The sequence below is a fragment of the Prionailurus bengalensis genome, chromosome A2, assembly GCF_016509475.1.
Source record: "Prionailurus bengalensis isolate Pbe53 chromosome A2, Fcat_Pben_1.1_paternal_pri, whole genome shotgun sequence".
Classification (NCBI taxonomy): Eukaryota; Metazoa; Chordata; class Mammalia; order Carnivora; family Felidae; genus Prionailurus; species Prionailurus bengalensis.
The window spans coordinates 11,920,694-12,044,455 of NC_057348.1; the positions used below are offsets into that span (position 1 = coordinate 11,920,694).

Consider the following 123,762-nt stretch of genomic DNA (forward strand, 5'->3'; position numbering starts at 1 on the left):
GCCTGGAGCCTGTTTCCGATTCTGTGTCTCCCTCTCTCTCTGCCCCTCCCCCGTTCATGCTCTGTCTCTCTCTGTCCCAAAAATAAATAAACGTTGAAAAAAAAAATTAAAAAAAAAAAACATGAATATAAATGTGTAACTCTTTGATTATTTGCTCCTATTCTTGTGAATTATGTTCTTCCCACTTCAAGATAGATGCCAGGAGGGCAGGGACCTCATCTTGCTTGTTCTGTGCTTGAGTTCCCTAGCCTGCAACAGAGAAAGCACTCAGTCAATGTTGGTTGAATAAGTGAATGGATGAGTCCTCAAGACATGGGGTGGTTGGTTGGCTCAGATACCTACAGGACTCTAATAAGTGATAAAACAATATTCTGGATGGGAGAAAAACTCTCTAAAGGCCTGACATGCAAGGGAAGCCATTTTTTATTTATTTATTTCTTTTTTTAAGATGTTTATTTATTTTGGAAGAGAGAGAGAGAGTGCACGAGCAGGGGAGGGGCAAAGAGAGAGAGAATCCAAAGCAGGCTCTGAGTTATCAGCACAGAGTCTGACATGGGGTTCCATCTCACAAACCGTGATATCATGATCGGAGCCCCAATCACGACTTGGACGCTCAACCCACTAAGCCACTCAGGCGCCCCTTGATTTCTTTGTAAGTCAGCATCACTGTACATAAACTTTGCCTGATTTATGGCCCACAGTCACGCATTGTGCATCTGCTTCGTGAATGAGTGGCTTAAAGGAAAACCATCTTGTCCTTGAGACATCGATCAATGTTCCTGTTCCCTGTGTTCCTTTACAATAAAACTCATGATTCCTGCCTATGTGCTGTGCACTGCATTTAGTGCTAATGTATAATCCATAATCTTTTGGGCCTTTGCAAGATACAAAAAAGGATGCAACCCTGGAATAACTGTTCGTTCTCAGGAGCACTCTCTGTGAAGGTCGTGTTTCCCAGACAGCTGTCCTAACTTGGGCTCGAAGAAAACTCTCTTAACTTGTAGAGACTCTAAAAGGTTTGTTCATTTTGTGCTGACACTCCCCAACATTCATTGAGCACTATGAGACAGGTGCCATTAAGCTTTCCTTTCCCACCTGCAGTTGGAGGCTCAGAGAGGTCAAATTTACTTCACCAAGTTTACACAGCCAGAAAGTGGCAAGGTCAGGATTTGAACCCATGGCAGTCTGATGGGAGTCTGTGCCCTAAAGCAGGAAGCTATCCATGTTACTACACAAGTATCCTCTTGCCTGTTACTCTGTGTTTAAGAACCTGAAGACAAATGAACAATTTGCACTGGTGGCCAGCTGGTCTCTGTTTTTCATTTTTATTTTATTTTATTTCTTATTTTTTAATGTTTATTTATTTTTGAGAGAGAGAGAGAAAGAGAGAGAGAGAGACAGCATGGGGAGGGAGGGGCAAAGAGAGAGGGAGACACAGAATCTGAAACAGGCTCCAGGCTCTGAGCTGTCAGCACAGAGCCCCAAGCAGGGCTCAAACCCACAAACTCCGAGATCATGACCTGAATCGAAGGTGGATGCTCAGCTGACTGAGTCACCCAGGCGCCCCATCTCTGTTTAATAAATGAAATCAACAAATTATAGAACAAGAAGAAAACAAAGGAAAACAAGTTCCCAGGGAATTCAACAGAGGTGATGTCATGGGATCTCCTTAACCAGCAATTGGAATTCATCTAAACTGGCCATCTCCAGCCCCACCCCAACATTCTCTGTGCCTTCAGTCGGGGCTCCTTGGCATGCTTCCTTGAGAACACAGATACATTAAAAATATCACAGACGTGACTGGCATTAAGGAGCCCAATGGCACATGCACCCAGCACAATCTGCCAAACTCTGCTGGCATAATAATCCCTAGAAACCAATTCCAAGTTTTGTTAGTGAACAAGCCATGGGATTTTCAGTGACACTTAAGGACTCATTAAAAGTTGGCTCACAATTCCCCACCCTCCACTTCATTTGTGGAAATTAAAGAGTCCCTGTGGATCAGCCACAGACCTGCAGGCAGATGAGATCTGATGCACAGCCCAGGGCCAAGGTGGAGACAGGGCCAGGGATTCACCCCCCCTCTGGAGAACTGGTCCCCAGATAGTTTTCCGACTTAGACTCAAGCCCAAACCTGGCCATTTGATTAACATCAAGAGACAGAAGTGGCAACTGAGGTGACATTCTCTTCCCCCAAGCCACAGGATTCCCAGAGCTGCAAACAGCTGAATGCTACAACATGCACACTGGGGCTCCAGGCAGCAGAACCCAAGCATGCAAAGCACCTGCTGCTGAGCGTGGCCGCTGTGATCGCTCCCCGCTGCTGACTATGCGGGTGGGGGTGTCCAGAGCTCCGAGGGCAGCTGACAATTCTACTTCTGCAGCAGGCTCACTGCAGTTATGGGTATTACCTGGCCAACACCGCCCCTCCTTCCCCACTACACTGGCAGCCCTGAGAGGGCAGGACCAATCCGAACCTGCTTAGCATTGTGTCCCCCCAGCCGGGCACCTAATAGGTGTTCAATAAAACTGGCTGAGGGAACAAACTAGATTCTCACTACAACCCTATGGGAAGTCCGTGTGCTGCAAGGTCCCCCTGAGGTGTGAATGGCTATTCCCCAATTTATCTGAAATTCACTGACATCACAGCCAGTCTCCCTCTTGTAAACTGTGTGTCGTCTAACGCCTGTTGGGGTTATGGGGTAACGTACTCTGTAATCTGATCCCCACCTGCCATTTTAGGCCATTTTGAGCCACTCACCCCTGTTGCTGCCCAAAACTCTGTCATGTCGGCCTTATTCTGTTCCTTGGATGGACAATCATCTTTTTGCCTCAGGTCCTTTGGACATGCTGCTCCTTCGGCCTGGTGTACCCTTTCCTCTCACTCTGCCCCTGGAGCAAATGTTGCAGCTGAAATGTCACCTTATCCATGAACCCGCCCCCCTATGCCCACCTGTACCCTCCCTACTCTCTGTGGGTTGGTTTTTGGGCTCCTACAGCCAACCGCCTTCCTTCCCTCAAACTCCTCACCCTCTCGTCTACATTCAGTTATCCCTCATCCACCCTCGCCCTTCTACTGTAATGTTCACAGGAGCAGGTATGGCAGTCACGGTGGGCTCCCTGGCGAAGGGCTCAGGCATTGCACACACAGCTGTTGGACACATGCTGGCTGGGGCTGGACTTCCTCTGAGCTGGAGATAAGAGTTACCTCGTGCACAGTCTTTGGGTACCGAGGCCGGACATGCTTATCAAACTAAGCAGCTGGTGTGCGGGCGATCCGACTTTACCCAGTTATCAAAGAGCAGATCAAGCATGAGGCTTCCTCCCCCCACGCACCGTGAGGGGATGAGGGGGGACTTCTTAAGCAAGGCGATGACCAAGGATTTGAAGACTTCTTCAGCTTGACTTAACTGGGCAATCCGCAGTGGGAGTTTTGTCCTATAAACAGGGTGTCCCTGGTTTGTGCTAGAGATGGAAAGTGACTGGACCCGAGTTCCACCTCTAAGAGCAACTGGACAGGAGGGGGAGACAAGCGAGCGCTGAGGTCATTCAAATCTGGGAGATAAATGCCGTGAAGATACAACCGACTCCCAGGACGCCACAGCCCCCCCGACCTCCCTGAGAGCCATCGAGGTACAAAGAGCCAGGAAGGAAAGCCACTGACAGTGAACTCACCACCAACACTAGAGGGCGCCGTCCTGTACTTGTGTCTGGGCTCAGGTGGAAGGCACAGGGGCGCGGTGCGGTGGAGGGAAGCAGGTGCAGGGCGCTACTCTTGGGGACAGGCTGGGTCTGAGCCACCTCTCCGTCTGCAGCTGTGAGCAAAGGCTCTGGCACCAGCAAGGGCTGATGGTCGTCTGGGGGACAGAGCCACTTGAACAATGCTCCTCGGTCACCCCTGCTCAGACCCGGTGGCGAGACCCAGAAATGCACGGGCCTGTCCTGGAGAACGGCTGAGCAGAGCTGCAAGGCTGTGGCTCAAAGCGACTTTGGTTATTGGCCGTTTATCTCCAGTGGCCACACACTCACTGCCGGGCACACAGCAGGTGCGCAGGAAATACCTGTGAGACGAACGAAAGCAGGGTGCCCATCGTTCAAGAAAACATTTGAAATGGGCGCTGAGCGGGGAGAGGAGCTCGTGTCGACCAAGCACCTACTGGGTGCCAAGCTCTGCACACATGGTGTCTGTTATCCTCATTCAGCCCCATTTCACAGAAGAGCAGGTGAGGCCCAGAGAGGCCAAACCACTTGTCCGGGGCCACAGCGCCCTCTCCAGGCAGGGCTGCAAGCTGCAGCTGAACTGAGACCTTGGTCTCCACTCCTCCTGGGGCTTGGTATTGACTCCCGTGTGCGATGTTAGCCTGGTGTCCTGACCTCTCTGGGCATCCAGAAGCAGCAATAAAAGAGATTTCTCCTTCGTCCTGAGCTCATTTCTTGGTTGACCGTGTGTTTCTCTGATGCCTTTCCCGATTTGAGTTGTGCCAGAAAATCCCCCAGATTCCCCCCACATTCTGGCTCTTCTGCTGTCCCAGTGGGATAGAGCTTAGAGGAGAGTGTTGGCTGGACCTCAGTCCAGGCTGGCACCTCCTTCCAGCCCACTCTCTCCTCCTGGGCCCTAGAGGGGTGGTCCTGCGGTGCCTCCAAGTCCCTTCACATTTTGGCTCCAGTCTGACTCCCCAGCCTCCTCTGAGCCCATTCTGGACACTTCTCCACGCCTTGGCTCTGCTGGTTCCTCTGCCTGCCGTTCCGTCCCTGGCACCGTGTGCGGGAGACTTTTCATCCTTCAGAGTTCAGCTCAGATGGCACGTCCCTCCTTTGCCGCCTGCACTGTGGGGTCTCACAGCACTCACTGCATGCCTTCCTTCACTGTTTTCTTCAATGCATTTTTATTGAACATTTACTATGTGCAGGAATCATTTTTGATGTTGGGAACACAGCATGGAACCAGTGAGGCACTGTCCCTGCTCTCATGATGTCACAGTGTCACGGGAGACAGCGACCCATAACCAGGTAAGGACAACACTGTATGATAGGGGATCTCCGGGGAAGCGAGGAGTCAGAGAGGCACCAGACCCAGTCAGGGATGGGATAATCACGAAAGGCTTCCTGGAGGAGGTGGCAGGTGATCTGAGACCAATTAGTTGAGGCAGATGGGAGGGAGGCATGAGGGATGTGGTGGGACCTGGGGTGAGAGTCTGGTACATTCAAGAAATTGAAAATGCTCCCATCTCATTTTAGCCTAGAGATGCAAAATGAGGGTGGTAGGATTGAAGGAGACATGTCCAATATTCAGCCCTTAGGGGAACCTGCCCTTTCTCCAGAATCCACCTGTGAGCCCAGACAAATGTCTGGCCCATGTTTGGGGGCTCCTGCTACTACTTCTCCTCAGACAACTTTTCTGGAATCAGGCAAGTCTCCCTTGCACAGGAGGGTGCTCACCTAGTCACTACCAGTGGTCAAACATAACAGGTGGGGACAGGTGGGCCTTAGGGCCCTTCTCCAAGACAGTGCAGGATGTCCTGTCCTTTGCAGGATCCATTCCAAACCCCATTGTCCAGCTTTCAGGCCCATAGCTTATCTCCCCCAAGCTCTCCCAGCATGTGAACGTAACCCAACCACACAGTGTCTCATTCTCTACATTACTGGTCTCCGTCCCTCTGGCAGGAATTCCCCTCCTTCTATCAGCCCAGAGAAGGCCTTTTTCATCACCCTTCCAGCGCCAGGGACCACATTTCCCACGGTGACCAGCAGATGTCGCCCTCACAGCCTTGCCCCAGAGCACGATGGCTCATCCTTGCTGGGTCTGGGACTGGATGCGATATATCTCTGTGTCCCCAGCGCCTGTAACAGCTGCTGGCACTTGGTAGAGACTCAATAGATGCCTGGTGTTGAGTTTATTGACTGAGCCACTCCCACTGGCCAGAGTGCAGTTCTCAAGTCTGGAGTTGAACATCCTGTAATAAAACTCATGGATGTAGTGTTTTTTGTGGTGTTTAGGTTTAAGAGTGCCCCCCAAAATAGACATGGGGACCAGGGTTGTCCCTGGAAGGTGACAGGCACCAGAGGGGAGTGAAAAGTTTGAGACAATTCTTTCCTATGGCCAAGACCCACTTGAACTCACTGTGGTCCTGGGGGGCTGGAGTGCTCTTTCTGGAAGCCACTGACAGTCTTGTCTGACCCCGGATAGCAGAGGAGGACTTCCCTCGAGGAATGCTTTTGAAACTGAGGGCCCCCTGTTGTTCAGGACCCAGGTAGGCGTCCTGCTTGGCCAAGTCTAGGAGTATTACTGTGCCTGTCAAAATACCCATAGCTGTATGTATGGGAGGCTTGTGAATCACCAGATACCGTGATCTCTAAGCAGAGAACATCCCTGATCGGTAGGGGATACTTATTCCCATTTTATAAATAGGGAAACTGAGGTTGATAGGTTAGGGGAGTGTATTACATGTCATCAGAGTAAATGAGTAGGAGGTGTGGGGCTCTGAAAACTTTATAAAAATCATGAAAGATAAACAAAGCACAGACTGAAGGAACTCAGAAAATCCTAGCTGGGTGAATTCCAAACAGCATATGGAGACACACACACACACACACACACTCTAGGCAACCTGCTGAAAACCAAAGAAAAGGAGAAAAATCATAATGGCACTCAGAGAGAAAAAGACACGTGAAATGGCACGATGTACGAATGTTTCCTAACAGTGGGTTTGGTAAATAGAAGCCTCTCCATCAACATGAGCTTGCCTCTTCTTACCCCATCGCATTCTCCATTTAAGATGTAACATCACAAAGCCAACGTGTGGGGAAAGGAGTGGCCACGTGCTCTGAGAGAGCATAAACGTAACTCTAGTGCTGAAATTACTACAATTTTATCTCTGAGAAAATGGGGGATTTTTTGAAACAAATGGAACCAGAAGCCTGAAGGTGCAAATGTACCACAAACTTCGAAGCAGATTTCTGGGGCGGCTACTGTCCTCCGGACCGAGAGAGAAATGACAGCTGCAGAGAATACTTGGGACAGAACACCTTTTCCAAGATGCTAATGCCATCTCCTGGTGGCGTGAATTGGTGATAAGCCATCTAGAGACCTTGGGGGCCTCACTGAGCCAGGAAGGAAACATCTGATGGTTTACGTGGGGGGTGGCATTTCCTAGTATAGGATGGGCGTGTCTTCAACAATAACCAGAAGGGCTGTGGGTAGCTAGACCAGAAGGAGCTGCAGCCACAGGTGAACACACGCACAGGACCTCACACCATGGAAGGAAAATATCCGCCCATCCAGGGGAAACCGGGTGAGTCAAGAGGCCCAGGGCAGGAGTAGGTGCCCTCAGTACCAGCGACTGCTCCTTGCTTTCCACTCCAGGGCATGGTTCAGGCCCATCCCTCATCCCTCCACATTCCTGGCATGATCCTGGCAGACGATGTGCACCGCCTCATACTTGCCGCATTCCCCGCAGCACAGAGGGACCAAAGGCTGCCCCAGGATGACCCCTGGAAGTTTTTCTGCCTGGCAATGACTCTGATGCTGCTTCTACTCGACCTCATCCTAGGTGTGGTCCTGGCTGAGGGTAAGGGGTGAGCCAGTGGGAAATGGGTGATCACATGGACCGAGTCTTGAGAAGCAGGCCCTACAGGCCTGGGGCAGAGATGGGTCAGTAAGGGGGTGGCTGGACTGCATCGCTGGACTTCATGATTTTAGAGGGGACCTGCCCTCCTCGTCTTAGCCTGCAGTTTGGGGAGTGGGAAAAGAACCAGGTGCTGAAAGGTCTAGAGCACATCAGCACGTGTCTCTCCTAGTACTGCTGTTCTCCAACAAGATGCAGGAAGACCTCAAGCAAATGGACATCCAATGTGAGTGCTGAACGAAACGGAGGGCTTCCTTCCCACACGCACCACCAAGTCTTGATCCGCCTTTCTCTGTGGGCCTCTTAGTTGTGCAGGGTCTGGCAGACGCTGGGCACGAGCGGGACATCGTGTGGGGAGAGGTGTTCCGGCAAACGGAAGCTGTGCGGGCAGGCAACGGTAAGGAGGCAGGGTGGGCTGGGTGGTGGGAACTGGGAGTTGGAAGAGGACTGCTGTTGTCTTCAGCACTGTTGATGGTAGTGGTTCTTATAACACGTGAGCAGGTGTTGGGTTGTTTTAATCGATCCTCTGTCAAGGTGGATGCCAACATAAAGTGTGAGGCCCCTTGCATGTATCACTCTGCCATCTGGTAAGGCCCGGCTCTTGCATGAACACATGGGAAGCTACTGTGCTCATTTTGGCAAAGAGGCACGGATGAACAGGTTTGGATCATTTCACCTCTGGAGGCCAGTGCAGCCTGTAGCCTCAACAGAGCTGATGTCCCTCCCCTTCTCCAGAATCCTCCTGTGAGCTCTGCCATGAAAACTGGACGGCATTTCAGGGCTCCTGCTATCAATTTTCCACACAAGTACTGAGCTGGTTCAAAGCCAAGGATCACTGTACAGAGAAGGGTGCTCACCTGGTCATCATCAACAGCCAAGCAGAGCAGGTGAGAAGCAGGGAGGGGTGCTCTGGAGACCCGTCAAGTCATTGCAATCTCATGTCCTTGTTCCCTGTAGAATCTAGTGCAAATCCTGCATTCTGTCCTTCATAATGTCCTTCCGCTGTGTCAGCATGCCGCGTTGCCCAGTATTCAGTCCTGCTTCTGAATGATTCTTCATGGTGGCCCTTCTGTCTGGAATGCTTCCTTCTATCTACCTGGACAGCTCCTACCTGTTCTTCATCAGATCAAACTTTGTCCTTCAGCATCCTTCCCACCCCCTCTTCCTTAATACTGGACTATGCTGCCAGATCCCTGGTTCATCTCCTTGCACATGGAGAACTTCCCGGCTAGGGGTGGTTCTGACTCATTCTTGAGTCCATACTGCCTGGAACCAGATTGGACACACTCAGTATGGTTCAGCGGACTCAATGTTTGTCAGTGGAATCCAACTGATTACCAGAACATTTTCTATGGAGTAGTGTCCAGATTCCTAACCCTGTTAACCATGCCCTTGAATAATCCTATCTACCCTTTAGCCAGGCAGTGCTCATCTAGGAGCCATACTGGGCTCTTCTTCCCTCATTGAAGTTTCAGAAAATCCTGGAAGGCACCTGCCATTGTTATCCCCTTTTTATAAGCCACTGTGTTCAACAGCGACATTGGAGGACATCCTTGCCCATGGGGTCCCCTAGGTCTTAGTCCCTTTCATGGACTGCTTCCACTGCCATTCTCACCTCTGGATGTAGTCTTTCCTGACTTACTTTGCCTTCTTCTCATGCAGAAATTCCTGAGTCCAAAGGAAAATAATGGCTACTGGATTGGCCTCAGGAAACAATACCCAAAGGGCATTCACAAGTGGCAAGATGGCTCAGTCCCTACCTTCATGTGAGTGTCTCTGTTGGACTCAGAACACCTGAGCTTGTCTGTCCCATTGAATCCGGAAGACCTCTTCCCATAGATTCTCAAGTTGCCTCAAGGGTCTGATTTTGGCCTGAACCAAACTTCCTGTCATATTTCCAGTTGTCATGCTCATTGCTATTTTGTTAGCTGCAGATGTGTGTGTGTGTGTGTGTGTGTGTGTGTAAAAACCATAATTAAACAACATTAAATAGGAAGCCCTTTATTGTAGGAAGTCTCAGTGCCTTTAATACACTGAAGAGAATTGTACACTCTAAGGAGGGAGTAGACAGTGTGTGATGTACCAAGCTTATTGAGAGGCCCAGCTCATCTGGATATATCTGGAGCTTCTAGTGTCCTATAGAACACACCCAAGGAATCACTGCCCAGGGGATCCAGTCCTAACCCCTCCACGTATGATTCAATGACCTCACATTCTGGTCATCATCTGTTTTTGGACTTTTTTTGTGTCTACACACTTGACCAGAACCACACGCTAAGCCTCCTGGACCATCTTGAGTACATCTGCTCTCTTTCACTTCCACTGCTTCTGCCTCAGCTCAGGTCAGGACAATTGCTGTATATCCTGTACTTAGTCTTACCTTCATCAACCCATGCTCTAGTCAAGTTCAAGGGGCCATCTTCCTAAAACACGCCCTTGATATACTTTTTGGAAACACCGATTCCTCAGTGCCACATGGATAACCTAGAATCTTCAGATGGCACCTTTCAATTCCCACATAGTGGGTGCCAATTCATCTTTATACCTGCATCTCCTACACTCCCAAGGGCTCTCCACCCCCTTGCCACAGCTGTGTGGTAAATGACTCATCTTTTTGGATATTGTCTTGTATCTTATCTTTATGCTTTTGTTCCTGCCGTGTCATCTATCTGGAACATCTTTCACTGGCTCGTGTCAAGCTTCATAGAAGAACCCATCCTGTGCCCAGCGTGAATTAATCCAACTCCCTTAATATCCCAGTCATACCCTATGTAGAGTTTTGTAGCTGTGTTAATTATGATCTTCCTTTGCCTATGTATGTCTTGCCCGTCAGACAGGCTGTTACTTTAGGGCGGAGCAGGCTTCCAACACATGGGTGTGTCTCCAGTTTCCAGTACAGGGCTTGGTACACAGTAGGTGCACAATGAACTATATTGGAATGAATGAGTGAGTGAGTGTTATAAGCATTTCAAGAAATGTTTAGGAAAGAGAGTATGTGATCATTTGACAGACTTGTCACCTGTTATACACCAGACATTCAAATGCATCATGTTCTCAAACTTAATCTCAGAGATCCAGGGATGTTAAGTCATTTGTCCGGTTTGGCCTCATTTGTTTCATTTATAATTCAAGATTATTATTATAAAACAGATGATTATTATAAAACAGTGGTGCTCAAAAGGTGGTGGTTTCTTCCTAGAGACAACTGGCACTGCAATATTTTTGGTTGTCACAATGGAGAGTGGGTAGAGACCAGCCATGCCACTCAATGTCCTACAGTGCCCAGGATGGCCCCACACAACAGATAATGATAAAGCTCCCGATGTAAATATTTCCTTCATGTAAACACAGTGCTGTAATATATGGTTAGGATATTTTACTTTTAGGATTACTCACATATCCCCAAGGAAAGACCTTTGCCAGTAGCCTTATTCTCTTCTGGGATCTTGTTGGTGAGCCCAGCTGGGCATGGCTGAGTGTGGCTTGCCCAGCACTGTGGTTAAGGGACCGGACTGATCCTTGTATTTGTTTTCACAGCAACTGGCGTGATACCAGATCTTCTCACTATGACTGTGCCTTCCTGATGGGTTCTGGCTCTTGGTCCTCTACTACATGCTATGCGTATTGGTATCATTGGATATGTGAGAAGCCACAGGTCTGCTGAGATGCTCCCTTTCCTCTGTCTTCATTCTTGGGAAAGATTGTCTTGATATGTGACCTCATAACAATTCCCCAGCTTGGCTGCAGAAAAGGGGGTCTCCTGAAAGCCCTAGTCCTCTTGGTAGCGTTGTCTCCCTTTCTTTCCTTTACTTCTAAATTTTGTTGGGGTACATGTAAAATAACACCAGGATGAAACAATGAGCAACATATATCGTGAAGGACATTCTACAAGACAAATAATCTAGTTTTGAAAAAAGAATGACAGAAAGGCAAATGTCATATTATTAGATATGATAAAATAAAATATGAATAGATAAAATAAAAGAGTCTTAACTGAGAATAAACTGAGAGTTGATGGGGGGTGGGAAGGAGGGGAAAGTGGGTGATGGGCATTGAGGAGGTCACCTGTTGGGAGGAGCACTGGGTGGTGTATGGAAGCCAATTTGACAATAAATTTCCTATTAATTAAAAACACAAATAAAATTTGAATCTCATATAAAAAAATAAAAGAGTCTTAATGACGTAACTCAATTAATGTGTATACCATGTTTGGATTTTTATTAGAAAAAGCTTGAAAAAAATCACAATATTTGAGTATGGATTGTATATCAGGAAACATTAAGGCATTTTTATTTATTTGTTAGGTGTGCTAATGGCATGGCATAGACAGATGGTGGATGGATGAATAGATAAATAGATAGATAGATAGATAGAGATATATCACTATATGTTAGTAATCTATACTAACATAAACATGGGTAATACATAGGGGTACATTTGTGTACTCTGTGGGATTTTCTTTAAAATGATAAACCAGGAGTGCCTGGGTGGCTCAGTCGGTTAAGCGTCTGACTTCAGCTCAGGTCACGATCTCACAGTCCGTGAGTTTGAGCCCCGCGTCGGGCTCTGGGCTAATGGCTCAGAGCCTGGAGCCTGCTTCCGATTCTGTGTCTCCCTCTCTCTCTGCCCCTCCCCCGTTCATGCTCTGTCTCTCTCTGTCTCAAAAATAAATAAATGTTAAAAAAAAATTTTTTTAAATAAAATGATAAACCAAATAAGGGGGAAGATTGTAAGAAACTCAATTGGTCGAGTGTTTATAATTATTAAACCTTGAGACACAGGAGTTCATCATTTATTCTGTCTAATTTGTGCCTACAGGAACATTCCACATAAAATTTTAAATTAGTCAATGCAATTCATAGTAACTTGTATAAGGTAAACATGATTCAGAAAGAAACTCAGCAAACTTGTGGTAGAACAGAAATGTCTGAATCTAGAAGTGAGATCTATGTAAAGTCCTACTATAAATATCATATTTCACAGTGTGGCATTGAGAACGTTCCATTTTAGCTTGGGAACAATGTATGGATTTCTATAGTTATGGATTTCTCTTCAACATTATCCTGGGGGTCCTAGACAAAGCAGCACTATACCTCTCCCCTCCCCCAGAAAAAAAACCCAAGAAACAAAAGTACTAAAATTTGGGAAAGAAGATACAAAACCATCAGTTTTCACACACGATACCCTTGTTTTCACAGAGACACCAAGGCTGCTGCTCACACCTTTAGAATTTAGAAGTGTGTGACAAATTTTCTGCATTCAGAGTCGGTATAGAGATTGTGTTTTATGAGCCAAGAGCAAATCGATAGACAAAGAAATATTTGGAAAATATCACACCATTGCACAAAAACGTTAAGTGACCTTCAGAACCATAGACATTCAGATGTCTTTAAGTGAAAAATTAGAGACTATACATGAAGACACAGGCACTCACTATAGCAGGAATGATGGGATATTGCATGTTTAGTGTGGCTCTACCCACATAACAAATACTTAATACATTATAACCATTATTGGTGATAAGATATTTAAAAGTTTCATCATGGAAAACATTGAGTACCACACCTTCCTCTGTCAACCAAGAGGGATGAATCTGAAAAAAGCCACTATTCTTGGGACCAACTATTTTCCCACAGAGGCACGCTCTCTAGACTCAGAGGCACGCTAGGGAGGATGAGCTAATTTTATTCCCTCTAACAAGATTCTCTGGGGATCACGCTTCAGGAGGTCAGAGAGTCTGGTATAAACCTGTTGGTGGTGCCCCTGCTTTGGCTCCCAGAGAAAACATGCTCCTCCTCTACAGTCAGAAGACAATGTGGAGGCAGCAGTGGCCCCTCCCCCCTGGAAACACAACACCCATGGGCTGAGAGGTCCTGAGATCTGCCAGAGGTACAGCAGCCACTGGTCAAGTAAGTGTGTCAAGAAGACAAGCTGTAGAGGCATGGTCTCAGGTCTCAACTTCCTCCCTGGAACTTCTCCTCAAAGGTCAGGGAGCTGCCTGCTCAGTGTTCCCCACCAAAACTTTAGAGTGCCTGGTGTCATAGCCTCGTGGGTGGACAGGGTGTTTGAGCTGGTCAAGAGAGTGGTCAAGAGAATTCAGCCAGAGCTCAGGCTGAATTCTAACTCCATGCAGAAGTGAGGTGTGGAGCCTCAGCTGCCTGCCCCATGCACTTGTGGAGGGTTCAGTGGGGGTGCTACATGTCAAGTGGGTTAGCTCAACTGTGGATTTGCATCAAATAAGCATCACTGTCCTGCTTAAAGTTAGTCAGTTTGGGCAGGTGCTGGGGGAGGAGAGAGCAGGGGTTTCAACCTAGTTCAGCGGTCCTCAATGGAGGGCAATTTCAATTCCTTCCCAAGGGGCCTTGAGATGTTTCTTCTTGTTGCAGTTGGAGTGGAGGGGGTGCTACTGACCAGGGGTGTCGCTCAATATCCTGCAAATATACACAAGGCGGTCCCCACCACAAAAAATGATCTGGCCCCAAATGTGTGCAGACTCCAGGATGAGAATCCCTGGGCTTGAGCTGTGAAGTTGGATTGGACCCGGGTCTGCATTTCCACAGGCTCACTGGCTGCAGGGCTGTGGGAGGCGAGAGTGGCCATGGGGAGACCAGGGGATGATAGATCACCTACCTGGGAGTCTGTAGTGAACTCGCACTGGGAATGAACCTCCTGCTTCTGTCCAAGAGATTAAGATGATGTTTAAAAGTCCACAAATTCAGAATCACTGGGATGTGAGAGGCAGGACAGGAGTGGCGGGCAGTGCCCAGTGCTTGACTTGGTTGTCCAGGTTGTGCACCCCACGGAATGCCACAGTGCAAAAAAACTCCCAGGGCCAACTTCAGCGGCTTTGGCAGGGGGATCCCATTTCAGACCTCGTGAGACGGGATTGCCTGGGGTGGGGGTGGTGTCTGGGAGTGATGTCCAGGAAACAGCAGGATAATCAAGCAGGAATTGGAAAAGAGGTGGATGCTGAGTCAGAAATTCAGAATGAATTTAATCCATTGAATAAAAAGTGTAAGTAAGTATGGAAGACAATTGAGACCGCCCTCTGCCCCCCCCCCCGCCCCCGCCACCCCATGCCCCCACACTAAGACACCTGCCACCTGTAATATAAACATTTTCTGGGGTGCCTGGGTGGGTGGCTCCGTTGGTTAACCGTCTGATTCTTGGTTTCAGCTCAGGTCATGAGTTCACAGTTTGAGAGTTCAAGCCCCGTGTTGGGCTCTGCGCTAACAGAGTGGAGCCTGCTTGCAGTTCTCTTTCTGTCTGCCCCTCCTGGGCTCTCTCCCTCTCAAAATACATAAGTAAACTTAAAGAACAAAACCCCAAAATAAATATTTTCATACCTCAGATGTACCCTGAACATGCCTTGCCATATGGTATGTGGATTGCAGGGTGAACAGCATGGGGGAGTCCATAGATACAAAAAACAAAAATAAAAACAAAAACAGAAAAACCCAAAACACCAGCCAACCCAGATATTCACTCTTTTTCTCAGCCTTCCGTGGATAAAGATGACTGGATAGCTTTGGAGAGTCTATTGTCGTTCACAAATGTGTAATGTTGCTCCCAGGGTGAGATTTCTGCCACCCCACCCCCTTAACACCAGGCTTGGCCACTGAAATGTGGGTGGAGGCCAGAGAAGGCTGTTTCCTTGTAAAAGCTCTTTGGAGCCAGCCTACCCTTCACTTTTTCCATTGCTGCGATAACTGGCAGTGCCCCAGACACAGAGGTTTGTCTCTCTGCCTGAGTTCTGGACTGAATTCATCACGAAGCACAGCCATAGCAACCTATGATGGGCCTGCAGCCCGAGAGGGAAATAAACCTTCAGTGCTGTCAGCCACCAAGATTTGGGCGTGTATGTTGCTGGAGTGTACCTTAGCCTAAGTGGACTCAGAGTCAGTGGGCTGCCCAGGGTCCGGGTAACGCAAGCAGTGCCTGGGACATGGGGCCAGAATTTGTGGGCAAATAAAGATTGTCTGTCTCCAACACTGACGCTAAGAAGCATAAAATGAATGAAATTAGCTCCCTTTGAAAATAACCTGCACCAAGATATAATTAATCTGTGCATGCTCTTACAGCCTGACAACGAGATTGATGGAAAAGATACGTGTCCTTGTAACATTTTAGAGAGTGCCTTTAAAAGAAGCTTCTGTAGAGCTCCACACGAATTGTCTCATTTACTCCTCCCAAGAAACTGAGGCTGTGGGAGTGTCTGTCACTGGCTAACACAGCCAATGAGTGTCAGAGATGGTATTCAAACAGGGTCTGTCGAAACCCTTGCTCTCGGCCACTAAGAGGTCTTAAAATTCATGAGGTTCAGCATTTTCTGTATTCACCCACCACATCTTCACAACTATGTGGAGCAGGTATTATTATTAGCCTCATTTTAAAGATGAAAAAACTAAGGCACAGAGAAGTTAAGTAACTCACCTAACTCACACAGCTAGTAAGAGGCAGAGCTAAGATTTAACCCCAGGCTGTCTGCCTTCAGAATTGATGCCCTTAATCACAATTGAAAATATATTAAAAATGAATGAAAAAATAAAAAAGAAATAAAAAAATATTTTCATTTTAATTTTTTTAAGTCTATTTATTTATATTGAGAGAGACAGAGAGAGCATGAGCTGGGGAGGGGCAGAGAGAGGAAGAGAGGAAGAATCCCAAGCAGGCTCCATGTGCAGACCCCGACACAGGGCTCGAACCCATGAACTGTGAGATCATGACCTGAACCGAAGTCAAGAGTTGGATGTCCAAGTGACCAGACGCCCTTATTTTTATTATTTTTAAAACAAGTCTTGGAAATAGTATTTTATTTCGGCTATTTATTTGGTTTATTTCTTCCCCCTATCTTTCGTGAGTCATAATTGGCAGGTAAAAATGTATATAATTAGGGTATACAACTTGATACTTTGATATGTGCCTAACTGTGAAATAGTCACCACGATCAAGCTAATTAACATATATCACTCTTTATCTTGATAGCTTCGTTGGAAATTCCCAGTAATAAAAATAACTGTCCACATTACATGTTAGGTATGGATTTAAGGCCCTTGTACACAGTTTTATCACTTAATCCTTGTAATGATCCTAAGAGGTTAGAATTATTAGTTCCTTAAGCACATGAGGAAACAGGCTCAGAGAGGCTAGTGAGAGGAACCCTGAAGGCTGGGTGGGAAGGACAGTAAGGCGATGATCCATTTCTTCCTCCAGAGTCCACTCACTGTTGACGCCCTTGTTTCTGGCCTCAGAACTGCCCGGATATGGAGAATCAGACCCGAGTCTTCGAATTCATCCTCCTCGGCCTCTCCGAGCAGCCCCTACAGCAGCAGGTGCTCATTGGTATGTCCTGCAGCCTGTATCTGATCGGATGCATGGGGAATCTGCTCACCATCCTGGCCATCCTCTTGGACCCTCACCTCCACAGCCCCATGTACTTCTTCCTCAGCAACTTGTCTCTTTTGGACATCTGTTTTACCTCCACCACCGTCCCCAAGATGCTGGTGAACTATCTGTGCAGACACAGCACCATCTCCCCCCAGGCTTGCCTGGCCCAGATGTATTTCTTCATTGCCTTTGGGGCAGCGGAAAGCATCCTTCTCTCAGTCATGGCTTATGACCGCTACCTGGCCATCTGCTGCCCGCTGCGCTACATGGCGATCATGAACGTCCTTCGTTGTGCCTTGCTAGTGACCGTGCCCTGGACCTCAGCAAACCTCATCTCCATGGTCCATACCATCCTGATGACCCGCTTGTCCTTTTGCACCAATAGGATCCCACACTTTTTCTGTGACATTAATGCCTTGATCAAGCTTTCCTGCTCCAACGCGCAAGTCAACGAGATGTTGATGCTGGTCCTTGGGGGTTTGGTGGTTCTGATGTCTTTTGTGTGTATCACGGCCTCTTATACACCTATTGCTGTGGCTGTGTGGAAGGTGCCCTCAGCCCAGGGGAAGTGGAAAGCTTTCTCTACCTGTAGCTCTCACCTTTGTGTCATCTCTCTCTTCTATGGGACTATTATTGGGGTCTACTTCAACCCTGCATCCACACACACCACCCAGAGGGACATGGTAGCCACAGTGATGTATGCCATGGTCACCCCCATGCTGAACCCCTTCATCTACAGCCTTCAGAACCGCGATCTGAAGGGTGCCCTCAGGAAACTTCTTAAAGGAAACCACTTGGCTAAGCCTCTTTGAAGACTCTTTTTAGACCCAATTCCTTTTGAAATAAACTAATTTTTTCCCAATTTTTTGACTCAGGGTGTTTTTTTCCCCTTTTTTATTTTTTATATTAAAATTTTTTTAATGCTTTATTTATTTTTGAGAAAGAGAGAGACAGAGTGTGAACAGGGAAGAGGCAGAGAGAGAAAGAGGGAGACACAGAATCTCAAGCAGGCTCTAGGCTCTGAGCTGTCAGCACAGAGCCCAACGTGGAGCTTGAACCCATGAACTATGAGATCATGACCTCAGCTGAAGTTGGACACTTGACCCACTGAGCCACCCAGGCGCCCCATTTTCCCTTTTTTTTTAAAGGTAGAAACCAAGTTTTAGTCTTCATGTAAGCATTTTATTTTTTGTTGAATTATTTGACATAGAACATTATGTAAATTGAGGTTGTACATGTTCATTCAATACATTTATATATTGTAATATGATTGCCAGTATAGCAATATTTAGCACCTCTATCACATTACATAATTACCCTTTCTTGTTAATGGCTGAGATAATTAAGTAGTCTTTTAGCAAGTTTGATGATTGTAGTATAATATTGTCTATATTCATTACACTCTGCATTAGACCTGTCTTATTCACCACTCATTGCAAGTTTGTACCCTTAAACAACATCAGTCTTATCCCTGCACCCTCCCTCCCCTGGCAACCACCACTCTATTTTTTCTAGATTCCAAGTCTAAGTAATATTGCACTGTGCATGTTTTTCTCTGACTTATCCCACTTAGCATAATGTACTCACGTCCATCCATGTTGTCACAAAGGCAAGATATCTTCCTATCTCACAGCTGAATTATATTCTAGTGTGTGTGTGTGTGTGTGTGTGTGTGTGTGTGTGTATCACCTTTTTTACCCACTCATCCCTTGATGGGCATTTAGGTTGTTTCCATATCCTGGCTATCGTGAATGATGATGCAATAAATAGAGGAGTGCATATATCTCTTCAAGATTCTGTTTTCACTTCTTTTGGGTATATACCCGGCAGTGGAATTGCTGGATTATAGAGTAGACCTGGTTTTAATTTTTGAGGAAACTCCATGTTGTTTTCCATAGTGGTTGGACCAATTTACATTCCCACCAACAGTGCACCAGGGTTCCCTCTTCACTACATCCTCGCTGACACCTGTTGTCTTTTGTCTTTTGAGGTGGTATCTCACTGTGGTTTTGACTTACATTTCCCTGATGTTGAGCATCCTCTCGTGTGCTTGTTGGCCAATTTGATGTCCTCTTTGGAAAAATATCTATTTATTTTGCCCCCCCCTCCCATTTAAGTTGGATTGTTTGCGTTTTTGTCATTAAGTTGTATGAGTTCTTTACACATTTTGGGTTAACGTTTATCCAATATACGGTTTGCAAAAATTTTCTCCCAATTTTTTGATTGTCTTTTCATTCTGTCAATTGTTTCTTTTCCTGTGCAGAAGTCTTTGAGTTTGCTGATTTTTGCTTTTGCTGTTTATGCTTTTGGTGTCATATCCAAGAAATCATTGCCGGGACCCATGTTGAGGGGCTTCTTCTAAGAGTTTTATGGTATTGAGTCTTATGCTTAAGTCTTTGATCCATTTCAAGTTAATTTTTGTGAGTGGTGTGAAATAGAGTTCCCATTTCATTGTTTCGTGTGGCTTATCCAGTTTCCATACACCATCTGTTGAAGAGAGTATCCTGTTTCCATTGGATGTTTTTGGCTCCCTTGTTGAATTTTAGTTGAAATTAAAAGCTTTTCATGGTGTTTTTTCTTGGTTCACAGACACAACATTAAAAAATTTTAAAAAGTATCCCCTTACAAATTTTTGTGAATGTTTATTTTTGAGAGAGAGAGAGAGAGAGAGAGAGAGAGAGAGAGTATGAGCAGGGGAGGGGCAGAGAGAGAGAGAGAGAGAGAGAGAGAGAGAGAGAATCCGAAGCAGGGTCCAGGCTCTGAGCTGTCAGCACAGAGCCCGAAGCAGGGCTCAAACTCATGAACCGTGAGATCATGACCTGAGCTGAAGTCGGACACACCTAGGTGCCCATAAAAAAGGTATCCCCTTTTTCATTCCTTCAATCCTTTTGATGACACCCTGAGAATATTTTGATTCGATGTTACTATGCCTACAACACTTTCCCCATGACATCCCTTTGGAAAGTGAGAAGGAGGGTCTTTGGCTCAGAGCCTTCAGCAGCAACAGCAGCTAGCTAGAATTTAAACAATATTCTTTAATTTTTAAGATGTTCTCTTTTTACTCTTATCTTCTGTATCAGTTGGGGTTCAGGTGGGAAAAGATAAAGTGTGCTCCCACCTGCACACTTATTTATGTCTGATAGTTTGGGTTTTCTATGTACAATAGTGATCTATTAGGTTCTAATGAAGAACTTTAAAGGCTTAACAACATTCAGTAGAAAAAACCCTACCAAGTAAATAAAAGCATTGCTAGTACCTGAATGTACTTTGACTCAAATAACAGGAATGGGAGATACTGGATCAGACAGATTGCACGTGCTGAGTCAAGAGCAAAACACTGGGATTTCATGATGATGGGGCACTGGCTTTAAAACCTGACAGCCTTGGGTTCAAATTTCCCACTCCCTCATGAATAGGTTGAATGTCTCTTATCTGCTCACTTTCCCTTTGAGTGTGAGTTTTCTCCTTCATTGAGCACAGGCTGTACAATATCCCTTCTAGCCTGTTGCTGTAAGTCAATTAGCTTCACATCTCAGCACTACTGTTTTCTCACCTGTAAACTGAAGTTATTAATGGTTCCCCTCTCTCCAGGTGGTCATGAGAATTCTATAAAAAAAAAAACGTAAATCACTTATCAAAGGACTCTGTGCATAATAAGCATTGGACCAATCAGACTTCTGTGGCTCAAAAAAGATAGACATCACAATTTTAAAAAGCTAAAAATGTATTTTAAATGAACTATCCTTGATCGTCATCAGCAGTGTTTTTTTTTTTTCAAACAAGAGTTGCAAAGTTATTTGTGGAACTGATTTTTAAATGGTTTCAACTCTTTTCTTTCTTTCTTCTTTCTTTCTTTCTTTCTTTCTTTCTTTCTTTCTTTCTTCTCTCGTTCTTGGAGAGAGAGTGCAAGTGAATGAATAGGGGAGGGGCAGAGGGAGAAGGAGAGAGGATCCCAACCAGCTTCATGCTCAGTGTAGAGCCCAAAATGGGGCTCGATGCCACAACCCTGGTATTATGACGTGAGCTGAAACCAAGAGTCAGACACTCAACTGACTGAGCCACCTAGGCACCCCTCAACTCTTTTCTAATGGAGCCAGAAGACACTGAAAAAAAAAAAAAACAACAACCCAGAATTTGAGTCTTTGTCAATTCATGAAGAGTAACAGGATTCAGGATGGAAGAAAACATCAACATTGTAAACTCAAAGACTGTGTGGTGTTTCTGAGAATTATTGCCCACCTTTGTGCCAGACAAAGATATAAAGTGTTTATTTTTAAAGAGAAGACTTACAGAAAGAAACAAGAAAAGACTCCTTGACTGTATCTTTTGTTACTTTGTTTTTACTTTTGAGTTAATCCTTTCAACAAGTTCTACTGTATCTGCTGATGTTTTGTGTTTATCACCTTACCAGACTTCGGAAAACAAAAGTCTTGCCAGAACTGAACTTTGGTGAACAAATCCCATCCCACTTACCTTCTGGATTTCTTTAGGGTAATGATCTTCCTTCTATTTATTCCCAAATCTCTGTCTCTCAGTGAACCTCTTCCCTCACCTCCTGCCGCTGGGTTCACCTCCACTGGTACGTTAGCATTTGCCAGTTTCCGTGTTATAAATCTTGCCCCGTGGCTGAAGCACTCACAGAGATGCACAGTGGCACGCCATTACATCCTAATTCCACAATACACATACAATAGTCATGAAGAGCCCCAAGAGTACAGATAATAGTGAAGTGAAATAAAATAATTGGGAAGTAATGGCTTTTGAATGGTTATTACTATTTTAGAGTTTAGATTCTAGATTTTATTACTTTTTGACTTGCTCAATCTTTAAGCAAATTATCTCTAAAAACTTCCAATACTTTCAGATAGAAGGCTCAGTCTCATAATTTATAGTAATTTGTAGTTTCATAAGACCGTCATCCTTTGGTTTCAGTGCTAAGAACATCAAGTTAACCTCCCCAACAGTGACAGATGTAAGAAGAAGGTCTCAGTCCCAGATTACCCTCATTTATTTAATTTTAAGTTCAGATAGTTTACTTTTAATGACAGCTGTGTTTAACAACTGGCTCACAAAATTCCTGAAAATTTAACAACTGGCTCTTGTGAGGGGGCTTGGGCTGCCTCCAACACATCGCTGAACATCTCCCTCTGACCCATATCCTCCAGTCATCTGATCATGTCACTTTCATGATTAAAACTCTGGGTTGACTCCCCCAGACTTCAAGAGGAAGCCATAGCTCCTTAGACCAACACCCCACCTGTGACACTCTGCCCCCTCTCCTCTGATTGGATGAATTCTTCTCATGCTTTAAGATTCTGGATGCTGGAGCTTTCCTGGTCCTGGCCCCACGGCATGCTGGCTCAGCATCCATCACAGCATATTAGGACTGTAGCTCTAATAATTTTGTCTTCCTCATCAGACTGTGTACTCCACAGAAGAAGGCATCTGGCTTCCTTCATCTTTGCACCTTGGTGTCAGGTACACAGTAAGTGCTCAATAAATATTTGCATATTTCTGACTTAGTGTGAGCATGTCTTTAAACCCAGACTAGTTCTTTTATGTGTTGCTGCGATAGGTAAGATGAGAATTGTTCAAGTCAAAGTTCTTCCTTCTATCCTGATCATCCCCAAGCTTTAAAATTCCTCCAAGGGGCGCCTGGGTGGCGCAGTCAGTTAAGCGTCCGACTTCAGCCAGGTCACGATCTCGCGGTCCGCGAGTTCGAGCCCCGCGTCGGGCTCTGGGCTGTTGGCTCAGAGCCTGGAGCCTGTTTCCGATTCTGTGTCTCCCTCTCTCTCTCCCCCTCCCCGGTTCATGCTCTGTCTCTCTCTGTCGCAAAAATAAATAAATGTTAAAAAAAAAAAATTTTTAATTCCTTAAAAAATTTTAAGGCCATAATTGTTCACATACTTTCATGCTTTACTTCTATAGACCCTTCCAATATGTCTAAATACCCTGGGATTCATTTTTTTTGAATTAACATATTTTTCCTCTTTTTTTTTTTTTTTTTTTTTTTTTTTTTTTTAGTTTGAGAGAGACAGAGAGCATGAAGGGGGAGGGATGGGGTGGGGAGAGAATCTTAAGCAGGCTCCAGGAGCCTGATGTGGGGCTCTATCCTATGATCCTGGGATCATGAGCTGAGCTGAAATCAAGAGTTGGATGCTCAACTGATTGAGCCACCCAGGTGCCCCTGAGTTAACATATTAATATCCTTTGACAAATACAAATACCAGCCCATTACACCAAAGACAACCATTCATACTTTGGTATAAATCAGTGTGGTGAAAAGTCATGGCCTTGAGGGACTGGGACACCAGAAAAGAAGTCCTGGTGGGGAAGGAGAATTGGGAAGTGCACGTATTAGATGTTGCGATATGGAGAAAGCACAGATCTGGTGCACCCCCACCCCCACCCTCATAGAACAGAGGGTTGGCTGGGCCCACTGGGCTTTCATGAAGGTAGGAGCCATGTCAAGAATCAGAAGTTCCAGGGTCGCCTAGATGGCTCAGTCGGGTAGGTGTCCGACTTCAGCTCAAGTCATGATCTCACAGTTCATGGGTTCGAGACTCACGTCGGGCTCTGTGCTCATAGCTTGGAGCCTGAAGCCTGCTTCAGATTCTGTGTCTCCCTCTCTCTCTGCCCCTCACCTCCTCGCACTCTGTCTTTCTCTCTCAAAAATAAATAAATATTTTTTAAAAAGTTAAAAAAAAAAAAGAATCATAAGTTCCACAAAGGAGAAAGCAAGACCAAAGAGAAGCAGGAAAGGAACAAAACACTGCCTAGAACCTTTTTTACGTTCTTACCTCTGTGCCAAAGGTGTGGGTCAAGGATATGCCAGGTAGACTTAAAGGTATAACAGAAAGGTAACAGAAGGGAATGCAGCATTTATTCCTAAACGGTTTTGCTTAGGTCCGCCCCTGACAGCAGACTCTGCAATTGACAATGGTATGTATTCAGTGAACACTTACTATGTGAAGCACCGTGGTACGGGCTGGACACACCTGGTGAACAGAGCAGGCCCAATCTTGTGCATAGGATAGATGACAAGCTGATAAGGCATTTGTAAATACAGACGGATCAGTGATGGGGAAATTATGAGGGCATTCTGGAAACTCAAGGGGCCAAATGACCCAGATCAGAGAGTGTGGAAGGCTTCCAGGGGGTGGAACATCTACCGTCTAACTTGAGGCCCAAAAGACGAGTAGAAATGAGCCAGGCAAACAAATGATGGGGAAATCCAAGTGTCTCGGTTACCGCCTTTGGTTTGTTCTCTTCCTGCCACTGAGATGCCCTTCTCATCTTTCTCTTGTTCCCAGTATCAACTATTAGTCTCCCTGAGTCACTCCTCTCTTTCTCATGACAGTGGAGACTCCCTTTGTTGAGAACCTGCTGTGGGTCGCATACTATGCTTTAGGGTTTTATAGGCAGAGCTCATTCAACGCCCTTACTAGGGGGTACGGCTTCACAATCCTGATTGCACAGATGGGAAACTGAGGCAAAGAGAAGCTGGCTGAGACAATTACTCAGAGTCTGCATCCAGCTTGTATTAGCTTGCTAGTGCTTCCATAACAAAGTACTGCAGACTGGGCGTCTTAGATAACAGAAATTTAGTTTCTTACCGTTCTGGAGTCTTACTATTCTGGAAAGGTGGTTTTTTTTTTCCTCCTGAGGCCTCTCTCCATGGCTGATAAATGCCATCTTCTCCCTGTGTGTTCACGTGGTCGTTCCTCTCTATCTGTGTTCAAGTTCCCTCTTTATAAGGACTCCATTTATATTGAATTAGGGTCTACCCATATGACTTCATTTTGCCTTAACCACTTTAAAGACCCTATCTCCAAACATAGTCACATTCTGATGTACTGGGGGTCAAGACTTGAACATGTGAGTTCTGGGAGGACACAGCTTCCAATATAGCCTTCAAGTGGAGCCAGCCCAAAACGAAGTCTCTAAGCTGACAGATCTGAACAAGCCCGTCTCCTCCAAGGTACAGGGAATGAGGTCTTTTGGGTATGACTAGTCCTATGAGTAAGAACCACCTGTTGCTGGATTCTTGCTCTCCCCACTCACATAGGGATCTGTGGCCATGCCACAGATGTTCTGGACTCGCCAGAAAAAGGTTGGCAATTATTCCCCACCCCAGTCTCGTTGTCAGCAGAGACTGTATACCTTTTGTAATGAAAGCCCTAGTCTTCTAGACGATAATGATCGGTGAAAGTTGCAACCACTCCATGAAAGGAAAGGCCAGACACACATCAGAACCCACTGATCAATCCTAGTGCCACTAAAAGTGTGTCTGTCGGACGTTACACTCCTGATATCATGCAACAGAGAACATACAACACCCCTTATGAAGTAATGTTGCCTAAAAAAATTAGAAACTGAATCCAATCAAGCTTCTACCTTTAGCCACTAATAGTTTATGACAGGAAATACAGCAGATAGAGTTTGAGTCTGCCAGGAAGGGACAGAGGGCATTAAAAGTGAGGCCTACTGCACCCAGATTTACAGAACTGAAAGAATCAAGCAATCTACCTAATGGTGAAATACGGAAAGATTCCCATTAACATCAGAAATGATAAGAATGCCTACTCTCAATATATACCTATATTGAATCCTTATGTTGTACACCTGAAACGAATATAATGTCACACCCTGGTGAGGGATATTGATAATGGGAGAGTCTATGCATGTGCATGGCAGGGGGTTTATAGGAAATCTCTGTACCTCCCTTTTAATTTTGCTAAGAACCTCAAGCTGCTCTTAAAAAAGAAAAGTCCTAAAAAATAAGTTAAAACCCAACTTGAAATGTTTTCACAATATTTTTTGGTAGATTAAAGTTTGAGAGGCTGGCAAACTTTCTCTGTAAATGGACAGACAGTAAATATTTTCAACTTGGCAGGCCACACTATCTCTGTCACAACTACTTAATTCTGCCCCCAGAGCACAAAAATAGCCATGGTTGATGAATGGGCATGGCTGTGTTCCAATAAAACTTCATTTATAGAAACAGAAAATCTATGACAGTAGTTTTTCAACCCTAAAACTATAGTGTAAAAGCATTAGAAGAAACCAAGAAGAGTGTTCCTGACAGGAACTGTAGTAAGGCACAAGAAACAGAAGGCAAAGGAAAAAGATTGGTAGACAAAATTAGTGTTTAGAATCTCTTCAAAAATGCCTGTAAATGAATAAGAGGAAGACAATCCAGCAGGAAAATGAAGAAAGGCTTTGGAAAGATATATTAAAAGGAGGAAACTCATATGGTTAATAACCAATGGAGATTTTTTCAACACCACTAGTTATTAAGGGAATGCAAATTTAAAAAAATTTAATACTTATTTATTTTTGAGAGACAGAGAGAGACAGAGCGCAAGTAGGGGAGGGGCAGAAAGAGGGAGACACAGAATCCAAAGCAGGCTCCAGGCTCTGAGCTGTCAGCACAGAGCCCGACACAGGGCTTGAATCCACGAACCGTGAGATCATGACCTGAGCCGAAGTTGGACTCTTAACCAACTGAGCCACCCAGCTGCTTCTAGGGGAATACAAATTAAAGCCACAATGGAAGACCACTTGGCAACCATATTGGCAAAATTAAGTTTTACATGATCAAGCATTAGTGAGGGTATGGGGAAATAAATCCTCTGACACACAGGTGCTGGGAGCATGAATTAGCACAGCCTCTTGGGAGTTTAATTTGGCAATTCTTCTTAAATTTAAGAATCATATTTCCTATGCCTTGATCATCTCACTACTTAATTTGTATCTGATAGTGCCTGTGGATAGTAGATGACATACAAAGGTATGTATTGCATTCTTCCTAATAAAGGTGAAAAATTGTAAGCAGCTGAGGTGCTTATCAGTTAAACATACACTGTGCATATTCATAAAATTGAATATTAAACTGATTTTATAAAAATGGGGTGGTTCTATAGCACTGGTTCTCACCTAGGGGCGATTTTGACACTGTCTGGAGACATTTTTATTGTAATTGGGGTGGGGAGGCTACTGGCATCTAGCAGGTAGAGACTTTGGGTGATGATGTAAAACTTCCTGCAATGTACAGGACAACTCCCACCACAATGAATGGCCCAACCCAAATGTCAATACTGCCAGGGACCGGAGACCTTGGTCTCTATAAACTAACATGGATTTCACTTAACAATGCTGAGGAAAAACAAAAACAAAAACAAACAACAACAACAACAAAAACACACAAGTGACAGAAAGATATCTATCTTAAACCATAGCAAAAACTCATAAGAGTAATCTTATGGATTTGTGTTTGTTCACATGGTCACATGCATACAAAGGTCTGGAAAGATGCCCATCAAATTCGTCATCATGATTTAATGGGTGGCCATTGCATGACTTTTAGCCTTATTTGTGGCATTTCAATTAATAAGGAGATACAAATAGTTGTGGGTTTTTTGATGTTTTAAATCCTTAAAAAAGACATTTAATTGGGCAAATGACCTAGATAGGGAAAGAAAAATGAAGATCAAGAGGGCACATTAGGCAGACTCTTTGGCCCCAGTGGGCCGTGGCAGGGTTACTTTCCTGTCAACATCAGAAGCCAGGACCCCAAATTCCAAATTTGCAGAGAATTAGACTCTACTTGAGTCCCTGAGAAGCTCAGGTAATTGACTTACTCCTGGCAGGCAGGGAGGGAAGGAAAGTGAGGACATACTCTCTCTGAGGTTGCCCCCTCCCTTATAGGGTCCCAAGGGGTTCCAGCATCCCTGTAGCAGAGGCAGAGGCAGTAGGACCACAGTGAGAGAAGGTAGCAGGTGGGAGCCGAGGCGGCATAAATAATGGTGGTCATGCTCAGGTAAACTCCCCTGCCTAGCTGGCAGGCTCAGAGTGGAAACTCCTTGCCTTGCCGCCCAGCCCTCACCTATACAACCCTTATCTTCAGAGAAACACTAACTCAGGACCTCCTGCTGGAGTGAGTCAGAGACAGATGCAGAGCCTTGACCCCAGGTGAGTCACCTTCCCCACGTTCCACCTGGATAGGAGAGACCTGTGGAACCAGCATCTGTCCTAGACTCAGCGAAGCTACTGTGTTTACATAATCCTTTGTACAGTTTGAGTCTATGGCATGTGGGCAGCAGGTGGGGTTCCTCTTCCTAGCTTCAAGGCAGTGGGATGATTGCTCCACAGGCATTATCTTTTTTTGGAGCTCACATTGCCTTACGAGGGAGGCTCATTGGATAGGTGAGAAACTGAGGCTCAGAGTCAGAAGAGCTGCCACTCAAAGTTAGCCAGGATACCTGTCTGGCTTTTCACCTCTCTCCTCTCTGTCCTGCCCAGAAACAAATAGTAAAGGACCAGGGAGAGGCAGAGAAAAGACAGAGATAGGAGGATTCAGGATTGAGAGGCTCCTCCAGCCACCTCCGGGGGTGTAAACAATCAGGGAGGCCCTAGGGACAGATGGAGTGATGGTGAGCAGTTAAGGATGAAAAAAGGGAGAGACAAGGCAGGTAGGAGATGGCTAAGGTGGGAAGGAGGATGCAGGGAAGGGAAACCAAGGAGGTTCACTAAAAGGAGACAGCCAGGATGGGGGCAGACAGGTAAGGCAAGATGGAGGTCTGAGTGACAAGAGAGACCTAGCCTATGGTTCTCGGAAGGGGCACTTCTTTCCTCCAAGAGGCATATGACAATGTGCGAAGATACTTTTGGTTATCACAACTGAGAGGTGCTACTGGCATCTGTTGGATACCAGAGATGCACCTCGACATCCTGCAAAGCACACACAGTCCCCACCATGAAGAGTGATCTAGCCCCAAATGTCCCTAATGCTGAAGTCAGGAGACCTGGCCCTAGGGGTGTATGTGGGCAGGAGGTGGCCCCATCTTTGCTTTGTCTATGTTCCAGTTAGCCAGATCACACACACTCTCTCTCTCTCTGGGCCCGTTTGGTTTACTTACAGAGGAATTCTCCAGGTGGTTTCCTAGTAGATCAATGCCAGGAGGGTTTTGGTTCCTCTCTCTGCTGTCCTGGACCCACACCTATAATGGCTTCTTTTTTACTTAAAAAAATTAATGGGAATCACATTTTAGAGCAGTTTTAGGTTTATAAAAAATGAGCAGATGGTGCAGAAAATTCTTTTTTAAAAAATATATATTTATTTATTTTGAGAAAAAGGAAGAAAGAAGGGGAGGGGCAGAGGGAGAAAGAGAGAGAGTCCCAAGCAGGCTCTGCCCTGTCAGCATAGAGCCCCACACAGGGCTCAATCTCACAACCATGAGATCATGACCTGTGCCAAAATCACTAGTCGGATGCTCAACCAACTGAGACACCCAGGCACCCCAGATAGTGCAGAGAATTATTTAAAAATTTTTTTAATGTTTATTTTTGAGAGAGAGACAGAGTGCGAGAGGGGAAGGGGTAGAGAGGGAGGGAGACACAGAATTCGAAGCAGGCTCCAGGCTCTGAGCTGTGAGCACAGAGCCCAATGCGGGGTTCAAACCCACGACCAGCGAGATCATGACCTGAGCCAAAGTCAGACACTTAACCATTGGAGCCACCCAGGCATCCCAGATAGTGCAGAGAATTCTTATAGATGCTCTCTCTCCCTGCACCCAATATTTCCCATTAATATCCTGCATTAGTGAGGTGCCTCTGTTAAAGTTGCTGAGCTAATATTGGCACATTATTAAGAAAGGCCCACAGTTTACATTAGGTTTTGCTGTTTGTATTGTACATTCTATGAGTTTTGACAAATGCACAGCATCAGGTATCCACCATTACAAGAGTTCACCAGCTTAACTACCATTGTCCCCAAGTCCGAGTTCCACCCATTTGTCCCTTGCTCTCTCTGCCACTGAGCCACTGGCAATCACCAATCTTTTCACTGTGTCCATAGTTCAGCCTTTTCCAGAAAGAACGAGAACCTTCTAACCGCATTCTGCACCCCCATCATTCCAGAGGGTGATATATGCAGCCCTGGGCCACCTCCTCAGGACATGGTGACTTCTTGTCTTCTCATACGTCCTCTCCCTTTTTTGAGATCTTAACTGATATGGGGAAGGAGTGTGTGAATTGTCCAGCATGGTGAAGCTGACATTTTCCTGATCCTGGGAGTGGCCTCTGGCATTCATTAACAGCCACCAGTAAGTGGTGAATATGACAGAGAGGTTAGGAAGAGAGAAGCTTTGGGGTCATTCAAATGTAGGTTCAGATTCTGGCTTCCCTATTTCAGAGCCATGGTCCCTTGGGTAAGTGATGTGTCCTCTGTGGGATTTAGCAGCCACATCTATAAAATGGGGATCATAGCAGGTACCTTATAATGTTGGAGTAAAGATTAAATACAAAACACATGAGCATAGGTGTTGCGTTGATAGAACACATCTAACAAAGGGTAGCTATTCTCATCGAGAACTCAAAATCCAGTGCCAGAGACAGTCACACCTCCAGAATGACACATTATGATGAGGGTCATGATAAAGTTAGGATCAAGGAGTTTTAAACTCATTCAAGAGTCATTGTTTTGGAAGCAGGCAGGAATGAGTGATTAAATCTGCTTTGGGAAGAGAATGTCCGGGAGGACATTTAAATGGAATCTTAAAGATAAACAGGCATTTGCTGGGCGGAGAAGGGAAGGAACCAAGACTGGGGAGCATGCCAACAAATTGTAACTGCAGCCTCTAGGTCATTGGTTCTCCACTGGGGTTGACTTTGGCAATGCCTGGAGACATTTTTTGTTGTCACGGGGGGCTGGTAGTGGCCAAGGATGCAGCTAAACACTTTACAGTGCACAGAACACCCACCCCCCTCCCCATAGCAGAGAATGATCTGGTTCCCAAAGTCAAGAGTCCCACAGTTGAGAAACCTTGCTTTAGATGTTGGAGACCCATTGGAGGTTTGTGAGCACCATCCACATGACCCTGCTCTCACCCATTTAGCCTCTTCTCAGAGGCTCTGGTTTCCATGTTGTTGACCTTTGACTCATCCCTCTGAGATCTCAGAGTGGCAGGACTGACTGGGGGGTTGTTGGAGACACAATCCTGGGGAGCTACGGGCAGGTGCTGCCCCAAAAGTGGAGAAAGGATACGAGGGACTCCAGGGAAGGGAAACCAAGAAACTCTGGAAACTGGTGATATTTGGGGAATGCAGCCTCCAGTCACCAAGGGAACCAGTTGTTCCCTTCTTTATTTCTCACTACTAGCCTGTCAGGGCTTGATCAGGGACCTGCACCCACCTAATAGGGCACTTACTACTTCTTACGCCTATTTTTTTTATTGCCGTAGAATACGCATAACATAAAATCTGCCATTTTAGCCATTTTATAGCATACAGTTCAGTGCCATTAATTACATTCACAGTGTTGTGAACCAACCACCTCTGTCTGGTTCCAGAGCTTTCTCATCAACCCAAAAAGAAACCCTGTGTTTGTTAGCAGTCATTCCCAATTCTCCCTCCACAGCCCCTGGCAACCACTGATATGCTTTAAAACACCTACATAAATGAATATTCATAGCACCACTGTTCACAACAGTGAAAAAGTGGAAACAACCCAAATATCCATTAAGCAGTGAGTAAATAGACAATATGTGGTTTATCCATACAACAGAGTACTGGTCAACCATGGAAAAGCAACCAGGTTCTCAGAATGTTACATGCTATAACGTGGGTGAGCCTCAAAAACAGTACACAGAACAAAAGAAGCCAGACCCCAAAGGCCACATACTGTATGATTTCATTTCGATGAATGTCCAGAACAGGCAAATAGAGATGGAAAGCAGATTGGGGATTTATAGCCTTTAAAACTTTATATTGCCTAATAAAAAAGATCATTTAAAAATGGTGAAGTTATTCATGAAGAGACACTGAAATCTCATGAAATTGAAGTTATTTGCTGATCACAGACTACGTACATTTGCTCACTTAGTGTGTTGATTTAATTTTTATAGGGAGCACTTGCTGGGTGTCAGGTCACATTCCAAGAATAACTGATTTATTTCTCAAAACAATGCTGAGGGAGGCAGGGGAACATGGAGGTACAGAGAGGTGAAGAGACATGCTCACTTTTACACAGTTGGCAGAACAAGAATTCAGGTTGGCTCCCACGTCCCTTTGTCGGATGTCTGTTTCATTGTCCTAGAACATACGGATGTGCCTCATGGGAGCTGGGAAACACCCAGAGTGTCACTTCTACACAGCCTCTTACCTCTGACTCCCTAAAGAGATACCTCCAGAGAAAGAATCTGATTTGTATTAAGTTAGAGATGCCTGCCGGTCCAAGGATTATAGACATGGGGTAGGGGTGTCTTGTGGTTACTGAGCTATGTGAAGAACAGGATTTATCAGAAGGGAGTAGAAGGATACAATGACAATGGCTGGAAGCTCCAGGGGAGGAATGTTTTCATTCTGGGAGGCAACCCAGAAGGCTAGTGAAAGGCACAGTCTTTAGAGACAGCCAGGCATAGGTTCAAGCCTTAGCTGTGCCATTTTGACAGCTTCACCTAGAGCAAGTTGCCTAACTTCCATGCACACCAATATTCTCATGAGTCTGCTCAAGATGCTCAAAATGCAGGTGATAAAAACAACACCTCTGTTACTAGGTTAATGAAAGGGTTAAGTCTTTTTTTTTTTAATGTTTTTTTTAATTTATTTTTGAGACAAAGAGAGACAGAACATGAGCAGGGGAGGGCCAGAGAGAGAGGGAGACACAGAATCGGAAGCAGGCTCCAGGCTCTGGGCTGTCGGCACAAAGCCCGATGCGGGGCTCGAACCCACAGACTGTGAGATCATGACCTGAGCCGAAGTCGGACGCCCAACCGACGAGCCACCCAGGTGCCCCAAGAGGGTTAAATCTTAAGAGGCACAGAGTGGGAACTCAGTCAGTGTGTTAACCCTAAAAATAAAAACCCAGTTATATTACCAGCAAAAGATGTGTTTATTCAGAAATAAAATGGAACCACAATCCAGCGCAAATAGGCCGCCACAAAACCAGAGGCAGGTTGGGGGGAACAAAGGAAAGGCAGACTTTTTAAGGAGAAAAGAGGTAAGTGGGAAAGGCTGTTATAAAAAGTCCATTAGAATAAACCGAGAGCTCAAAGTATGGTGGCTTCTCACTGGGAGCGTGGGGAGTAGTAGCCACTCCCAAGGTCAAGTCCCTCTCTTCCTGTCCTTGTCAAGTTTGCAATGGACTAGGAGGGACAGGCTGTGAGCTCTCTTCCTGCCAAAACCTCTGACTGCATTTTAGTGAGGTTTCCCACTGCTAATTTTTACAAATGCCAGCTGTTATTGATCAGGGCACCCTCTTGAGCAGACCCCGGGATGGGAAGACCTTCTCCACCAAGTAGCTGAGCTCTGTCTCTCACACTTCGCCCCAGGCACAGTCTCCATGAAGAAAGGCAATTTCTCAGCAGGGACTGAATTCATCCTCGTGGGCTTCTCCACCTTCCCCCACCTTCAGGTGATGTTCTTCCTGCTGTTCCTGCTCATGTACCTGTTCACGCTGCTGGGGAACCTGCTCATCATGGCCACAGTCTGGAGCGAACGCAGCCTGCACACGCCCATGTACCTCTTCCTGTGCACCCTGTCCACCTCCGAGATCCTCTACACCTTGGCCATCACCCCGCGCCTGCTGGCCGACCTGCTCTCCACCCGCCGCACCATCACCTGGGCGGCCTGTGCCAGCCAGATGTTTTTCTCCTTCACGTTCGGCTTCACCCACTCCTTCCTGCTCACCGTCATGGGCTACGACCGCTACGTGGCCATCTGCCACCCCCTGCGCTACAATGTGCTCATGAGCCCCCACGGCTGCGCCTGCCTGGTGGCCTGGTCCTGGGTAGGTGGCTCGGTCATGGGGCTGGTGGTGACCACGGCCGTTTTCCACCTCACCTTCTGTGGACCCAATGAGATCCACCATTTTGCTTGCCACGTGCCCCCTCTTTTGAAGCTGGCCTGTGGAACTGATGTACCAGTAGTGGCCAAGGGCGTGGGGCTGGTGTGCATCATGGCCCTGCTGGGCTGCTGTCTCCTCATCCTCCTCTCCTATGCCTTCATTGTGGCCGCCATCTTGAGGATCCCCTCAGCTGAGGGCAGGCACAAGGCCTTCTCCACCTGTGCGTCCCACCTCACTGTGGTCATTGTGCACTACGGCTTTGCCTCTGTCATCTATCTGAAGCCCAAGGGTCCCCAGTCTCTGGAAGGAGACACCCTGATGGGCATCACCTACACGGTCCTCACCCCCTTCCTCAGCCCCATCATCTTCAGTCTCAGGAACAAGGAGCTGAAGACAGCCATGACCAAGACCTTCCTCAACAAACTCTACCCAGAAAAAATATGATGATCAGGGAGGAATTACTTGGAAACAGCTAAGTTGGGTTACCAACTTAGAAATTGCACCCTTGAGGGGCACCTGGGTGGCTCAGTTGGTTGACCACCCGGCTCATGATCTCAGGTCAGGTCTTGATCTCAGGGTCTTGAGTTCAAGCACGACATTGGGCTCCATGCTGGGCGTGGAGTCTACATTAAAAAAAAAAAAAAAGAGGAAAAAGAAATGGCACCTTGTAAACATGTAATAACCTATATTTATCTGATGCTTTAAGGTTTACAAGGACCCTTGAAGGCAACATCCAAATGCACACACAATGGTTAATCAGCATCAAGAGTATATTCAGAGTGGAAAGATGTATAAGATGATGACACAGAGAAAATCAGATTTCACGATTCTCATCTGCTGCATGACATTTTATCAGACAGCCTCAAACCTGGGATCTGTTCTTCTCCTGACAGCAGCCAGAGTGGTCTAATTAGTCCCACTACCATTAGTCCACACTGCTAGGAGAAATGGAAGATGTCAGGTCCCCACCTTCTACTAGGCAGTAATGGGTACCTCCAACATGGATTTTGTAAGGCTACAAAAAACTAAGCCAGATTATAGCCGAGGAGAGAAAATCACCCTAAATTTCAGCATTGCACAGATCTGTACAATAACAGTTAGAAACAGTAACTGAGCAGACTCACAGAAAAAGTCAAGGAAACCTCTGCATTTCAAGTGTGAATCTTGAGCAGCTGCAGGGACACAGAGAAGTCTCTATAATAAGTCCCACCATGAGATATCGCCTTCTGTGTTAGAGAGTGATGTGACACATGGGCCAGTGTGGAACTCTTTGTTGAGCCACATTGAGTTCAGAGTTCAGGATAAAGGTGTATCTCATGATCAGACCAGCTAAATGCTTCCCTGTGGCCATGAGGGGGATTTAAGGTTGATCATACTACATAGTATTTATACTTTGTTGAAAATAAGTGTATTCAAGAGAATGACAAATACTGTATAATATCATTTATATGCAAAGCCTAAAAAAGCTGAACTCATAAGAACAGAGAGTAGAATCATTGGTTACCAGGGACTGAGGGGTGAGGGAACTGGGGAGATGTTGTTTAGGGGTATAAATTTGCAACCAGTAGATATATAAGTCCTGGAGGTCTCATGCACAGCATAATGATTATAGGTGACAATATTGTATCAGTAACTTCAAAGTCCCTAAGAGGCTAGATCTTAATTGTCCCCACCACAAAAATGAAATGATAATTATGTGACATGATAGAGGTGTTAGCTAATGCTACAGTGGCAAGCATATTGCAATATATAAATGCATCAAATCAATACACTGTACACCTTAAACTTACACAATATTATGTATCGATTATATCTCATTTAAAAAAGTTTTTCTTGAGGCACCTGGCTGGTTCAGCCAGTAAAATATGTGATTCTTGATCTTGGGGTTGTGAGTTCAAACCCCATGCTAGGTGTAGAGATTACTTAAAGAAGAAATTTTAAAAAAAGTTTCTTTGAAAAATTTAAATTGTTTCTGAATATGAATCTATGCATTCATTTAAAAATAATAATTTATAGGGGCACCTGGGTGGCTCAGTCGGTGGAGCGTCCGACTTCAGCTCAGGTCATGATCTCACACTCGGTGAGTTAGAGCCCTGCCGTTGGGCTCTGTGCTGACAGCTCGGAGCCTGGAGCCTGCTTCGAATTCTGTGTCTCCCCCTCTCGCTGCCCCTCCCCTGCTCATGCTCTGTCTTTCTCTGTCTCAAAAATAAATAAAAACATTTTAAAAAATAAATAAAAACAATAATTTATAGTAATACTTAATGGACAGTAGCTTATAGTGATACTGTTGTGCACAACAGATGTAATTAAAATGTACGAGGAATGGGGTTCCTGGATGGCTCAGTCAGTTAAGCATCTGACTCTTGATTTCAGCTCAGGTCATGATCTCATTGTTTGTGGGATCAAGCCCCGCTTCAGGCTTTATGCTGACAGCGTGGAGCTTGCTTGGGATTCTCTCTCTCCCTCTGCCCCTCCCCTGCTCCCACTCTTTCTCTCTCTCAAAATAAATAAATAAACTTTAAAAAATATTTAAAACGCATGAACAATAAATTAAATTACCTAAAGCTAAAATAAAGAAAATGTTTATTCATGTTTATGTTGAATAATAAACTATTCATCATTTGTCCTAAAGTTGGACTCAGTCTTTCTCTATAACTCGAGTGGTAAAAATATCCCATCTTATCATGAAGTGGGGGGATGTAGGAAACAATTTCAGTCAAATGTGGGAAATTCAGACCATCCTTCTTTGCAGAATATACACTGCACTGCATGTTTCCTATTACCCCTCACGAACATAATCTCATCATAGCCACATAAGGGGATCAGGGCACATAAACACATCCATTCCCTTTGACAGAGGGGAAACTCAGGGTCAAAATGGTTGTATGACTCATCCAAGATCACACAACTTGGTAGGGCCAAGTTTCTGGTGTAGGTCTTTTGTGAATCCCGGTCCTGGCCACCCAATGCTTCACACATCTTCCTATGGTGGGTTTTGTGGGGTGCCTGTCCATGGAGGACTAGTCCACCCTCAAACCAAACACCCCATAATCCTAAGAGACTTTTAATTTTTTTTTTCAACGTTTATTTATTTTTGGGACAGAGAGAGACAGAGCATGAATGGGGGAGGGGCAGAGAGAGAGGGAGACACAGAATCGGAAACAGGCTCCAGGCTCCGAGCCATCAGCCCAGAGCCTGACGCGGGGCTCGAACTCACGGACCGTGAGATCGTGACCTGGCTGAAGTCGGACGCTTAACCGACTGCGCCACCCAGGCGCCCCCTAAGAGACTTTTAAACCACAGGCAGGCACTCGCAACCCGCCATGCATGAGCTTTGGGACACTGATGGATTATTTCTATAGATTCAGGTCTACTTCCTGATTTTAAAATAAGTTTCATCTTGCAGTGAATTCTTATCACACTGAGCCAAGATGCTCCTCTTCTCCAACAGCAAGGCCAATCTGGACAAGAATACAAGCTAGTCTCTTTCATTTTCTTCGTTAAAGGCCAAGTTGGCCTCTGATCCTACTGGTATCTGAATAGACAGAGAACCTGGAAGGTAGTTGGTGGGCCAGTGTGAGTCAGGCCTCCAGTGTCTTATGCTAACTTATTTTGATCCCTTAGGCTATCCGCTTCCTGAGGTCAGGAAGTCTGTCTATCTTGCTTACCATCACACAGCATCAACATGATATTAGGAAGACATAAATTGATTAATAAATATTTCTTGGGTGGACCTATGTATTCCCTACAGTACTGAAACAAACCAGAATATTGGTTTATAATATTTACTGTAAGAAGCCTCATTGCCCTCCAAAGCAGTGGGAGATGGTGTAGGGGGAGCTGTGTTTGAGGTCAAACTGACCTGGGTTTGAACTTGCTTCCCATTTTTCCACCGAATTCAATCAACCTCTTACAGATATATTCCACATTTGTGTAAATAAAAGTATATTCAGAGAAATGAAATTTATGATTGGAAAGCATTAGATATATCCATTAGTGAAGGATTGTTAAATGAACATTTGTTCATTCATACTTGAAACACAAAGCAGTTATTGCCAACTTGACAATAAATTATATTAAAAAAACAAATAAATGACAGAAGATTAAAAAAAGAAATTTGATCCTTGGACTTCATCAATGTCCTTTCTCCCTGGGGATCCTATCCAGTATCAGGACTTTACGTACACTCTACATACAGGTGACCCCAAAATTGTTATCTTCATCCCTATCCAATAGCCTACTCAGCATCTCTACATGGATATCTAGTAGGCAACTCAAACTTAATGTGTCCAAAATCTAACTCTTAGACATTTTCATTGCCATTATCATTTTCTCTGTGTCCCTCCCTTTCTCTCTTTCTTTCTCTCTCTCTCTCTCTCTCTCTCTCTCTCTCTCACACACACACACACACACACACACATTCTTCCTTATCTCAGAACACAGCAACTCAATCTCAATTCCTTGAAGACATTTCTGCTCAAAAATCATACAGCCCTTCTCTAACCACACTACACAAAATAGATACACTCCTGGCCATGTCCTATGTCTCTTGATCAGCTTTATTTGTCTGACATGTGTTTATCACCACCTGGAATATACCTGCTTATTAGACATTGTCTGTCTCTGCCCAATAGAATGTTGTTTGAGGTAGTCAGGGACCCTTGGTCCATTTTGCAAACTGCTATATGCCTACACAAAATGCAGTAAGTTCTCAAATATTTGTTGAAGACATTAAGTAAAAAGAATGATGACAAATGAACATATAACTGTGAGGTACAGTTTTTGTCTACACAATAAGATGGACAAAAAATGTTTCAAGTTTATTAACACTGTTGGAGTGGGTGTGGGGAAATTGGCTGTCACACTTTGTTGTTTGAGCTTAGGCAGGTCACTTCCCCTCTCTGAGCCTACACTGAAAGAATGTAACAGCACCTACCTTCTAAGACAGTTGTAATATTGAAGTAAGACAATGCTTACAAAGGTTTAGCATGGTTAGCATGGTGCCTGGCGCAATGGTAGCCACAGGAGTTAGGATCACATTATAATTTCAAGTTTTTTTTTTTTTATAAGTTTGGGATCAGAGGGAGAGGTGTGAATTGAAGCAATGATCATCTGAAGCCATCAACTTTGATGTATCCATCTTGGTTATCAGTGTTGCAGAAGGAGTAGGACCTCAGTGGAGAGGATTGGGGTCCAGCAGGGGGCACCACTGGGAGAAGGGTTGCTCCAGCTAGGCTTTCTGACCTAGCCTTTTTCTCCCAGAATCCTCTTCTCCTCCTCTCTGTGGCTCCTAGCCTCCATGCATGGTCCCCATGACTCATCACCATGGCAACAGCTAATGGGACTGGAGATAGGTGATGACACCTGGGTCTCTCAAGAGACAAAGAGGTGCTCTGAATTGCAGACAGGGCTGTGCAGTGGTTAAGTGATGAAGCAAAGTGGTGTTGGTTGAATTACATCCCATTTCTTGGCCTCAGTTTCCCATCTTTAAAATGGGTTCAATAATAATGTAGTCACCTGTTAGGATTGTTCTGAGAATTAAATAACATTGTGTATGTAGGGTAATTGATGATGACTGGCATCCGATTGCACTCAATGCCAGCTTTTTAAGATCTTTTCAGTAATTATTTGTAGCTTTCAAATGTGTCTCAATTCCTGTGCTAGTTTTGGGAGCACAGAGATGGGTACATTGCTATGTCCTGTTTCTAGGTGATTGGTGGAATGACAGAGAAATATCAGGGCTCTCACCAAGATATGGACCAAGGGCTAAGGGTCACCAAAGGGGCATGACCCTCACCTTTGCCCACCAGAGGATGCTTGGAAGTTTCTGGAGAATTTTTGGTTGTTAAAGTTGAAGGAGGGAGACATATGTCACAATATCTAGTGGGCGAAGGCCAGGGATGACATTCAACACCCCACAATGCATAGAACAGACCCAACCACAAAGAATGAGCCATCTCCAAATGTCAGTCATGCCAAGGATGACAAATCCTATTGTATTTCTTCAACAAACACTTATTGAGCACCTACTGTTTGACAGGCACTTTTTTAGATGCCACTAGGGATATGATGTTAAACTCATTAGACATGACCCCTGATTTCAGTGCTTGTACTTCAGAGAGGAAGACGTGGATATTAAACAAATAACCTAATGAACATATATGATAAACTGTGATAAAAGCTGGGAGGAAAAGAAGGGAGTTGCTGTGATAGGAGTTGCTCATAATAGGGGTGGTGGGGCGCCTGGGTGGCGCAGTCGGTTAAGCGTCCGACTTCAGCCAGGTCACGATCTCGCGGTCCGTGAGTTCGAGCCCCACGTCGGGCTCTGGGCTGATGGCTCAGAGCCTGGAGCCTGTTTCCGATTCTGTGTCTCCCTCTCTCTCTGCCCCTCCCCCGTTCATGCTCTGTCTCTCTCTGTCCCAAAAATAAATAAACGTTGAAAAAAAAAATTAAAAAAAAAATAGGGGTGGTGACACAGTATGGGGAAGTCAGAAAAGGCTTTCCTGAGGAGGTGGCATTTAAAGCCAGACCTATGGATACGTAGGACTAAGGCAAGGTATTTCAGGTAGAAGCAGCAGTCTGTGCAAACTTCCTGAGGTCTGAGCATGCTTGGTTTATTACCGAACAGCTGGAGAACTAGAGGGGCAGGAGAGCTGGGAAGGGCTGTGGGATAAAGCTGGAGTTGAAGCAGTGACCCAACCACACTACAGTTTGTAATGTATCTCAAGAGTATATAAATAGACTGGTGATTTTTCAGGTTTTCCCTTTAGCAAGATCCCTCTGGCCTCGGGACAGAGATAGTCTGGGAATTGGCAAGGGCAAGGGGGTCAAGTCAACACTGGGGAAGAACAGAACAAGAGGAGTTAAGGCAGCAAACTGCATCTCTCAAGCTGGCCTTTGCCTCCAGAAATTAACACTGAAACACTTGGTGGCTCTAATTAGTGCAGGGAGAGGGGTCCCCTAAAGTCTGGAGATCTCGCCATCAACAGCCCTTCTCAGCACTCCAGGCCTTTTAATCACCTCTCTGGGCTCTGGCTATGCCTTGGGGATACCAAAGAATGTGGCACAAAGGGGACCATTAGCAAGGAATGGCAAACAGTGAGGAATGGAGGGGGTGGGGGCAACTTCTAAAAGGGGAAGCTGAATCCTGGCGAGGAGGTGGGACACTTCCCCTGGGCGTGGGGGTGGAGTCCTGGCCAACACTAATGAGCAGAGGGGCGGGGCTCTCTCCCCTGATGTGGAGGGTCTTAACCTAAAACCCTGATGTGTTTACACTGACTTTTGGCACATATTCCTACTTCTATTTTCTATCACCAGATAAGTTAATTATGGCTTCTATTTTTTGGTCTTTTTCAGGGAAAATAAATGCAAGATTATTTGGGGTGGCAAGGAAGGGGAGTCTAGCAAGGCAGGGACTAGGGTCAAGCAAGTGAGGCATTCACCTTGACCACCAAATTTAAGGGGCCACCAAAGAATTCAGTGATCAAGATAAATCATATTTTGGGGCACCTGGGTGGCTCAGTCGGTTGAGTGTCTGACTCTTGGTTTCAGCTCAGGTCATGATCTCACCGTTGGTGGGTTTGAGCCCCACATCAGGCTCTGTGCTGATGGTGTGGAGCCTGTCTAGGATTCTCTCTCCCTCTCTCTCTGCTCACTCTCTCACAATAAACTTAAAAAAGATAAATCGTATTTAATGCAACCTTTTTAAAACCAAAATTAATGCAAAAAATGTATGATGAGCAGCGCATCGACATTTTAAATAAAGATAGGATGTAACGGTGAGCTTTCATAGCTCTGCCTCAAACATCTCGTCCTGACCCAGCCCTTGGGGTCTAGAATCTGTCACCTACAGAAACAACATACATTCACTAACTTCAATTTCCTTGGTTGTTTTAAATTTTCAAAGCAACTAATGCTAAATCAAAAGAATTAAAAACGTGGTTTTTTTTTTTTTTTACATTTCGGAGTGCATTGACATTTGTCAGTCCAATTAGAGGAAGTGGATTTTTTCTCTGATGACCACAGGGAACCACACTTACAGTTTTTGGATATAATCCAGAAGCCATGTTTGCCATCAGCTCTTTCAAATTCACAGTCTCTCACCTGTTTCCCAGGTCAACCAGTATACTCCAAGATGTCTCTGGATCTGTAGCCAGCTAAGGAGCAGTGGCTACACCCCAAGACTTATGCTGGCCACTTAAACATACCTCTTACAGGACAACTCTAAGAGGGGTCGATCTTACCATCTGGACTCTTTCTCAGTTTGTAAGGGGGCAAAGGATGTCACCAAATACTGCTAGCTAACTGCCTTGAATCTTCTCAGTATAACCTAGGAATCTGGCTTTAAAAGGAATCAGCATTTCTTTTTTTTTTTAATCTTTTTTTAATGTTTATTTCTGAGACAGAGGAGGGGCCGAGAGAGAGGGAGACACAGAATCCGAAGCAGGCTCCAGGCTCCGAGCCGTCAGCACAGAGCCAGACGCGGGGCTCAAACCCACAAACCGTGAGATCATGACCTGAGCTGAAGTCAGTCGCTCAACTGACTGAGCCACCCAGGCGCCCCTAAAGGGATCAGCATTTCTTTAGAGCAAACAATTTCATGTTTGAATATAACAATATTTTGCATATTAATACATCTACTAATAAAAACATAGAAATGTTCAGCCAGTTTGGTCGAGATTACGATGTGTCTCACCGATCCTCTCATGCTGGGGGTTTCCTCCTGACCCCTGAGAACGTGTATCTCCAGTTCTGGCTTGTTTTTTCAGGGCTTGCTACAATTGGTCCTCTCCTTGCAATCGACACCTTCATGTCTCCATCTCTTCTTGGAACACACTGGCTTCCTCTCCTCATAATTCCTGAGAAATGTATGCTTCTGACCCCAAGTTCCAGCACTTCAGGGCAAGACCTTTAACTAATGGATTTAATCTCTTTATAGCCCTGTTTCCTCATCTTTGAAATGGAGCTGATAATATTATCTTCCTTGTGAAGTAAAAGACCCCACGTGTGTTAAATCATGTAAGACCAAACCTATCATTGGGGCACTTGGGTGCCTCAGTTGGTTGAGCATCTGACTCTTGATCTCAGGTCAGGTCTTGATCCCACGGTCAACGGATTGAGCCCCACCTGAGGCTCTGTGCTGAGCATGGAGTCTGCTTAAGATTCTTTCTCTCCTTCTCTCTGTCTGTCTCTTTTCCTGAAATAAATAAAATTAAATTTAAAAAAGGACTATACCTATCTGTCATTAGTTACCAGGGAAATACAAATCAAACCCACAATAAGATACTACTAGAATGACTATAATCAAAAAGTTAGATACATTAGCGTTGGCGAGGATGTGGAAAAACAGGAACCCGCAGAGACTGCTGGTGGGGATGTAAAATGGAGCCACCACTTTGGAAAGCAGTCTAGCAATTCCTCAAATGATTAAACATAGAGTTACCACATAACCCCTCATTTCTACTCCTAAGTACACACCTCCCAAGTGAAAATGTATGTCCACATAAAAATGTGTACATGAATGTTTATAGCAGCATTACTCATTATAGCCAAAAGTTAGAAACAACTCAAATATCTATCAACAGATGAATGGATAAATAAAATGTGGCCTATCGAAACAATGGAATATTATTCAGCCATAGAAAGGAATGAAATACTGATACATGTGGATAAACCTTGAAAACATTATGCTGAGTAAAAGAAGCCAAACACAAAAGGATAAATATTGTATGACTTATATATATGACTTATATAAAATGTTCAGAACAGGCAAATCTATAAATACAGTGGATTAGGGCTGCTTAAGGCTGAAGGGAAGAAAGGAAAGAGGGATGACACTTAAAGGCTATAAGGTTTTATTTGGAGGTGATGAAAGTGTTCTAAATTGACTGATTTGGATTACACATATCTTTAAACAGGTGAATCATATGGTATGTGAATCATATCTCAGTAGAACTATTTTTTTTAAACCTTACCTAGCTGATGATAAATGTCCCTCCCTCCCCCCACCATGGGGAAAAAATGGAAGCTGTTATCAGCATAACTATTAACAAGAAAGGAAGAAAGAAAGGAAGGAAGGGGGGGTTGGCACCTGGGTGGCTCAGTTGGTTGGGCGGCTGACTTCTGCTCAGGTCATGATCTCACAGTCCGTGAGATCGAGCCCCACGTTGGGCTCTGTGCTGACAGCTCAGAGCCCAGAGCCTGCTTCAGATTCTGTGTCTCCCTCTCTCTCTGCCCCTCTCCTGCTCACACTCTGTCTCTCACTCTTTCTCTCAAAAATAAAGATTAAAAAAATTCAAAAAAAAAAGAAAGGAAGGAGGGGAGGGAAAGAAGAAAGAAAGAAAGAAAGAAAGAAAGAAAGAAAGAAAGAAAGAAAGGGAGGGAGGAAGGAAGGAGGAAAGAAAGAAAGAAAGTTGATTGCTTTTGTTTCCAACTCGTATATCTGGCTTTATCTTTGGGCTAAAGATTCTGTAGGGCAGTGGTTCCCAAAATTTCATCCTCAGACCTGCAGCCCCAGCACCTGAGAGCTTGTTAGATGTACGGATTCTAGAGCCCTACCCTGACCTGTTGAAGCAGACACTTTGGAGTGGGGCCCAGCAGCCTGTGACCTAACCAGCCCTCCAGGTGACTGTGATGTGCCCCCACCTTGGAGCTCCATTGCCACAGAGGACTCACTGGGCTGGTGGCATACCGCATCCCTGCACCTGTATGGTTTCATGAACCTGGGCAAGTCGGAGCTTCACTGTGTCCATTTCCTCATTGAAAAACCAGGTGCAACCCAAAGGGGCTGCCTGACTCCACCTGAGCACCTCCCTTGAAGCAAGACCCAGCCTGTGGATGCTTCCCTCAATATATCTGAGTACACAACACGTGAAAGAGAAATGGATTCTTATTGAGGATTTCAAGGGAGTCAGGAAAGGGGGAATTATATCAGGCACTTTATGGCAACCTCATAAACCTTATAAAATGCCCATTTACAGGCCTGCTTATTTCTCAAACTTTTCACCAGTCACTGGGCCCATCACCTCCCTTACGTCCTGGAGGTTAAGGGCCAGCAACTGGCTCTTCTTCCTGTCCCGACGCTTTCTCTCAGCTCAGCCCCCACTTCCTTATCCCTCTCCCTCTCCACTTCCTTATCCCTCTCCCATGAAGGCTTCAACTCCATGTGTCCACACATAGCTTTTCTCCCAAGGAGACATTCAGATCCCTCCTCTTTCTTTCTCCTCAACCAGCCATTCAGCTCAGTCAATGAAGGCAACTCCTAAGAGGAGACACCTTTCCTCCAAAAATGTGAAGAATTAAAAATGAACAATCATTTTCTTCATCAAGAATGCTTTCCTTTCTTCAGTGTGGTATTCATAATGACAGCAATGGTGTGTCTGAGGCAGAGGACACAATGCTTGGTACACAGCAGGTGCCCAATCACAGTTTATTCATTTTGGGCAGAGTCGACATCCCTCATTCACACATTCATGATAAACCATGAACACAGGTTCCCCAACACAGCGACGTGGGCACCCCCTCCCCCAATGCCACCATCAGGCACAGGAACCTGGAGGAAGGTGACATACTAGGTCCATAGTGGGAAGGTCGACACCCCAGTGAATCCAGGAAGAACAAGGTCAACCAGACTGAGAGAAAGGAGAGAACACACACATCTAGAATTCCGAGTACTTGCAAAGTGGGGAGGTGGGGTAATTCCCATATAAGAATCATCACCAGTGAAGTGTAATCATTCCCATTTTACAGATAGAAGCCTGCAATGCCTCTACCTGGCACATCATTGCCATGAAAGGAACCACTTCAGGAGCTCTGGAGATGGAGTTTTCTGAGGAAGGTCTTGGTCATGGCAGTCTTCAGCTCCTTGTTCCTGAGACTGAAGATGATGGGGCTGAGGAAGGGGGTGAGGACCGTGTAGGTGATGCCCATCAGGGTGTCTCCTTCCAGAGACTGGGGACCCTTGGGCTTGAGGTAGACGACAGAGGCAAAGCCATAGTGCACAATGACCACAGTGAGGTGGGACGCACAGGTGGAGAAGGCCTTGTGCCTGCCCTCAGCTGAGGGGATCCTCAAGATGGCGGCCATAATGAAGGCATAGGAGAGGAGGATGAGGAGACAGCAGCCCAGCAGGGCCATGATGCACACCAGCCCCACACCCAGGGCCACGGTTGGTGCATCAGTTCCACAGGCCAGCTTCACCACAGGAGGCACGTGGCAGAAAAAATGGTGGATCTCATTGGGTCCACAGAAGGTGAGGTGGAAAACGGCCATGGTCACCACCAGCCCCATGACCGAGCCACCTACCCAGGACCAGGCCACCAGGCAGGCACAGCCGCGGGGGCTCATGAGCACATTGTAGCGCAGGGGGTGGCAGATGGCCACGTAGCGGTCGTAGCCCATGACGGTGAGCAGGAAGGAGTGGGTGAAGCCGAACGTGAAGGAGAAAAACATCTGGCTGGCACAGGCCGCCCAGGTGATGGTGTGGCGGGTGGAGAGCAGGTCGGCCAGCAGGCGCGGGGTGATGGCCAAGGTGTAGAGGATCTCAGAGGTGGACAGGGTGCACAGGAAGAGGTACATGGGCGTGTGCAGGCTGCGCTCGCTCCAGACTGTGGCCATGATGAGCAGGTTCCCCAGCAGCGTGAACAGGTACATGAGCAGGAACAGCAGGAAGAAGGCAGGCAGGAGATGCCTTGGGAAGGTGGAGAAGCCCACGAGGATGAATTCAGACACGGAGCTGTGGTTTTGGCCCAGCGTGGCGGCCATCCCTGGGTGGGGAGAGAGCGAGGGCAGCCAGGTGGGCGGGAGCTATGGGTGTGTGCTGAGCCCAGCCTGGGAGGACTTCCCCGAGGAGGTACCCCCTCACCCCACAGGCCATGGCCGGTCCCTCGGCCACAGGCTGCTCATGAGGACGGTCAGCGCTCCTCTGAGCTGCGCGGGGTTCACAGAAGATTGTGGGCCTCAAGTGCTTAGCACTGATCCTGGTGCACGGTAAGAACTCAGGACACGATGATAATAATAATACTGTTAATAATAATGGCTACTAGTATTTTAAAATCCCAGTGATAGGAGCTCTGGGTCTCTACTCAGCCACACACCTGGATTGAGTTGCCACTAGCTTGTCAGTGCCTCCAATCATTGTGCTAAGAGGGAATGGAAAAATAAAGAAAAACACAATTCAGTCTTCTTTTTTAAAACAGTGATTATGCTGGGGTCTCCCATGAAATATTTTGAATTGGAACAACCTACTGCTGGTTGGTGTTCCATCTTTGAAAGGACAGCACAAACCTCGCCATCATATGTCCTGTAGGCTGCATCTCCTTAGAGCCTGCCAGGCTTGCTAAGTATTGTGGGGTGGCTTTTCTCTCTTTTTAGACAAAACTCTACGATGTTATCTGCCTAAGTTAAATAAAGTTGAGACGTTGCTTTAAAACACTCTTGCAACACCAACACCAACCACTACAACATTGGGTTGGTTCCTTAAACTTTTTGAGCCTCAGTTTCCTCCTCCATAAAGGAAGTTGATCATAATAATGTCTGGCTGACAAGGTTGTTATGAGAAGTAAGATTATGCGCTTAATGTATTTACTGTGGGGTGTGAAATAGAGTAAACACTAGAGACGCTGAGAATGAGGAAGGGCGTGAATGACCAGAATCAGAATCCCTTAAAATGTAGCAACTTATGGTTGTATCTCTCTCTTTCTAGAGAGAGTATGGAAGCTGGGGAGAAGGGCAAGGGAGAGAGAGAGAGTATCTTTTCTTTGGGAGCTTATTTATTTATTTTGAGACAGAGAGAGAGAGAGAGAGAGAGTGGAGAAGGGCAGAGAGAGAGGGAGAGAGAGAATCCCAAGCAGGCTCCACACTGTCAATGCAGAGCTTAATGCAGGGCTCGATCTCATGAACCATGAGACCATGACCTGAGCCAAAACCAAGAGCCAGATGCTCAACTGCCTAAGCCACCCAGGCGCCCTTGTATCTCTTTTTTGATTATGCATTTAATGCATTTACCACTTTTGTAATTCCTGGTGTTTCTGTCACATTATTTAATACACACACACACACACACACAGCTCAAGTATATATACACACGTATGTGTATATATATGTGCAAAAGCTAATATATACTTATATACATATATTTAACTTGTATAAATATACACAAACATGCATACACTCCTATTCAATACACCAAACAACAAAATAAAACAAAACAAACAAACAAAAAAAACCCCAACACTAGGAGCATGGACCTATCACCAAAAAAGACCATGTGTGAGGCCATAAAGGAAGTGCAGGTGCATTCTATTCCCAAGTACCAATACCCAAAGCCCCAGATATCTGACCATTTGGCAATACAACTAGACTTTAATAAGAAAAGGACCCCTCAAAATTCCCATGTATTTAGAATGTAAATATTGGGTGAACCATTTGACAATGCCAAAGTAACATATTAGTCGTTAATCATCTGGCTAAAAGGGAAATTAAGAGATACTTAGAAGTGAATGATAATGCAAACTTGAAATAACAACTACATGAAATGGATTGTGTCCTGGAATAGAAAAAGGATATTAGTGGAGAGTCGAAAGAATTCTAGTAAGAGCTGTTGTTTGCTATACAGTGTTATATACCAGCGTTCGTGCCCTGGGTCTCATCATTGTCCTGGTTCTGGAAGATCCTGGCATTCAAAGGGGTTGGTGGAGGGAGGATGAGAGTTTTCTGTATGCTTTTTGCAGCTTTCTCATAAGTTTAAAATTAGTTACTAATAAAACATTACAAAATAAGGTATCATTCAAAGTTGCACAAAACCTGACAACAGTCTAGGAATTACTTTAAACAAGTACACACAGGAGCTTCATGGAGAACTATGAGACCTCTAACAGACAGGAAACATGACAGATGACCTAACAAAATGGATGAAAGCAAAAGACAATATCAGAAAGATGTTCATTCTTCCCCAAATTTAATCTATACATTCAATGTAATCCTCTCAAAAACATCCAGTTGGACTCTTGAGAAAGAGCATAAACGTATTGCAAAATGTTTATCAAAAATAAGGACCCATGAATAACTGAGTCCATCTGGAAATGAAGAATGACAGGAGGTTGGGGGAGACTCACTCTGTAGACACGTGACAGCATCTTGGAAACAAAGCAGTGTGGGATCAGTGCAAGGACAGACAGTGACCAGTGGTTCTGGAATCAGAGCTCGGAGACAGAGCCATTCATGTATGGTTCAGGTCACACCACAAATCATTTGGAAAAAAGGTGAATTGTTTAGGGGATGCTGTTGAGGAAAGTACCTCTCTCTACAAACAAAAACCAAAACTAGACTCCCAATACCCCACCAAAAAGAGAATCAAGATAGATTGAAAACATAATTGTGAAAGATAAAAACATAGCTAATGACAACAAGTGTAATAGGATCTTTGTGCTCCAAGAACAGGAAACACGTTCCTTAAAAAGAAAAAAGAGCACAAACCTTCAGTAAAAAAGATCAGTTCTATTACATGGAAATTCTGAATCCTTTTAACAAAGAGCATCATGGATAAAGGTTACAGATGACAGAGAACAGAGAGCTACTTGCTGTATAAGTTCCTGAGCTCTGCCGTTCAACCTACAAGCTAGAGTTAACAAGACGATAGTGCACAATTAAACACTTGTTAAGAACATAGACGCCAATATTGTATTCTCATCATCAAACTCGCTAAGAGACGAGATCTTATTTATCCCCAACACTAAAACAGACATGATGATCACGTGACCTGATAGACATGCTAGCTATTAGCGCAATGGCGATCGCATTATAATGAATAAACATACCAACTCAACACACGGTACACCTTAAATTCACACAAGTTTATTTGTCAACTAGATTTCAATAAAAAAGAACTTGTTAAGAGGGTAGATGTCCTTTAAAGTTACTAACACACACACACACACACACACACAGAAGGGGACATGAGGAATCTTTGGAGGCGGTACATAACATTTATTACCTTGATTGTGTGGATGGTATCACAATTGTAGGCGTATGTCCAAAGTCATCAAAATGTACCCATTAAATGTACGCAGCTCTTTGTATATTATGTATACCTCGATCAAGCTGAAAAGAACCCATTGACAAGAGAGTAATATCTAGAATCTACAGTGAGAAAAAAGAGAAATGAGGAAACCAATGAGAAAAAGGACAGGCATCATGATAGAAAGTGGGCAAGAGGGGGGCACAGGTGACCTGCAGCTGAGGTAATGCACTAGGCCAGCAGCAAACAAGGACATGAGCGGCTCATTAGCAAGGAGAGGAATTCGGTTTACCACAGCAACACTCAGGACGCCTGGGTGGCTCAGTAGGGTAAGCGTCCTTGTCTTGGTTTCAGCTCAGGTCGTGATCTCATGGTCCGTGAGTTCGAGCCCCGCATTGGGCTCTGCTCTGATGGGGTGGAGCCTGTTTGGGATTCTCTGCCCCTCCCCTGCTCATGCTCGCTCTCTCTGTCTGTCTGTCTCTCAATAAATGAATAAACATTAAAAAAGTAATAAAACAGCAGCAATCTGTGAACACAGTGGGTACAGGCTCCCCATCCGCTTGCTAGAGCGGCAAGACTTAGAAATCTGGATCCGCCCTATGTTGGCCCAGAGGTGAGATGACTAGACTGAAGACGTCCTCACTTGGTGGTTCACGGCCAGATTAAGGGGACACTTACCCAAGGTCCCGCAAACACTTCTAGATCTCCATCTGAAACTCAGCTCAGCGAGGGGACGTGGTCAAGCCATTCATGGCAGCCTTGTCTGTGATGGCAGACAGTCAGGGGCAGTCAGAGACACCCCCACCCTCACCTGGGGGCAGGGCCAAGTAACATGGGGTGGGCGTGAGCCACGAAGCTCTACACGGCATATAGAAAAAACAAACCTGACAGCCACAGAGCACAGGGGATGGCTCTGAAGCCTCAGCCCTAGTGAAAAATTGGGAAAGAGGTACACACAGGTATGCGTATTTATATCTGCATCACTGACACATGCATCTCGATGATACATACTAATATATCCATGATACACAATCTGTCATTTACCTATATCAGTGAGATTTGATGACAAGGCTTCAAATACTTACCTTGGGGCAGGGCTCACCCCCATATCACAGCACTGCTTCTGCCCCCTCACCCAGCCCCCAGAAGGTTGTCACCAAGTGTTATCTCAGAGCCAAGTCAGCCAATGCTTGGAGGACCCAGGACCCCACCTGGAAAGTGGATGATTAGACTGGGTGTCAGGATGGGGTCTCTCTCTCATGCAGGAAAGAAGCATTTGGGGGCAGCAGGGGCCTGGGGCGGCCCAGCAATCCCGGGGCACCAGACTCAGCTCCTCCTGGACCTCATCCCTCAGCCACCATCTCTGGCCCCCACTGCTGGCCTCTGTGTGCCGTGGTCTAGCCCTGGCTCTGGCCTCACGCCCCATCTGCTGGTGCACTGTGCCCGCTGACCTCCCCTCTCGACTCCACCCTCCTCTGGCTGCCAGACTCCAGCTCCTGACACAGACACACCTTGTGGAGTCATGCCAACCCGGGGTCCAGGGCAATCTCTGCTCTGCAAGCGAGTGCCCCCTACCCACCTCCTATCCCCACCCCCTTGGGGAGCCCACCCCTTCCTCCCTCCTGGCTACGAACAGGCTCCCAGGCATGTGCTCTGAAATCCACAAATAGTACCATAAAAGGGGTCTCTCTTGGCTCCGGGTCTCTCTCTGGCACTCGTTCGGGCACTCACCCTTCCCAGAACAGCCCCGCTGCATATGCTGCAAGGGAGCTCCCCAAGTCAGCTGTATAGGTCTGGACCTAATGGGGGAGAGAGGCCCACCTTCTAGCTCTGGGCTCTCAGCCAGAACCCCCAGCCAGGGCACACGCAGGCTGGCTCCCAGATCCTGCTCCTGTACCCTTTCACCTCCAGGGGACACTATGGAACCCACTCTGCTCTCTCTGCTTCTAACCACTGTCAGAGACTCAAGACTGTGCTCACAGGAGCACAAGCAGACAGAGCCAACACCAATGCACATGTACACATGGCTTCTGAAATACACACGGGCAGTGGAACCCAGCAAAGACACAGCCAGGAGCAGAGACACTTGCTGGCTCTGCAACCCATCTACTGAGCCCTAACCAGTGCCTGGAGCTTGTCTGGGACTGGGATAAGCCAGGGACACACAGACACCGTGGTGGGTTGTATAGCATCCCCCTCAAATTCACATCCACTGGAACCTCAGAATGTGACCTTATTTGGAAATAGGGTACTGGGTAAAGGTGAGACCTAAATCTAATGGCTGGTGTCCTCACAGGAATAGGAGGGGACACACAGAGGGAGGCAGGCTGTGTGCAGACAGAGGCAGGTATTGGGGTGATGCGGCCGCAGGCAAGGAACGGCTGGGGTCACCAGAAGCTGGAAGAGGCCAGGAAAGATTCTGCCCTGGAATCTCTGGAGGGAGCATGGCCCTGCCGAAACCTTGGTTTTGGATTGTAGCCTCCAGAACTGTGAGGATAAATTTCTGCTGTTTAAAGCCACCTGGTTGTGGTCCTCTGTGACAGCAGTCCCAGGAAACGGATCCAGGCAAATGCAGCTGCATGTACACAAACACTGCACACAGAAGCAGGCACTGTGCTGCAGAAATGAGCACACGTGCATGGTGATAAACCCAGGTTCACCCTTCTGGCTCAACCTGGTGCAGAGACTACTTCTTGCCTGGGAATGGACCCTGACAATCCCTGACTGCTGTGGGTCCAGGCTTTGGGGGAAGGAGGCAGCATGGGCCAGGTTGGGACCAGGTTGCTGGGGCCGTAACCCCTGCCCCCATCCGACTCCCCACCCCTTCCTCCAGCCAGAGCCTCCCTCTGCTCTGGCTTTCCGTGGTCGCGTGGTCACCACAATTTCCCCCTTCAGCTCCCACCTTGCTTGCTACCTGTTCCTGGGAAACCGAGTTCCTCTCACCTGGCGTGAAGACTGTCTGTCTGGGATGCTCTGTTTGCAGCCCAGCCTGGGGCCACCCCTCCTGCTGCTTGGTGAGCAGGGCAGGAGCTCTATCTCCGCAGGTGCCTCCCCTGAGGCGGGTTTCCTGGGAGCCTCTCCCCTGAGACTGGGATGCGGGTTAGAACTCCTCCATGTCCAAGGAGGCTGCTGGGGCCCTGGGAATGCCCCTTCCTCTGTGGATATTTCTCTCTCTCCTTCCTCCCTCCTTCCCTCCCACTCCCTCTCTTCTTCCCCACTAATCATTCCACCCTTCTGTCATCCTCTCTCCTTCCTTCATCCATCCATCACATCCTCACTGAGCTCTAGCTAAGGGACCCGCTCTGAATCTTGGGATCCGAAACAACACTGATGTAACCTGGCACTAAAAAATCCCTCAGTGTGGGGACAGGAAGAGCTGGATGCAGACATATCACATTTTATAAAATGGAACAACACAATTATGACATACTATAATATATAATATACTGTGGTTGCACCAGAACAATATTTATTCAGTAAGTTGAGTGTTGTAGTCAACTAACAAATATTTAGTAAACTTCTACTATGTGCCAAGTGGGTTTTTCTTTTGATATTGATTTCAAAGCTTTTTGTTCTGTTTTAAAAGTAGTGCCCAAAAGGAAAGGCATTATAATTTGTGAACTAAATTATACATCTTGCATTTCATTAGCTTAGTAGTTGGAACCACTTAGTCTTCAGCCACAAGACTACTTGTTAGAGTACCAAGGAAAAAATGTTATTTGTGCTTTGAGATTGGTCACGGAAAAGAAAATAGCAAAAAGCAGTAAAAAGATGAATTTAAACATACTGTAACATTATTACATACGTTATATGTTATATACACTTACGTATATATGGTATATATGTTCACATGTGTATATACACATCCATTCTAATGCTTCTGTTTTTCTGGGGAACCCTGACTAACACAAAATCCTTAAAAGAAAAAGAGGCCTTGTAAAAATGTCCCTTTTCCATCTAAAGAGATGAGACCCAGACCTCAGGATCCCTGGTGGTTTGTCCTGTGGGTAAGCATTTCCCCCAGTTCAGCCCCTGCAACTCAGCGTCTCTCTGAGGATGTGCGTGATGCTATGTCTTTACTCTAACGCAGGGGCCCCAATACACAGGAGGGTGAGCATCCGTCCTGAGTCACACGGTCCACGTCGAGCACGGAGACCGTTCCTGCTGTCCTCCAGCTCCTGCTCCGATAGTGTTGGTTGAGGGCACACCGCACCCCAGCCCCTGTGCTGGGGCCCCTGCAGCTACATGGTCAGGTGAGTCCTCAAAACACACCCCAACGAGCAAACCCTGCAGCTGGGCTACCGGGACTCCTTCACCTTTGTTGACCGAATTCCAAGGACACTCAGCACTTCTCGAGAGCCATCTCAACGCCCCAGGTCTTCTCCACAAAGAAGAATGGCCTAAGAATCTGGCTTGAAACTAATTTTAAAGTGAAACCCAATAACATTTAACGTCAGGATGCCATTTCACGAGTCAGTTCCTGGGGCCGCTGTATCAAAGCATATAAATCTCGTGCCCTGACTCCACACACATCTATCCTCTTCTATGCTGGAGGCCAGAATCGAATCAGGGTCACCAGGTGTGAGTCCAGGTGTGAGCAGGCCTGCGTCCTTCAGGGGATCCGGGGAGGGATGTGTCTCCTGCTTTCCCAGCTTCGAGGGCACCACGCATCCCCTGGCTCGTGGTTCCTGCCTCAGCTACTCCAATTCCCCCTTCCGGTGTCACATCCCCTACTGCTCCCTGTCTCTGGCCCCTTCTGCCCCCTTGTATAAGGACACTTGCAATTATAGCAGCCCATCTGGGTGACGAGGGTAATCCCCCTGTCTCAGATCTTAACTGCATCTCATCTGCACACTCCCTCTTGCTGGGTAAGGGAACGCAGCCACAGGCTCTGGAGAAGCACATCTTAGGAATGGTGGGGGCATCCATCAGTAACACCGATAATGAGCAAAATAATGAATGGAACCCCAAAACTGCCATAGCCGGTTTTGCCAAGCTCTCGTTGTCAGTGTTCATGAGACAAAGTGTCTCATGAAGTCCTCTGGAGTCCGTGTTTCCCTCTGGCTGTGTGAAAGGGGTGTGTACCTAGGGCTGCACCTGCCCTCCTTCCCTGAAAAGGGTCCCTTCCTTCTAATGACAGCCTACTCCTCCCAGTCATGACCTCACTTCTCTCTGTAGACACCTGAGAGAGGAGGGTTCCTTATCACCAACTGCACACACATGCACATTGTAATTGATTCCTGCTCCCTGCCTCCATGGTGCTGTGGCCTGGGACAGATTTGCATTTTCCACATTTCAAAAATGTGATTAATGATAGATGTGGGTCATATCTAAATGTGGAGAAAGGATAATTTATTTTGAGACTTAGAAGAGTGAATGCATAGGAAACCCTTCCCACAGCATTTAGCAAGTGGCAGATACTCATATGTGGCAGCCATCCTTAGATTAGTATTGTAAAACATCTTCTGACTGCAGCTCAAATATCTGACCACAGTTTAAGTAAGAATTTACACCAATGGGAGGCCCCCTCCTGGAGCTTCAGACATGGTTTCCCAACTCCAGCATGGGAGTCAGACACACCTAAAGTTGCATGTGACCCCTTCACTCACATGTTGTGTGACCCCCACCAACATTTGTCATCAGCATAAAGGAGGTACCCACACCCTTGACCTTTCTTTGTGCCATCTTGGGAGAGCACTGTGTCCTCCAACAGAGCCCGTAGATAGATTTGAGTAAACACAAGAATGAGAAACTGATGTTTTACCAGAAGTATTGTGGGGCAAAAGGGAAAAAGATTTCCATAACATGTCAGAGAGCAACACCCTTTAAACATTTTGTATGTTCTTACCCAAACACTGAATCTTCTCCCCTTTCTCTCTCTGTCTCTGTTTCTGTCTCCATTTCTCTATCTCTCTCTTTTCTTCTACTAAACATTCCTACATCCTTCACTCAACCCAGCTCAAAATAGAAACCTCCTTAAGGTCAATCCCCTCTAAACACAGCGAGGAACCGTAAACATTCAACAGTCTCCATGGAGACAAATATTTAATGTTCTTTTGGGCATTTGTTATAATTAGAAGGTAATACTTATACAACAGTGGGCACAGTGCCTGATAAGAAAATCCCTGATACTGGAGGCAGTTATTATTATGCCTATTTTGATTTATCCTTAAGGTGGTGGAGGAGAAATTCTTCTCTTGATTCTGCATTTAAGAAGAACAATGGGCATCAGTGTTGACACACATCCATGTCATGTCTCTCACTAGCCAATAGGTAGGTAACACATTCTTAGAAGAGTTAATGGGATGTGGCTCATCACATGGGGTCTTAAACATGAGATCATGCTTACTAGAGCCTATACAAGAGATGGGCAATCAAATTGAGGAAAAGCAAAGGTGTAGGATGCCTCCACACATATGGATGCACCCACCAATACCTATTCAATATTTTCATATATTGAATCACTAAAAAGTCCTATGGAGACATTATTATCCCCAGCCCTTCTGTCATATTTCCTCACCAACATATTTCCTCCAGTGTCAGGAGCTTAAGGGACTAAATTTTTTCCGGAAGCTTTTCTTTATGGCATTCTTGAGCTCCTTATTCCTGAGGCTGAAAATGATTGGGCTGAGAAAGGGGGTGAAGACTGTATAGGTGGTGGCCATCAGGGTGTTACTGTCCATAGAATGGGGGCCCTTGGGCTTGAGGTAGATAATGGAGGCAAAGCCATAGTGCACAATGACCACTGTGAGGTGGGACACACATGTGGAGAAGGTCTTGTGCCTGCCCTCAGCAGAGGGGATCCGCAATATGGCGGCCACGATGAAGACATAGGAAAGGACGATGAGGAATAAGCAGCCCATCAGAGCTGAGACACACACCAGGATCACACCCAAGGTGACAGAGGATGTCTCCTTCCCACAGGCCAACTTTAGAAGGGAAAGCACGTGACAGGCAAAATGGTGGATCACATTAGACCCACAGAAGGTGAGATGAAAAACTATCAGCGTCAACATTATCCCCATGACTGAGCCACCAACCCAGAACCAAGACACAAGGCGGGCACAGCCACGGTTGCTCATGAGCACATTGTAGCGCAGGGGGTGGCAGATGGCCACGTAGCGGTCATAGCCCATGATCATGAGCAGGAAGGAGTGTGTGAAGCCAAACGTGAAGGAGAAAAACATCTGGCTGGCACAGGCCGTCCAGGTGATGGTGCGGCGCGTGGAGAGCATGTCAACCAGCATGCGAGGGGTGACAGCAACGGTGAAGAGAATCTCGGAGGTGGACAGGGCGCACAGGAAGAGGTACATGGGCGTGTGCAGGCTGCGCTCGCTCCAGACTGTGGCCATGATGAGCAGGTTCCCCAGCAGTGTGAACAGGTACATGATCAGGTACAGCAGGAAGAAGGCAGGCAGGAGATGCTGTGGAAAGGTGGAGAATCCCACGAGGATGAACTCAGTCACCATGCTATAGTTCTGACCAGGCACGGGTGCTGCATCTGGTGAGATCAGAAAGGGAATGAGGGTGCGTAATTTATCCCATGAATAACAAAGATGATTCAGTGTCAGAAAACCTATCATGTGATCAGTCACAGGAATAAACTAAAATAAATATCATATAATTATATCAATTCAGACAGCAATCCTGGATTGCTAAAGTTCGATTACTGTTTATGATTTTAAAAATTAATACATAATTATCATAAAATATTGTATTATTTTAGATATACAGTATAATGATTGATATATGTACGCATCTTAAAGATTTTTTAGAAGTTTCTTCTAAATATGAAATCAACTGGACTTTTCTTAGATAACTAAGAACATACACTAGAAAACTAGCAAGAAGTGGGAGACAATAGATGCACTATTTAAATTTTTTTTTTCAAAGTTTTTATTTATTTTTGGGACAGAGAGAGACAGAGCATGAACGGGGGAGGGGCAGAGAGAGAGGGAGACACAGAATCGGAAGCAGGCTCCAGGCTCTGAGCCATCAGCCCAGAGCCTGACGCGGGGCTCGAACTCACGGACCGCGAGATCGCGACCTGGCTGAAGTCGGACGCTTAACCGACTGCGCCACCCAGGCGCCCCTAGATGCACTATTTTAGCATCAGAAACAAGCCAAGGTTACTCACTGTCTCTGCTGTTCATTAGCAGGGAAATGAAAGCCGGGAGCAGTGCTTGAGGAATGATAAAGAAAGAAGGAATATCAGGATTGGATGGAAAGACACGTGATCATCTACCTAGAAAGGTGCAAGAATGAAGGCGGAAAATCTTTGAGCAAAGACAGAACACATGCTGTGGAAGACAGATCAACTTCCCAAACTCATAGTGTTTCCCATAGAATCGCACCCATAATAATCACACACCAGATAGAATTTAAGGAAAAAGTAAGACAACATTGTCAATAGTGACACAAACTATAAAGAGACAGCTCTCAAACAGTTTGGTCTCAAGATTTCTTTATGAAAAAAAACAAAACAAAACAAAACCGGTGAGTCCCCTAGAGGGCTTTTGTTTGAATGAGTTAGAAGTCTCCATTCTTACCATATTAGTAATTAAAACTGAGATTCTTTGAACATATTTAGTTCTAACACATTTGTAAAGTTTACTTCTTATTTTGAGAGAGACAGAGACAGCATGAGTTGGGGAGGGACAGAGAGAGAGAGGGAGAGAAAGAGAATCCCAAGTAGGATCCACACACTGTCAGTGCAAGGCCCACGAGGGGTTAGAACTCATGAAGCGGGAGATCATGACCTGAACTGAAACCAAGAGTTGGATGCTTAACTGACTGAGCCACCCAGGAGCTCAAAGTTATTGACACATTTAAAGAATAATAATCAACCTTTGGTTCAAACTAAGGAAAGTAACCATATTTTAAAAACCCATTTAATGACGGAGCACCTGGGTGGCTCAGTCAGTTAAGTGTCTGGCTTCAGCTCAGGTCATGATCTCACGGTTCGTGAGTTCGAGTCCTGCATTGGGCTCTGTGCTGACAACTCAGAGCCTGGAGCCTGCTTCAGATTCTGTGTCTCCTCCTCTTTCTTTGCCCCTTGCCTGCTTGTGCTCTGGCTCTCTCTCTCTCTCTCTCTCTCTCTCTCAAAAATGAATAAAGATAAAAAAAAAAACCCTTATTTAATGAGAAGTGTGGCTTTGTTTTAAATTTTAGCAAATTTGTCCAGTGCTGGCTAGATGGCATAGAAGATGATGCAGTATCCTCATCATTCAGCCTGTGGCAATATGTTCTTAATTTGAAGCATATGATGAAAATATATCCTCACCTTCACTGGAAGGGTGAGGACTTGGTGGTCCCCCGGAATGGGTCTCTGGGTCCCCAGGGCCCTCATATCATACTTTGAAAACCTCTGTTGTGAAAAATCTAGGAATTAATCACACAATGCAGTACTTCCTAGGACAGAAACTGTAACTACTGAGATATCTATATATGGCTATATAAGATTATACACATATATAATATATACAACGGAATATTACTCAACCATACAAAAGGCTGAAATCTTTCCATTTGCAACATGGATGGACCTAGAGGGTATTATACTAAGTGAATAAGCCAGCCAGAGAAAAACAAATAGCATATGATTTCACTCATACGTGGAATTTAAGAAACAAAAAAAATTGAGAAGTGGAAGAGGGAGAGAGACAGAGAGAGAGAGGCAAACCAAGGAAGAGACTCTTAACTATAGACAACCAACTGATGGTGAACAGAGGACATGGAGTGGGGGGCTGGGTGAATTAGGTGATGGGGATGAAGGAGTGCACTTGCTGTGATGAGCACCGGATGATGTACAGAAGTGCTGCATCACTGTATTGTACACCTGAAACTAATATTACATGTATGTTAACGGGAATTTAAATAAACACTTCAAAAAAAGATGAAACGTATGTATGCATTCTATATAAATTAATTAATTAATTAATTAATATATACATACACACACACACAAAGGAGTATTTGAATTTCATCAGCATATCTTCTATGAGTGCTGACGCCATTCTCATTAAATATATTTTAACTATTGGAAAAAGAAACAGACATGAAAACTTCCACAAAGGTTTTGTTCAACAAAGGATATCCAGGATACATGAACAGGCAGATGGAAATTTGGGAAAGGAGCCGGTGCCTTGACTAAAATTGACCAGGGAATACTGTCTAGAGTAAATAAGAAACCAGCACATTAAGAAGAAGAGACTCCATACAGAAACGAGTCCAGGACATGAGCAGAGACCCCACAGAAGGGGTTACACAGGCAAGTGAACAGATGGTTTCAAGACAAGGAAAGGGAAGGGGAAAACGACCCTGAGATTTCCCTGTACACCTATTCATTTCCCCACATTAGGAAGTGCCCAGTGCCCACAGCTATACGGGGAGGGAGCAATCCCGCGGCCTGCGGGTGAGAACCGAGAATGGAGAAGTGCAACCTTCACGTGCACCTGAACCTCTATCTCCATGGCGCACACCTACCTGGACGGAGCCTGTGGGATGAAGCCCCGCTTGTAGTGCGGGAATGGACAAGCCTGCTTGGGAACCATAACTGGGAAGGGGGCAGGTCCCACGGGCCGGATGCAAACCCTGGAGCCCCAGCCAGGAGTTCCATGCACACACAGCAGCATAAATGAAGCCGTAAAATGACACCGAGTGAATGAGGCAAAAGGCAGCTCAACTCTCCAGCATAATTGCATTTGGGCGCATTAAAAACAGAGCACCTGACACTGTTCTGTGGGATGCTGGAACACTGTATATATGCCACTATCCGCTGCTCCAAACCCACAGGCTGCAACACAGACAGTGAGCCCTAGTGTAAATGTGGGCGGAGTTACTATAACGTGTCCTGATTGGTTCACCAGTGGAACAAACGCCCCACACTACTACCAGATTGTACAACGTTTAGCAGCATCCCTGGCCTCAGCCCTCCAGATGCCGGTAGCATCCCTCCCTCCCCATGAGCTGTGACAACAAAAGGGCCTCCGGGCATGTGCAAATATTTCAGGGAGACAGGATCAGTCCCAATCAACAATAGTGACCTAGAAGCTGCAAAGGTCACTAGGCTGAGTGAGGAACCCAGGACCCAGCAGGGGCAACCCGAGAAAAGTCCCACCAGCTCCCAAGGCTCAGAGCCTGTCTTACCACCTTTCTCCCCAGTCCTGTTCCCACCCCCAACCGGGGCTTGCTCCCCACAACTGCCTAAATATTGCCACCTACCCTGTCCCTCCTGGTCCCCTCGTGCTGGGCTGCCTCTTCCAGGAAGCAGCCAGCAGGGGAGGACAGAAGACGCTCTCTGGGGTTATTCTGTCAGCAGCACACAGGGGCAGGTGTGGGGCCAGACCTCTGGGCTCCTGGAACTGATGCTGTGTGCTTTATCCCTGTTGCAGCTTCCCAGCAGGCTGTTCCCCAGGGCCTCCTCAGGGTCTGGAGTGGCCAAGAGGATCATCAGAGGATCTCTGGGGATGTGCAGCCCCTACTCCTTCCTCCAACTCCCCAACACAACCAAGACTCCCTGCTGTCTCTGTCTGCCCTGAGAGCCCCAGTCCCTGCTGAGGACTAGGAGCTCCCAGTCTTGGGGGAAACAGGGCTGGAGTAGATGCCCTCAGTCCCTTAGGGTCAAGGAAGAGTCAGAGGGAAAGTAGGAGCTGGTGCAGCCCACAGTGGGAATCCAGAGCTCTGCTCTGGGGTCAGGGCAGCTGGAGGGTGTCCCAGAATAAGGGTAATTTAGAGCTGGGTCTTGGGGACTGATTTCCTTTGGTCAATAGAAGTTTTCAGTGTCTCCTGGTCACACTGGATAGCCCCACCTCCCCACACTGGTCAAGTTCTACCCTATTCCTGTTGTCCTGGTGATCCGAGCCAGAACATCTCCATTAGTATGTGCATCCTTGGGCTATAATAACACATTTGGTCTTTGTCCACTTCATGACACACAGCTCCTAAAGCCCTTGTCTCAGGAGTGATGATACTGGATTTTGCATGCTAAGGAGATGCGTGGTGGTTGGGAGCCCCTGGATAGTCTAGGAAGGAGGCTGCTCCCCTGAACGGCCAAGGTGAGATCAGAGAGCTGGGACTTCCAGGTGGGGAGAAGGGCTATGGATTGATATTCAATCTCCAAGGACCAATGATTTAATCAATCATGTCTGTGTAATCAAACCTCCACAAAAACTCCCTAAGCAATGGGAATCAGAGACCTTCCCATTTGTCAACACGTGGAGGTGCTAGGAGGGTGGTGTGTCTGGAGAGGGCATGGAAGGTCCTCGGTCCTTCCTCCACACCTTGCCTGATGCACCTGTTTTACCTGGCTGTTCCTGACTTGTGTCTTTTATAGTAAATTGGAAAGAGTAAGTGTTGCATTTTCCTGATTTCTGTGAGTCATTCCAGCAAAGTATCCAAAATGAAAGGGGGGAATTTAGAAACCCCAACTGTGAAGTCCCATCAGACAAAAGTGCAGGTACCCTGAACACTGAAAACTTGTCACTGGCATCTCCAGGTAGTTCGTGTCAGAAGTGAACTGAATTATGGGACTGCAGGTTGGTGTCTGGGAAGCTGAAGAATTGTTCATTGTTGTGGGAAGAACTCACCCATTTGGTCTTAAGTGTTAGGCGTAGAAACAGCTCACTTCCTGTGTCCCTCTGTCCAATCAGCAACACAGTCCATTCTGCCTCTGAAATCAACCTCCAGTCTGCCACTCGACCCAGTCCAGGATGCCCACGCGCACCTCTGCCCATCTCTTCCTGCGTCTGCCCACCCCGCCGGCCCTCAGCTGCCTGCTTCCCTCACAGCAGCCAGGGGGACTCCCTACAAACGGGAATCTGACCATGGTGCATGGGCTTAAAATGTACCACTTGAATGCCACCTCACACCTGTCAGAATGCCTAGAATTAACAACTCAAGAAATAACAGATGTTTGTGAGGATGCAGAGAAAGGAGAACACTTTTGCGTTGTTGGCGAGAATGCAAACTGGGGCAGCCACTGTGGAAAACAGTATGGAGGCTCCTCAAAAAATTAAACATAGAACTGCCCTATGACCCAGCAATTGCACTAGTAGGTATTTATCCAAAGGATACAAAAATGTGGATTCGAAGGGGTATATGCACCCCAAATTTATAGCAGCACTATAAGCCTTAGTCAAACTACAGAAAGAGTCCAAATGCCCATAGACTGATGAGTGGATAAAGAAGATTTGTATATATATATATACATTGGAATAATAACGATGAAAAAGAATGAAATCTTACCATTTGCAACAATGTGGATGGAACTAGAGTGCACAGTAAAACCTTTGACTATGAGTGCCTTGTTCTGCAAGTGCTCTATAAGGCGAGCAAACATTTCTAATAAATTAAAAAATTATCATGTTTATTTTTGAGAGAGACAGACCAGCATGAATGGGAGAGGAGCAGAGAAAGAGAAGACACAGAATTCGAAGCAGGCTCCAGGCTCTGAGCCATAAGTACAGAGCCCAATGTGGGGCTTGAACTCGTGAACCAGGAAATTATGACCTGAGCCGAAGTTGGATGCGTAACTGACTGAGCCACCCAGGCACCCCTCTAATAAATTGCAACTTGATAAGTGAGCAATGTCTTGCAATACGGGTGGGATGTGACTCCAGATGTCACATGATCACAACTGAGCCAATGGTTCCTCTCTCTCTCCTGCTGTAGGATTGTGGGTGATCATCTCCCATGCTCGGTCTCAGGCTGTAGTATTTGGCAGAAATCAGTGATTTTTCAGAATGTTTGAAGATGCCTACAATGGGCACTGGTGTATTTTTTGTCACTTCAAAGCACCTGTGGACAGTCCTTTGCTTCTCCATACAAGAGGAAGCTCAGGAATGCTTTGCTTCATTTTAGGTCAGGCTGCCTGCAGATTGAGGCCCTTTCCTTTGCTGCCTTATTGTCAGTTTACATTAAATACAATATATGACAAGAGTTTATTAATACTGTGCTGTAGTCAACATCTATGCAAGTGTATACAATTGCCTCCATGCAGGAAAAGCTTCCACTGAGCCAATAGATAGCAGTGATTCCATTAGTGATCGTGAAAGTCGTCCAACACAATAACCCTCCTCTCTCTTGTCTCCTTCACACCAGCCATGAAGGTTTTCAAAGGTAAGTGCAGGTTAGTTTGTTTATTTTTCTTTATATTTTATATTTCCTTTATTATTTTGTATTATATTACAGTATTGTAATCATTTTTATATAAATATTTTAGGGTTGCAGAACAAATCATCTGAGTTTCCATTATTTCTTATAGGGAAATTTGCTTTGATAGACAAGTGCTTTGGATTACAAGCATGTTTCCAGAACGAATTATGCTCGTAATCCAAGGTTTACTGTATTATGCTAAGTGAAATAAGTCAGTCAGAGAAAAAGAAATATCATATGATTTCACTTATATGCAGAATTTAAGAAACAAAACAGATGAACATAGGGGAAGGAAAGGAAAAATAAGATAAAAACAGGGAGGGAGGCAAACCATAAGAGACCTAAATGCAGAGAACAAACTGAAGGATGCTGGAGGGGAGGTGGGTGGGCAGATGGGCACTTGCTGGGATGAGCGCTGGGTGTTGTATGTAAGTAACAAATCACTAAATTCTACTCCTGAATCCAAAACACTATATGTTAACTAACTTGAATTTGATTAAAAATTTTTTCTACTTGGTACAACCACTTTGGTAAACTTTTGTCAACATCTATTCAACCTGAACATAGTATCCCCTATGACTTGGCCTTTACACTTCTAGCTACAGACTCAACACAACACATAAGTGTTAATCCACTGAAGGACATGTAGTAGATGTCATAAGAGCACCATTTGTAGGATCCCCAAATGGAAATGTCTATGCATATGTTCACATAATGGAATACCACACAGCTCTTTTGTGTATGTATTTTAAGAGTATTTAGAGTTCCCCATTGCCCTTGGAACAAACTCTCTAAGTGGACACCATGGTCTCACATGCTCTTGCCCTACCCACATATCTACATCTCATTCCAGCACCCTCTTAGTGACTTCCAACTCTCCCTGGTGAACTGAACATACCAATGTCCCCAAATGCACCATAGATAAGGACATCTTGATGGGGAGGGGTGGCATTAGTTAGTAAACCAATAATGAGTAAAATGATTAAAGGAATCCCAAAATTACCATAGATGGTTTTTCCAAGCTCTCGTTGTCAGTGTGCATGAGCAAAAGTGTCTCATGAACTCCTCTGGAGTCCGTGTTTCCCTCTGGCTGTGTGAAAGGGGTGTGTGCCTAGGGCTGCACCTGCCCTCCTTCCCTGAAAGGGGTCTCTTCCTTCTAATGACAGCCTTCTCCTCCCAGTCATGACCTCACTTCTCTCTGTAGACACCTGAGAGAGGCGGGTTCCTATTCACCAACTGCACACACGTGCACATTGTAATCGATTCCTGCTTCCCCCCTTCAAGGTGGTGTGACCCAGGACAAATTATCTATCAGATTTTCATTTTCTGTGTTTCAAAATTGTGAATAATAATAGAAGTGGGTCATATCTAAATGCGGAGAAATAACGATTTATTTTGAGACTTAGAAGAGTGAATGCATAGGAAACCCTTTCCACAACGTTTGGCAAATGGCAGGCACTCATATGCAACAGCCCTCCCTTGGTTTATTATTATAAAACACCTTCTGCCTGCAGCTCAAATATCTGGCCACAGCTTAAGTAAGAAATTTACATTAACAGAAGACCCCCTCCTGGATGCTCAGACATATGATTTCCCAAACCCTATCATGGAAGTTAGACCTAAAGTTGCATGTGACCCCTTCCTTCACATGTTGTGTGACCCTCACCAACATTTCTCATCTGCCAAAAGGGGTACCCACACCCTTGACCTTTCTTTGCACTATCTTGAGATAGCACTGTGTCCTCCAACAGAGCCCGCAGATAGATGTAAGTACACAGGAATGAGAAATTGATGTTTTATTGAAAGTAATGTGGGGAAAAACAGAAAAGGATTTCCATAAGCAAGACCCTTTAAACATTCTGTATGTTCTTATCCAAGCACTGAACCGTCTCCTCCCCTCACTCTCTTCCCCTCCCTTCCTCCCACCCTCCCTCCCTCCCTCTTTCCCTTCACTTCTTATTCTGACATCCTTCACTCAACACCAATCAAGGTAGAAAAACTCCCTTAGGGTCTATCCTCTGCTAGGACAGAAGGAACTATATACACTGTCAACCAACTTCTTGGAGAGGAAGAGTTTACTTTTTGTACATTTTTATATTAAATGGTATATAAAACACTGGACACATGCCTGAAAGAAAAGCTGATGGCATTTATTATTATGCATACTTTTGTTCAGCCGTATGGTGATGAAGGGAAAGTCTTTCCTTCCTTCTCCATTTGAGAAGAACCATGGGCATCAGTGCCCAGACACATCCATGAGATGCCCCCCCCCCCCACTCATCCACAGGTACATAACACATTTGTAGACAGAAGTAATGGGATGGAGTTCATCACATGGGGTCTTGAACAGGAGATCATGATCTCTAGATCCTATGCAATTTGGAGAAAAACAAATACCTAGCAGGTATCCAACACCTATAGATGCATTCAACAATACTTACTCAGTATTTTCTTATATAGAATCCCTACAACAGGCTTATGGAGATGGACTTGATCATCCCCAACCCTACTGTCATTTTCCTCACCGCCAAACTGGCCGTCAGGAGCTTAGGGGACTGAATTTTCTCTGGAAGCTTTTCTTTATGGCATTCTTGAGCTCCTTATTCCTGAGGCTGAAAATGATCGGACTGAGAAAGGGAGTGAAGACTGTATAGGTGGTGGCCATCAGGGTGTTACTGTCCATAGAATGGGGGCCCTTGGGCTTGAGGTAGATAATGGAAGCAAAGCTGTAGTGCACAATGACCACTGTGAGGTGGGACACACATGTGGAGAAGGTCTTGTGCCTGCCTTCAGCAGAGGGGATCTGCAATATGGCGGCCACGATGAAGACATAGGAGAGGACGATGAGGAATAAACAGCTCATCAGAGCTGAGACACACACCAGGATCACAGCCAAGGTGACAGAGGAATTCTCATTCCCACAGGCCAACTTTAGAAGGGAAAACACATGGCATAGAAAATGGTGGATCACATTAGACCCACAGAAGGTGAGGTGAAAAACTATCAGGGTCACCATCATCCCCATGACTGAACCACCAGCCCAGGTCCAGGACACCAGACGGGCACAGCTACGGTTGCTCATGAGAACATTGTAGCGCAGGGGGTGGCAGATGGCCACGTAGCGGTCGTAGCCCATGATCATGAGCAGGAAGGAGTGGGTGAAGCCAAACGTGAAGGAGAAAAACATCTGGCTGGCACAGGCCGTCCAGGTGATGGTGCGGCGGGTGGAGAGCATGTCAACCAGCATGCGAGGGGTGACAGCAACGGTGAACAGAATCTCAGAGGTGGACAGGGCGCACAGGAAGAGGTACATGGGCGTGTGCAGGCTGCGCTCGCTCCAGACTGTGGCCATGATGAGCAGGTTCCCCAGCAGCGTGAACAGGTACATGAGCAGGTACAGCAGGAAGAAGGTGGGCAGGAGATGCTGTGGGAAGTTAGAGAATCCCACAAGGATGAACTCAGTCACCATGCTATAGTTCTGACCAGGCACGGGTGCTGCATCTGGTGAGATCAGAAGAGGAATGAAGGTGACCAGCATGACAATCATGAGTCTATACAACAATATATGAAATGGGGAGACTACAGACGCAGTATGTTAGGATTGGGAAAGTGACCCGGATACTCACTGGTTCTGCTGTTCTTTAGCATGGAACTGAAAGTCATGAGCGGTGCTATAAATAAGAACAAGAAAGAAGGTATGTACGGATGGGAAGGAAAGAGACATGCTCCTTCACCCAGAAAAAGTAAAGAATGAAGACATAAGGTACCACAGCAATAGAGAGCACAGTCTGCAGAAGACAAGATCGGCTCGCAACACTCAGTATTTCTCACAGAATTACTCCAGCAGTAATCATTCAAAGTATAAGCTTTAAGCAAAACTAAGATAACATTCCCAACGGTGACACAAACTGTAAAGACATGGCTCGCCAACATTGTGGTCTGGTGATTTCTTAACACTCAAGAAAATGTGAGACTCTGATGGGTTCCTGTTTGGGTGCAGTACAACTCTCCGTTTTCACCATATTAGAAGTTAACACCGAGATTCTTTGAAAATACTTATTATGCATACATTCAAAAGAATAGTCACCTGCTCAATGTCAATACAAGTAACATGTTTTTAGACAGTAACTACATTTACAAAATTAACATTTGGTGAGAAGAGTTGCTGTTTTTTGTTTGTTTGTTTGTTTGTTTGTTTTTACATTTTAACAAACTTGGATGGGAAACAAATTGATGCTCATACCTGCCTCTTCATTCAGCCTGTGGCAACATGTTGTTTTAGTTGAAGCATATGATGAAAAATGGAAAAGTAAGGAACTGATGTTCCCCCAGAAAGGGTCTCCAGGACCACAGGGTCCTCATATCACACTTTGAAAACTTTTGCTATAAAATATCTAGGAATTAATGAAACACATGCAATACATCCAAATTCAGAAATGTTAACCATTAGTAAAAATGTAGGAGGTGATCTGAATATATGGAGGGCAATCTACACTCTTGGATGGATGAGTGAATATGGTAATGATTACATCATCAGCACACCTACATTATGTCTATAGTGAGTCTACTGTACATTTGATAAAAGTTTCCTTAAGTTCCTTCTGAAAAATAAAGTCAGTGCAAAACCATACCAATCTTGCAAAAATCAGCCCTGACCAGGTACAAAAAGATTGAGATCATACCATGCATATTTTCAGATCACAATGCTAGGAACTTGAAATCAACCACAAGAAAAAATTTGGAAAGCCCTCAGATATATGGAGGTTAAAGAACATCCTTCTAAGGAATGAAAGGGTTAACCAGGAAATTAAAGAAGAAATTTAAAAACACATGGAAGCAGGGGAACCTGGGTGGCTCAGTTGGTTAAACATCGGACTTCGGCTCAGGTCATAATCTTGCAGTTCATGAGTTCAACCCCTGCGTCAAGCTCTGTGCTGACAGCTCAGAGCCTGAAGTCTGCTTCGGATTCTGTGTCTCCCTCTCTCTCTGCCCCTCCTCTGCTCAAGCTCTGTCTCTCCCTCTTTCTCAAAAATAAATAAACATCAAAAAACTAAAAAATAATACATGGAAGCAAATGAAAATGAAAGCACAACAGTCCAAGCCCTTTGGGATGCAGCAAAGACAGTCCTAAGAGGAAAATACACTGGAATTCAGGCCTGTCTGAAGAAGCAAGAGAGGTCCCAAATACACAACTTAACCTTACACCTAAAGGAGCTAGAAAAGGAGCAGCAAATAAAGCCCAAAGCCAGGAGAAGAAGGGAAATAATAAAGATTAGAACAGAAATAAATGATATAGAATTAAAAAAAAAAACAGTAGAACAGATCAATGAAACTAAGAGCTGGTTTTTTTTAAAGAATAAGCAAAATTGATAAACTCCTAACCAGACTTCTCAAAAAGAAAATAGAGAGGACCCAAATAGATAAAATCACAAATGAAAGAGGAGACATCACAACCAACACCACAGGAATACAAACATATATGAGAATACTATGAAGAATTATATGCCAACAAGCTGGACAATCGGGAAGAAATGGACAGATTCTTAGAAACTCATGCACTACCAAAACTCAAACAGGAAGAAACAGAAAATATGAACAGGCCCATAGCCAGGAAAGAAATGGAATCAGTAATCAAAAATCTCCCCAAAAATAAGAGTCCTGGGGCAGATGGCTTCCCAGGAGAATTCTACCAGACATTTAAAGCAGAGTTAACACCTATTATTCTCACACTGTTCCAAAAAATAGAAATGGAAGGAAAGCTTCCAAATTCATTCTATGAATCCAGAATTACCTTCTTTCCAAACCCAGACAAAGACCCTCCTAAAAAGGAGAATTACAGGCCAATATCCCTGATGAATCTGGATGCAAAAATTCTCAACAAGATACTAGCAAATCGAAGTCAACAGTACATTAAAAGAATTTTTCACCACAATCAAGTGGGATTTATTCCTGGGCTGCAGGCCTGGTTCAATATTCACAAATCAATCAATGTGATACACCACATTAATAACAGAAAGGGTAAGAACCCTATGATCTTTTAAATAGATGCAGAAAAAGCATTTGACAAAATACAGCATTCTTTCTTGATAAAAACCCTCAAGAAAGCAGGAATAGAAGGAGCATCCCTTAACATCATAAAAGCCATATATGAAAAGCCCACTGTTAGTATCATCCTCAGTGGCGAAAAACTGAGAGCTTTCCCCCTGAGATCAGGAACACAACACAGGTGTCCACTCTCACCACTGTTGTTCAACATAATGTTGGAAGTTCTAGCCTCAGCAGTCAGGCAACAAAAGTAATAAAACTCATCCAAATTGGCAGGAAGAGGTCAAACTTTCACTCTTCACAGACGAATGATGCTCCACAAGGAAAATCCAAAAGACGCCACCAAAAAACTGCTAGAGCTGATACGTGAATTCAGCAAAGTTGCAGGATATAAAATCAATGTACAAACATTGGCTGTGTTTCTGTTCACCAATAATGAAGCAGCAGAAAGAGATATCAAGGAATCAGTGCCATTTACAATTGCACCATTAAAATGGATTAACTAGGAGAGAAATGCCCTGGCAGGGGAAGACGCATTATAGACATTATACACATCATTGTCAATTTCAAGTGTGACCCTGGAACAGACACCAACACCGATCAAGTTGGCTGCACACCTCAGAAAGTACCCCAGTGTGATGCAAAACTTGATATATGATACAGGTAGGACACAAATCAATGGAAAAAGATGGATTGTGTAAGAGTTTGTGGTGGGAAAATCCGTCCCGTTTAGAAGCAAAGTAAATGTGAATTTCTGCCTATAAACACATGCATGGGTGGAATCCAATTGGGTTTCTGACATAAATATGAAACATGATGCTATGAAGTTAATAGAAGAAGGTGGAGGAGAATAATTTTCTTGAACTAGGAGTGGGGATCTTCTTTTGTTTTGTGTTTGTTTTTGGTTTTGAGAGAGAGAGAGAGTGAGCAGGGAAGAGGGGAAAGGCCAGAGACAGAGAATCTGAAGCAGGCTCCAAGCTCAGTGTGGAGCTTGGCCGGGTCTTGATCCAATGGCCCTGGGATCATGCCCTGAGCTAAAATCAAAAGTTAGACACTCAGTCGACTGAGCTACCCAGGCACCCCAAGTAGGACTTTTTTAACAAACTCCAGAAGCACAAACCTTACATGATTTTGAAATATACAACGACATCAACAAGAAGCGTTTTTGTCCAACAGAAAATATTCTGGATCCAGTTAAAGGAGACAGAAAGGTGAGAAAAATCATGTTCATTGTGCAAAAAGGAACAAGGAATATGATCTAGAATAAACAAGAAACCAGTTACATCTACAACAAGCAAAAGCTCCATACAGAAATAAGCAGAGGGAAAAGGAAGAAAAATGAGCAAAGGTTTGAGCACAGAACTTACAGAGGGTGTAGCACAGGCAAATAAAAACATGCTAATAAGAAAAAAGAGAGAGAGGGACAGAGAGAGAGAAAGGAAGGGAAACGCAATGGAAATTCAGTGTATATCTATTGAGAGCCCCAAGTTAGAAACTCCCTGGTGTTGATCAGTTTTGGGGAGAACGCAACCCTCGTGCACGGCCTGTGAGAGCGCAGAATAGTGGAAATGAGGAGTGCACGCACTCTGTGCCCCAGCACATGTGCTCCTGAACATCTATCGCGATTGCTCAAAGGCATTTACAGGGGAGCATGTCAGAGGGTGTTTCTGTAGCATTGCTTTTAGTGGGGAACTGGAAAGCCTGCTTGTCCATTCTTTGGAAGGGGGCAGGACCCGTGGGCTGGATGCAAACCCTGCAGCCCCAGCCAGGAGTTCGATGCACGCACAGCGCATAAATGAACCCATAAAATGTGTTGAGTGAGTGAAGCAAAAAGCAGACGAACGCTCCAGCATAATAACCTTTCGGCATATTAAAAATAGAGCAGCTGACACTATTCTGTAGGATGCTGTAACGGTGGATACATGCCATTATACATCTGTCAGAATCCACAGAACCCACGACACAGACAGTGAACCCTAATGTATCCCGTGGGCTCTGGTTGTAGCCATATTGGCTCACCAACAGGAACAAATACACTATTTCAAGAGGTAAAAGAGGAAACCGTGTGAGGGAGAGAGGAAGTATGTGTTTTCCTGCAAACTTATAATTTTTCTATAAAATCAAAAAGCAAAAATTTTTCTATGAAATTTAAAAGGATACAAATAATTCACAGCACATATATTCACAGAGAAGACAGTACGCATGTACAAGAGCACATGCAAATCAAAGCGCATACCTTTAGTATGGGAGAAGGGTTGTTGGCACTGGAGGGAACAAGTGGTCGAAAGGGAACGTGAGCAAAATAAGAGAAGGACGTGATGAAAACCAATGCTTGTCAAGCGCAGCGACCCAGAAACGTCATTGACTCAAACCTCTGCACCTGACATCCACCATAAAACAAAACAAAAATGTTTTTATGAATAACTTGAGCCTCGATGTCGCCCACAGCTCCTGAAACCCTCGTCTCTGGGGAAGAACCCAGCCATAATTGCACCCCCTGGTCTTACTGATGTGTTGTTCTGAAGGATCCCCCACAATAGGGGTCAACCTGGAGCCTAGAGGACACAGAACCAGCAGGATAGGGAGGGACTTTCCCGGAGTGAGGAAGGCTGGGCTGGTGAGCTGGAAATAAAGCCTTCTGACCATGCAGACTTCCCCCCTCCCCAGACCAGGAACTGAGACACCCGTATCAGCCCCCTTCTGTGCCTCAACCCCCATCACTCAGCACCCTCTCCCCCTGCTAAATAGCTGTCTGTGTGCTCTGCTCCTATCCATCTGCATGGCTCCACCTCCCTCCCTGCACTGCTCACTGCCCCAGGCCCCTCCTCTGCTCCCACTGCACTCTGGCTTCCAGAGAGAACTGTCTGAAACGCACCCCAGGTGTGCAGTCATCAGGGCCAGGGTTCAAGCCCCAGCTTTGGTATGTGTGTCTGAGAAAGAACGTTCTAGCCCTGAGCCTCCTCTCCCCAACTGAAAAATGGGAGTAAGCAGAGAACTATCTTCAGAAGGTCCAGAGGATTCATGGAAAGGGCTCCATGTTTACCTAACATGGGGGGTTATCCCTGATGCTGATATCTTCCCTGTCCTCTGAGCTGCTTTCCTGTCATCAGTCTGTACCAGATGCACCAGCTGGTCACATTCCAAACTCACGGCCTCTGTAGTGCCATTTGCACTAGGCTGAGTGAAGAGCCCAGGACCCAGCATGGGCACCCTGAGAAGCCCCCCTGGCAGGTGTCCAGAGCTAAGAATCTGTCTTACAACCCTTCAACCAGGCCCGGTTCCCATCCACTGTCTGAGTCTTGTTCCCAATAAATGTCCCATTATTGCCACCTACCCTGTCCCTCCTGGTCCCCTCGTGCTGGGCTGCCTCTTCCAGGAAGCAGCCAGCAGGGGAGGACAGAAGACGCTCTCCTGTGTTATTCTGTCAGCAGCACACAGGGGCAGGTGTGGGGCCAGACCTCTGGGCTCCTGGAACTGATGCTGCGTGCTTTATCCCTGTTGCAGCTTCCCAGCAGGCTGTTCCCCAGGGCCTCCTCAGGGTCTGGAGTGTCCAAGAGGATCATCAGAGGATCTCTGGGGATGTGCAGCCCCTACTCCTTCCTCCAACTCCCCAACACAACCAAGACTCCCTGCTGTCTCTGTCTGCCCTGAGAGCCCCAGTCCCTGCTGAGGACTAGGAGCTCCCAGTCTTGGGGGAAACAGGGCTGGAGTAGATGCCCTCAGTCCCTTAGTGTCAAGGAAGAGTCAGAGGGAAAGCAGGAGCTGGTGCAGCCCACAGTGGGAATCCAGAGCTCTGCTCTGGGGTCAGGGCAGCTGGAGGGTGTCCCAGAATAAGGGTAATTTAGAGCTGGGTCTTGGGGACTGATTTCCTTTGGTCAATAGAAGTTTTCAGTGTCTCCTGGTCACACTGCATAGCCCCACCTCCCCACACTGGTCAAGTTCTACCCTATTCCTGTTGTCCTGGTGATCCGAGCCAGAACATCTCCATTAGTATGTGCATCCTTGGGCTATAAAAACACATTTGGTCTTTGTCCACTTCATGACACACAGCTCCTAAAGCCCTTGTCTCAGGAGTGATGATACTGGATTTTGCATGCTAAGGAGATGCGTGGTGGTTGGGAGCCCCTGGATAGTCTAGGAAGGAGGCTGCTCCCCTGAACGGCCAAGGTGAGATCAGAGAGCTGGGACTTCCAGGTGGGGAGAGGGGCTATGGATTGATATTCAATCTCCAAGAACCAATGATTCAATCAATCATGTCTGTGTAACAAAACGACCACAAAAACTCCCTAAGCAATGGGAATCAGAGACCTTCCCATTTGTCAACACGTGGAGGTGCTAGGAGGGTGGTGTGTCTGGAGAGGGCATGGAAGGTCCTCGGTCCTTCCTCCACCTTGCCTGATGCACCTGTTTTACCTGGCTGTTCCTGACTTGTGTCTTTTATAGTAAATTGGAAAGAGTAAGTGTTGCATTTTCCTGATTTCTGTGAGTCATTCCAGCAAAGTATCCAAAATGAAAGGGGGGAATTTAGAAACCCCAACTGTGAAGTCCCATCAGACAAAAGTGCAGGTACCCTGAACACTGAAAACTTGCCACTGGCATCTCCAGGTAGTTCGTGTCAGAAGTGAACTGAATTATGGGACTGCAGGTTGGTGTCTGGGAAGCTGAAGAATTGTTCATTGTTGTGGGAAGAACTCACCCATTTGGTCTTAAGTGTTAGGTGTAGAAACAGCTCACTTCCTGTGTCCCTCTGTCCAATCAGCAACACAGTCCATTCTGCCTCTGAAATCAACCTCCAGTCTGCCACTCGACCCAGTCCAGGATGCCCACGCGCACCTCTGCCCATCTCTTCCTGCGTCTGCCCACCCCGCCGGCCCTCAGCTGCCTGCTTCCCTCACAGCAGCCAGGGGGACTCCCTACAAACGGGAATCTGACCATGGTGCATGGGCTTAAAATGTACCTCTTGGTATAATTACTTTGGAAAGCCATTTGGCAGAATCTATTCAAGCTGAACATAGGTATCCCCTATGACTCAGCATTTACACTGCTAGCGTCAGACCCAACACAACATGTTAAGTATTAATCCACGAAGGAACATGTAGTAGACGTCATAGGACCCCCAAGTGGAAACATCTACAAATATGTTGACATACTCAATTACCATACACATCTTTTCTGTGTATTTAAAATTTTTTTTAATGTTTATTCATTTTTGAGAGAGAAAGAAAGGGAGACACAGAGTGTGAGTGTGAGGAGGGGCAGAGAGAGAGGGAGACACAGAATCAAAAGCAGGCACCAGGTTCTGAGTCGTCAGCACAAAGCCAGATTGCGGGGCTTAAACCCATGAACCATGAGTTCATGACCTGAGCCGAAGTCAGATGCTTAACCAACTGAGCCATCCAGGCTTTCCATCTTTTCTGTATGTATTTTGAGAGTATTTAGAGTTCCTTGGAACAAACTCTTCCAGTGGACGCCATGGTCTTGCATGATCTTGCCCTACCCACCTATCTGCCTTCGCATTCCAGAATTCCCCTAGCCACCTCCAACTCTCTGGGCTGTGCTAGACAACGATTGTCCCCAAATGTACCATGCCTCTGTCACTCTGAACCTTTGCACTTGCTATACTGTCAGGAAACCCATCTTCCACCTACCTGCCTTGCCTGAATCATACTTACACTCCCTCATGTCTCAATGTAGACATCACCAATTGCCAAAGTCTCTAAATCCCAGGTTGGATCTGTGACCCTCGCCAGCTTCTTCAGATCCCTAGGCTGCCTTCATCACATCTCTGACCATTCTGTGCTGTCATCTTTGGTTATATGACAGATTCTTTCACTGGACCATGAAAAGAGAGAGCAGAGACCTAGTTCTTGGGTATAGCTGGATCCCATCACCTATAATATTTCCATATGAAATAAGTGTTGAATAACATTTCTTTACTATATGAATGAATAATGAGGGCAAAGTGATGTGAGGACACAGAGCAGTCCTTTCTGTTCATGATCATGGGCTATGACTGCTACATGGTCATCTGCCACCCCCTGTGCTACAATGTGCTCATGAGTCCCCACAGCTGCCCCTGGTGCTGGGCTGGTGGCTCAGTCATGGGGATGATGGTGACCCTGATAGTTTTTCACCTCACCTTCTGTGGGTCTAATGTGATCCACCATTTTGCCTGTCACGTGCTTTCCCTTCTAAAGTTGGCCTGTGGGAAGGAGACATCCTCCGTCACCTTGGCTGTGATCCTGGTGTGTGTCTCAGCTCTGATGGGCTGTTTATTCCTCATCGTCCTCTCCTATGTCTTCATCGTGGCCACCATATTGAGGATCTACTCAGCTGAGACCTTCTACATGTGTGTGTCACCTCACTATGGTCATTGTGCACTATGACTTTGCCTCCATTATTTACCTCAAGCCCAAGGGCCTCCATTCTATGGACAGTAACACCCTGAAGGCCACCACCTACATAGTCTTTACCTCCTTTCTTAGCCCAATAATTTTCAGCCTCAGGAATAAGGAGCTTAAGAATGCCATAAAGAAAAGCTTCCAGAGAAAATTCAGTCCCCTAAGCTCCTGATAGCCAGTTTGCTCATGAGGAAATAGGGAGAAGAGCTGGGGATAATAACTTCTGTTTTCATAGGACTGAGGTAAGATATCACTCATCATCAGGGAAATACAAATCAAAACCACAGTGAGATACCACCTCACACCAGTCAGAGTGGCTAAAATTAACCACTCAGGAAACAACAGATGCTGGTGAGGATGTGGAGAAAAGGGAACCCTCTTCACTGTTGGTGGGAATGCAAACTGGTGCAGCCTCTCTGAAAAGCAGTGTGGAGGTTCCTCAAAAAATTAAAAATAGAACTACCTTACAACTCAGCAATAGCACTACTAGAATTTACCCAAAGGATACAGGAGTGCTGATGCATAGGGGCACAGGTCCCCCAAGGTTTACGCCAGTGCTTTCAACAATAGCCAAATTATGGAAAGAGCCTAAAGGTCCATCAACTGATGAATGGATAAAGAAGATGTGGTTTATGTATACAATGGAATATTACTTGGCAATGAGAAAGAGTGAAATCCTGGGGCACCTGGGTGGCTCAGTTGGTTGAGCGTCTGACTTTAGCTCAGGTCATGATCTCATGGTTCGTGAGTTTGAGCCCTGCATCGGGCTCTGTGTGGACAGCTCAGAGCCTAGAGACTGCTTCGGATTCTGTGTTCCCTCTCTCTCTCTGCCCCTCCCCAGCTTGCACTCTGTCTCTCCCTCTCTCAAAAATAAATAAACATTAAAAAAAAAGAATGAAATCCTGCCATTTGCAGCAACGTGGATGGAACTGGATGGTATTATGCTAAGTTAAATAAGTCAGTCAGAGAAAGACAGATACCATATGTTTTCACTCATAGGTGAAACTCAAATAAATGAAAATATACATATCGTTGGGTGTTGGATACATGCTGGGTATTTGTTTTTCCCCAATTTTTTACACCCCTCTTGCATGGGATCTAGTGATCATGATCTCTTGTTCTTGACCCCATGTGATGAACTCCTTCCCATTACTCTGCCTAAGAATGTGTTATCTTCTTATGGGCAGGTGGGGGGCATCACATGGATATGTCTGGGCAGTGACACACAAGGTCTTCTTGAATGTTCATGCAAGGGAAGATTTTCCCCTCCTCCAACATAAGGATAAAGAAAATTAAGCAGAGTAATTATATATGACTCAGCATTTCATCCAGCACTTTACCAATGGTTTATACTACTGTCTTTTAAATTATAACAAATGCACAAAAGAAATTAAACTTTTAGTCTCTAAGAAGATGATTTACTATGTATAATTTCTCGCTGCCTTGGAAGGGATAGATTCTAAGGGAGGTTTTCTATGTCAAATTGGGTTCAGAAGGTGACCTGGAGAGAGAGAGAGACAGAAAGAGATACAGAGAGATAAGTAGTGGCATAGGAATCCTTTAAATTGATCTGAACAGACACTTGAATAATTTTGGATATGGGGCCAAATCTGGGAAAGGAATGAAGAATGAGAAGGAAGTTGGTAGCAGGGTAATTTTCACATGAGGAAAGGAAAGGGAAGGGAGAGTGAGAAAGGAAGAGAGGGGGAGAAGAATAGGGAGGAAAAGAGAGAGAAAGGGGAGGGGGAGCAGTGCTTAGATAAGAACATAAAGCATGTTAAAAGGGTTTTGCTTTCGGACAGCTTATGGAAAGTCTTTTCCCTTTTTCCCCACATTACTTTCCATAAACATCAATTTCTCATTCCTGAGTTTGGAAGAATCTATTTGGGGGATTTGTTGTAGGCACAGTGCTATCTCAAGATGCACAAAGAGAGGTCAAGGGTATGGGTACCCCCTTTATGCAGATGAGAACAGTTGGTGGAGGTCACACAACGTGTGAAGGAAAGGGTCACATGGAGATTGAGGTCTGTCTGACTCCCATGCTGGGTATTGGGAAACCATAGGTCTGAGGATCCAGGAAGGGGGCTTTCTGTGGATCTAAACTACTACTCAAAGGTGAGGCCAGATGTTTGAGTTGGAGGCAGAAGATGTGATATAATGTTAAACCCACAGCTACCAGTCACCTCGTGAGCATACAAGACTCTCCTCGGTAGTCAATAAACAAGGACAACACAGGAGACCAAATATTTGCTTGATTATATCACAGAGAGGCTTATGTTGATGTGGACTCTCAGGCTTGGATCACCAGGATGACAAGGAAAGGGTAGAACTTGACCATGAGGTGAGGTGGGGTGATCCAGTGTGTCCAGGAGACAGTGAACACTTCTATTGACAAGGAGAAATCGCTCCCTATGACCCAGCTCTAAATTACCCTTATTGTGGGAAGCCCTCCAGCTGCCTTGACCCCAGGGCAGAGCCCTGGATTCCCACTGGATTCCCAGTGGATTTCCACTCTGGGCTGCTCCAGCTCCTGCCTTCCTTCTGTCCCTGCCCTGACCCTAAGGGATTGAGGGCATCTACTCCAGCCCTGTTTCCCCCAAGACTGGGAGCTCCTAGTCCTCAGCAGGGACTGGGGCTCTCAGGGCAGACAGAGACAGCAGGGAGTCTTGGTTGTGTTGGGGAGTTGGAGGAAGGAGTAGGGGCTGCACATCCCCAGAGATCCTCTGATGATCCTCTTGGCCACTCCAGACCCTGAGGAGGCCCTGGGGAACAGCCTGCTGGGAAGCTGCAACAGGGATAAAGCACACAGCATCAGTTCCAGGAGCCCAGAGGTCTGGCCCCACACCTGCCCCTGTGTGCTGCTGACAGAATAACACAGGAGAGCGTCTTCTGTCCTCCCCTGCTGGCTGCTTCCTGGAAGAGGCAGCCCAGCACGAGGGGACCAGGAGGGACAGGGTAGGTGGCAATATTTAGGCAGTTGTGGGGAGCAAGCCCCGGTTGGGGGTGGGAACAGGACTGGGGAGAAAGGTGGTAAGACAGGCTCTTAGCCTTGGGAGCTGATGGGACTTTTCTCGGGTTGCCCCTGCTGGGTCCTGGGTTCCTCACTCAGCCTAGTGACCTTTGCAACTTCTAGGTCACTATTGTTGATTGGGACTGATCCTGTCCCCCTGAAATATTTGCACATGCCCGGAGGCCCTTTTGTTGTCACAGCTCATGGGGAGGGAGGGATGCTACCGGCATCTGGAGGGTTGAGGCCAGGGATGCTGCTAAACGTTGTACAATCTGGTAGTAGTGTGGGGCGTTTGTTCCACTGGTGAACCAATCAGGACACGTTATAGTAACTCCGCCCACATTTACACTAGGGCTCACTGTCTGTGTTGCAGCCTGTGGGTTTGGAGCAGCAGATAGTGGCATATATACAGTGTTCCAGCATCCCACAGAACAGTGTCAGGTGCTCTGTTTTTAATGCGCCCAAATGCAATTATGCTGGAGAGTTGAGCTGCCTTTTGCCTCATTCACTCGGTGTCATTTTACGGCTTCATTTATGCTGCTGTGTGTGCATGGAACTCCTGGCTGGGGCTCCAGGGTTTGCATCCGGCCCGTGGGACCTGCCCCCTTCCCAGTTATGGTTCCCAAGCAGGCTTGTCCATTCCCGCACTACAAGCGGGGCTTCATCCCACAGGCTCCGTCCAGGTAGGTGTGCGCCATGGAGATAGAGGTTCAGGTGCACGTGAAGGTTGCACTTCTCCATTCTCGGTTCTCACCCGCAGGCCGCGGGATTGCTCCCTCCCCGTATAGCTGTGGGCACTGGGCACTTCCTAATCTGGGGAAATGAATAGGTGTACAGGGAAATCTCAGGGTCGTTTTCCCCTTCCCTTTCCTTGTCTTGAAACCATCTGTTCACTTGCCTGTGTAACCCCTTCTGTGTGTTCTCTGCTCATGTCCTGGACTCGTTTCTGTATGGAGTCTCTTCTTCTTAATGTGCTGGTTTCTTATTTACTCTAGACAGTATTCCCTGGTCAATTTTAGTCAAGGCACCGGCTCCTTTCCCAAATTTCCATCTGCCTGTTCATGTATCCTGGATATTCCAGGGTGTCCTGGAAGTTTTCATGTGTGTTTCTTTCTCTAAGCAGTTAAATGAATTTAATGAAATGGCGTCAGCACTCACGGAAGATATGCTTCTGAAATTCAAATGCTGCTTTACCGATTAAGCATACCATAGACACATTTCATGTCTTTTTAAAATCACCTCAACATCTGTGCTTTTGATGTTTGGTTAGACTCCTCCTTCACTTATAGATCACAAAGTCATTCTCCTGAATCCTTTTCCTACTGACTTTATACTTCATTCTACATGTGAAATCCATTTGGATTCCACCTTTATGTGGAATCTGAGGCAGGAATTCAGATTTATACTGCTTCTGGGGCACCTGGGTGGCTCAGTTGGTTGGGTGTCCGACTTCGCCTCAGGTCATGATCTCACGGTTTGGGAGTTTGAGCCCACGTCGGGCTCTATGCTGAGGGCTGGGAGCCTGCAACCTGCTTCGGATTCTGTCTCTGACTCTCTCTGCTCCTCCCCCGCTTGTACTCTGTCTCTCCGTCTCTAAAAGAAATAAACATCAAAACAAACATTTTAAAAAGATTTATACTGCTTCATAGAATGACCAGTTTCTCACCACAAACCAGTAAACAATCCATTATTTCCATTTGATTTGTGCTCCCACCTTTATCACATATTGGGTTTGGAATGGTGCAGGATGTTTTGTGAGATATCCAATCAGCACGACACAGGTGTCACACATATCATCTATCATCCATGTCTTCTCCAGGGTCGCATTAAAAAAATTTTTTTTAACATTAATTTATTTCTGAGAGACAGAGGGAGGCAGAGCATGAGCAGGGGAGGGGGAGAGAGAGACACAGAATCTGAGCTGTTTGTCAGCACAGAACCCAACGTGGGGCTCGAACCCACAAACTGCGAGACCACGATCTGAGCCGAAGTCGGATGCTCAACCGACTAAGCCACCCAGGGACCCCCAGGGTCGCATTTTTAAAAATGATTCTGATTTGGTAGTGAGTCTCAACTCTGGGAGAGACATCTCTCTGTCTCTCTTGTGTGCTCCATTTTAAGAAGACCTGTATAGTTTTTTTACTAGCTTTATTTTTCAGAAGTAGGTTTAGCATAGTTATTAAATTTAACTTCTTCAGTTGTAAATGCAGCTGCACTGAGTATAATTTGGGGAGGAACCAACATGACTGCTATATTGGTTCATCCCATCTGAGAGTACATATTGATTTCCAGTTTTCCACATAGCCAGACCATCTTCTGTCCTCGGAGGTGTGTTTGGTTAATTCCTAGATATTTTTTTAAATGTTTCTCAGTGTTTATTCACGTTCGAGGGAGAGACAGAGAGCGAGTGGAGGAGAAACAGAGAGAGAGGGAGACACAGAATCTGAAGCAGGCTCCAGGCCCTAAGCTGTCAGCACAGAGCCTGACACGGTGCTGGAACCCACGAACTGTGAGATCATGACCTGAGCTGACGTCGGACGCCCAACTGACTGAGCCACCCAGGCGCCCAATTCCTAGATATTTTTTTTTAATTTTTTTTTCAAAATTTATTTATTTTTGGGGGGACAGAGAGACACAGAGCATGAACGGGGGAGGGGCAGAGAGAGAGGGAGACACACAATCGGAAACAGGCTCCAGGCTCCGAGCCGTCAGCCCAGAGCCTGACGCAGGGCTCGAACTCACGGACCGCGAGATCATGACCTGAGCTGAAGTCGGACGCTTAACCGACTGCGCCACCCAGGCGCCCCTCTAGATATTTTAAAACAAAGGATATCAAAGAGTAATCTGAGGACACTGGGGTCCCAGAGACCCCTTCTGGGGGACCAATAGGTCCTCACTTCTCTAATGAACACGAAGATGTGTTTTCGTCATGTGCTTCAACTAAAACAACATGTTGCCACAGGCGGGATAAAAAAGCAGATACCAGCATCATCGTGTATGCCATCCAGACAGCACTGGAAAATGTTGCTAAAATGTAAAAGAAAGCCACAATTCTCACTAAGTGAGTTTTTAAAATGTGGTTACTTTTCTAAAAAGTTAGTTACATTAACATGATACCGATTGTTCCTTTAGGTTGAATCAAATATTGATCATTGTTCTTTTAAATGTGTAAGGAACTCAATATTTTTCAAAAGTCTTAGGATTGGGGCACCTTGGTAACTCAGTTGGTTAGCGTCCGACTTCAGCTCAGGTCATGATCTCACAGTTTGTGGGTTCAAGCCCTGAGCTGGTTTCTGTGTTGACAGCTCAGAGCCTGGAGCCTGCTTCAGATTCTGTGTCTCCCTCTCTCTCTGCCCCTCCCCTGCTCTCTCTGTTTCTCTCTCTCTGACAAATAAACATTAAAAAAATTAAAAAATAAAAATAAAAAAATCTTAGTTTTAATTACAAATACTGTAAGAATGGAGAATTCTAACTCAGTTAAAGAAAAGCCCTCTAGGGGACTCAATAGTTATGTAGCGTAAACAGATCCTGCGACCAAAACATTTGAGAGCTGTCTCCTTATAGTTTGTGTCACTATTAGTGATGTTATCTTACCTTTTCCATGAATTCTATCTTTTATTTATTTTATTTTATTTTATTTTATTTTATTTTATTTTATTTTATTTATTATTTTAAGAGAGAGTGAGCACGAGTGGGGAAAGGGCAGAGAGAGAGGGAGAGAGAACCCCAAGCAGGTTCTGTGCTGTCAGCCCTGGGGCTCGAACCCATGAACCATGAGATCATTATCTGATCTGGCTTCAGAAGTAGAATTCAAAGATCCATCACTTACATACAACACACAGTGCTCGTCACAGCAAGTGCCCTCCTTAATCCTCATCACCCATCTAGCCCATCTCCCACTTGCCTCCCTCCATCAACCCTCAGTTTGTTCTTTATGGTTAAGAATCTCTTGGGGCACCAGGGTGCCTGGGTGGCTCAGTCAGTTGAGTGTCTGACTTTGGCTCAGGTCATGATCTCACAGTCTGTGAATTTGAGCCCCCACATTGGGCTCTGTGCTGACAGCTCAGAGCCTGGAGCCTGCTTCAGATTCTGTGTCTCTCTCTCTCTCCGCCCCTCCCCTGCTCATGCTCTGTCTCTCTCTCTCTCACTCTCTGTCAAAAATAAATAAACATTACAAAAATTAAAAAAAGAAAGAATCTCTTGGGGCGCCTAGGTGGCTCAGTTGGTTAAGCATCTGACTTTGGCTCAGGTCATGATCTCACAGTTCATGAATTTGAGCCCCACATCAGGCTCTATGCTGATAGCCTGGAGCCTGCTTCGGATTCTGTGTCTCCGTCTCTCTCTGTCCCTCTCCCACTCACACTCTGTCTCTCTCTCTCAAAAATAAGTAAACATTAAAAAAAAATCTCTTGTGGTTTGTTTCCCTTTCTTCTCTTCCCCCCTTCCCATATGTTCATCTGTTTTGTTTCTGAAATTCCACATACAAGTGAAATTCATATGACATTTGTCTTTCTCTGATTGACTTATTTCACTTAGCATAATACACTTTAGCTCCATCCATGTCATTGCAAATGGCAAGGTTTCATTCTTTTTGATCGTTGAGTGTTATTCCAATGTGTGTGTATATGTACGTATATACATACACACAATACCACATCTTCTTTATCCATCCATCAATCGATGGACATTTGGGCTCTCTCCATAGCTTAGCTATTGTTGATAATGCTGCATGTGCCCCTTCAAATCTGTATTTTTGTATCCATTAGATAAATACCTAGTAGTGCAGTTGCTGGAATGTAGGGTAGTTCTATGTTTAGGTTTTGGAGGATTTGCATGATTATTACGGGTATAATTCTACAGGAAATACTGAATTTGGGAAGTTGACCTCATCTTCTGCAGCGTGTGTCTGTCTTTGTTCTAATATAGTTGTCTTCATTCCTTTACCTTTCTAGGTAGATGATCACATCTATTCCCTTCCAATCCTGATATTCCTTCTTTACTTTTTCTCAAGCATCACCACCAGCTTCACTTCCCATCTAATGAACAGCAGAGGCAGTGAGTAACCTTGGCTTCTTCCTGATGCTAAAATAATACATCTATTTCTCCCACTTCGTGTACTATTTGCTAGTTTTGTGCTGTATTTTCCTAGTAAGCTAAGAAAGTCCCCGTTGACTTCATGTTGAGAAGAAGCTTTTAAAAAGATTTTTAAGGTATATACATCTATCACCATTATGCTGTATATCTAAAATGGTGCAATACTTTATGACAATTATGTATTAATTTTTAAACCATAAATAGTAATGGAACTTTAGCAATCCAGGATTGCAGCTTGAATTCCTATAATTATATGATATTTATTTTAGTTTATTCCTGTGACTGATCACATGATAGGTTTTCTGATGCTGAATCAACCTTGTTATTCATGGGATAAATTATGAACCTTCATTCCCTTTCTGATCTCACCAGATGCAGCACCCGTGCCTGGTCAGAACTATAGCATGATGACTGAGTTCATCCTCGTGGGCTTCTCCACCTTCCCACAGCATCTCCTGCCTGCCTTCTTCCTGCTGTACCTGCTCATGTACCTGTTCACGCTGCTGGGGAACCTGCTCATCATGGCCACAGTCTGGAGCGAGCGCAGCCTGCACACGCCCATGTACCTCTTCCTGTGCGCCCTGTCCACCTCTGAGATTCTGTTCACCGTTGCCATCACCCCTCGCATGCTGGTTGACATGCTCTTCACCCACCGCACCATCACCTGGGCGGCCTGTGCCAGCCAGATGTTTTTCTCCTTCACGTTTGGCTTCACACACTCCTTCCTGCTCATGATCATGGGCTATGACCGCTACGTGGCCATCTGCCACCCCCTGCGCTACAATGTGCTCATGAGCAACCGTAGCTGTGCCCGTCTGGTGTCCTGGACCTGGGCTGGTGGCTCAGTCATGGGGATGATGGTGACCCTGATAGTTTTTCACCTCACCTTCTGTGGATCTAACATGATCCACCATTTTTTCTGCCATGTGTTTTCCCTTCTAAAGTTGGCCTGTGGGAATGAGAATTCCTCCGTCACCTTGGCTGTGATCCTGGTGTGTGTCTCAGCTCTGATGAGCTGTTTATTCCTCATCGTCCTCTCCTATGTCTTCATCGTGGCCGCCATATTGCGGATCCCCTCTGCTGAAGGCAGGCACAAGACCTTCTCCACATGTGTGTCCCACCTCACTGTGGTCATTGTGCAATATGGCTTTGCCTCCATTATCTACCTCAAGCCCAAGGGCCCCCATTCTATGGACAGTAACACCCTGATGGCCACCACCTATACAGTCTTCACTCCCTTTCTCAGTCCGATCATTTTCAGCCTCAGGAATAAGGAGCTCAAGAACGCCATAAAGAAAAGCATCCAGAGAAAACTCATTCCTCTAAGCTCCTGATGGCCAGTTGGGTGGTGAGGCATATGATTGAAGGACTGAGAATAATGATTGTCTCCAGGGGACAGTTGTAGGAATTCAGTATATGGAAATACTTATTAGGTATTGTTGGATGCATAGGGTTTTGGAGCAGGATAGGTATTAGTTTTTCCCAATTTTTTTTACCTCCCTCGTACATAGGCCCTAGTGATCAGTGTCTCTTCTTCTTGATCCCATGCGATGAACTCCTTCCCATTACCTCTGTCTAAGAATGTGTTAGCTCTCTATGGGCCAGTGGAGAGCATCACACGGATGTGTCTTGGCACTGATGCACAGGGTTCTTCTCGAATAGACAAGCAAGGGAGGACTTTCTCAAACTTCCTTCACCATAGGAATAAACAAAAGTAAGCAAAATAATAAATGCCACCAGCACTGGGGTTTTAGTTATCAGGCACTGTGTCCAGTGTTGTGTAAGTACTATCTTTTAATTATAGCAAATGCACAAAAGAGCATTCACTATTTTATTCTAAGGAATGGTTCCATGTTTATAGTTCCCACCTTCTTTGGAGGTGATAGACCCTAAATGATTTCCTAATGTTGAGATGAGTTGAGTGAAGGATGTCAGAATGCAAAGTGGAGAAAGAGAGTTTGAGAGCCAGAGTGACAGAAAGAGAAAGCGGAGAAGATTCAGTGCTTGAGGAAGAACATACAGATTGTTAAAAAGGTGTTGCTCTCTGACATCTTAAGGAAATCTTTTTCCCTTTTTTCCCATATTACTTGCAATAAAACATAAATTTCTTATTCCTGTGTTTACTTGAATCTATCTGTGGGATGTGCTGGAGGGCACAGTGCTATCTCAGGATGGGACAAAGAGAGGTCAAGGGTGTGAGCACCCCCTTTATGCCAAGGGTTTGGGAAACCATGTGTCTGAGCACCCAGGAGGGGGTCTTCCATTGGTATAAATTCTTACTCAAAGCTGTGGCCAGATATTGGAGTGGCAGGCAGAAGGTGTTTTATAATAATAAACCTATGATGGCTGTCACATATGAATGCCTGCTGTCTGCCAAATGCTGTGGGAAGGGTTTCCTATGCGTTTACTCTTCTAAGTCTCAAAATGAATTATTCTTTCTCTGCATTTAGATATGACCCACATCTATTACTATTCACATTTTTGAAATGCATAAAATGCAAATGTGATAGATAATTTGTCCTGGGTCACACCACCTTGAAGGCGGGAAGCAGGAATCGATTACAATGTGCATGTGTGTGCAACTGGTGAACAGGAACCCGCCTCTCTCAGGTGTCTACAGAGAGAAGTGAGGTCGTGACTGGGAGGAGAAGGCTGTCATTAGAGGGAAGAGACCCCTTTCAGGGAAGGAGGGCAGGTGCAGCCCTAGGCACACACCCGTTTCACACACCCAGAGGGAAACACGGACTCCAGAGGACTTCATGAGACACTTTGTCTCATGAACACTGACAACAAGAGCTTGGCAAAACCGGCTACGGCAGTTTTGGGGTTCCATCCATTATTTTGCTCATTATTGGTGTTACTGACGGATGCCCCCACCATTCCTAAGATGTGCTTCTCCAGAGTCTGCGGCTGTGTTCCCTGACCCATCAAGAGAGGGTGTTCAGATGAGGAGGAGGGTGTTGTAGTTTCAGGGCAGAAGATTTATATGCTTTGTTACAGCAGCCCCAGAAACTGACTCCTGAAATGGTATCCTGACATTAAATGTTTTGGGGTTTTCATTACAAAATCAGCTGAGTTGCAGGGGGTGAAATGACAGATTAAGTACTTACACGAAGGGGAAACCACCAGGAATTGATTGGTAGATCTCAAACTCATCTCTTTAGACAGAAAGGTGACACTTTTACCAGCCCTGTTTTTCTTTTTTAAGGTTTTTTTTTTTTGTATTATTCCCCAGAGAAACAGAACCACTAGGATGAATGTGTATACAAAGAGATGTGTATATGTACATAGGTGTATATAACATATATAACACATATAACATGTAATAATGTTAGTGTATGTTTTAAATTCATGCTTTGAATAACTACTTGCTATTTTTTTTAATGTACCATATCATCACATATATGACATTTTCCCTTGGTCCTGGAACAGTAGTCTTTCAGCTACTAAGCTAATTAAATGCAAGATGTATAATTTAGTTCACAAATTATAATGCCTTTCCTTTGAGGCACTGATTTTTAAAACTGAACAAAAAGCTTTGAAATCAATATCAAAAGGAAAAGCCCATTTGGCACATAGTAGAAGTTTATTAAATATTTGTTAGTTGACTACAACACTCAACTTACTGAATAAATATTGTTCTGGTGCAATCACAGTATATTATATATTATAGTATGTCATAATTGTGTTGTTCCATTTTATAAAATGTGATATGTCTGCATCCGGCTCTTCCTGTCCCCACACTGAGGGCTTTTTTAGTGCCAGGTTACATCAGTGTTATTTTCAGGTCCCGAGATTCAGAGTGGGTCCCTTAGCTAGAGATCAGAGTGGATGTGCTGAATGGATGAAGGAAGTAGAGAGGATGAGAGAAGGGAGGAATGACTAGAGGGGAAGAAGAGAGGGGGAGGGAGGGAGGGAGGGAGGAAGAGAGAGAGAAAGGAAGGGCATTCCCAGGGTCTCAGCCACCATCTTTGGACACGGAGGAGTTCGCATCCAGCTTCCAGTGCTCTGGGGCCAGGTCCCCGGGATCTGCCTCAGGGGAGGGCACCTTCAGAGGTAACACTCTTGCCCCGCTCACTTCTGACCCCCATGCAGCAGCAACCAGGGTATCCAAGCCAGACATTGTGAGAGAGAGAAAGGGGTGGGCTCCCCAAGGGGGTGGGGATAGGAGGTGGGTAGGGGGCACTCGCCTGCAGAGCAGAGATTGCCCTGGACCCCGGGTTGGCATGACTCCACAAGGTGTGTCTGTGTCAGGAGCTGGAGTCTGGCAGCCAGAGGAGGGTGGAGTCGAGAGGGGAGGTCAGCGGGCACAGTGCACCAGCAGATGGGGCATGAGGCCAGAGCCAGGGCTAGACCATGGCACACAGAGGCCAGCAGTGGGGGCCAGAGATGGTGGCTGAGGGATGAGGTCCAGGAGGAGCTGAGTCTGGTGCCCCGGGATTGCTGGGTCGCCCCAGGGCCCTGCTGCCCCCAAATGCTTCTTTCCTGCATGAGAGAGAGACCCCATCCTGACACCCAGTCTAATCATCCACTTTCCAGGTGGGGTTCTGGGTCCTCCAAGCATTGGCTGACTTGGCTCTGAGATAACACTTGGTGACAACCTTCTGGGGGCTGGGTGAGGGGGCAGAAGCAGTGCTGTGATATGGGGGTGAGCCCTGCCCCAAGGTAAGTATTTGAAGCCTTGTCATCAAATCTCACTGATATAGGTAAATGACAGATTGTGTATCATGGATATATTAGTATGTATCATCGAGATGCATGTGTCAGTGATGCAGATATAAATACGCATACCTGTGTGTACCTCTTTCCCAATTTTTCACCAGGGCTGAGGCTTCAGAGCCATCCCCTGTGCTCTGTGGCTGTCAGGTTTGTTTTTTCTATATGCTGTGTAGAGCTTCGTGGCTCACGCCCACCCCATGTTACTTGGCCCTGCCCCCAGGTGAGGGTGGGGGTGTCTCTGACTGCCCCTGACTGTCTGCCATCACAGACAAGGCTGCCATGAATGGCTTGACCACGTCCCCTCGCTGAGCTGAGTTTCAGATGGAGATCTAGAAGTGTTTGCGGGACCTTGGGTAAGTGTCCCCTTAATCTGGCCGTGAACCACCAAGTGAGGACGTCTTCAGTCTACTCATCTCACCTCTGGGCCAACACAGGGCGGATCCAGATTTCTAAGTCTTGCCGCTCTAGCAAGCGGATGGGGAGCCTGTACCCACTGTGTTCACAGATTGCTGCTGTTTTATTACTTTTTTAATGTTTATTCATTTATTGAGAGAGAGACAGACAGACAGAGAGAGCGAGCATGAGCAGGGGAGGGGCAGAGAATCCCAAACAGGCTCCACCCCATCAGAGCAGAGCCCAATGCGGGGCTCGAACTCACGGACCATGAGATCACGACCTGAGCTGAAACCAAGACAAGGACGCTTACCCTACTGAGCCACCCAGGCGTCCTGAGTGTTGCTGTGGTAAACCAAATTCCTCTCCTTGCTAATGAGCCGCTCATGTCCTTGTTTGCTGCTGGCCTAGTGCGTTACCTCAGCTGCAGATCACCTGTGCCCCCCTCTTGCCCACTTTCTATCATGATGCCTGTCCTTTTTCTCATTGGTTTCCTCATTTCTCTTTTTTCTCACTGTAGATTCTAGATATTACTCTCTTGTCAATGGGTTCTTTTCAGCTGGATCGAGGTATACATAATATACGAAGAGCTGCGTACATTTAATGGGTACATTTTGATGACTTTGGACATACGCCTACAATTGTGATACCATCCGCACAATCAAGGTAATAAATGTTATGTACCTCCTCCAAAGATTCCTCATGTCCCCTTCTGTGTGTGTGTGTGTGTGTGTGTTAGTAATTTTAAAGGACATCTACCCTCTTAACAAGTTCTTTTTTATTGAAATCTAGTTGACAAATAAACTTGTGTGAATTTAAGGTGTACCGTGTGTTGAGTTGGTATGTTTATTCATTATAATGCGATCGCCATTGCGCTAATAGCTAGCATGTCTATCAGGTCACGTGATCATCATGTCTGTTTTAGTGTTGGGGATAAATAAGATCTCGTCTCTTAGCGAGTTTGATGATGAGAATACAATATTGGCGTCTATGTTCTTAACAAGTGTTTAATTGTGCACTATCGTCTTGTTAACTCTAGCTTGTAGGTTGAACGGCAGAGCTCAGGAACTTATACAGCAAGTAGCTCTCTGTTCTCTGTCATTGGTAACCTTTATCCATGATGCTCTTTGTTAAAAGGATTCAGAATTTCCATGTAATAGAACTGATCTTTTTTACTGAAGGTTTGTGCTCTTTTTTCTTTTTAAGGAACGTGTTTCCTGTTCTTGGAGCACAAAGATCCTATTACACTTGCTGTCATTAGCTATGTTTTTATCTTTCACAATTATGTTTTCAATCTATCTTGATTCTCTTTTTGGTGGGGTATTGGGAGTCTAGTTTTGGTTTTTGTTTGTAGAGAGAGGTACTTTCCTCAACAGCATCCCCTAAACAATTCACCTTTTTTCCAAATGATTTGTGGTGTGACCTGAACCATACATGAATGGCTCTGTCTCCGAGCTCTGATTCCAGAACCACTGGTCACTGTCTGTCCTTGCACTGATCCCACACTGCTTTGTTTCCAAGATGCTGTCGCGTGTCTACAGAGTGCAGTCTCCCCCACCTCCTGTCATTCTTCATTTCCAGATGGACTCAGTTATTCATGGGTCCTTATTTTTGATAAACATTTTGCAATACGTTTATGCTCTTTCTCAAGAGTCCAACTGGATGTTTTTGAGGGCATTACATTGAATGTATAGATTAAATTTGGGGAAGAATGAACATCTTTCTGATATTGTCTTTTGCTTTCATCCATTTTGTTAGGTCATCTGTCATGTTTCCTGTCTGTTAGAGGTCTCATAGTTCTCCATGAAGCTCCTGTGTGTACTTGTTTAAAGTAATTCCTAGACTGTTGTCAGGTTTTGTGCAACTTTGAATGATACCTTATTTTGTAATGTTTTATTATTAACTAATTTTAAACTTATGAGAAAGCTGCAAAAAGCATACAGAAAACTCTCATCCTCCCCCCAACAACCCCTTTGAATGCCAGGATCTTCCAGAACCAGGACAATGATGAGACCCAGGGCACGAACGCTGGTATATAACACTGTATAGCAAACAACAGCTCTTACTAGAATTCTTTCAACTCTCCACTAATATCCTATTTCTATTCCAGGACACAATCCATTTCATGTAGTTGTTATTTCAAGTTTGCATTATCATTCACTTCTAAGTATTTCTTAATTTCCCTTTAAGCCAGATGATTAATGACTAATATGTTACTTTGGCATTGTCAAATGGTTCACCCAATATTTACATTCTAAATACATGGGAATTTTGAGGGGTCCTTTTCTTATTAAAGTCCAGTAGTATTGCCAAATGATCAGATATTTGGGGCTTTGGGTATTGGTACTTGGGAATGTACCTGTATTTCCTTTATGACCTGACAGTGTTTGATGTTTTTCTCTTTTTCTTTCATTTTGTGTTGGTGTAGTGAATAGGAGCATATGTGTGTTTGTGTGTATTTGTACAGGATAAATAAACATATATAAGTATATATTACCTTTTGTATATATATATACATGTATGTACATGAATGTATATAGAATACACAGAATATACACGAGCTATGTATATATATATATACTTATATATGTATGTATGTATATATATATATATATATACACATAGCTCAAGTATTAAATAATGTGACATAATTAAGTCTTAAAACACCAGTAATTAAAATTATAATGCAGGGGCCCCAATACACAGGAGGGTGAGCATCCCTCCTGAGTCACACGGTCCACGTCGAGCACGGAGACCGTTCCTGCTGTCCTCCAGCTCCTGCTCCGATAGTGTTGGTTGAGGGCACACCGCACCCCAGCCCCTGTGCTGGGGCCCCTGCAGCTACACGGTCAGGTGAGTCCTCAAAACACACCCCAATGAGCAAACCCTGCAGCTGTGCTACTGGGACTCCTTCACCTTCGTTGACCGAATTCCAAGGACACTCAGCACTTCTCGAGAGCCATCTCAATGCCCCAGGTCTTCTCCACAAAGAATGGTCTAAGAATCTGGCTTGAAACTAATTGTAAAGTGAAACCCAATAACATTTAACGTCAGGATGCCATTTCACGAGTCAGTTCCTGGGGCTGCTGTATCAAAGCATATAAATCTCGTGCCCTGACTCCACACACATCTATCCTCTTCCATGCTGGAGGCCAGAAGCCGAATCAGGGTCACCAGGTGTGAGTCCAGGTGTGAGCAGGCATGCGTCCTTCGGGGGATCCGGGGAGGGATGTGTCTCCTGCTTTCCCAGCTTCGAGGGCACCACGCATCCCCTGGCTCGTGGTTCCTGCCTCAGCTACTCCAATTCCCCCTTCCGGTGTCACATCCCCTACTGCTCCCTGTCTCTGGCCCCTTCTGCCCCCTTGTATAAGGACACTTGCAATTATAGCAGCCCATTTGGGTGACGAGGGTAATCCCCCTGTCTCAGATCTTAACTGCATCTCATCTGCACACTCCCTCTTGCTGGGTAAGGGAACGCAGCCACAGGCTCTGGAGAAGCACATCTTAGGAATGGTGGGGGCATCCATCAGTAACACCGATAATGAGTAAATGATGAATGGAACCCCAAAACTGCCATAGCCGGTTTTGCCAAGCTCTCGTTGTCAGTGTTCATGAGACAAAGTGTCATGAAGTCCTCTGGAGTCCGTGTTTCCCTCTGGCTGTGTGAAACGGGTGTGTACCTAGGGCTGCACCTGCCCTCCTTCCCTGAAAGGGGTCTCTTCCTTCTAATGACAGCCTTCGCCTCCCAGTCATGACCTCACTTCTCTCTGTAGACACCTGAGAGAGGGGGGCTCCTGGTCACCAATTGCACACACGTGCACATTGTATTCGATTCCTGCTCCCTGCCTTCATGGCACTGTGGCCTGGGACAAATTACCTATCACATTTGCATTTTCTGCATTTCAAAAATGTGATTAGTGATATATGTGGGTCATATCTAAATGTGGAGAAAGGATAATTTATTTTGAGGCTTAGAAGAGTGAATGCATAGGAAACCCTTCCCACAGCATTTGGCAAACAATAGGCCCTCATATGTGACAGACATCCTTAGGTTTATTATTGTAAAACATCTTCTGACTGCAACTCAAATATCTGACCACAATTTAGCTAAGAATTTACACCAATGGAAGCCCCCCCTCCCCCAGATGCTCAGACATATGGTTTCCCAACCCCAGCATGGGAGTCAGACAGACCTAAAGTTGCATGTGACCCCTTCCTTCACCTGTTGTGTGCCTTCTACCAACAATTTTTTTCTGCATAAAGGGGTACCTACACCCTTGATCTGTCTTTGTTCTATCTTCAGATAGCACTATGCCTTCCAACAAATACCCCAGATAGATTCAAGTAACCACAGCAATGAGAACTTGATGTTTATGGAAAGTAATGTGGGGAAAAAGGAAGAAGACTTTCCATAAGCTGTCAGAAAGCAACTTCCTGTAAACACACTTTACGTTATTACCCAAACACTGAACCCTTTCCTCCACCCACTCTCTACCCCTCCCTCCCTCTCTCACTTCACTTCGGACTCTGATATTCTTCACTCTACTCAGATCAACATAGTAACCTCCTTAGGATCTATTCCTTCCAAAGACAGTGAAGAACCATTAACGTTCAACCATTCCCTTAGAGACAAACAGTTAATGTTATTTTGTGCATTTGCTATAATTAAAAGATAATATATACAATACTGGACACAGTTCCTGCTTAGAAAAGCCCCAATTCTGGCAGCACTAATTTTTCCTATTTTTGTTTATCCTTATGTTGGTGAAGGAGAAATTCCTTTCTTGTATGTGCATTCAATAAGAACCATGGGCATCAGTGCCCAGACACATCCATGTGATGCTCCCCACTAGCCCAAGGGTAGAGAACACAACATAGACAGAATATAGGAAGGAGTTCATCACATGGGGTCAAGAGCAGGAGGTGATGATCACTACAGACTATGGAAGACACGGTCAAACAAATTGGAGAAAAACAAATACCCAGCAGGTATCCATAATCTATCAATGTGTGTCTTTTCACATACATGAATCCTTACAAAAGCTCTATGGAGACAGACCTCATTATCCCCAGGCATGCTACCATATTTCCTCACCACCAACTGGCTTTCAGGAGCTTAAGGGACTGAATTTTCTCTGGAAGCTTTTCTTTATGGCGTTCTTGAGCTCCTTATTCCTGAGGCTGAAAATGATCGGGCTGAGAAAGGGGGTGAAGACTGTATAGGTGGTGGCCATCAGGGTGTTACTGTCCATAGAATGGGGGCCCTTGGGCTTGAGGTAGATAATGGAGGCAAAGCCATAGTGCACAATGACCACTGTGAGGTGGGACACACACGTGGAGAAGGTCTTGTGCCTGCCCTCAGCAGAGGGGATCCGCAATATGGCGGCCACGATGAAGACATAGGAGAGGACGATGAGGAATAAACAGCCCATCAGAGCTGAGACACACACCAGGATCACACCCAAGGTGACAGAGGATGTCTCCTTCCCACAGGCCAACTTTAGAAGGGAAAGCACGTGGCAGACAAAATGGTGGATCATGTTAGATCCACAGAAGGTGAGGTGAAAAACTATCAGGGTCAACATCATTCCCATGACTGAGCCACCAGCCCAGGACCAGGACACGAGGCGGGCACAGCCACGGGGGCTCATGAGCACATTGTAGCGCAGGGGGTGGCAGATGGCCACGTAGCGGTCGTAGCCCATGATCATGAGCAGGAAGGAGTGTGTGAAGCCAAACGTGAAGGAGAAAAACATCTGGCTGGCACAGGCCATCCAGGTGATGGTGCGGCGAGTGGAGAGCATGTCAACCAGCATGCGAGGGGTGACAGCAACGGTGAACAGAATCTCAGAGGTGGACAGGGCGCACAGGAAGAGGTACATGGGCGTGTGCAGGCTGCGCTCGCTCCAGACTGTGGCCATGATGAGCAGGTTCCCCAGCAGCGTGAACAGGTACATGAGCAGGTACAGCAGGAAGAAGGTGGGCAGAAGATGCCGTGAGAAGTTAGAGAATCCCACAAGGATGAACTCAGTCACCATGCTATAGTTCTGACCAGCCATGGGTGCTGCATCTGGTGAGATCAGAAGAGGAATGAAGGTGACCAGCATGACAATCATGAGTCTGTACAACAATATATGAAATGGGGAGACTACAGACGCAGTATGTTAGGATTGGGAAAGTGACCCGGATACTCACTGGTTCTGCTGTTCTTTAGCATGGAACTGAAAGTCATGAGCGGTGCTATAAATAAGAACAAGAAAGAAGGTATGTACGGATGGGAAGGAAAGAGACATGCTCCTTCACCCAGAAAAAGTAAAGAATGAAGACATAAGGTACCACAGCAATAGAGAGCACAGTCTGCAGAAGACAAGATCGGCTCGCAACACTCAGTATTTCTCACAGAATTACTCCAGCCGTAATCATTCAAAGTATAAGCTTTAAGCAAAACTAAGATAACATTCCCAACGGTGACACAAACTGTAAAGGCTCGGCTTGCCAACATTGTGGTCTGGTGATTTCTTAACACTCAAGAAAATGTGAGACTCTGATGGGTTCCTGTTTGGGTGCAGTACAACTCTCCGTTCTCACCATATTAGAAGTTAACACTGAGATTGTCTGAAAATATGTAGTATGGATACATTCATGGGACACCTGAAGGCTCAGTCGGTTAATGGTTTGACCCTTGATTTCTGCCCAGATCATGATCTCACAGTCGTGAGATCAAGCCCCAGGCTGGCATCAATACTGAGCATTGAGTCTGCTTACGATATCCTCTCTCTCTCTACCCACCCTGCACTTGCACATGTTCTCTCTCTTCTCCCTAGAAAAAAAGAAGGAAGGAAGAAAGGAAAGAGGGAAGGAAGAAGGAAGGGCGGTATGGAGGAAGGTGGGAGAGAGGAAAGAAAGAAAGGTCAACCTGTTCAAACTGTAATATAAATCAAACTGTCAATATAAGTAACATGGTTTTAGGAAAGTAAGTACATTTACAAAATTAACATTTAGTGAGAAGAATGGCTTTAAAAAACATTTTAACAAATTTGGATTGGAGACCAATTGATGCTCATTCTGCTTCTTCATTCAGCCTGTGGCAACGTGTTGTTTTAGTCGAGCATATGATGAAAATACATCCTCACCTTCATTGGAAAAGTAAGCACCTGATGGTCCCCCAGAAAGGGTCTCCGGGACCCCAGGGTCCTCATATCACACTTTGACAACTTCTGTTATACGATATCTAGGAACTAATCAAACACAAGCAATACCTCCAGATTCAGAAATGTTAACCATTAGTAAAAATGTCGATGGCTATCTGAATACACGAAGGACAATCCACTCTCTCGGGTGGATGAGCGAATATGGTAATGATTACATCGTCAGTATACCTGCATGTTCGGCTACAGTGAATCAAATGTACATTTGATAAAAGTTTCCTTAAGTTCCTTCTGGAAAATAAAGTCAGTGCAAAACCATACCAGTCTTCTAAAAAAATGGGTTAACTAGGAGAGAAATGCCCTGGCAGGTGTGGAGACCCATGATAGACCTCATACACATCGTTGTCATTTTCAAGTGTGACCCTGGAGCAGCCACAGACACCGATCAAGTTGGCTACATACCTCAGAAAGTACCCCAGCGTGATTCAAAACTTGATACAGGTGGGAGCACAAATCCAAGAGAAAAGATGGATGGTTTAGGAGTCCGTGGTGGGAAAACTGGCCCTTTTATGAAGCAAAGCAAATCTGAATTTCTGCCTAAGGCCATACACACAGGTGGAATCCAGGTGGATTCAAGACTTAAATATGAAACACAATGCCCTGAAGGTAATAGGAGAAGGTGTCAGAAAATACTTCTGTTGATAAGAGTGGAGAAGGACTTCTTAAACAAACTTCAGAAGCACAAACATGAGGTGGTTTTGAAAGACATGAAAACATCAGCACGATGGGTTTCTATTCAACAAAATATCCTGGATCCAGTCAATGGGAGATGGAAAGGTGAGAAAAATCATTTTCATTGTACAAAAAAGGACCAGGGAATATAATCTAGATTTAACAAGAGACTGATTATGTGTACAAGAGCAGAAAACTTGATACAGAAATGAGCAAGGGATAAAACAGAATTTAGCAAAGGTATGAGGAGATAGCTCACAGACGGTGTAGTAAGAGCCAATAAAAACATGCTAATAAGAAAAAAGAGAGAGAGGGACAGAGAGAGAAAGGAAGGGAAACGCAATGGAAATTCAGTGTATATCTACTCAATGCCCCAAGTTAGAAACTCCCTGGTGTTGATGAGTTTTGGGGAGAACGCAACCCTCGTGCACGGCCTGTGAGAGCGCAGAATAGTGGAAATGAGGAGTGCACGCACTCTGTGCCCCAGCACATGTGCTCCTGAACATCTATCGCGATTGCTCAAAGGCATTTACAGGGGAGCATGTCAGAGGGTGTTTCTGTAGCACTGCTTTTAGTGGGGAACTGGAAAGCCTGCTTGTCCATTCTTTGGAAGGGGGCAGGACCCGTGGGCTGGATGCAAACCCTGCAGCCCCAGCGAGGAGTTCGACGCACACACAGCAGCATAAATGAACCCATAAAATGTGTTGAGTGAGTGAAGCAAAAAGCAGAAGAACGCTCCAGCATAATAACCTTTTGGCATATTAAAAATAGAGCAGCTGACACTAATCTGTAGGATGCTGTAATGGTGGATACATGCCATTATACATCATAACGTGCAACACAGACAGTGAATCATAATGTATCCTCCACCTATACCCCTCACTGCTCTGGCTACTCCTCTGTTCCCACTCCACTCTGACTTCCAGAGACAATTGTCTGAAATATACCCAAGGTGTGCAGACATCAGAGCTAGGGTTCAAGCCCCTGTTTTTGCTGTGTGTATCTGAGAAAGAACTTTCCAATTAAGAGCCTCCTCTCCCCAGCTGAAATATGGGAGTAAGCAGAGAACTATCTTTAGAAGAACCATGAAGATTCACTGAAAGGGCTCTATGTTTACCTAATATGGGTGGTTATCCCTGACGCTGATGTTTTCTCTGTTCTCCAAACTGCTTTCCTGTCATCAGTCTGTACCATATGCACCAGTTGGTCCCATTCCAAACTCATAGTTTCTGACCTCAATGGGGTCTTTAGGACCTCTGGTAAATTGGCAACACAGTTTGACAAGTGGCTGGTCCAACCTCTGCCTCCTCGCCTGGCCCCTGCCTCACCCTACAGTCTGCCTTCCCACCTGCCACTTGGTGGAGTGGCTGTAGTTCGCCGGGCTGGGCTCCCCCATCTCCTCTGACAGGTGCAGGAGAGAGTTCGTCTACTTTGGTCTCACAGAGGTTGGCTCACCCACAGGTGCTGAGCTTATGTCACACACCTGCATCCAGGAGTGAATCCAGCTCAACCTCTCTGCCTCCCCTCAAGGATCACCTCCAGGTTAGCAAAGGCCACCTTCAAGCAACTCAGGACACAACGGCCAAGGCAAGATACACACCTGACGCAAAGTTTCTGAACCTCAGTACGTGTGGGATTTGGTGTCAGATCATTCTCTGGGGTGGTGGCTGTCCTGTGCATTATATAACGTTTAACGGGATCTCTGGCTTCGACCCAGCAGATGTCAATAGTGTCCCTGCCAATCATGAGTCACAACAATCAAAAATGTCTCCAGACATGCCCACATGTCTCCCGTGGGGCCCAACTACCCTGGGTTGAGGACCACTGGCCTAGAATCTTCTGGGGCCCTGGGCTGGGTAAGAACCCAGGACCCATAACAGCACCTGAGAAGACCACAGGCAATGGTAAGAGCCTGTCTTATGACCTGTCTACCGGGCCCTGCTCCCATCCCCTGTCTGGGTCTTGCTCCCGACAACTGTTTGAATATTGCCACCTACCTTGTCCCTCCTGGACCCCCTTGTGCTGGGCTGCCTGTTCCAGGAAGTAGCCAGCAGGGCAGGGAAGAAGATGCTCTCCTGTGTTGTTATTCTATCAGCAGCACACAGGGGCAGGTGTGGGGCCAGACCTCTGGGCTCCTGGAACTGATGCTGTGTGCTTTATCCCTGCTGCAGCTTCCCAGCACGCTGCTCCCTAGAGCATCCCTGGAACACCAATCTGGAGTGCTGTCCTCAGGGTCTGGAGAGGTCAGAAGGATCATCAGAGGGCCTCTGGGACCTGCAGCCTCTACTCCTCCTTCCAACTCGCCAACACAACTCCCTGCTGTCTCTGTCTGCCCAGAGAGTCCCAGTCCCTGCTGAGGACTAGGAGCTCCCAGTCTTGGGGGAGACAGGACTGGAGTAAATGCCTTCAACCCCTTAGGGTCAGGGCAGAGTCAGAGGGAAGGAAGGAGCTGGAGCAGCCCAGAATGGGAATCCAGGGCTCTGCCCTGGGGTCAAGGCAGCTGGAAGGCTTCCCACAATAAGGGTAATTTAGAGCTGGGTCATAGGGAGCGATTTCTCCTTGTCAGTAGAAGTGTTCACTGTCTCCTGGACACACTGGATTGCCCCACCTCGCCTCATGGTCAAGTTCTACCCTATCTCCGACGTCCTGGTGATCCAAACCTGAGAGTCCACATCAACATAAGCCTCTCTATGATACAATCAAGCAAATATTTGGTCTCCTATGTTGTCCATGTTCATTGACCTCCGAGGAGAGTCTTGTATGCTCAAGAGGTGACTGGTAGCTGTGAGTTTAACATTATATCACATCTTCTGCCTCCAACTCAAACATCTGGCCTCACCTTTGAGTAGTAGTTTAGATCCACAGAAAGCCCACTTCCTGGGTCCCCAGACCTATGGTTTCCCAATCCCCAGCATGGGAGTCAGACAGACCTCAATCTCCATGTGACCTTTTCCTTCACATTTTGTGTGACCTCCACCAACTGTTCTCATCTGCATAAAGGGGGTACCCATACCCTTGACCTCTCTTTGTGCATCTTGAGATAGCACTGTGCCTACAACAAATCCCCCTACAACAAATCAAATAGATTCTTCCAAACTCAGGAATGAGAAATTGATGTTTATGGAAATTAATGTGGGGAAAAAGGGAAAAGACTTTCCATAAGCTGTCAGAAAGCAACACCCTTTTTTTTTTTTTGCTAGTGGGTTATCATTTATTTGGTGGCTTTTCAGCTAACAGCACAGAAATGTACATATGTAAACTAACCTGTTATATAAAGACATATCTGAGATTATGTTCTTTTTTTATGAAATTTATTGTCAAATTGGTTTTCATACAACACACAGTGCTCATCCCAACAGGTGCCCTCCTCAATGCCCCTCACCCACCCTCCCTTCCCTCCCACCTTCCCATCAACCCTCAGTTTATTCTCAGTTTTTTAGAGTCTCTTATAATTTGGCTCCCTCCCTCTCTAACTTTTTTTTTCCCTTCCCCTCCCCCATGGTCTTCTGTTAAGTTTCTCAGGATCCACATAGGAGTGAAAACATATGGAATCTGTCCTTCTCTGTATGACTTATTTCACATAGCATAACACTCTCCAGTTCCATCTATGTTGCTACAAAATGCCATATTTCATTTTCTCATTGCCACGTAGTATTCCATTGTGTATATAAACAATTTCTTTATCCATTCATCAGTTGATGGACATTTAGGCTCTTTCCATAATTTAGCTATTGTTGAGAGTGCAAAGCAACACCCTTTTAACATGCTTTATGTTCTTATCCAAGCACTGATCCCCCTCCCCTTTCTCTCTCTTTTTTCCTCCCTATTCCTCTCCCCCTCTCCTTCTCTCTCACTCTCCCTTCCCTTTCCCTTCCTCATGTGAAAATTGTGCTGTTACCAACTTCCTTCTCATTTTCATGCCTTTTCCAGATTTTGCCCATATGCACTTTTATCCAACTTCTTGTTCAGATCATTTTCAGGACTCCTATCCCACTACTTATCTTTCTCTCTCTCTCTCTTCCGGTGTCTCTCCCTTCCCCTCTCTGCTTCACCCTCTGAACCCTATTTTTTTAATTTTTTTTAAGTTTTATTTTTCATATTTGAGAGAGAGAGAGAGAGAGAGAGAGAGAGAGAATGACCAGGGGAGGGGCAGAGTGATGGAGACAGAATCTGAAGCAGGCTCCAGGCTCTGAGCTGTCAGCACAGAGCCCGACACGGAGCTCGAACTCACAAGCAGTGAGACCATGACCTGAACTGAAGTCGGACGCCTAACCAACTGAGCCACTCAGGCATCCCTGAACCCTATATTATGCAGAAATCCTCCCTTAAGGTCTATCCCTTCCAAGGTAGTGAGGAATTGTAAACAATAAATCATCTTCTAATAGTTTACTTTTTTTACCTTTTTTTTACTTTTCTAATAGTTTAATTTTTTTGTGCATTTGTCATACTCTAAAAGACAATACTATAAACCACTGGATGAATAGCTTGATATGAAAAGGGTCAATTCTGGGGTCAGATATTATTACTCTGCTTAATTTTCTTTATCCTTATGTTGGAGGAGGGGAAAATCTTCCCTTGCATGAACATTCAAGAAGATCTTGTGCGTTATTGCCCAGACACATCCCTGTGATACTCCCCACTGGTCCATAGAGAGACAACACATCCTTAGACAGAGTAATGGGAAGGAGTTCATCACATGGGGTCAAGAACAAGAGATCATGGTCACTAGATCCCATGCAAGAGGGGTGTAAAAAATTGGGGAAAAACAAATACCCAGCATGCATCCAACATCTACGGATATGTGTATTTTCATAGACTGAAACTCTACAACATTCCTGTGGAGATAGATGTTATTGTCCTCAGGCCTTCTACCATATTTCTTCATCACTAAACTGGCCAACAGTAGCTTAAGGGACTGAATTTTCTCTGGAAGCTTTTCTTTTTTTTTTTAATTTAATTTTTAGTTATTAATATGCAGTGTGATATTGGTTTCAGGAGTAGAACTCAGTGATTCATCACTTGCATACAACATCCAGTGCTTATCACAAGTGCCCTGCTAGTGCCCATCACCCGTCTATCCATCTCCCACCCACCTCCTTCCATCAACCTTCAGTCTGTTCTCTATCATTAACAGTCTCTTATGGTTTGTTTCTCCCCCTTCTCTTCCCTCCCTTCCTATGTGTTCATCTGTTTTGTTTCTTTAAAAAATTTTTTTAATCTTTATTTATTTTTTAGACAGAGAGAGACAGAGCGTGAGTGGGGGAGGGGCAGAGAGAGAGAGGAAGACACGGAATCCAAAGCAGGCTCCAGGCTCTGCACTGTCAGGACGGAGCCTGATGCAGGGCTCAAACTCATAAAGTGTGAGATCATGACCTGATCTGAAGTCGGATGACCAACTAACTAAGCCACCCAGGCACCCCTGTTTTGTTTTCTAAATTCCACATATGAGTGAAATCATACGATATTTGTCTTTCTCTCATTGACTTATTTCACTTAGCATAATACACTCTAGCTCTATCAACATTGTTGCAAATGGCAAGATTTCATTCTTTTGGATGGCTGAGTAATATTCCATTGTGTATGAGCAATATTCCACATCTTTATTCATTCATCAGTTGATGGACATTGGGGCTCTCTCCATCATTTGACTATTGTTAATACTGCTGCCAGGAACATTGGGGTGCATGTACCCCTTCAAATTTGTATTTTTGTGTCCTTTGGGTAATAGGGCAATTGCTGGGTTGTAGGGTAGTTGTATTTTTCAATTTTGGAGGAGCATCCATACTATTCTCCAGAGTGGTTGCACCAGTTTGCATTGCCACCAACAGTACAAGTGGACTCCCTTTTCTCTGCATCCTTGCCAACACCTGTTGTCTCTTGTGTTGTTAGTTTTAGCCATTCTGACAGGTGTGAAGTAATATCTCCTTGTAGTTTTGATTTGTATTTCTCTGATGATGAGCGATATTGAGCATATAAAATCAATGTGCAAAAATCTGTTGCATTTCTATACACCAATGATGAAGCATCAGAAAAAGAAATCAAGGAATCAATCCTATTTACAATTGCACTAAAACAATAAGATGCCTAGGAATAATCCTAAGAAGTAAAAGATCTGTACTCTGAAAACTATAGAAGACTTATGAAGGATATTTAAAAAGACACAAAGAAATGGAAAACCATTGCATGCTTATGGATTGGAAGAACAAACAATGTTAAAGTGTGTGTACTACCCAAGCCATCTACACATTTAATGCAATCCCTAGGAAAATATATCACCAGGATTCTTCTCAGAGCTAGAATAGAGAATCCTAAAATTTTTATGGAACCACAAAAGACTGCAAATAGCCAAAGCAATCTTGAAAAAGAAAAAAACTGGAGGCATCACAATTCCAGATTTCAAGTTATATTACAAACCCCTAGTCAGCAAGACAATATGACTAGCAGGAAAACAGACATATAGATCAATGGAACAGAATAGAAAACCCAGAAATGGACCCACAAATCTATGGCCAACTCATCTTCGATAAAGCAGTAAAGAATATCCAATGGAAAAAAAGACAGTCTCTTCAACAAATGGTGTTGAGAAAACTGGATGGCAACATGCAGGGGAATGAAACTGTACCACTTTCTTACACCAGACACAAAAATAAATTCAAAATGGATGAAAGACCTACATGTGAGATGAGAAACCATCAAAACCCTGGAGGACACAGACAGCAACTTCTTTCACCTTGGCCATAGCAACTTCTTACTAGATACATTGCTGAAGACAAGGGAAACAAAAACAAACTTGAGCCATTGGGACTTTATCAAGATAAAAAGCTTCTTCACAGAGAAGGAAACAATCAACAAAACCAAAAGGCAGCCTATGGAATGAGAGAAGATATTTGCAAATAACATATCTCATAAAGGAATCATATCCAAAATCCATAAAGAACTTATCGAACTCAGAGCGCCTGGGTGGCTCAGTTGGTTAAGCATCTGACTTCAGCTCAGATTGTGATCTCACGGTTCATGAGTTCAAGGCCTGCATCAGGCTCTGTGCTGATGGCTCAGAGCCTGGAACCTGCTTTGGATTCTGTGTCTCCCTCTCTCTCTGCCCCTCCCTGCTCACATTCTGTCTCTCTCTCTCTCTCTCTCTCTTTCTCTCAAAAATAAGTAAACATTACAAAAAATTTAAAAACTTATCAATCTCAACACCCAAAACACAACAACCCAGTTAAGAAATGGGTAGAAGACATGAGAAGACTTTTCTGAAGAAGACACCAGATGACTAACATACACATGAAAACATGGAAGCTTCTCATTATGGCGTTCTTGAGCTCCTTATTCCTGAGGCTGAAATGATCGGGCTGAGAAAGGGGTGAAGACTATATAGGTGGTGGCCATCAGGGTGTTACTGTCCATAGAATGGGGGCCCTTGGGCTTGAGGTAGATAATGGAGGCAAAGCCATAGTGCACAATGACCACCGTGAGGTGGGACACACATGTGGAGAAAGTCTTGTGCCTACCTTCAGCAGAAGGGATCCTCAATATGGCGTCCACGATGAAGACATAGGAGAGGATGATGAGGAATAAACAGCCCATCAGAGCTGAGACACACACCAGGATCACAGCCAAGGTGACGGAGGCTGTTTCTTTCCCACAGGCCAATTTCAAGAGGGAAAATACATGGAAGGCAAAATGGTGGATCACATTAGACCCACAGAAGGTGAGGTGAAAAACTATCAGGGTCACCATCATCCCCATGATTGAGCCACCAGCCCAGGACCAGGACACGAGGCGGGCACAGCCATGGGGGCTCATGAGCACATTGTAGCGCAGGGGGTGGCAGATGGCCATGTAGCGGTCATAGCCCATGATCATGAGCAGGAAGGAGTGGGTGAAGCCGAATGTGAAGGAGAAAAACATCTGGCTGGCACAGGCCATCCAGGTGATGGTGCGGCGGGTGGAGAGCATGTCAACCAGCATGACAAAATGGTGGATCACACAAGACCTACAGAAAGTGAGATAAAAAACCACTGGGGTCATTATCATTCCCAGCTGAGCCACCAGCCCAGCCCTGGGATGTAGGACAGCACAGCCACAGGGACTCATGAGCATACTGTAGCACATGGGGTGGCAGATGGCCACGTAGTAGTCATAGCTTCTGATCATGAGCAGACAGGAATGCTCTTTGTTCTCACAATACTTTGCCTTCATTTAGCATGTGTATAGTCAAGAAATGTTCTTCCAGGGGCGCCTGGATGGCTCAGTCGGTTAAGCATCTGACTTCGGCTCAGGTCATGATCTCACAGCTCATGAGTTCAAGCCCCGTGTCAGGCTCTGTGCTGACAGCCCAGAGCCCGGAGCCTGTTTCGGATTCTGTGTCTCCTTCTCTCTCTGACCCTCCCCTGTTTGTGCTCTGTCTCTCTCTGTCTCAAAAATAAATAAATTTTAAAGAAAATTAAAAAAAAAAGAAATGTTCTTCCAGGCTTATTTTGTATGGAAATATTCTAGGTGCTAGGATCTAGCAATGACCCAGGACTAGGTCTCTGCTCTCCCCTTTTCATGGTCCATTGAGAGAACCTGTCATATAACCAAACATGACAATACACAGTGGTCAGAGGTGTGACCAGGGCAGCCTAGGGATCTGCAGAAGCTAAGGGTGAGTCACAGACCCAGCCTGCAATTTAGAGACTTTGGCAATTGGTAGTGTCTACATTGAGACATGATGCTTAATTGACTGAGCCACCAGGCGCCTCTCACCTGAATTTTGAAGTGCTTTGTGGCACAGGTTAAGGAACTGACGAGTGGATGTAGGGTCACACAAGGAGCAGGTAGCGAGCATGTCGCTGGGGTCGTTGTGATCATCCTCACTTGCTATGGCCACATGAAGATCCCCCCTGCCATCTCCAGTTCCGGCTTCTGTCCCCAAGGCTGAGAACAGGGGTAAGTCCATGGGCTGTTGTAGAAAATAATCTACTTTTTATTTTGGTACTGGTTTGCATAGCCACTTTTCTCTTCTGGGTGTGTATTTTAAGGACCTTAGTTTGGGGGCGCCTGGGTGGCTCAGTCGGTTAGGCATCCGACTTCAGCTCAGGTCATGATCTCACAGTTAGTGAGTTTGAGCCCCGCATCAGGCTCTGTGCTGACAGCTTAGAGCCTGGAGCCTGCTTCAAATTCTGTGTCTCCCTCTCTCTCAGTTCCTCCCCTGCTCATGCTCTGTCTCTCTTTCTCCTTCAAAAATAAATAAAAATATTTTTTTAATTTAAATTAAAAAAGACCTTAGTTTGTATTCTTTAAAAATTAGTATAAAAATTAGAAGTATTATACTTTGTAAACTAAATTATATATCTTGCATTTCATTAGCTTAGTAGTTGGAACCACTTAGTCTTCAGCCACAAGACTACTTGTTAGAGTACCAAGGAAAAATGTTATTTGTGCTTTGAGATTGATCACGGAAAAGAAAATAGCAAAAAGCAGTAAAAAGATGAATTTAAACATACTGTAACATTATTACATATATGTTATATACACTTACGTATACATGTTCACACGGGTATATACACATTCATTCTAGTAGTTCTGCTTTTCTGAGGAACCCTGACTAACACAAAAACCTTAAAAGAAAAAGAGGCCTTGTAAAAATGTCCCTTTTCCATCTAAAGAGATGAGACCCAGACCTCAGGATCCCTGGTGGTTTGTCCTGTGGGTAAGCATTTCCCCCAGTTCAGCCCCTGCAACTCAGCGTCTCTCTGAGGATGTGCGTGATGCTATGTCTTCACTCTAACGCAGGGGCCCCAATACACAGGAGGGTGAGCATCCGTCCTGAGTCACACGGTCCACGTTGAGCACGGAGACCGTTCCTGCTGTCCTCCAGCTCCTGCTCCGATAGTGTTGGTTGAGGGCACACCGCACCCCAGCCCCTGTGCTGGGGCCCCTGCAGCTACACGGTCAGGTGAGTCCTCAAAACACACCCCAATGAGCAAACCCTGCAGCTGGGCTACCGGGACTCCTTCACCTTTGTTGACTGAATTCCAAGGACACTCAGCACTTCTCGAGAGCCATCTCAACGCCCCAGGTCTTCTCCACAAAGAAGAATGGCCTAAGAATCTGGCTTGAAACTAATTTTAAAGTGAAACCCAATAACATTTAACGTCAGGATGCCATTTCACGAGTCAGTTCCTGGGGCTGCTGTATCAAAGCATATAAATCTCGTGCCCTGACTCCACACACATCTATCCTCTTCTATGCTGGAGGCCAGAAGCCGAATCAGGGTCACCAGGTGTGAGTCCAGGTGTGAGCAGGGCTTCATCCTTCGGGGGATCCGGGGAGGGATGTGTCTCCTGCTTTCCCAGCTTCGAGGGCACCACGCATCCCCTGGCTCGTGGTTCCTGCCTCAGCTACTCCAATTCCCCCTTCCGGTGTCACATCCCCTACTGCTCCCTGTCTCTGGCCCCTTCTGCCCCCTTGTATAAGGACACTTGCAATTATAGCAGCCCATCTGGGTGATGAGGGTAATCCCCCTGTCTCAGATCTTAACTGCATCTCATCTGCACACTCCCTCTTGCTGGGTAAGGGAACGCAGCCACAGGCTCTGGAGAAGCACATCTTTGGAATGGTGGGGGCATCCATCAGTAACACCGATAATGAGCAAAATAATGAATGGAACCCCAAAACTGCCATAGCCGGTTTTGCCAAGCTCTCGTTGTCAGTGTTCATGAGACAAAGTGTCTCATGAAGTCCTCTGGAGTCTGTGTTTCCCTCTGGCTGTGTGAAAGGGGTGTGTACCTAGGGTTGCACCTGCCCTCCTTCCCTGAAAAGGGTCCCTTCCTTCTAATGACAGCCTTCTCCTCCTAGTCATGACCTCACTTCTCTCTGTAGACACCTGAGAGAGGCGGGTTCCTGATCACCAACTGCACACACATGCACATTGTAATCAATTCCTGCTCCCTGCCTCCATGGTGCTGTGGCCTGGGACAGATTTGCATTTTCCACATTTCAAAAATGTGATTAATGATAGATGTGGGTCATATCTAAATGTGGAGAAAGGATAATTTATTTTGAGACTTAGAAGAGTGAATGCATAGGAAACCCTTCCCACAGCATTTAGCAAGTGGCAGGTACTCATATGTGGCAGCCATCCTTAGATTAGTATTGTAAAACATCTTCTGACTGCAGCTCAAATATCTGACCACAGTTTAAGTAAGAATTTACACCAATGGAAGGCCCCTTCCTGGAGCTTCAGACATGGTTTCCCAACCCCAGCATGGGAGTCAGACACACCTAAAGTTGCATGTGACCCCTTCACTCACGTGTTGTGTGACCCCCACCAACATTTGTCATCAGCATAAAGGAGGTACCCACACCCTTGACCTTTCTTTGTGCCATCTTGAGATAGCACTGTGCCATCCAACACATCCTCCAGATAGCTGCAAGCAAACATAGTAGTGACAAATTGATGTTTTACTGAAAGCGTATGGGGGAAAAGGTAAAAGGATCTCCTTAAGATGTCAGATAGCCACACCCTTTAAACATTGTATATGTCGTTACTCAAGCACTGAACCCTCTCTCCTTTTCCTGTCTCTCTCTTTCTCCACTTTGCCTTCTGACATCCTTCACTCGACTCAGCTCAACAGAAAATCTCCTTCAAGTCTATCCCCTCAAAACGCAGAAGGAACTATACACATTCAGTCATCTTCTTGGACGGAAATAATGTATTTTCTTTTCTGCACTTGGCGTAATTAAAACATATGCTTATACAACACTGGGCACAGACCCTGATAGGAAAAGTTCGATGATGGTGGCATTTATTATTATGCTTATTGTTGTTTATCCTTATAGAGGAAGACGGGAAAATCCTCCTTTGCTTGTCCATTCAAGAACCATTGGCATCAGTGCCCAGATACATCCATGTGATGCCCCCCACTGGCCCATAGGTAGATAACACATTCTTAGACAGAAGTAATGGGATAGAGTTGATCACATGGGGTCTTAAACAAGAGATCATGATCCCTAGAGCCTATCCAAGAGGGGAGCACACAAATTGGGGAAAAACAAATACCTAGCAGGTATCCAACACCTATGGGTGCATCCAACAATATCTTTTCAGTATTTACATATATTGAATGCCTACAATAGTCCTATGGAGACAATGTTATTATTTTCACCCCTTCTGTCATATTTCCTCACCACCATGTCTCCTCCAGTGTCAGGAGCTTAAGGGACTGAATTTTCTCTGGAAGCTTTTCTTTATGGCATTCTTGAGTTCCTTATTCCTGAGGCTGAAAATGATCGGACTGAGAAAGGGAGTGAAGACTATATAGGTGGTGGCCATCAGGGTGTTACTGTCCATAGAATGGGGGCCCTTGGGCTTGAGGTAGATAATGGAGGCAAAGCCGTAGTGCACAATGACCACCGTGAGGTGGGACACACACGTGGAGAAGGTCTTGTGCCTGCCCTCAGCAGAGGGGATCCGCAATATGGCAGCCACGATGAAGACATAGGAGAGGACGATGAGGAATAAACAGCCCATCAGAGCTGAGACACACACCAGGATCACAGCCAAGGTGACGGAGGATGTCTCCTTCCCACAGGCCAACTTTAGAAGGGAAAGCACGTGGCAGGCAAAATGGTGGATCACATTAGACCCACAGAAGGTGAGGTGAAAAACTATCAGGGTCACCATCATCCCCATGATTGAGCCACCAGCCCAGGACCAGGACACGAGGCGGGCACAGCCACGGGGGCTCATGAGCACATTGTAGCGCAGGGGGTGGCAGATGGCCACGTAGCGGTCGTAGCCCATGATCATGAGCAGGAAGGAGTGTGTGAAGCCAAACGTGAAGGAGAAAAACATCTGGCTGGCACAGGCCGTCCAGGTGATGGTGCGGTGGGTGGAGAGCATGTCAACCAGCATGCGAGGGGTGATGGCAACGGTGAACAGAATCTCGGAGGTGGACAGGGCGCACAGGAAGAGGTACATGGGCGTGTGCAGGCTGCGCTCGCTCCAGACTGTGGCCATGATGAGCAGGTTCCCCAGCAGCGTGAACAGGTACATGAGCAGGTACAGCAGGAAGAAAGCGGGCAGGAGATGCCTTGGGAAGTTAGAGAATCCCACAAGGATGAACTCAGTCACCATGCTATAGTTTCGACCAGGCAGGGGTACTGCATCTGATGAGATCAGAAAGGGAATGTGGTGCGTAATTTATCCCATGAATGACAAGGATGATTCAGAATAAACCTATCATATAGTTAGTCACATGAATAAGTTAAAAAGGAAATGTCATATAATTATATCAATCTAGAAAGCTATCCTGGATTGCTAAAGTTCAATTCCTATATGGTTTTTAAAATTGATTTATAACTGACATACATTATATTATTTTAATACACAGCATAATGATGATATGTTTATATATCTTGAAGATTTTTTTAAAGCTTTGTCAACATCAAATCAACTGAGACTTTCTTAGTTAACTAAGAATACATGCCACAAACTAGGAAATAGTACAAGAAGTGGGAGACAGATAGATGCATTATTTTATAAAATTTTTTTAACGTTTATTCATTTTTTGAAAGATAGAGACAGAGTGCGAGCAGGGAAGGGGCAGAGAGAGAGAGAGAGATGGAGACACAGAATCTGAAGCAGGCTCCAGGCTCTGAGCTGTCAGCACAGAGCCAGATACAGGGCTGGAACTCATGGAACTGTGAGATCATAACCTAAGCTGAAGTTGGACGCTTAACTGACTGAGCCACCCGGGCACCCCTAAATAGACTATTTTAGAATCAGAAACAAGCCAAAGTTACTCACTGTCTCGGCTGTTCATTAGCAGGGGACTGAAAGCCAGGAGAGGTGCTTGAGGATTGTTAAAGAAAGAAGGAATACCAGGATTGGACGGAAAGACACGTGATCATCTACCTAGAAAGGTGCAAGAATGAAGGCAGAAAATCTTTGAGCAAAGACAGAACACATGCTGTGGAAGACAGATCAACTTCCCAAACTCATAGTGTTTCCCATAGAATTGCACTCATAGTAATCATGTAAAAGACAGAATTCAAGGAAAAAGCAAGGTAACATTCCCAAAAGTGACACAAACTATAAGGAGACAGTTGTCAAACATGTTGGTTGCAGTATTTCTTTTCTTTTTTTAAGTTTCATTTATTTTTGAAAGAGAGAGTGTGCCCAGGGGGAAGGGGCAGAGAGAGAGAGGGAGACAGAGGATCCACAGTGGGCTCTGTGCTGACAGCATAGAGCCAGATGTGAGGCTTGAACTCAGGAACCAAACCATGAGATCGCGACCTGAGCCAAAGTCAGACCCTTAGCCAACTGAGCCACCCAGGTGCCCCCATTTGGTTGCAGTATTTCTTTATGTTAAAAAAAACTATTGAGTCCCCTTGAAAGCTTTTGCTTGAGTGAGTTAGAACTCTCCATTCTTACTATATTAGTAATTTAAACTGAGATTCTTTGAAAATATTGAATTCTTAACCCATTTAAAAGTGCAATAATCAACCCGGGCGCCTGGGTGGCTCAGTCGGTTGAGCGTCCGACTTCAGCTCAGGTCATGATCTCACGGTTCGTGGGTTTGAGCCCCGTGTCGGGCTCTGTACTGAGCGTGGAGCCGACTTAGGACTCTCTCCTGGGGCGCCCGGGTGGCTCAGTTGGTTAAACGTCCGACTTCAGCTCAGGTCATGATCTCACAGCTTGTGAGTTCAAGCCCCATGTTGGGCTCTGTGCTGGCAGCTCAGAGCCTGGAGCCTGTTTCAGATTCTGTGTCTCCCTCTCTCTCTGCCCCTCCCTCACTCACACTCTGTCTCTCTCAAAAATAAACGTCAAAAAAAAATTTTTTTACTATCTAGAAATTAACCAAACACATGCAATACCTCCAAGGACAGAAACTGTAACCATGGATAGATATGTAGAAGATGGTCTGGCTACATGGAAAGCTGTAAATCCATGTGTACTCTTAGATGGGATGAGCTAATATAGCAGTTATGTCGGTTCCTCCCCAAATTATGCTCAGTGCAGCTGCATTTACAATTAGAGAAGTTAAATTTAAGAACTATCATAAGCCTACTTCTGAAAAATAAAGTCAGTGAAAAACTGTACAGGTCTTCTAAAAATGAAGCACACAAGAGAGACAGAGAGATGTCCCTCATGGTGTTGAGACTCACTACCAAATCAGAATCATTTGTTTTTTTATTTTATTTTTTCCAACTAGCCATTCTTCTTTTTTTTTTTTTATGTTTATGTATTTTTGAGAGACAGAGTGCAAGCAGGGGAGGGGCAGAGAGAGAGAGGGAGACAGAGTCTGTAGCAGGCTCTAGGTTCTGAGCTGTCACACAGGGCAGGGCTCAAACTCACAAACCATGAAATCATGACCTGAGCCGAAGTCAGATGCTTAACCGACTGAGCCACCCAGGTGCCCCACAGCTATCCATTCTTCTATTGATACAGCATCATTTTTTAAAGTGAGACCCTGGGGCAGACAGAGGTGATGTGTGTGATGCCCAGATTGGATACCTAAGAAAATATCCCTGCATGATTCAAAACTGGGAGCACAAACCAAATGAAAAAAGGGAAGGATGGTTTACTGATTTGTGGTGGGAAAACTGGTCATTTTAGGAAGCAGTGTAAATCTGAATTCTTGCCTAAGGCCCCATGCAATCTAGATGGATTTCACACATAAAATGAAATATAACATTAATAGGAGAAGGATTCAGGAGAATAACTTTGCTATGTAAGAGTGAAGAAGGACTTCTCAACCAAATCTCAAACACAAATGTTAAGGTGAAGTGGAGAAAAGGCAACCCTCTTGCCCTTTGCTGGGAATGCAAACTGGGTAGCTCTCTGGAAAACAGTGTGGACATTGCTCAAAAAGTTAAAAATAGATCTACCCTATATCCAGCATTTTCACTACTAGGTATTTACCCAAAGAACATTAAAATACTAGTTAAAATGGAAATAGTCACCCCAATGTGAATAGCAGCATTACCTACAGTATCCAAATTATAGAAGCAGTCCAATTGCTTGATAAAGAAGATGTGGTTCATATGTACAATGGAATATTGCTCAACCATAAAAACGACTGAAATCTTGCCATTTACAAAACATGGATGGACTGGGGCACCTGGGTGGCTCAGTTGGTTATGCTTCTGACTGCGGCTCAGGTCATGATCTCGCGGTTTGTGAGTTTGAGCCCCATGTTGGGCTCTGGGCTGACAGAAGCAGTCTCTGTGCTGACAGCAGGAGCCCAATATAGGGCTCAAACTCATGAACTGTGAGACCATGACCTGAGCCGAAGTTGGACACTGACCCAACTGAGGCACCCAGGTACCCCAAATTCCATTCTTAATACATAAATGTTAACTCCTTGGGGAAAAATAGACATAAAAACTTCCCCAAGGATTTTGTTCAACAAAGGATATCCAGGATACATGAACAGGCAGATGGAAATCTGGGAAAGGAGCCGATGCATTGACTAAAATTGAACAGGGAATACTGTCTAGAGTAAATAAGAAACGAGTCACATTAAGAAGTAGAGACTCCATACAGAAACGAGTCCAGGACATGAGCAGAGACCCCACAGAGGGGTTACACAGGCAAGTGAACAGATGGTTCTTTTTTTCGCAGAAATTTTTATTTTTATTTTTTTAATATATGAAATTTATTACCATACAACACCCAATGCTCATCCCAAAAGATGCCTTCTTCAATACCCACCACCCACCATCCCCTCCCTCCCACACCCCATCAGCCCTCAGTTTTGAACAGATAGTTTCAAGACAAGGAAAGGGAAGGGGAAAACGACCCTGAGATTTCCCTGTACACCTATTCATTTCCCCAGATTAGGAAGTGCCCAGTGCCCACAGCTATACGGGGAGGGAGCAATCCCGCGGCCTGCGGGTGAGAACCGAGAATGGAGAAGTGCAACCTTCACGTGCACCTGAACCTCTATCTCCATGGCGCACACCTACCTGGACGGAGCCTGTGGGATGAAGCCCCGCTTGTAGTGCGGGAATGGACAAGCCTGCTTGGGAACCATAACTGGGAAGGGGGCAGGTCCCACGGGCCGGATGCAAACCCTGGAGCCCCAGCCAGGAGTTCCATGCACACACAGCAGCATAAATGAAGCCATAAAATGACACCGAGTGAATGAGGCAAAAGGCAGCTCAACTCTCCAGCATAATTGCATTTGGGCGCATTAAAAACAGAGCACCTGACACTATTCTGTGGGATGCTGGAACGCTGTATACATGCCACTATCTGCTGCTCCAAACCCACAGGCTGCAACACAGACAGTGAGCCCTAGTGTAAATGTGGGCGGAGTTACTATAACGTGTCCTGATTGGTTCACCAGTGGAACAAACGCCCTACACTACTACCAGATTGTACAACGTTTAGCAGCATCCCTGGCCTCAACCCTCCAGATGCCGGTAGCATCCCTCCCTCCCCATGAGCTGTGACAACAAAAGGGCCTCCGGGCATGTGCAAATATTTCAGGGGGACAGGATCAGTCCCAATCAACAATAGTGACCTAGAAGCTGCAAAGGTCACTAGGCTGAGTGAGGAACCCAGGACCCAGCAGAGGCAACCCGAGAAAAGTCCCATCAGCTCCCAAGGCTCAGAGCCTGTCTTACCACCTTTCTCCCCAGTCCTGTTCCCACCCCCAACCGGGGCTTGCTCCCCACAACTGCCTAAATATTGCCACCTACCCTGTCCCTCCTGGTCCCCTCGTGCTGGGCTGCCTCTTCCAGGAAGCAGCCAGCAGGGGAGGACAGAAGACGCTCTCTGGGGTTATTCTGTCAGCAGCACACAGGGGCAGGTGTGGGGCCAGACCTCTGGGCTCCTGGAACTGATGCTGCGTGCTTTATCCCTGCTGCAACTTCCCATCCTGCTGCTCCCCAGGGCCTCCCTGGGACACCAATCTGGAAGGCCGTCCTCAGGGTCTGGAGAGGCCAAGAGGATCATCAGAGGGCCTCTGGGACCTGCAGCCTCTACTCCTCCCTCCAACTCGCCAACACAACCAAGACTCCCTGCTGTCTCTGTCTGCCCTAAGCTCCAGTCCCTACTGAGGACTAGGAGCTCCCAGTCTTGGGGGAAACAGGGCTGGAGTAGATGCCCTCAATCCCTTAGGGTCAGGGCAGGGACAGAAGGAAGGCAGGAGCTGGAGCAGCCCAGAGTGGGAATCCAGGGCTCTGCCCTGGGGTCAAGGCAGCTGGAGGGCTTCCCACAATAAGGGTAATTTAGAGCTGGGTCATAGGGAGCGATTTCTCCTTGTCAATAGAAGTATTCAATGTCTCCTGGACACTCTGGATTGCCACACCTTGCCTCATGGTCAAGTTTGACCCTATTCCTGTCGTCCTGGTGATCCGAGCCTGAGGGTCCACATCAAAATAAGCCTCTCTATAATATAACCAAGCAAATATTTGGTCTCCTATGTTGTCCTTGTTCATTGACCACTGAGGAGAGTCTTGTATGCTCACGAGGTGACTGGTAGCTGTGGGTTTAACATTATATCACATCTTCTGCCTCCAACTCAAACATCTGGCCTCACCTTTGAGTAGTAGTTTAGATCCACAGAAAGCCCACTTCCTGGAACCTCAGACCTATGGTTTCCCAATCCCCAGAATGAGAGTCAGACCTCAATCTCCATGTGACCCTTTCCTTCACATGTTGTGTGACCTCCACCAACTGTTCTCATCTGCATAAAGGGGATACCCATACCCTTGACCTCTCTTTGTGCATCTTGAGATAGCACTGTGCCTACAACAAATCCCCCAAATAGATTCTTCCAAACTCAGGAATGAGAAATTGATGTTTATGGAAATTAATGTGGGGAAAAAGGGAAAAGACTTTCCATAAGCTGTCCGAAAGCAAAACCCTTTTAACATGCTTTATGTTCTTATCTAAGCACTGCTCCCCCTCCCCTTTCTCTCTCTCTTTTCTCCCTATTCCTCTCCCCCTCTCTTCCTCTCTCACTCTCCCTTCCCTTTCCCTTCCTCTTATGAAAAGTGCCTGTTACCAACCTCCTTCTCATTCTTTATGCCTTTCCCAGATTTTGCCCTGTATGCACTTTATCCAACTTCCTGTTCAGATCCCACTAGTCTGTCTGTCTCTGTCTCTCTGTCTCTCGCTCTCTCTCTCCCTCCCCCCTTCACCTTATGAACCAGCTTAGCATAGAAAATCACCATTAGGGTCTATTACTTCAAGGCAGTGAGGAATAATAAATAGGAACCATCATCTTGAAAACAAATGATTTGTTTTCTTTTGTGTATTTCTTATAATTAATAAAAACAATACTATCAAACACTGGATACAGTGCTTGATAAGACAAGGCCCAATGTTGGTGGCACTTATTATTGTTCCTATTTTTGTTTAACCACCTGATGGATGAGGGGAAAGTCTTCCCTTCCTTGTCCAGTCAAGAAGAACCATGTGCACCAGTGCCCAGACACATCCATGTGATGCCCCCCACCTGCCCATAAGAAGATAACACACTCTTATATAGAACTGATGGGATGGAGTTCATCACACAGGGTCAAGAACAAAAGATCATGACCACTAGAATCTATGCAAGAGGGAGTCAAACAAATTGGGGAAAAACAAATACCCAGCATGCATCCAACAGCTATGGATGTGTGTGTTTTCATATACTGAATCCTTACAACAGTCCAATAGAGACAGATGCTATTATCCCCAGCCCTTCTGTCATATTTCTTCACCACCAAACTGGTTGTCAGGAGGTTAGGGGAATGAATTTTCTTTGGAAGTTCCTCCTTATGGTGTTCTTGAGTTCCTTATTCCAGAGGCCACCAGTCCAGAAACAAGATACAAGATGGGCACAGCCACAGGGACTCATGTGCACATTGTAGCACATGGGGTGGCGGGTGGCCAGATGGTGATCATAGCCCATGATGATGAGCAGAAAAGAGTGCCCTATGTGTTCATGGCACTAGGCCCTCATTTATACACACACACACACACACACACACACACATATACGTATATATTTATTTATATATATAAAGACATATATATACGTGTGTGTGTGTGTGTGTGTATATATATATATGTATATATATATATACATACATAATCAAGAAATGTTATTCAAGGTGGCTCAGTCAGTTAAGCATCTGACTTGGTTTAGGTTCAGGTCATGATCTCATGGTTCATGAGATGGAGTCCCACATCAGGCACCATGGCTGACAGCTCAGAGCCTGCTTGAGATTCTCTCTCTGCCTGTCTTTCTGCCCCTCCCCTGCTCACACACTCTCCTTATCAAAATAAATAAATAAATAAAAATTTTAAAAAATGTCATGCAAGGCTTATCTTACATGGAAATCTTATAGGTGCTAGGATCCAGCATTGACCCAGGACTAGGTCTCTGCTCTCTCCTATTCATGGTCTACTGAAGGAAGCTGTCATATAATGAAAGATGACTGCACAGAGTGATCAGAGGTGTAATGAGGGCACCCTAGGGATCTGCAGAAGTCAAGTGTGGGTCAGAAGCCCAGCCTGCAATTTAGAGACTTGGGCGATACGTGGTGGCTACATTGAGACCTGAAGGGAGAGTAGGTATGATTCAGATGACACAACAGGTGGAAAACGGGCTTCCAGCAAGAGCAAAGGCTCAGGGTGACAAAGGCATGGTGCATTTGGAGCCGATGGCTGTCCAGTGCACCCTGGAGAGTTGGAGGTGGCTAGGGGGATTCTGAATTGTGAAGGAAGACAGGTGGGTAGGGCAAGATCATGCAAGACCATGGCATCCACTTAAGGAGTTTGTTCCAAGGACAATGGGGGTACTCTAAATACGTTTAAAATACATACAGAAAAGACCTGTATGGTATTCTATTATGTAAATATATTCACAGATGTTTCCACTTGGGGGTCCTATGACGTCTACTACATGTTCCTTCGTGGATTAATACTTACATGTTGTGTTGGGTCTGAAGCTAGCAGTGTAAATGCTGAGTCATAGGGGATACCTGTGTTCAGCTTGAATAGATTCTGCCAAATGGCTTTCCAAAGTAATTATACCAAGTGTACATTTTAAGCCCACGCACCATGGTCAGATTCCCGTTTGTAGGGAGTCCCCCTGGCTGCTGTGAGGGAAGCAGGCTGCTGAGGGCCGGCAGGGTGGGCAGATGCAGGAAGAGATGGGCAGAGGTGCACGTGGGCATCCTGGACTGGGTCGAGTGGCAGACTGGAGGTTGATTTCAGAGGCAGAATGGACAGTGTTGCTGATTGGACAGAGGGACACAGGAAGTGAGCTGTTTCTACGCCTAACACTTAAGACTGAATGGGTGAGTTCTTCCTGCAACAATGAACAATTCTCCAACTTCCCAGACACCAACTTGCAGTCCCATAATTCAGTTCACTTCTGACACGAACTACCTGGAGATGCCAGTGACAAGTTTTCAGTGTTCAGGGTACCTGCACTTTTGTCTGGTGGAACTTCACAGTTGGGGTTTCTAAATTCCCCCCTTTCATTTTGGATACTTTGCTGGAATGACTCACAGAAATCAGGAAAATGCAACACTTACTCTTCCCAGTTTACTATAAAAGACACAAGTCAGGAACAGCCAGGTGAAACAGGTGCATCAGGCAAGGTGTGGAGGAAGGACCGAGGACCTTCCATGCCCTCTCCAGACACACCACCTTCCTAGCACCTCCACATGTTCACAAATGGGAAGGTCTCTGTTTCCCATTGCTTAGGGAGTTTTTGTGGAGGTTTGATTACACAGACATGATTGATTAAATCATTGGTCCTTGGAGATTGAATATCAATCCATAGCCCCTCTCCCCACCTGGAAGTCCCAGCTCTCTGATCTCACCTTGGCCGTTCAGGGGAGCAGCCTCCTTCCTAGACTATCCAGGAGCCCCCAACCACCACGCATCTCCTTAGCATGCAAAATCCAGTATCATCACTCCTGAGACAAGGGCTTTAGGAGCTGTGTGTCATGAAGGGGACAAAGACCAAATGTGTTATTATCGCCCAAGGATGCACATACTAATGGAGATGTTCTGGCTCAGATCACCAGGACAACAGGGATAGGGTAGAACTTGACCAGTGTGGGGAGGTGGGGCTATCCAGTGTGACCAGGAGACACTGAAAACTTCTATTGACCAAAGGAAATCAGTCCCCAAGACCCAGCTCTAAATTACCCTTATTCTGGGACACCCTCCAGCTGCCCTGACCCCAGGAGAGAGCCCTGGATTCCCACTCTGGGCCGCACCAGCTCCTGCCTTCCCTCTGACCCTGCTCTGACCTTAAGGTATCTACTCTAGCCCGGTCTCTCCCAAGACTGGGAGCTCCTAGTCCTCAGCAGGGACTGGGGCTCTCAGGGCAGACAGAGACAACAGGGAGTCTTGGTTGTGTTGGGGAGTCCAGGATGCCCACGTGTACTTCTGCCCATCTCTTTCTGTGTCTGCCCACCCTGCCAGCCCTCAGCAGCCTGCTTCCCTCACAGCAGCCAGAGGGGCTCCCTACAAACAGGAATCTGACCATGTTTCTTGGGCTTAAGACGTGCCTGTTGGTATAATCACTTTGGAAAACCGTTTGGCAGAATCTATTCAAGATGAACATAGGTACTCCCTATGATTTGGCATTTACACTGCTAAATAGATGCTAAATAGAGGAGTAGAGGCTGCAAGTCCCCAGAGGCCCTCTGATGATTCTCTTGGCCGCTCCAGACCCTGAGGGCAGCCCTTCCCAGTTGGCATCCTGGGGAGCCCTGGGGAGCGGTGTGCTGGGAAGCTACAGCAGGGATAAAGCACAGAGAATCACTTCCAGGAGCCCAGAAGTCTGGCCCCACACCTGCCCTTGTGTGCTGCTGACAGAATAAGGAGCCCTGCTGGCTGCTTCCTGGAAGAGGGAGACCAGGAGGGACAGGGTAGGTGGCAATAGTGGGACACTTTTTGGGAGCAAGGTCCAGACAAGGGATGGGGACAGGTCCTGGGAGAAGGGTGGTAAGACAGGCTCTTACCCTTGGACAGCTGCTGAAAGTCTTCTCAGGTACCTGTTATGGGTCCTGGGTTATTTACCCAGCCTAGTGCCTTTTGTAGCTTCTAGGTCACTGGTCCTTAGCCCAGGGTAGTTCTACCCCACAGGAGACATGTGGGCATGTCTGGAGACATTTTTTTATTGTCATGACTCATGATCGGTGGGGATGCTACTGACATCTGATGGGTTGAGACCAGAGATCCTGTTAAATGTTATATAATGCACAGGACAGCCGCCACCCCAGAGAATGATCCTGGTCCCAAATCCCACACGTACTGAGGTTCAGAAACCTTGCGTCAGGTACGTGTCTTGCCTTGGCCCTTGTATCCTGGGTTGGCTGAAGGTGGCCTTTGCTAACCTGGAGGTGATCCTTGAGGGGAGGCAGAGAGGTTAAGCTGGATTCACTCCTGGATGCACGTGGGTGACATGAGCTCAGCACCTGTGGGTGAGCCAACCTCTGTGAGACCAGAGTAGATGAAGTCTCTCCTGCACCTGTCGGAGGAGATGGGGTAGCCCAGCCCGGCGAACTGCAGCCACTCCACCAAGTGGCAGGTGGGAAGGCACACTGTAGGGTGAGGCAGGGGCCAGGCGAGGGGGTGGAGGTTGGACAAGACCCTAATGGAGCTGTGTTTTCAGGTCACCAGAGATCCTAAGGGCCCCAGTGCGGAGACCATGAGTTTATAATGTGACCAACTGGTGCATCTGGTACAGACTGATGACAGGAAAGCAGCTCAGAGGACAGGGAAGACATCAGCATCAGGGATAACCCCCCATGTTAGGTAAACATGGAGCCCTTTCCATGAATCCTCTGGACCTTCTGAAGATAGTTGTCTGCTTACTCCCATTTTTCAGTTGGGGAGAGGAGGCTCAGGGCTAGAACGTTCTTTCTCAGACACACATACCAAAGCTGGGGCTTGAACCCTGGCCCTGATGACTGCACACCTGGGGTGCGTTTCAGACAGTTCTCTCTGGAAGCCAGAGTGCAGTGGGAGCAGAGGAGGGGCCTGGGGCAGTGAGCAGTGCAGGGAGGGAGGTGGAGCCATGCAGATGGATAGGAGCAGAGCACACAGACAGCTATTTAGCAGGGGGAGAGGGTGCTGAGTGATGGGGGTTGAGGCACAGAAGGGGGCTGACACGGGTGTCTCGGTTCCTGGTCTGGGGAGGGGGGAAGTCTGCATGGTCAGAAGGCTTTATTTCCAGCTCACCAGCCCAGCCTTCCTCACTCCGGGAAAGTCCCTCCCTATCCTGCTGGCTCTGTGTCCTCTAGGCTCCAGGTTGACCCCTATTGTGGGGGATCCTTCAGAACAACACATCAGTAAGACCAGGGGGTGCAATTATGGCTGGGTTCTGCCCCAGAGACGAGGGTTTCAGGAGCTGTGGGCGACATCGAGGCTCAAGTTATTCATAAAAACATTTTTGTTTTGTTTTATGGTGGATGTCAGGTGCAGAGGTCTGAGTCAATGACGTTTCTGGGTCGCTGCGCTTGACAAGCATTGGTTTTCATCACGTCCTTCTCTTATTTTGCTCACGTTCCCTTTCGACCACTTGCTCCCTCCAGTGCCAACAACCCTTCTCCCATACTAAAGGTATGCGCTTTGATTTGCATGTGCTCTTGTACATGCATACTGTCTTCTCTGTGCATATATGTGCTGTGAATTATTTGTATCCTTTTAAATTTCATAGAAAAATTTTTACTTTTTGATTTTATAGAAAAATTATAAGTTTGCAGGAAAACACATACTTCCTCTCTCCCTCACACGGTTTCCTCTTTTACCTCTTGGAATAGTGTATTTGTTCCTGTTGGTGAACCAATATGGCTACAACCAGAGCCCACGGGATACATTAGGGTTCACTGTCTGTGTCGTGGGTTCTGTGGATTCTGACAGATGCATAATGGCATGTATCCACCGTTACAGCATCCTACAGAATAGTGTCAGCTGCTCTATTTTTAATATGCCGAAAGGTTATTATGCTGGAGCGCTCGTCTGCTTTTTGCTTCACTCATTCAACACATTTTATGGGTTCATTTATGCGCTGTGCGTGCATCGAACTCCTCGCTGGGGCTGCAGGGTTTGCATCCAGCCCACGGGTCCTGCCCCCTTCCAAAGAATGGACAAGCAGGCTTTCCAGTTCCCCACTAAAAGCAATGCTACAGAAACACCCTCTGACATGCTCCCCTGTAAATGCCTTTGAGCAATCGCGATAGATGTTCAGGAGCACATGTGCTGGGGCACAGAGTGCGTGCACTCCTCATTTCCACTATTCTGCGCTCTCACAGGCCGTGCACGAGGGTTGCGTTCTCCCCAAAACTGATCAACACCAGGGAGTTTCTAACTTGGGGCATTGAGTAGATATACACTGAATTTCCATTGCGTTTCCCTTCCTTTCTCTCTCTGTCCCTCTCTCTCTTTTTTCTTATTAGCATGTTTTTATTGGCTCTTACTACACCCTCTGTGAGCTATCTCCTCATACCTTTGCTAAATTCTGTTTTATCCCTTGCTCATTTCTGTATCAAGTTTTCTGCTCTTGTACACATAATCGGTCTCTTGTTAAATCTAGATTATATTCCCTGGTCCTTTTTTGTACAATGAAAATGATTTTTCTCACCTTTCCATCTCCCATTGACTGGATGCAGGATATTTTGTTGAATAGAAACCCATCGTGCTGATGTTTTCATGTCTTTCAAAACCACCTCATGTTTGTGCTTCTGAAGTTTGTTTAAGAAGTCCTTCTCCACTCTTATCAACAGAAGTATTTTCCGACACCTTCTCCTATTACCTTCAGGGCATTGTGTTTCATATTTAAGTCTTGAATCCACCTGGATTCCACCTGTGTGTATGGCCTTAGGCAGAAATTCAGATTTGCTTTGTTTCATAAAAGGGCCAGTTTTCCCACCACGGACTCCTAAACCATCCATCTTTTCTCTTAGATTTGTGCTCCCACCTGTATCAAGTTTTGAATCACGCTGGGGTACTTTCTGAGGTATGTAGCCAATTTGATCGGTGTCTGTGGCTGCTCCAGGGTCACACCTGAAAATGACAACGATGTGTATGAGGTCTATCATGGGTCACCACACCTGCCAGGGCATTTCTCTCCTAGTTAACCCATTTTTTTTGGAAGACTGGTATGGTTTTGCACTGACTTTATTTTCCAGAAGGAACTTAAGGAAACTTTTATCAAATGTACATTTGATTCACTGTAG

General features: G+C 45.7%; 9 protein-coding genes and 2 pseudogenes across 10 annotated transcripts; 5 read left to right on the plus strand and 6 right to left on the minus strand.

Annotated features, from left to right (window-relative positions):
- Positions 1–7,201: 7,201 nt before the first annotated feature.
- LOC122487044 (C-type lectin domain family 4 member G-like) lies at positions 7,202–11,650 on the plus strand. Of its 2 annotated transcripts, none has more exons than XM_043586913.1 (7): positions 7,202–7,292; positions 7,463–7,568; positions 7,798–7,851; positions 7,933–8,022; positions 8,361–8,512; positions 9,288–9,391; positions 11,163–11,650. In XM_043586913.1, the coding sequence occupies exons 2-7, from the start codon at positions 7,514–7,516 to the stop codon at positions 11,287–11,289; spliced, it is 582 nt and encodes a 193-aa protein (XP_043442848.1). In that variant the 5' UTR covers positions 7,202–7,292; positions 7,463–7,513; the 3' UTR covers positions 11,290–11,650. The 2 variants fall into 2 exon arrangements, with proteins under 2 accessions (XP_043442848.1, XP_043442847.1); XM_043586912.1 differs by having other exon boundaries at positions 7,205–7,292; positions 7,458–7,568.
- A 5,238-nt stretch (positions 11,651–16,888) lies between these two features.
- Positions 16,889–17,824, plus strand: LOC122486386 (olfactory receptor 24-like). Its single transcript, XM_043585819.1, has one exon. The coding sequence runs from the start codon at positions 16,889–16,891 to the stop codon at positions 17,822–17,824; it is 936 nt and encodes a 311-aa protein (XP_043441754.1).
- Positions 17,825–33,354: 15,530 nt separating this feature from the next.
- Positions 33,355–34,302, plus strand: LOC122486387 (olfactory receptor 10H1). The gene has a single exon (XM_043585820.1). The coding sequence runs from the start codon at positions 33,355–33,357 to the stop codon at positions 34,300–34,302; it is 948 nt and encodes a 315-aa protein (XP_043441755.1).
- An 11,358-nt stretch (positions 34,303–45,660) lies between these two features.
- LOC122486389 (olfactory receptor 10H2-like) lies at positions 45,661–46,620 on the minus strand. Its single transcript, XM_043585821.1, has one exon. The coding sequence runs from the start codon at positions 46,618–46,620 to the stop codon at positions 45,661–45,663; it is 960 nt and encodes a 319-aa protein (XP_043441756.1).
- Positions 46,621–56,412: 9,792 nt separating this feature from the next.
- LOC122486390 (olfactory receptor 10H3-like) lies at positions 56,413–57,357 on the minus strand. The gene has a single exon (XM_043585822.1). The coding sequence runs from the start codon at positions 57,340–57,342 to the stop codon at positions 56,413–56,415; it is 930 nt and encodes a 309-aa protein (XP_043441757.1). The 5' UTR covers positions 57,343–57,357.
- A 9,209-nt stretch (positions 57,358–66,566) lies between these two features.
- On the minus strand, positions 66,567–67,511 carry LOC122486391 (olfactory receptor 10H3-like). Its single transcript, XM_043585823.1, has one exon. The coding sequence runs from the start codon at positions 67,494–67,496 to the stop codon at positions 66,567–66,569; it is 930 nt and encodes a 309-aa protein (XP_043441758.1). The 5' UTR covers positions 67,497–67,511.
- Positions 67,512–74,891: 7,380 nt separating this feature from the next.
- Positions 74,892–76,645, plus strand: LOC122486587 (annotated as a pseudogene).
- Positions 76,646–84,966: 8,321 nt separating this feature from the next.
- On the plus strand, positions 84,967–85,911 carry LOC122486393 (olfactory receptor 10H3-like). The gene has a single exon (XM_043585826.1). It carries the CDS (start codon positions 84,982–84,984, stop codon positions 85,909–85,911), a length of 930 nt encoding a protein of 309 aa, XP_043441761.1. The 5' UTR covers positions 84,967–84,981.
- Positions 85,912–94,797: 8,886 nt separating this feature from the next.
- On the minus strand, positions 94,798–95,748 carry LOC122486392 (olfactory receptor 10H3-like). The gene has a single exon (XM_043585825.1). It carries the CDS (start codon positions 95,746–95,748, stop codon positions 94,798–94,800), a length of 951 nt encoding a protein of 316 aa, XP_043441760.1.
- Positions 95,749–102,456: 6,708 nt separating this feature from the next.
- LOC122486588 lies at positions 102,457–105,540 on the minus strand (annotated as a pseudogene).
- Positions 105,541–109,762: 4,222 nt separating this feature from the next.
- On the minus strand, positions 109,763–110,716 carry LOC122486394 (olfactory receptor 10H3-like). Its single transcript, XM_043585827.1, has one exon. It carries the CDS (start codon positions 110,690–110,692, stop codon positions 109,763–109,765), a length of 930 nt encoding a protein of 309 aa, XP_043441762.1. The 5' UTR covers positions 110,693–110,716.
- Between the last annotated feature and the right edge of the window lie 13,046 nt (positions 110,717–123,762).

Coding starts and splice junctions, on each gene's coding strand:
- LOC122487044 (XM_043586912.1), top strand. CDS start 7,256: ATGGAAGGAAAATATCCGCCCATCCAGGGGAAACCGG. Junction 8,023..8,360: donor AGCTGTGCGGGCAGGCAACG/GTAAGGAGGCAG, acceptor CCCCTTCTCCAG/AATCCTCCTGTGAGCTCTGC. Junction 9,392..11,162: donor GGCTCAGTCCCTACCTTCAT/GTGAGTGTCTCT, acceptor TTGTTTTCACAG/CAACTGGCGTGATACCAGAT.
- LOC122486386 (XM_043585819.1), top strand. CDS start 16,889: ATGGAGAATCAGACCCGAGTCTTCGAATTCATCCTCCTCGGCCTCTCC.
- LOC122486387 (XM_043585820.1), top strand. CDS start 33,355: ATGAAGAAAGGCAATTTCTCAGCAGGGACTGAATTCATCCTCGTGGGC.
- LOC122486389 (XM_043585821.1), bottom strand. CDS start 46,620: ATGGCCGCCACGCTGGGCCAAAACCACAGCTCCGTGTCTGAATTCATC.
- LOC122486390 (XM_043585822.1), bottom strand. CDS start 57,342: ATGGTGACTGAGTTCATCCTCGTGGGATTCTCCACCTTTCCACAGCAT.
- LOC122486391 (XM_043585823.1), bottom strand. CDS start 67,496: ATGGTGACTGAGTTCATCCTTGTGGGATTCTCTAACTTCCCACAGCAT.
- LOC122486393 (XM_043585826.1), top strand. CDS start 84,982: ATGATGACTGAGTTCATCCTCGTGGGCTTCTCCACCTTCCCACAGCAT.
- LOC122486392 (XM_043585825.1), bottom strand. CDS start 95,748: ATGGCTGGTCAGAACTATAGCATGGTGACTGAGTTCATCCTTGTGGGA.
- LOC122486394 (XM_043585827.1), bottom strand. CDS start 110,692: ATGGTGACTGAGTTCATCCTTGTGGGATTCTCTAACTTCCCAAGGCAT.